At 36.4% G+C, this 122,239-nt stretch overlaps 1 protein-coding gene across 3 annotated transcripts; it reads left to right on the plus strand.

The window, feature by feature from the left end:
* Positions 1–1,121: 1,121 nt before the first annotated feature.
* tgfbr3 (transforming growth factor, beta receptor III) lies at positions 1,122–104,077 on the plus strand. Of its 3 annotated transcripts, XM_042758200.1 has the most exons (17): positions 1,122–1,181; positions 1,300–1,365; positions 9,043–9,195; positions 39,614–39,801; positions 60,650–60,787; positions 74,860–75,043; positions 76,920–77,082; positions 77,613–77,760; positions 83,377–83,569; positions 83,936–84,228; positions 85,859–86,014; positions 86,797–86,937; positions 87,134–87,316; positions 90,745–91,041; positions 93,770–93,929; positions 96,088–96,195; positions 101,328–104,077. In XM_042758200.1, the coding sequence occupies exons 3-17, from the start codon at positions 9,126–9,128 to the stop codon at positions 101,444–101,446; spliced, it is 2,541 nt and encodes an 846-aa protein (XP_042614134.1). In that variant the 5' UTR covers positions 1,122–1,181; positions 1,300–1,365; positions 9,043–9,125; the 3' UTR covers positions 101,447–104,077. The 3 variants fall into 3 exon arrangements, with proteins under 3 accessions (XP_042614134.1, XP_042614135.1, XP_042614133.1); XM_042758201.1 differs by lacking the exon at positions 1,300–1,365 and having other exon boundaries at positions 1,161–1,181; XM_042758199.1 differs by lacking the exon at positions 1,122–1,181 and having other exon boundaries at positions 1,183–1,365.
* Positions 104,078–122,239: the final 18,162 nt, after the last annotated feature.

Raw genomic sequence — 122,239 nt, forward strand, 5'->3', positions numbered from 1 at the left:
AACCACATATTGAGATGAATGTAGGTCTCTTGGATGGTACTTGGTGTAGATGACATTGAGACATCAGTGGCTTCACCTTAGATTAGATTATGATTACTCTTTTATGGCAAGTGTGTGGTACAGTGGGGTGAGCTGAAACATCCCACACATGGAGCATTTGACAGGGCTTTCAAAAAAAAGGTAAAAATTGTACAGTAATCAACCTTATAATAATGTTGCTTAACAGAACAGAAATGCATTCAAATATAAATAATTATCAGAAGTTATTTGTACATTCATTATGTCTTTACATTTTTACTTGTACATGTTATTAATGCATGTGAATATATTAGCTTTGAGACAAGACTGGGCACTTTTTTATTTCATTTTATTAATAATTGTATTGTAATGAATTGCTAATAACATTTATTTCAAATCTGTAATATTCCCTAAAATTTAAATCAGTCTGTTCAGTTTGTGAGGAGTAACACAACAAACGATTATTAAATGGGCTCTTGGGTATTCTTGAAAATGTTTCCAAAAGCATTTCCAAAGCTAACCGGAAGTTAAGTTAAGTCTTACAGTGTGACACCTCCAAATGATAGAAAGAGACATTTTCAGCATCAGGCCTAACCATAAAATAGGTCAAAGCTTGCTTGTGCAGATTTTAGGTGCCAAAATAGCTGTATTGTATCAAATAAAACAGGATGTGCATAAACTAATTTAAACGGCTTTATTCTAACACTAAACTAGGCTATATTACAATTTTATATTGAAGAGGACGTCATGGAATATACTATGTGTAAAAATAAGTGGAAATAAAGAAAATATTGTGTTTAAAAATGTTGAACAAATGCTTTATCACCATTAAAAGCTTAGAAAAACAAACGACTTCCGCTGAACTTTTAAAAATCTGTCAACTGTCCTGTCGTTGTAAATAGCTAGCAATAATTTTATAATAATAAATATTAGGTTTATTATAATATTTATAATAACTATGTTATTAACAACAACAACTACAACAATAATAATAATTATTATTATTAACATTTTAAAAGTAAAATCAAATATCATGGCTGCGGAAGTTGATGGGGTTTCAAGCCCTCTTCATCGTCTCATTTGTCTTGATGAATGTAAATCGCAGCCTCCTGCTTCTGGCCCCTCCCACTGAAATCCACACAGACCCACAGAAAGCGGGAGAGGTATTTAAAACTTTTTGAGATCTGTCACTGGCTTTGTCATCTAGAAACCCGTGGCGTTTGTCGCACGCTTTATTACCATACTGACAGAAGACTTTGCTCTGGTTCTTTATTTTATCAGACGAAGGAAACGCTACACCGTGAACTCCCTTAGAAAGTTTTCTTCAGCATTACCGAAGAGTCGCTGGTATGTCACTTTGTTTCTGAGTTTGCTTCTTTGAGACGTTTAAATTGTCTTAGGATTGTTATATGACCAGTTTCGGGTTCTTGTAAGAAATGTTTACAGTCGCATGCTCACTCCGTAGACGCGCACGCACGTTTCACAGCACGCTGAGTCTCACGACGCGACGAAACTAGTTGATGTCTGCAATGCAAAGTGACGTTCTTCAAGTGCACGTAAAGATATAAAGCCCATTAGATTTCATTAAGTGATTGCAATATGTTCATGTTCGTAGTTTAAACTGGAGTTTTGTAAGTATGCACGATGTCTGCAGATGTTGTGATGTGGTCAGGATGAGATGTGAAACTTGGTGCCTTCTGACAGCTGAACTGCAATGTGTTGTCCTGCAGAAAAACTTAAATTCACTGTTTTTTTCTCCATTTACATGAAGCCCAACTCCTTTTTTTTAGGATGAGTGGACTGCCTTGCACAGGGATTTCATTTTATCAAATTTAATGTACATAGTTCACATAACACTGGAGGTACAGTCATGACATGAATCTCTTTCAGTGCATGTAAAGACAAAAACCTCTTCCTTTTATTAGTTGCAGGTATTGTGAAATTCTCAAGCAGGCCAGTAAGTATTAGATATTACAGCTTTGGGAATAGTGTTTTTTTTTAAGTTCAAAAAGTTCAAGGCATACAGATTTCCCAGGACTTATGTTACAGAACTTGATACTATGACTTAGACTTAAACAACAGCAAATATTCATAAATATGATGTCTCATGTCATAGGGGTGATAATTTGGCTGTATGCATACTTTAGAGGTACTATAGGTTCTTTAGCGGGATTAACAGCAGAGGTCCTGTTAATTATGTTAATCATCTTCATTGGACATTGTACAGTTCTAGACCAGTGGTTCATATCTGGTGTAAAGGACACTAAATGTGTTGTAAGTCTGTTCTGATAAGGTCACAGTGCAAATAATCAAATGCAAATAATGTATATTTTAAAAGACTTTTAAAAGAGAGGACATGTTGTTGTTGGTGGCTAATGCTGTTAAATTAGACAGGTGCCAACATTAAAAGGACCTAAAGCTTTAAATCAATCAATCAATAAAAGATGTCATCAAACAATTTTGGGACTGTGTATTTAAAATAAAACTAAAAAAAAAAAAAAAAAAAAAAAAAAAAAAAAATAGACTGAAAAAAAAAAAAAAAAAAAAAAAGAAAAAAAAAATCCTGCGATACCTGGACTGTCAGATTGTTTGTTTGTCTTAAAGTATGCTTAGGTTTGTACATTATTCTTATCATTTTAAGTCCTCACAAAAATGTTTATCAATATAACTTAAAAATTAAAAATCAATCTAAATTTAGAGCAGCAGATGTCTTTGACACTGTAGTTATCATGATGTGTTCGGTTACAAAAGATAATTTTTTTTTTACCTTTTCAGTTTGTCAAAGTGGCTTAATAATAGTATTATATAATAATAATATTTAATAATATTTTATATAACCTAATCCACAATCTGATCATGTGATGTACATATTTATAAAAGTGATGTCTTTGACGTAGACTGAAAGTCTCTTTCATTATGCATGGCTGATCTCCTCAGGGGGATTTGTTCTGGGTCCCGGTCAGGCTTTTCATGCCTGTCATACATTAGATGATCCCTGCAAGTGTCTTACGTGAGAAAACGAGGGTTACTGTGTAGTGAATTCCATGGGAAAAGCTAGTCTGAACTCTTTAAAGTACTTTTTCCTAAAGTGACTTCTCATACGGTGATTATTGTATTGGAGATCAACAGAGGAGTAAAGGTGGTTTCATGAGGATAACAGACCTGTGACTGTTATCTGATTCAAGACCCCTGTGACATGTTGATTCAGGTCCTCAGGGTTAGCAATCATTCACTCCCAGCTTATTACTCTCTAAAAAGATAGAGGGAGACAGAGGAAGTTCAGTGGTTTTGGGAGAGAACTAAATTCACTGCACATAGCTGAGAAGATTAACACAAGATTTTAATTAATTTTACTAACTTTTTCATCTTCTTTTCAGTCTTCATCACATTGGTGTTCTGTGTGTAGTGTCACTGATGATTCATAACTAGAGGTGCATATGAGTAAAAATTGCATGTTGATGCAAGTGTATGTGTGTTACGTGCATGACTCACAAAAAGAGGTCACACACACAGAGATGTGCAGATGTTCCATAAAAGTTTGTGTGTATGTGTGTGCTCTGTGGTCTAAGCGGCGGCCCGGAGGTGTAATTTAGTGTGTTTGTGTGCATGCTGTGTGAATGAACTTGTCTGGTGCTAAAGATGCAAAATTGGCCCAATGAGTCGATCAGAGTCGAGTAGATTGATCAATCTGTATCACTGTTGGAGGTTGTGGTTTTGTTTGAGTGCAGCTGGCCATTTCATGTCCCCAGTGTGTCACTGTTTTACACGTGGCTACACTCGCAGCCAACACGGAGAAGGATCCATTTGGGCCGAAGAGAACATCTTCTATTATAAACATGTCAAAGAGGCCCCCGTCACCATTCACTTACACAAATGGGAAAACGCACTCTGTTTAGACTGAATGACTCAATCCTAATAAGATTCATTAGCAGTCAAAAGGCCAGTGTTGGACTACACTATGGTTTTCGGAAGGCCTCCACTTCCAGAGTGGCCCTAGATGATGTGCTCTACAGGTACCCACATTTTCATAAGTACTCTTGCCATGTTTCTTGGCTGGAGGGAGTTGTGTTTTATTTATACATGGCTAGAAATAGTTGTGGTGTGTTATTCTGTAGAGGTCAGGCTGTATTTGGTCTGGTCTCTCATGCTGCGATGGTTTTCAGAAGGACATGGTCAAACATACCGTAAGGACCCCATGGAATAAAAAATATGAGTTCTATGATTTTTAGTCCATGTCTGTTAGCTTTGACATTGTCTCTTTACTCTCTTAAAAATAAAAGTATTTTTTTGGCAGGAACCTTTTCCATTGCACAAATCAGGACTTTTCACTAGGGGTGTGCGATATTTATCATCTGCAATAATATCTTAATTGTTGTTTTAATGACATGCAAGCTAACATTATCAAGTATGCCACTCACTTTGCAAAAAAGTTTTATTGATTTATTTTACAAAAACACAGAATCTACATGCATGATGAAGCCAATTGGAATTATGAAAGCAAAAAATATCCCTGTATGGATTTGTTTTTTATATTCATATAGTTATAAATTATATCACACAAGCAACAGTGCTGTTTTCCAAAATATTAGCACTTGATCACAATCTCGAATGTAATATTAACTTAATACAACAGTTCAACAAACAAGAAGTTAATATTGAGTGAATTACATTTTAGACACTTTTTTTTTTTTTCGGTTTCGCCAGCGAAAATAATTCCAAACCATGCTGAATCAGAACATTTTTGCATCTCAAAGCAGCACTGCAGTGTTTCATTCCTGAATGAATCTGTTTTTGATCAAATCATTTGAGTCCATGATTCAATAGCTCATTTGTAAAGACAGCCACTTGCTTTGTTTATAAATCAGCCGTTTTGAACAAATCATTTGAATGAATGATTCAGTGAATCACATTTATTAAGACAGGGACTTGCTGCCACCTTCTGGCAGTTTTAGTGTCATATTTATTCATCCATGACGGGCCTAAACCAGCCAAGTACCAGTACAACAATACACTCAGCAAAATATTGTTTAGTTATTGTTATCGAGATATAATGTTTTGTCAATATCGCATACCCCTGCATTTCACACTTACTATTTAACTCTGGGTCATTGTAAAACCCGCGTTTCATGCTGCTGATACTAAACAATTAATCCTGGGTGTTCATAAGATGATATTTCACACTGTGTATTCCTAAACTCTTGGTTAACCTTCTTATTTGCATATTTTGCTGTGTCAGTGTCATTGACTGAATGAATGCCACATGCAACCTGTTTACATGAAGTCTCTAGCATTGCACATCCTCATAGGATATGTTGCTGAGTGTGCTATCAAGTTTTTCCTGAATGGACTCAACCCTAACCCTTTCCATTACTGTTAAAAGCACCTAAATATGAGGCACGCTGTTGGGTGTCTGTTGCTAATTATCTTGCCGTACCATTCTAATGCAATGCAGGAATAACACCCCAAGACGGTGTTAACCCTGCTCCTGAGCAGCGTTTCATAACCCCAGGTAAAAAGCAATTCTAACCCCGTTTCTAAATTACAAGTGTGCCCTTTACCCAGGGATAAAAATGTGGTTTAGAACAACAGTAACCCAGGGTTAAGTGTGAAAAGCCATAATGTCATTAATTAAAATATTAAAATGTTCTTTGCACAAAAAATCCTTCTATGAACTGTTCACTGCAAAGTTCTTTTGGGAACTTAAAATTATTATTTTATGACATCGCTGTGAAAACTCGCACTTGATGATGGAAAGCATCTCCAATATTTATTCTGCTTTTATTATACTGTTGTTGATCACAAAGTTTTTTGGATGGATGTCGAGGCTTTTTAGGATGGGCAGAAATCACCCGTTTCGTTTGCCAGCTTCCATGACTGAAATGAAATACGCTGTGTGTCCCGCCAACTGGCAACCAGGGGTGCCGAAATACAATTGGGTAAACTGGCAGTGGGCGGGTTTCACAAATAAATTTGTTTTTCAGATAAACAAATATTTTAACTTAGCATGTTTCTTAAATATCTGCAAATATATTATGGTATTTTTATTCTTTAGGAGAGTCAAAAACTTACATACAGCACCTTTAAGTCAGTTTCTCATTTTGAACTGAATATGGAAGGTTTTATAGTTTTAAGGCACGCTTCTTCCTCCAGAGTGAAGTGACTCTTTGAGTTCAGAGCGAGGCTGCGTATTAAACCATATGGTGTTCGCCACTCCACCTACACAGTAAAAGTGTGGAGTAGCTACTTATTATGTTCAGTCTGGGGTCTGCTGCCTTAAATTTGCTAATGACATTTCCAGATTTATTCTGAATGTTATTGTACTATATCTTTTCTGCAGAGAACTAGAGGTAGAGACACAATCTATCAGCAGGAGTCATATGAGGTGAGGTCTCTAAACTGAAACAAACACACTATATTTTATAACTGATTGAGTTTAATAGAGTTGCCCATGTGCCATGGTTTTAGTTTACGGTCCACTATTGTTCCGCTGGTCCACTTTTGTCAAAATGTTTAGAAAGTTCAGATATTACACTCACACAGCTATTCAAGAGGATGATACTCTTTATGGTCAAATAATTAACTGAAAAATAACATGTAATGTACCATAATGTAAAACCAATGGGCCTGGGGCAGTGTTTTAATTTAGTATTTAGTATTTTTATTTTTTTCATTAAGCTTCAGTAAGCACTTTTATTTATTTATTTATTTTTTTTAAACCAACTAGGCCAACAGATTTATTTGTATTTTTGTTGTTGTTAAGTGCTCTTGTGTTTTATTTATTTATTTATTTATTTTGCCCAATCCAGGCCAAAGTGAAATGTTTTTTTTTTTGTTTTTTTGAAAGCATTTTTTTCTGTTTGTTTGTTTATTTATTTATTTATTTATTTATTTATTTATTTATTTATTCTTTTGAACTTTGTTTTCCCCATCAAGGGGCTTTTGTTTGTTTTGTTTTGATTATTGTTTTGCTTAGGTTTGCCCTTGATAACATCTTCTTAAATCTGAGGACTCCAAAATGCCTCTGCTTTTGTTGTGAGAATGGCAAGAGAGGGGGACACCAAATCAAAAGAAATCAAAAGCAGAGGGCACTGGCTTGGGGCCCCTATGCTGGAAGTGCAGTATTTGTTGAGATTCTCCAAAAGGACTTCCCAAACTCAGCAGCTGCCCGTGCGTAAATGGCTCTTTGTTCCTGCAGCTGTTTAGAGAGAGAGAGAGAGAGTGAGAGAGACAGAAAGAGAGAGAGCATGCTCTCCTCACCTTACTGAGAGAAAATGAGAAAAGGGCAGAAAGATAGGAGAAGGAAGGAAGCAGAGTGAAAGCTAGAGATGGTTTCAGAAACTGATGAAGTTGCGGCTTTTGTTACTCTTCTCTCGGGGACACCCCCCATGCGGTTGTTTTTAACCATTGATAAATGTTCTGATTGACATTTGAGGTTTTAATCCTCCTGTGCCTCTGTGCATCTTTGTGTAAGTTTTACACATATTAATTCTCCACAGTGCACTTGGTAAGCGTGTGATGGTTTAAGGCACTATTTCTCACCCGTTGCTGCACGGGTGGCTGATTGTGCTGAATGTAACTGCTAAACTCATTAGTGAAATGTTTGGTTTTGCGTCAGTAAACCAGCGTGACACACATGTGATGCTGTTTGGTCAGGTTAATAAGAGTGTTATTGGCCTTTAGATTGTGCATGTGTAAACATATCTACGCACTCTGTGTGAGATAGTGATGTATGCCTCTTCTGCTACTTTCATAATAGGTCATCTTTATGAGCTAATCAAAAAAAAAAAAAACATCAGAGACGCAGCCATGTCGAAAACTGGCGAGTTGTGCGACAGTCACAAACTGGAGTCTTGCACTGCTCTAAACAATAAATTCTTAGAAATATGAACCTCTTCATTTATTTATAATAATAAACTGTCTGTTTTTATAATAATAAACTGACTTGGACCTACATTCACCATTATTTACTTCAAAAACACTGAACCTGTATTACAGTTTTGGTATGGTGGCCATCGAAAACCTTTCATTTTCACTTTTCAAAAAGTTAATTCTGTCAAAATGGAATTAAATGAATTGAATCGAGTCTGACGTGACATTTCGGAGGCTCTGAGCAGATGTAAATGTTTGAAGGCCAGTGTAGATTTGTTTGAAAGGTTTTTATTTAATGACTCAGTATCTGTTATGATGCAGATGGTATGTATATTATCGCACCATTTTCTCAGGTAGAGGACTAAGTGAAATGTCATGCGGATAACGCATGTTGTATTTAAGCTCTACTAGTGTGGCATGTGTTGGCTTTTATCTCACCCTCCGGTGAACTCTGATTTGCTGCTTCAATGCTCAAGTTCAGTTGTGGTCATGTTAATTAGCTGTTGTCTGTTAATGGTATTAACAGCCAACTCTAGGTGTCTAATCTCACTGTTATCTTCACTGCAGCATTTCTTTTATGGTGTTGTGTAAATCACTATGTATTTTTTGATACTGTGAATTCTTTATGCTTTAGTTTTTCATTTTCTGGGGATTAGACATGTATTTCAGTTATTATGAAACAAGCGTACAGTATTCAAAGTGTGACCAGGATGTAACTTAGTTCAAGTTTACTTGTTTATTTGTATTATTTTGTGTAAATGTAAGTTGTAATTTTTTAAAAGAAGTCTCTTATGCTGACCAAATCTGTATTCATTAAATAGAAAGTACAGTAAAATAAAATTCAATATTTGTACTATTTTTAAATATTTTTAAATATTTTTTTTCTTTTAAATATTTTAAAACGGCAAAGCTGAATTTTCAGAAGTGAAAAGCGGCCTTTGATACTGCAGCTCAGGTCAGTGTGACCCATCTCTTGTTCTCTTTACTCCCACCATTCACACGAGGCTTAATTAGTGGGTTGAGATTAACAAGTGCCACTACCCCAACCAGAGCCCTGCTGTCTCTTCCCATCTAAGCCCACAGGATGTGACATTGAGACCCTAATACCCTGCTGCTTGGTCACTGACTGACATCTTTCTCTCTCTTGTTCTACAGAGCTAGTGGGGGCCGTTCAAGAAGACACCCTGCTGCTACATTTTCTGCCACGTCTGGCTTCAGGAAAGCGGTCTCTTCCAGCCATGTGGTTAACGGCACTCATACACCCCTCCTCCATCCTCTTTTTGACCCTCAGCAGCTTGGTCTCTGCAGGTAAGCGATGTTATCCTTGTAACCCATCAACTCTTTCCTGGGTTTTTGGAATAATAGGTCAACAGTGAGTGAATGTGGCATGACGTTGCATCAGCCGTCTATATCTTTTGTTGCGTTTGCCTTATGAAGATGAAGGAAAGACTGGGAATTTTTGAGGGGTGTTTTTAAACAGCCTTTCAAAACTGCCGCTATGTCATGGCTCCTGATTCATTCATGATTTTTATTCGAATTCAGAAGTGAATACCAGTGCTTGAGCACACTTGGGAATTTTGAGTGTGTTTTATGTAAAAGTGTAAATTTCTGGTCACCAAGCAGTGCCAAATGGACCCCATCTGCCTTTGTTTAAAAAAGTAGGTAGTCTCCAAACTCATGCCATTGGTTAAGCCAAAAGCTGACATATCAAACCACTGTGAAACAGCAGTGTTTGGAACTGTGCATAGTGATACTACTGTAACAAGAACAAACCTCTGTAAAAAAAAACCTCACAGTGTTCATTTTTACAGTTTTTTTTTTGTTTTTGTCTTTTAAAGAAAATGTCCTTTAAATTTTTTTGTCAGCTTTACTCAAAAATGGCATCTAAATTTTGTAAAAGAAACATATTATTTGGCAAATAAATGCAAATTGCTCCAAATATTCAAACACTTTATATATTCATTTTAACATATATCAATATTTAACAAAAGCCACATGTAAAAACTATCCTGGATTACCTTAGCTTCTGAAATGATATTATAAGTACACATTATAATATGTTAAAATATTTTTTTTTCTGGGGGTTAGATATGTTTTAGTGTGTTAGCATTCATGAGATGTAATCTAGTTACAAGGTCACTTGTGCATTTGTATCATTTTATATTAATGCAAGTTCTAATTTTAAGTTTATATTGTGTATATATACAGTACAGTTCAAAAATGTTGGGGTCGTTATGTTTTTTGATGTTTTTGAAAGAAAACTCCTAAGCTCAGCAAGGCTGCATTTATTTTATCAAAAATACTGTAAAGATGTGAAATATTTTTACAATTTAAAACATTTAGTTTTAATATATTTTAAAATGTAATTTATTCTGGTCTTGGCAAAGATGAATTTTCAGAAGTCTTTTAGTTTTCAATGTCACACGATCCTTAAGAAATCATTTTAATATGCTGATTTGGTGCTCAAATTATTATTATTTTTTTTTAAATAATCACAATTTAAAAATGTTGATTAATAGAAAGTTCAAAAGAACAGCATTTGTTAGAAATATTTTGTAGTACATGTCTTTACGGTCATATTTGATAAAACTTATTGCAGAATAAAGTATGAATTAAAAAAAGTTTTTTTTTACGCTATAGTGTATCTGATTAATCTTACATGTATAGTATGTGTTTTAGTTAATTAATGTGCTAGCATATTTTTTCAGTTGAAAATCATCTCATGATTAAATTTATCTTCATTTTTATTGACAAAAACCATTACTAAAGATTTGAAATGATGAAATTAACACAATATTTTACTGGATTAAGTCACAGAAAACAGGGCATGTTCTTTGCAGAGACTCTTCGTAGGGCGTTTTCTCGATAAGCTATACTCGCCGCTCATTGTCTTGACAGAGTGAGGCAGTGTTGCCTGTTTTGTCAGGCAATCACGATTCGCCCCCTGTGTTCGGAATTTCCCCGGTTCCTCCCAGCATGAGTCTTCTAGATCTGGTTGTCAGAGAGCAAAGGCCGGGGGGGGATTTGCATTAGGAAAGTGCTGACAGCCTCAATCTCTCAGCCCGAAACACCAGTGTCGTCAGCTATGCCTCTTCTAACCCGACTCAGGCAGCTCTATCTGTGTGATTGATCAGATCTTGTTGGCTCAGTCTCTTCAGAAGAGTGATGATTTGTTCCCCTCTGGCACAACAGCCTGACAGATAGTTGCATGCCAAGAGAAAAAGGGAAAGAAAACAATAAAGCAGCAACAAAACAAACATAAGGAACAGGCAAAATTATGACAGTCATCAAGTCTGGGTTGTCGGGATGGAGAGTTATGATTTAAGAGCGCACATATTTCACACCATTCTATGATTTTGCTCTCACTTGCTCTGTCAAACATCTCTTTGTTGGTAACAGGTCCCACTGGTCATTCTCATCGGTTTTGTGATTTCTCTGTCACTCAAAATGAATGCTTTTCTTATGGAGTTAAAGACCAAATCACATTCTTGAGGTGTAGATGTTGGAATAGAATCACTCAATAAAATATAATAAAAAAGAATCAGATATTAAAGGGATACTCCACCCCAAAATGAAAATTTTGTCATTAATCACTTACCCCCATGTTGTTCTAAACCCATAAAAGCTCTGTTCGTCTCGGAACACAATTTAAGATAGTTTGGATGAAAACCGGGAGGCCTGTGACTGTCCCATAGACTGCCAAGTAAATAACAGTGTCAAAGTCCATAAAAAGTATGAAAGTTGTCGTCAGAATACTCAAACTGCCATCAGACGTGCAATCTGGGTTATATGAAGCAACGGGAACACTTTTTGTAAGCGAAGACAACAAAAATAATGACTTTCATTCAATAATTCCTTTGTCAACGGTCTCCTCTGTGTCTCTCCATATCACTGTATGCTGTGTATGCTCTTCTGTGTCATCCGCACCGATCCTTGTGGCACGGATGATACAGAAGAGCATTAATTAATAAAATTAGTTTATTATTTATTATTTTTATATTATTTTATATTATTTTTGTTTTATTATTGATTAGTCTTTCATATACAACCCATCTGGGAATATTTTAAGGCAGACAATAGGTAGTGACATAAAGGTCCAAATGTACCTTTTTGAAGATGTATTTCAGCTTGACAGGATGACATTTTTCCAGGTCCCTTGCAGCCTTGTAATGATGGTGGAATCAAATGAAGTAGGAGACCAATTGATGCAATATCGCTGTCCCGTTCTAAATAACATATGACAAATTCAGCAAAAAAATGCATGAACACAGAATAAAGATAAAGCATGAATATAGATATTCTTATTCTGAAATATAGTCAAACCTTAGCCATCGATTTCATCCTCCTTTACAGCTGATTCCGAAGTCAATTGGGTCCTTGAAGGTCTTGGGAGAAGCCAGGAACTTGGCTTCTTGAAAAGAAAAAAAAAAGAAAAAACAATTAAAGACAACAATATCTCTCTCAGGAACCATTCTGCTAAGTTGATTGTGTAGCCACACAGTGGCTCTGTTCACATCCTGCCATTAATACGCATCTTGGGTGACACATATGGCCACATTCTTTTATTACAGAGTTAGTTAAAAAATGAAAATTTCATCATTGTTTACTCAGCCAAGACAAACAAGTTTGTTATCTTTGAAACACAACTGAAGATCAGGGTTCCCACACCTTGATTAACTTCAAATTCAAGGACCTTTCAAGTACTTTCCAGGTCCAATACCCTCCAATTCAAGGATTTAATGTGGACACATTTCAAGTGAGAGTGAGGTTACATCCTGTTATCTTGTAAGATACATTGTTACAGTTTTCATGTCTCAAACACAACTTTTTTTTGCATTTATTTTTGGCCATGACAGAGATCTGACATTCTATTTGTTGTATTTCTGTTTTGCATAAAACTGAAGAATATTCGGTACATCCTATACTGTATTCTAAAATTATATTAACTTTTGCATGGATTTTATTGTAAAGAGCTTAGGTAATATGCTTTTAAAGTTTTAAGATATATGAATATGCTTTTAAGCTTTTCTTACCTCATGGGTTTACATTATCTTAACAAGCAAATCAATTAAACATCAACTACCGTGTCTGTCAAACAAAACGTTCAGGTACCATCCTAGTAGTTTTGTGTGTGCATGAACATCATGTAGGGTGAACATATTTTAGTTTTCCAAAAAGAGGACAGTGGGTGCGGGTGGGGCGGGAGGCTGGGGTGTGGTTGGTTGGTTGGTGGTTAAAGTAGTGCAGTGACCATATCCCAAATATCAAAACTGAAAATCTAATTTCCATACCTAAAATAAATATTTTACAGTTATTGTTATCATATTGATTGTAAACACAGCTAAAAAGCTTCCTACCAGTGGCCCCTCCTTCACAAAACTTAACATCTAGCAGTTTTATCATAGGCAGAATGCAAAATGTTTCAATACAAGCATTTCAGTCAAATGTAATTTAAGCAACATTTCAAACATTTAACCCACGGGGGAAAATCAACCCACTAACAGTTTAAAAGTAGCCATAGGAAAAAAAACGCAGACTTGGCAACCCTGCATTCAACACGAGCTGCAGGAGTCAGATTTGACTGATCACGGGTTGAGGAGAGAGAGATGGCTGAGAGACCATGCTTGAGGATCTGCTGCTCAACAGATTCTGAGCTTAATGACAAATATCTGATCTTACTTTACACAGTGTGCGCATGATCATGCAAACAGAAGTGAAAGTGAACAGCGAGCACTCATTCAAAAGAGATTTAAATACTCTGTGTATTTATAGATGCTCCCTGATGCTCGAAAATTATGCAATATTAGAATGTTCACGGAAGCGGGCGGGACTGGACACAAAAATCACGGGAACGGGCAATAATGGTCAGAAATTCAGTGGGAGCGGGATTAAGAAAACACTCCCTTGCAGTGCTCTAATACAAAAATGCACACAATCATTGGCGACTGTAGAAAGCAAAAACTGAATCCCCGACATTTTGGGTGATCCAAAAATGCTTGCTGGAGGCATTTTTTTAAGTCCAAAAAGAGGACATGTCCGGGAAAAAGAGGAAATATGGTCACTCTAACATCATGGCAATGTACAACACAAAGTACCTCACATGGGAAACACTTAACGTAACGCGTAAATGTGCCCAACTAATGTAAGTCAAGCAAGCTAGTATGCATAGACCACAAAGTGTTTGCGAAATAACACATTACTGGACCAGTTGGAATAATATGGAATTTTTTCCAGAAAACTTCTTGCACAAAATAAATTCAAGTACTTTCAAGGACCTGTATCAATGTATGTTTATTTTCAAAAACTTTCCAGGGCCTTAAAAAATTTTTGTTTTCAGATTCACAACCTTTCAAGTATTTCAAGGACCCGTGGGAACCCTGGAAGATATTTTAATAGATTTAATTTAATTGAATGACGGTCCACGCAACTACCACTTTAATAGTTCATGAACTTCATAAAGAGATCTAATCCATAAAAAAAGAAATAATCCATACGTATCGTGGTTTAGTCCAAATTTTCTGTTTTTGTTTATGTTCCCTGATCAATGTTTAAATGTAAAAAAAATAAAAAATACAAAAATAAAAAGTAAATCTGTTCATTGTAAAGTAATCGAGTCTCTCAAGAAAATCTGGACTAAACCATATAAATATATATATATATATATATATATGTAAATATAAATATATATATATTTATATATATATATATATATATATATATATATATATATATATATATATATAAATATATTATTATTTATAATGTGAAAAGAAAATATAGATAGATTCAGACATATTTCTCCATTAAAACTTAACTTTGTATATCTGGAAGTATTTAAGACATTATTTAACCCAAAACAGCATGCCATATGAATTGATAAAGTACCTGCACACTCTGCCAGTGGGCACTAAAGGAAATCGAAAGACTGACGGATTTACAGTTTAACGTAACTTTAACTCACTTTCACGATGCTTGCATAAACGTAATTGTCATAAGAAAAACTTGATGGTAGCGCGTTTGTGTCTTGACGCAGATATGACTACATGACAGACATGATATTTAGCACTGAGAACAAGCAACGTACAGATTACGCAGTTCATGCTTAAGCCAATGGCGAATGTAAGTTTTTAAATGCGCTCTAATTTCAGACTTTTGCATTAGATAACGTCAATCAAATGACTGGTAAATGTTCCGCATTATTTCTCTGTCTGCAGAAAGACTGCTCATTTGCAGCGGGTGAGACAGACACTTCAACACGGTGTTATGCGTCACAAAAACGAAATTGTTAGTGCGTAATGTTTAACAGTCCCACTATTAAAGTTACCATTTCAAATCATGGAAACAGCGAAATGCCACACTCAATGCTTTAAAAAATTAATTTAACCATTTGATGAATTGTCTCATTTGAGTAGAAAACCGCCCAAATAGCTGCTTCAGACTTCAGCGCCAGACTCACAGTAAAAACAGGCCTAGGCGGGAATGGAGGCGAGAGGATGTGTCAACGAAACAAAATGAAAGAAGCCAAAAGCTTATATAACATAAATTGTAAGCACATTCCAAAAAGTTATTTTACACGTAATCACCTTTTTTTCAGGAAATCGAACAGGCATGAGAAATTTTCACACTCTTCTGTAACTTACTTACTCTGCACCTCACGAACACAAACTTAACACTAAACCTGACAAAAACACTGGCAGTTAGTATTTTCTAAATGTGTTCACTACCAATCATATTTTGAGTGAAATTATCAACAAAAATGTTTTTCCCGTGTACTTTTATCAAGAGAAAAGCAATCCAACTTACTGTCGTCGATTCGTGATGCAGCAGTCATTGAAGGGCGGAGTCCAGACAATTCGGCGGGTTTTTTATTTCGCACTTTTAGTGTAAAAGTGAAATTACACCGTATAACAACACTGAACATGAGTACTGTTTAACACTGTAGATTGTTAATTCAACTCTTTGGGAATTAATTACTTTTAACACTGCAAATATTACAGTGCTGATTTTACTGTGTACCTCTTCCTTTAGCTCTCTTGAGCAAGCATTGTTGCTTTGCACTATATATTTGCTTCCTTAGAGTATTTCTCAGACATTTTGGCATATTTACCTGGAGCGCATTTATTAAGGCTCTTCTTTTAAAGTTTATTTTATTTTGTAGTATTGTTGATGAAGCTGTCCCAAACCTTTGTCTTAAGGGTGATGTTGATTTTGATAAATCGGAGTCTAAACAATCTTTCTGAGTGCCAGATCTTGGCGTGCTCAATCTTTTTCTTGGACTCAATCTTTTTCGCTTTGTTTTCGAGCATAGAGCATAGAAAACTCCCGTCTCTTGTTTTCTAAAAACTAGGACATTATCTAATCTGCAGCATCAAAGTGTTTGCAGCCCTGAGCCCTTTTCCGCATGGACTTCAGATCACTGCCAGTCGTGTTCTGCTCTAGTCGTCTGATTATAGAGATGACAGAGGTGTGATATATGAACATCTCCATGTCTTTTGAGACCTTGTCACCAGAACGTCTCTTCTTCAATGCTGTATGTCCTTTGACAGCTGAGAACTGTGAAACCTTTATGACAAAACAGGAAGAAGATCTGTCTCAGTGTGTCCCAGGATGGATCTCATTTATGTGATGTGACTGATACAGCAAGCTAAGACAAGGAGTAGTGTTTCACAGTGTACAATTTTTAGGTCTATATATGTAATTAATGTTTGCAAGTTAATGAGACTCCCATGTAATGGCTTTATAATAGGCCATAATGAGCTAATGAAAAAACCAAGAAGTGAAAAAGTGTAAAATGTGTTCTCTTTCCGTTATCTCACTTCATTCTTCCTGCGCTAACAGTAACATCTGCTCATTAACTTTCATCTACATGTTCTTCAATCTTAAGGCCTGTTCACAACAAGGCAAAAAATTTGGTGCGATACATATTGTAATTTAAATGAACACCTGTTAACATGTTTAACATTATTTATTAATTTTTTTTTAATTAATGGCAAGGGGTTCTAATCTCTTTTCTGCAAATAAAGCTGGCCAACCAATAGGGTTCACACTGTCACATGCTCAGAGCCGCTGCTGTTACATAAAATTATGACTTGGTAGTGTTAACGAATGAGTGTGTTGCTAAACAACAGTTAAAGGCACTAATATTCTCTTGCATTTGAAAAAAAAAAAAAAAAAATTAGAGGATGGATGCCCACAAGGTATTAGATTTTTTTTACTACTTTTATATATATTTTATATATATATTACTGCTTCTATATATATAAAAAGTATAACTTTTTATATATATAGAAAATTTTTTTTTTTTTTTTTTTTTTTTTTAAATACATTTGTAAAAAAATTTTTGGGGGGGGGCATCACAGCCTGTTCCCCATCCACTTTAATTGTATAGAAAAGAGCAACCTGAACATTCTGTTAAATATCTCTGGTGTCCCATCAAAGAAAAAGTATTCCGATTTAAAATATTGAATACATGATGCTATAATTTTCATTTTGTGGATGTGGTTTTTCTTTAATATGTGTTTTCAAATAAGCTGTCTGTTCTTCAGTGCATTTTCTGTATTTCTCTCTCTCTCTTTTCATCCCTTCATTTGTCAGACATTCCTTTCTAAGAACTTTTAAGAGACTGTAAAAATGCTACAGTAAAAACCTATTAATTGGTTAACAGTAAGTTTCCATACTATATATGGTGAATAAATGTAATTACATTTAATGTAATTTCACAGTAAATTACTGTTAAAAATACTGTTTTTGGAAGTGAAAAAGAAAAGTCATTGTATAATTTACAGTGAAAAACGGTAAAAATACACCCCCACAAAACCCCCCACAACACACCACATATTATATTTTTTTTTTTTTTTAAAAAAAACTTTCTCTTTATAGTTTTCTTACCAATCATTTACATAAATTAGTAGCGTTTTATCTTACATCTAATGCTGTTAAATTAATGTTATTGCATTATTTCAGTATCGTGTGTTACCATGATGGTGTTTAGTGTTTGTGTGAATGAGACTGTGCACCTTCCATATATAAATATTGCCCTCCTCAGCTCGTAGAAAAGCTGTTTGTGATGAGCTTTGGTTCATCATGTGACTTTCTGACCACCATCAGTTTATGGTGGTTATCAGTGCATTACAATGGTTCAAAACAGATATTACTGCTTCTATAAGTTGGTTTATTAATATTACATCAGTTAATGGAATACAGTATTTTATTGTGAATTTGAAGTTAAGTCTGTAAAACCAAAAATGTTTCTACTATATTTTTTACGTTGAAGTTCAGGCAACCACAGCTGCCTGTATTTTACCGTAAATGTCACAGATTTGATTTTACAGTGTACATCAGAGTTGTCCTTTTTTTTTTTTTGGACTCTCATTTTGCCAAGCTGTGGATTCTTAGTATAGTCTGTTATTATGGGATGGCAGGGCTGTTGAAAAACCTCAGGTTTCACTGGTATAGTGGCGAATGGAGCAGAAATCAATTTGCAGCACTTGCCAAAAACAGCTCTTGCAGGATGTTGGTTACGCCGAGGGCCGAGCGTGTGGCCTGTGGGGCGGCTGCAGGAACACGCGTCTGCTCATGTAAGTGGGTGAAACTGCTCGCTTTCTCCTCACCGCTCCATCATTTTTATCCTCCCACAGCTCACAAGAATGAGTGACAGTTTGTCGTGCCTGTAGGCCCCATGCAGATCGTTTCTCTCTCCTTCCATCCTGTCATGTGACAAAGACATGAATAGAATTAGTGCTGAAAGGTGAGTTTACAGAAATATACCCCCTGTTATATTCAGCTGTATGAAAAGCTTTAAAGGGATCAGCCCTTCATCCTCATTTAAAAGGAATAAAGGCTTGTGGCGTTGTGGAGACTAATGACCCGAAACACTAAATAAACCAAAATAAAGCATGGCTCTACAATAGGTGTGTGGTTTGTTTAGTCTCTCACTCTGAGAAACGACCCCAAATAGCATTTTATTTTCATAATTTCATTTAAAATGATTTGTCTGCTTTCCCTCTCTTATGAACCAGGCACAGAATCAGACAGACTATAATAGTGCCTCTCCAAATGTTTGAGGACAAATGATCTATGTGCTGTTTTATGGTTTGTGTGACTGACTACGTCTGTGTGTGTGTGTATATGAGGCCTGCCAAATTGTATTGCGCAACCGCTGCAATCTGAGTCGTGGTGCTGAGGAGGCAGAGAGATCCAAACCACCACACTCCACACGCTGCTCCAAACTGGAAGGAGAGTGAGCGAGAGAGAGAGAGAGAGAGAGATCTCCTTCCTAAACCAGATGTTGCTGTGTGATTTAAGTGTTAGTAACCAGACTCCTTCACTGCTCTTGTGTTGGCACGAGGGAGAGGTTGTAGGGATGTTTACATAGCAACAGCAACCCGCCATTGGCTTAATTACAGGTTACTGCAATCTACACCGCAGCTCGCAATCTCTCTGAGTCAGTCTGATACTCTCTCTCTATATCTCTTTCCCCTCCACCACAACCGTTATGCCAGTAAGTGAGTGTGTAGACGACCTCAGCCAGGAACCTAATGGAGAACAGCTGGGGTGACCCTGCATTTTCCATTGTGTTTCATATAGTGCCGGAAAAAAGAAAAGAAAACGAAAAACACAGGCCACAAGATTTGGAGAGGTCTAGGGAGCGTGCCGTGAATTCATTGAAAAAGAGAGGAAGAATCATAGCTACAGTTAACTCCTTTTATACCGACTGTGCAAAGAACAAGTAGAAGTCTGCCTGAAGAAATCTGAAATATCTATACACAATTTATAAATAAATATATATAAAATTGTTACTTATGTTACATGACATGGGAAAACATCTACAATCCAATTGAAATGCAATTTCTTTTATTATTTTGTATTTTGATGCAATTCTGTGGAAGCCTTTAGAGAGCTTTTTTGCTTTCTTGATATTTCAAGTGACTTTTGTTGTGATTTCGGCATAAAGAGCTGTTTTCTTGAGATCTTGACTTTTTTTGTTCTTAGTTTAACTTACCATTTGTGACACTTGATAAGCGGCTTTTTATTGTAAAGCTGCTTTGAAACAATATGTATTGTGAAAAGGGCTATACAAATAAATGTAAATTGAAATTTTGACTCAGAGACCCACCATTGACCATAACAATATTCGCCCAACATGGCTGTTCCAGTTATTAATGATTTACTGGATGAAGATTAAGGATAAGTATTTTAAGAGTATTTTACTCTTAATTAAAAAAAAATCATCATACAGTATATACAGTTTTTTTTAAAAATAATTTTATATTGTAGAATTGCGATGATCTGTTTTGTCAAACCACTGTATTGTTTCATTGCAGATTTTTCCATTCGATCCCGTCCAACACACATTCACCTTTACTGAGCTTGATTTTCTCTGCACATCAGGTGATGAGGAGTCTCTCGCTCAGACATTGTAGGGTCCTAAAATATTTATGGGGCTGTGCCTTGCTTTTCCTGGCCGTTTCTTTTATGTTACCTTACCTTCCGTCTTAAGATATGTTTCTGAATAACCTCAAAGATTGAATGGTTTTTGGAAAAAGTCATAACATTTCCAGTTGTTGTTGATCTGGGGAGTAAATCCTTGATAAGGGAAGCATTTTAGGGTTAGCGATTTGACCAAACCCTAATCCTAAGTGTTAACCTTCAGTGCAGGACTTGCTATGGATATAGGTGACACCTCAAATCATGTGGCATGTTGAGGAGACGTGACTTGTTTGTTAATGATTTTTGCCTGGCGAGCAATAAAGTGGGTAAAAAAAATCTGTAGACTTAAACTGAAGAGGGACTTAATGTAGTAGTGATTTTAAAACCTAGGCTTATTGGAAAGACATTTCTGCAGTATGATATTACATTGGTAAAATGTCCAGTGAGTGGTGCTAAAAATGGATTCAGTTTTATTTGACACAGAAGCTGTCAACATTTGTTGCATCGGTTTATTGTACTTACTGCGTCAATTCTGAAATGAGTCTGATGAGTGCTGCTGAAAAGTAAATGCTCTATTGCGTATAAAAATAATGTAGTACTTGGTGTTATAGTGTTAATAAGACCAAACATGCGATTAAAATGCATTTACTGAAGCAACTGTGCTTGCTTCTACTGGATTTGTGTTTCACTGGACTCATTACAAATGCAGTGCTGTACCAGGTGAGCTACCGAGCAAGATTACGTTGTCAGAAAATTGACCACTATTAACTTGGACAAATAAGCAATCACCTATAACACACTAGTAACCACATGTAAATGATATTGCTTGTCACTTTTTTTGTTGTGCCTTCAACTGATACGCAACAAATGTGTCCAGTTTGCCAAATGTGTCCTATAGTCTCAGATGCAATGATAGATTTAAAACCAATTTCAAACTGGTCTGAAATGATCAGTCCTCAGGGGTGTCCTGACTGCCAAAGCCAGCTATACAATTGCGTGAGTTCAGCAATGAAATAAGTCAAATGGGAGGGTCACCTCTTTCTCCATGATGTTTGTTGACATGTAGTCAAGAAAGAGCTCTCGTTGCTATGTGTGTGTGGGTTTGTGAGAATAAGTTTCAGTATAACTATTGAGGACACATGACACAAAATAAGGCAAGTTTTTAAATGAGTGCAGTGTACGCTTGTTAAATGTGTTCTGTGTGAAATGCATTTTTCGCTACTGTGAAGTGAGATCACTAACAGAGTTTCTTCATGCAAAGCATAAAGACCCAGCTAATCGATAATACAATTTGGTGCAGCCTTACTGATGAGGACATTTATCCTGATTCTATTCATCAGAACTCCACACTTTATCCAACCTGTTGTATCTTCACCTGAGTCAAAGACTTTTCTGTGCATGCAAGAAGGAGGCCTGACTTTTGACTTGTCTTTAATTGACTGCCTGCCCTTTGATCTTAAGAGGGATGATGATATGCCCTCTTGAGTGTTTTTCTGCTTGTGAAACACTGATTCTTATGCTCATGCCCTCAACGTGCCTTTCCTTTCACACTCACACTTGACCTTTATTTCGTATGTGCCCACTCTGACAGGCCTGTCAAGGGTGCCATCAATCATTGAGACATCCCCTTAAGTGGCCTCTGCTTGTTTCAGCTCTTTCGGAAGGTTTGGAGCGTATCTTCAGAGAGAAAGTGGCGACTCTCACCACTGACTGGAGAAACATGACGTCTTTGTTTATCTGAGCAGAGTCCTAGTAGAGGAGCTGCCGTGGTGGGGGGAAGAATCACTGTCCAAATAGCCGCAGGACTTGGAGTGTTTACTCTGATATTGGACTCTTTCCTTCCCTGTTTATGTGCTACAGACAACAGTTGCCTCAAGTTTATTCAAGTGCTGTTACAGAGGAGACTCTTCTGCGTGTGGGTTTGGGTCTCATTTGGGTTTTTTACGATACCAGTGCCTGAAATGATACTTAAAAAAAGAGCTGCAAATATGATGACATTAAAGAATGGCGTTTTAATTGAAAAAAATCTTTAAATTGAACAATATTTTAAAAGTTTAAAGTATACAGAAATATTAGTAAATACAAAACACAAACTAATTTACGTAACTACAATAATTTAAGTTATTAGTTACAGTACTAATAACAGCAAAGTCGTCTGTATTCTTGGCAGGGATGCAACAAGACAGTTAGCACATGGGTCATTATATACCTTGGTTTTTAAACCACAGTTTTCTGTTCGGTTTGGTTTTTTGTGATTTGCGATTTAAAATGTGATTTTTAAAACAAATAAAAAAAAATTAAAAAAAAATCCTGTACACTGAAGTAAAACATGGATTATCGTATCTCTACTTCAAATTTCTTTTGAGAGAAGTATTATTTTCCTATTTTTACCCCAAAATTTTACGCTTTATACACATTTAAAGTGAAGTGAAGTGACATACAGCCAAGTATGGTGACCCATACTCAGAATTCGTGCTCTGCATTTAACCCATCCAAAGTGCACACACACAGCAGTGAACACACACACACAAACACACACACACACACCGTGAACACACACCCGGAGCAGTGGGCAGCCATTTATGCTGCGGCGCCCGGGGAGCAGTTGGGGGATCAGTGCCTTGCTTAAGGGCACCTCAGTCGTGGTATTGCCAGCCTGAGACTCGAACCCACAACCTTAGGGTTAGGAGTCAAACTCTCTAACCACAAGGCCACAACTTCCCCAAAAATTTAATGTCTATTTTATTCATACTGGAAGCTGGAGGGCGCCCTCGTGCAGAACCCCCATGTATGCATCACAGAAGTAAAAGAGCTGATGACACTTCAGGAAATCCCTAATATGGAAAAGGCATCCAGCTATTGCTGTGACTGAATAAAAAGAAGATAGAAACTAGTGTTGTCAAAAGTACCGATGTTGGTACTAAAATTTAAAAAATGTCAAGATACCAGCATTTCCCGCTAACATTTTGAGTGCTGTTGAGCGGATCCTTAAATGGCTCTGATTAGCTATTGTGTTCACGCACTCGATAGACATGTCTGTGATTGGCTACTTTTTTTGACGACAATAATAGAAAGGCTTAAATGATGAAACTGCGACAATGTTTAGTTTATTTGTGACCCTGGACCACCAGGAACCAGTCTTAATTGACAATTTTTGGCAGAGATTTGAAAATCTGGAATCTGAGGGTGCAAAAAAATCAAATTACTGAGAAAATCGCCTTTAAAATTGTCCAAATGAGTTCTTAGCAATGCATATTACTAATCAAAAATTAAGTTTTGATATATTTACCGTAGGAAATTTACAAAATGTCTTTATGGAACATGATCTTATCCTAATGATTTTTGGCATAAAAGAAAAATTGATAATTTTGACCCATACAATGTATTTTTGGCTATTGCTACAAATATACCCCAGTGACTTAAGACTGGTTTTGTGGTCCAGGTTCACATTTTTGTTTTTCAAGCCATCTATGGTATTTTCATAAGTAAGTATATGTATAATCCATTGCTAGCTGACATAGCTTTTCCTTCAGTGCAAATGTAACTGCTGCATTCATGCACTCATCGGATGGTCTGATTTCCCGAGGTGTGCTTCGGCCCGATACTTACCAGTCATAAAGGTCAATTTTGGCAATGGGTTTCGGTACCGGTGTTTCTTGGTGAACAGTACAGACAATATTTAACCAAAATGTACTCATAAGAAATCTTCATTAAGAAATGTATTCTTTCAAGGAATTCCTTGTACATTCAAATGAGAACTAGAGTTCTTGAGTAAAGCAGAGGACCTCAAAGAAAGACTTTAATCAGTGTTTACTGATTAAAAGCAAAAAAAAAAACTTGTATGTATCTGCTAAAAACTAATGAAAAGGCATTCCCCTTTGTGCACCCCTTTGTTAAAGAGTCAGCAAGTAGTGCTGTTCTTATGCTGACAATGCAGTGAGGTCAGAGGAATGTTTAGTTTGCCATTACGGTAAGAGGCGCTACAGGAAACTGTACAAGTATAACTGTAACACACTCTTTCCCTGCCTGACTGAATAGAGGATCAATGTCCTGCTGTTCCATGGTGCTTTTGAGTTTGAAACTATTGATTTTGATGATTTTAATGAGGTGACAATGAAAACAATGGCTATTCAAGTGTGAATAGAGATTGTGTGTCTGTCATTGCCTTATGAACTGACCTTGGTGGCCTAGTGCAGTATTTTGTATTTGGGTGTGTCTTCAATTTTGGGCTACTTTTCTGGGTTGATTTTTATTAAAATGTATGGCTGTACTCTTGTTTTTGTGTGTTGGCTAAGCTGCTCTTCTATCTCTTTTGCCATGTGCATGTTGATGTATGACTATGCATACATTCCTATTTTATGTGTGTCAGCAGTAAAGGTGGACTATATGTTTCAGCAGGGTGGACATTAAAGCCGGTCATGCACACACATGTGCAGGTCTGTATGGAGCAGTTGTCGACCTGTTTGTTGAGAGTCTTCCTCTCCTCTCTTCTTTTCTTCTCCTTTCCTTTAGGAAAAGGCCATTTCATCCTTTACTTCAAAGAACATTGATTTATACCTAACTTAATAGTACCGGTGAGAGAAAGAGAAACAAAATGAGACCGGGATGGAGGGAAAGACATGAGCTCTTCCCAAATCTTTGTGAGTTCTGCTGTCTCTCTAGACTAGTAACGACGGTCATGAATTGTGCTTTGACCCTGGAGTTGCCTCTTCCCCTCACTCTCCTCCTGCCTGAAAAATGAAAGATGTGTCCCCATTGATACGCACTTGAACATCTGAAACCCTGTTCAATGCCACAGTTGTCCCTGAACTTTTTTTTTTTTTAAATTTACGTTTTGCCCACTAGGTATAAGCCGGTATCAAATTTTCCTGTTGCGATTAATTGATAATACTTTTATCACAGTATACGGTATTATCACGGTGTTGAAATTTAGTTTCAAAAAAGTGGTCATAATACAGTATAACAGGTTAAATAACTTTTTTCTTATATAAAAAAAATAACTGAACATTTAAATACAATAAAGCAATACAGAAAAAAATATATATAAAGTTAAAAGTTTTACACATTAAAGTGCAAAAGAACTATAAAGACCAATAGGTATCACTTTACAATAAGACCTCATTAGTTAACCCTTATTTAATGCATTAACATTCAAGGCAAGGCAAGTTTATTTATATAGCACATTTTGTACACAATGGTAATTCAAAGTGCTTTACATAAAAGAAAGTAAAAAAAAAATCATGAAGAATAATAATCACAAAAAAAAACTAATTTAAGATTAAACTAATTAAAGCAATTTAAGAACTTTGAAAATTATTTAATTTATTTAAATTGACTTAAAAAGAATTTAAGACAGTTTAAAAATAGAAAATGATTTTACATAAAATACAGTGCAATACATAAAATATAGTGTAATCAGTTTGTACATCGCATAGTGCTCATTCAATAAATGCACAGCTAAAAAATGAGCAATAGCTACATTTGCTATAGAAGTTATTAATCTTTGTTAAAAAATATGTCTTAGTTCATGTTAGCTCATTAAATAACACAGATGCAACTTTCAATTTTAACAATGTGTTATTAAATATTGGAATACCTCAGATTAATGAATGTTCAGAAGAATTTTTCATTGGCAGTTTGTTAACTAAAGAAGCCCTAATGTAAAGTGTGAATGAACATTAAAGAATCAAAACACTTTAAACCAATATCTAGGGCATGTTGTAGTCCAGATTAAAAAAAAAAAAGTTTGAAAATAAATATAAGCCTATTAAGTCTAAATATTTAAATATTTGGCTCTGTGATGAACACCATAGCAAATCCACAAATCTGAATGGCTATTTAAAATTATTTAAATGTGGTTTAGAAATTAGCATCTGATTTATTTATGGGGTTTACAGAGTGAGGGCTGCATTTTAGCGCCATCTGCTGTCAGAGAGTAAATGTGCTTTCATTCAGCGCGTCTCTCACGTGTTCCTCCATGTGCTTCTCTTACGTGCTTGTTTACATCAGAGCGCACGCTTCTTTCAAGCAGCATACAGCGGTGTTGTGCATTTGAGCAGTTGATGGGAAAAAATATTCTTAAAATGCATTCCAAATTCTGAATCATTTGTAATATATAATTATTCACGGTATTTAGAAGTGCCCACGATAACAATATCGTGCATATTCATTACCGCGATATATCGCATTACCGAATACCGGCACAAGTCTATTGCCCACACATTTAAAGCCCTTTATCCACACGCAAAAATACACCTGGTAACATATTTGGACATAAAACAAACTGTTACTTACTCTGAAGGATTTAGTTTAGTCTTCTGCTCCTGTTCTTTCCATCATGAGCCCAATATCTTGCTTTTTACAAAGTCTAGAGAGCTAGATAGCTTTTTTGATGTGACTGTAGGTAGGGCTGGGTGGTATATCAATATATTCTTTATAAGAGATATGGTATGATGCAATACATTTTATATAGATATACAGTAGTTTGATACCAGCGCATCTGAATAATAGACAATTTTATGATAGCAGATAGCAGTATACAGTAATGGGGTAATCAAAAATATAATACAATTAATTTGTGCTCTTGTGTTTATTTTGTTTTTAGTTTAGTGAATTGAACTTCTGCTTTAAAAAGCATTATTTTTGTTTATTTGTTGTAATGTTACAGTATTAGAATTTAATGTGATTTTACCTCCTTTTTTGCACATAATGGATAACATAGCCTACTTTCACTATATTTGTTTTCGTTACCTTTAATCTAAATGTTGTTTCATTGGACAATATCGCATGGGCAGAATGTTAAAAAAACAAACAAATCAATAAATCAATCTATATATATATATATATATATATATATATATATATATATATATATATATATAATGTATATATATATATATATATATATATATATATATATATATATATATATATATATATATATATATATATATATATAAATCCAAATAAAAAATGTAGAGAAAAACTAGATACATACCGTATATCCAACCTGGTCTCATAAATCTTTATGGCTCTATCTTATTGGAAATGTGCTCTTCACCAAACCCAACCCTAAACCTACCCGATAGTGTTAACAAATGCAGAACTGATATAAAAACACATTTGTTGATGCAGCCGTACCATTTGAACTTCCTTATGCAGATTTGAACTGTTTTGTCGAACTGTAGTTACATGGAATTCAAACTGGAGCTCCTCCCTTCTCAAGTACGTCTCTGTACTCTGTGAGCCACCGAACAAACCTATCGTCTATGCAAACCCATAGATATTAAGCTGGATATGTGTGATGCTAACATTCAAAAGCATCAGTTTTCAAACCTTCCAGCATATTAAAATTGTTTTGAAGTCATAACATAATATTCTTCAAGTAAATGTGCAAAAATTCCGCTTTATTAATCGAAACTCTGTTTGTGTGAAAAGGAATAAAAGGTAACTGAGTTTTACTGCCTCTAGTGTTCATTTCTTTTGGAAACTGCAGTGATATGTACTTATTGGTACGTATTTCGCGTCTCGCGAAAAAGTGCAATCATGTATGTTTTTGCCATGAGACCAGGTAGCGTATATTGCATTTCAGCCACTTAATGTTGAAAGAGCTTCTTTTGGTATTTGATACATACATCACACTGATGTTAAAGTTTATTACTTCTACTAACATTATGCAGAATTACCTCCCACTACCTTTCTAGTCTTCCATCCATCCATCTCTCCTCCTCTCTTTACCTACATGTTGCTCCTCTGTGGTATTTTGTGAAACCATATTTCATCTGCAGACAGATGAACTGAACTCCCTCTATTCCCTGTGAAAGAGTGCATTGGCTTCCTGTATTTGTGGCTTCTGTCTGGATTTGGAATGAGTTACAGTAGTATAAGCAGTGCAGGTCTAGCGATTTCAGATAAAAACACAATTAGGGAGAATATTGTGTTCATTAAAATTGCTTGATGTAGCTTCACAGAGCCTGGGAATTTCATAGAGCAGGAAAGAGGCAGAAGGTTTGGAGGATTGGACATAATCCCTTATTCAAAATGGGAACAAAATTTGTTTCCTTATGGTTTATGTTGATTGAGTACACCATTCTGAATCTGTGACCCCTCGGAGCCTACATCCGCCTCTGTTCCCTATTTACTGTCATGAGCCCTGACTTACTGTGGTTTAGTTTAATTAAAAACATATTATTTAATGTTTTGCTACACATGATCAGGTTTCAGGTTGTAACATAACTCAGCATGAACACTGTTTTTGTCTAAGGTGTGTCTGAAAATACAGCCGATGCATTTAATGTTAACATGAACTGACGCTCACAAACCGTTTTACCATAATTTGATGCGTTATTAACATTTGAAGTCAGACACAATATTCAAAAAAAAAAAAAAAAAAAAATGTAGGGTGGGGCTTGAATTTATCTGTTACAGCTGAATCTTTCAGAGGCAAGTTATTACATAGTTATTACATAGTTGTTAAATAGTAATAATATGATTAGTATCATAAAAAAATGACTGAAAAGATATGCAGATAGACATTGTTTTAAATAATGTGCACGTAGTGATTGATAAGTACAAGAACATTTATTAAAACTTTAAAGGTTTGTTGTTTCTTCTTGACTTTTACAATCAGGAGCAATGCGAATCAAAAACAGTGATGTTTTTGTGTATGGTAAATAAGGGAGTAAATGCTGTGTAAGATTTAGTTTTACGGCAATGAGGGATTAACATCACTTCCTGTGCCCTACTCCAGGCCCTTGGCCTGTTACCAAAAGTGTCTTGGAATCAAGTATTATTCTTGGAAGTTTCAGTTTAAGTGAGCACTTTAGAAGTAATTTGAGTACTCTCAATGCCAGAAATGTTCTTGTTTTGAATTTCTACAAGAGCATTTCCTGCCTCTCAATGGTCGCTAGACCTCTTATGACTCTTCGCCATGTTTCACTCACTCTCTAAATTCAGTAAAGTCTCTGATCAACTGCTTCTGCTGTTCTTTCTGAATCAATTACCATGCTCAAACGCTGCTATGAGTATCTGCGGTTTGAGATAACCCTCTTTTATTTTACTCTGAAGATTTCATCTGCGTCAAAGCAGAAATAGTTCTCAGAAGAGCTGTGGACATAAAAGCAAACTGTGGCGTATTATAAGTGAAGTGAGAGGGAAGTGCCAGAATCCCACTCCACTTTCTGCTGTCTGTTAAAGCAATACTTAACCCAAAAATGAAAAGTCTTCATTTACTTTCCCTCATATCATTCCGAAACCTGTGTGAGTGTTCTTGTGTGGAAAGCAAAAGGAGAAGCTTTGAAGACTGTGCTGGTTGCTCTTTTCCTCCAAATTACAATGAATGGGGACTAAGGCTTTCAAGTTTTAAAAATGAAACAAAAGACCATAAAATAACCATAAAGGTGGTCTGGCTACTTTGTGCTATATTACCAGTATAAAAAAACCCTGCCTTACCTTAAAAAAAATTGCTCAAACTGACATTCTTCAATTCTGCCTTGCTTTCCTTGACATGTTCTTGAGAGTGAAGTAACAATGTTCAGTTTGTGTAGAAATCATTAATTCTAGTCTAGTAAAATAATCAGTTGCTCAAACTGACATTCTTCAATATATCATTCTTCAGTTCATTTTTTGGTGAGCTGTCACTTTAAAAGGTGGTTTAGTCATCACACAAAGACTTCAGAAGACTTATATGGTGCACAAGTCACATGTACTACTTTTATGTCACTTTAATGGTGCTTTTACTCCTTTGTATAGCCTGAAATATTCAGTTCCCATTCATTGTAATTGTATGGAAAAGAGCAACCAGCACAATCTTTAAAATTTCTACTTTTGGAACCCACAGAAGAAAGTAAGTTTAAAACAACAGTGATGTAGCTTTCACTGTGTTGTGAACTATTTCTTTAAAGCTCTCCTGGGCAACAAAAATGGTTTTGAGCCACATCAGGCGCAGAGGTTCTTCCTTTCACGTCTTTCAGTGAATAGTTTCTGTGTTGTACAGTATGAAAGGTCACACACGTGGTCGTATGTAAAGCACTGGAGAGTCACGCGTCGATGCTTCTCGCTACATGAGCTCAATGGGGTGGCACAACACGTGCATGTGTGGATGCACACTCTCATACTCTTACTTTTGTATACACACACACACACACACACACACACACACACACACACACACACACACACACACACACACACACACACACACACACACACACACACTCACACTCACTACTGTTCTACCATCTCTATTTTCTGCTGTATTGTTTCATATGTTTAGAACAGTGGAGCTCAGTTTTGCACATAACCTGACATTCAGGTCATTAAATTGGCAACTGTGACTTCGGACATTGTTTGTATTTCCCCACCTGAGAATTTGTGACAGGATGTGTGTGTGTGGTTTCTCTGTAGAAAGGTGCAAATGCAGTATTTTTGCAAGTAAGCAAGATAATGATGATGGTGGAGATAGAAGTGAATTTACTGTAAATGGCTGGGAGCTGTTTGTGTGTTGTCAGAAAAGTGTGGTGTAGACCCAGTAACAGATGTGGTGTGGGTTTGTCATTCAGCATCAATGAAACAGGTGCATGTGGGCGTCAGTAACACATTTGTCTTTGCAAGGCAACACAGGCGTTGGGAGGTTGTCACGATCGTTTTTTCCCAGCACAGTTTGTGTTTACATTACACAGTTGCTCTGGAGCTATAAAAGGTTATTTGTGAGAAGTACATATTGTTTATGGTGTTAGTGTTTGGGTGTCATTGGGTCATTAACAAATTAGTGTCCGTTATAATGAAAAGTATAAATATTAAAAAGATAATGTTGTATAATATCAAGTAAAAAGTAAATTAAAATATTTACTAGTGATGCACCAAATTTTTTTTTTTCCAAAACTGAAATAAAAAGTTTCATTTAGCAGAAAACTAAAACCAAAAATAAACAAGTAATTAATCAAATTTATTTGCGACCAGCACGGATCAGCTCTAAGCATGACGAAGCCGATATCGTCCTCTTTTGGAAGGCCAAACAAAGTAGTTTCGCTTTCACAGTGAAACACACAGCTTCTCCACAACATGGCGGCGGAGGCATCAACAATACTACAGCGAGAATAAAAGTTATGCCTTCTTTCTTTGCGTGAACATTCGGGCGGTGTTATGCAAATCTTCCCACACAGTGACATAGACATGTAGGGGCGTGTTTAAACGAGGTGTATTAGGAGTGTGTGGACAAGTCTTAACTTTTATAAAGAATATCTCTTTGGGTTTGAGACTTTATCCTTTGCAACTTTACAGATCTTCTTTATGCACCAAGAGCTTGTAACACTCCAAAGAGAAAGGAAAAATTGACATCGCATCATATGACCCCTTTAATTGCAGTTTATTTGTTTTTTTCATTTTTTTGTTATTTTTTTGTTCTTGTTCAAATATAAACATTTAAATAGTGGCTGTAATAAAAACATATTTTCATGACAGATTTATGCAAACATACTTTAAATAATGAAGACAACAGGTTAAGTAAAATATAAAGAATATGTAATATACACATCTCTAGGGTTATTTTTTTTCTAAGGTGTTTATTGAATGGCTCCCTGAGTTAAATGTAACGTTGTGAGATAATGTATACAAGGGGTTTTATTGACATCTTTCTGTGGTTGAAGTACTGATTGAGTGAGTACAACCTTATTGTAAAGTTTTATCACTATTGGTAATTTAACATTAAAGCTGCAGTTCGTAAGTTTTGCCTCTTTGTCGCCATCTCTGTTTAAAAACCTGCAATTGCAGCTTTTTGCAGAATTATCTTTCTTGCTTGGGTTGTGAGTCAGTGCGGATGAATCTAATGTTTTGAGGAGGAGTATGTGTGGCTGTCAGTCCCTGCACCGGTGTGGATATTTACTGTACTTCGCAATCACAGATCAAATAATAAATAATTCAATAAACAAACCAAAAAATAAAACTAAAAAAAAAAATCAAATGCACATATAAAACAACAATACAGCCACATTTGTTCTAACCAACTGAGGAAAAAGCATTATAATAAATCGCGCTACCAATGGTGATTTAATCTAAAGATCAGTTAGCTCGTATCACATCAAACCGTGCAAATGGTTATTATTGTTATACTTTATTGTTGTGAGAAAAGGCTATAAACGATCCTCCACCTGCAGGATCCTCACATGTGATAGCCTAGTAGCTGGGACAACTTCTTTATGTTTACAGACATGACGTAATGACGCAGTGCCATGCTCGAATTTTTCCGCGAACACCTACCCGTACCACTCAAATTAGAAAACATTATTATAAGATAACCGATGTGAATCGGGCTAAAGTAAGGCTATAGTTTTGAACACTGGCTGGTTATGTACTTGCTCAAATGTTGATTTCGGATCATTTTTAACCAAAAAAAGTTACAGACTGCAGCTTTAAAGGCTGTCATTATAAAATTGACAAAATCTGAAACCTGAGACTTTGCTCAAAGCTTAATGCAAAGCGCTAATTATTTTACATTATTTTTCTCCAGCTATGTTATTTTTTTTATTATTTTTAATTTTTTATTACACAGCTTAATATATTTAAAAATGTTTTTTAAAATAGAATAAGGTACATTATATTTTACAAATCAAGAATTATTAATTTAAAAATATTCTTACATTTTTGTGGTGGTACCACAAAGGTTAAATTTAGATGTAAAACTTAAATTGTGATATTTTTTTCAGGCCTGGTAATGTTAATGAAAATTAATAAAGCTTAAAAAGTTCATGGAAATCCCAGAGCGAATATATTAAAATCACACCTCTTTGTTTACACAAGTATAGCAAACCTCCTCAGGGACAATGGGTCCAAATGGGCTTTAATTTACTTTCACATTAGCATTTTTCACCCTCTCTCAATTCTGCGTCTTAATTACTTTGCACTGACTTGAACACAGAGTAGGTGTTAATGTGTAAATGTGGGCAGTCAATGTTAATGCATTCATCTTTTTGGAATGACACGATTTTAATCGACTGACTACATTTTTGGGCTGAATAGATTTTGAGCTGTCAAAGTTTCAGTATATTTTCATAGTACAGTGAACTTTTTCTTGATTTCTCAAGATCAAGGATAACTATATTTTTTATGATATGACAATTTAAATTCAGTTTCACTTATTTAGCAATTTATGGACACATAGACATTGGAACAAAGCAGCTCTACAGGGTACCAGATCTAAACCCCCCTATAGGGGCGAAACAAGGGGACGAAATCTCCATAAGGATGAAGAAGAAACCTTTTGAGGATCAAAGTGTAGAGCTGGTAGAATATAACATCAGAAACCAGATCAGAGGTGCATCAGAAGTGTTGGGTTTTGAAGCTGAGCTCTTTAAGGTGTGAGAGAGCTTGGCTGTTTTTCATTCCTTCAGGTCTGCTGAACTGAACAACGATGTCTCTCATTCCTGTGTTTCTGGGGGCGTCCAGCTTGGAGCTAGCAGACAGCCACAGACCCTAACAGCAGTTTGTCCTCTGCTCACTGAAAGAGGGAGCATAGACACGCAGACAAAGGACAAAACTTGTGGAGATATGTAGAACAGTGATTGTCAGGGTAGAGAACAATGCATGCACAGAGGCACAACAAAATGTTCTAAATCTCAATTTCATAAATTAAATTTAGAGAATTAGATGACACAAATGCCTTGTAATGCACTACAACGATTATCTACAAATACATTAAAAAGTGTTACCAACATCAACTACACCTTGGATGATTGAAAATACAGTCAAGACTAGCACATTTGTTATTACATAAGATCAACTTATAAAATGTCAGATACAAGATAAAACTTTCCAAATCATACAACAAATAAACATTTTAAATTGGTCAATGACAGTTAGTTTTAAAAATCTATAGTATATTTGTCATTTTTTTCATAATACAAAAGCATTTGTAATGCACTAGCTATTAACCACAGTATTCATTAAAAAGTGTTACCAACATCAATTACACTTATGGTTAACAGACACAAGACCAGAGGATAACATTTCTCATAAAATAAGATCAACTTAATCTTATAAGAAAGTCAGATACTTTGATACATATAAATATAAACATTTTAGTTCAGACAAACATTCAGGTACATATTTTGAGATTGTTCTCAATGACAATCACTCTTGTAAATATTGTAAAATTGTAAGTGTACTAATTGTGAAGTAATACTTCTTGTAACATCCACCATTTGTATTTGATGAAGAATACATTTGGGCCACAAAAGAGGCAACACAGTAAGTAGGCATGTCAAGTTTTAAAAGGAAGAGAATGTGGTGTTTCAATATCCCAGTTTTAGAAAGTGAAGACAGAACTAATCTGTGGTGGACAGAAGTTTCACACCTAGAAAATCTTGTCAGAAATGGTCATTCTGTCAATCGTAGCAATGATGTATTGTCATGTTGCGCTCTTCAAACTCTCAATGTAGATTGGCTGTGGTCTGGTCTTTGATGCGGTTTCAAAACTGCTGCAGACGGATGCAATATGGCTCCAGGTTTAGATTTAAAGGGTTAGTTCACCCAAAAATGAAAATTATGTCATGAATGACTCACCCTCATGTCGTTCCAAACCCGTAAGACCTCCGATTTATCTTCGGAAAGATATTTTAGATTTAGTCCGAGAGCTTTCTGACCCTCCATTGAAAATGTATGTACGGTATACTGTCCATGTCCAGAAAAGTAATAAAAACATCTTCAATAATAAAAACATCTTCAAAGTAGTCCATGTGACATCAGAGGGTCAGTTAGAATTTGTTGAAGCATTGAAAATACATTGAGTCATTAATGATATAATTTTAGTCTGATTCATAATTTTTGGGTGAACTAACCCTTTAAGGGGAAAAAAAACAAACACATTTCAGGAGTTTAGAAAGCATCAAGACATCATTAAAAGAATAACTGTCCATGTAAAACATATCGGGACATTATTATTATTGTAAAAGTGAACTGAATCACAGAGAAAATTCAGCATTATAACAAATTATAAGCTCTGAGAATAAAAATAATGTCTAGAGACAGCTTTTAGGGCTGTTGGGGAGCATATGGATGACTTATTTCACTCACCAATTTTTTTCTTTAATAAATATATTATGTTTTATAGTCCTCAAAAAAAAAAAAAGATAATTTGAAAGAATAATTCTACCCCATCAATTTAGAATAAAACTGTCCCCCAGACCACCAGTTTTTAAAATAAATATCCATATTAAAATATGGGATTTTTAATGGTATGTTGCATGGTTTCAAAACATCCTTCTCCTCAGAATGGGAACACACTTTTGTTTATGACCTCTGATTTCATTTCCATTTTTGTTGGAAAGTCACACAACAAATGTCCGGCTTCCCTCTATTATTCTCCAATCATCCGTATTTTTGTCTCTGAAGCACTTTGTCTTGTGAGCCCTTTCCCCTAAGCAGTTAAATAAAGAAACAACATGGCTGCCCAATAAGAGCTGTAATCTTTTGGCCGTCTTCCAGACTTTGGCTGGCTGGTGCTTGTTGTTCCTCTGTTCACTCTGTGAAGGAAAAAGTGAGTATGAGTGATCTCAGACATTGGTGAGGGATGGAGGCGTGATGCCGTTGGTTAGACAGGCAACAAACTCCGTTCCGCTGGGAGGAAGAGGAGGCAGTGGAGGAGGATGGAGTACTGAAGACACACATGTGACTGTTAACCTCTTTATCTGTGATTTTAAAACCTTTCATTCTTGATCTCAAAATGGCTGTTCCTATTAGAGCACATCAAAGTGCAGTTTGCTTGCGCAACAAGCTGACGTCAAGGGTTATGTGAGCCCGATAGAGCCTGCAGAAAGGAAAAAACAAATTTAAAGGTCGTCCGAGTCCTGAATGCTCACTAAGGCTTCTTTTATTTGATCAAGAAGTAAAAAAGTAATACTGGGAAATATTCAAATAATTTAAAAGATCTGTTTTCTGAGTCAGATTTAGAATCTGTCTTTACATAACACTCTGTTTACCTGAATACATACATGTGCCAATGTCTGAAGAGAGGAATCTCTCTCTCTCACACACACACACATACATGCACACACACACTATAATAGCTTCCAGATGTTTTTTTCTGATCACTATCGCAGTGCGGTTGTCGTGTTGGAGCTGAAATGTGAATGATATGTGTCTCTGGACAGAGAGAGAAAGAGAGACCTGCAGGAAAGCTTTCTCAAGCTCTTCTCATGGGAGATCACATCCTCAGGAAAAGAGTTTGTGCGTTTACATGTGTCACTCAGTGTGGTTGAGGAATGTGAGCATTAAAGCTGCCATTTGTCAAAAAAATCCTTGCATTTGGCAATCAGTCAGACACCTCTAAGCACTGTTGGCTATATATTCAGGCAGGGTCAGGGTCAGGGTTTGTGACGTACATGTCAGACACATTTACTGATATGACGACAGCCCTCGTGGCCTTGTGGGAAGTGTCCGTCGGGGTAATTTATGTGTTGGGGCAAGATTAGTTGCACGTGTGCAATTATTTATTTATAACATTAAATTATATGTGTAAAAGCCTTTTATAAGCGTGACATGCAAGTTAATGCTTATAACACATGATAATTTTATATTTAAAGTGAAATTTAATACCAAATTAACTTTAAAATAGGGAAAAATTAACTTTAATCAGAGGCAGCTGCAACAGAAATATCCCCAAACAAATAAAAGTGACATTATTTATAATGGTTTATGTAACTATTGTTTGCAATTGTTAAAAAATTATAAATAAAATATCTAATCATTTAGACCTGACTTTTAATCATGGGTATAATTACTCATGTGATCCCTAGAAATTGAAAACAAAAATCCATTTAATAAAGGCATCAGTATCAGTATTGACATTAGTCTTCATTAATACCGCCTTTATGTTTTTTCCACATTAATTTGGAGATTTAAAAATATCACGATTACAAATTTTAAGGTTACAATTAATTACAAAAACCTGTGTGATTTAATGAATAAGCGCTTGAATAATATATTAAAATTAGAGCATGGGTTTAAAGGGATACTCCACCCCAAAATGAAAATTTTGTCATTAATGACTTTAACCCCATGTCGTTCCAAACCCGTAAAAGCTTCATTCGTCTTCGGAACACAATTTAAGATATTTTGGATGAAAACCGGGAGGCTTGAGACTGTCCCATAGACTGTAAAATACACTGTCAAGGTCCAGAAAAGTATGAAAGACATCGTCAGAATAGTCCATCTGCCATCAGTGGTTCAACCACAACGTTATGAAGCGACAAGAAAACTTTTTGTACGCGAAGAAAGCAAAAATAATGACTTTATTCAACAATTCGTCTCCTCTGTGTCTCTCCGCATCAACCTTAGTGCCAATTTCGAGAATATCCGCTGAACTCAAGCAGTGTATGCTCTTCTGTGTCAGCCGCGCCACAAGTATACGTTTTCTACGTGCAGCATGGCTGTAACAGAAGAGCGTACGCTCTTTTCATCCAAAATATCTTAAATTGTGTTCTGAAGACGAAAAAGCCTTAACGGGTTTGGAACGACATGGGGGTAAGTGATTAATGACAATTTTCATTTTGGGGTGGAGTATCCCTTTATGTTGACCAATCAAAGTTTGGAAAATCCTCCCAGTTTCATTCCTTTTCAGTCTGAAATGAGCCAACACTTACTTTACTACTAGTTTTAATTTTTACAAATTCAATGTTAATATTGCTCAAAATCCACTGATCCACAAATGTCAAACTTTTTGTTATTATTACTAAAATGAACGTTTGAGTTTGCTAAAATTATTTCTTTAGTAATAATGATTTGCTCTTTCTTTTTGGTTAGATCAACTTAGTCCGGATAATAATATGAGTAGATAATTACATAATAATATATTTTTTTTTTATTCAATTATCAGAATAGTTTTTATGTGACACAGTTTAAATGAAATTGAATGAAAACTTTCCCCACTGTATCTTTTTTCTTTGAGACTCATTGGAGACACACTGGCTTTACTGTCTGAGTCTGCTCATCTTTAGCGGCTGATGGTCCTTTGGTTTCTCTTGGCAGGAGAGACATAAGCATAGCTGTAGGGACCTCTGTCTGCAAGTTCAGCACAACACACACACACACACAAACACACACACACACACACACACACACACACACACACACACACACACACACACACACACACACACACTCACCCTCATGGGTCCTTCATCTACTAGATTTGGTTGCTGATTACCTCTGAGCTCAAGAGAAACATTCTTCATTCATCCTCCCCTGTGATCTTGCTGCCATTTGGCATGTCTGTGTTTAAAGTTGACCTTCAGCTGGAAGGTGCACATCTTATTAAAGCACAACCTAAACATGAATGTGAATCTAATGACCTGCGGTGAATTAGACCAGACAAGTCTTGAACTGCACCTTGAACCTTTCGGCCATCATTTCACTGTAAGTGCCAAGAGGGTCATGTTTAACATTCATCACCAGTGGCTGAACAGTATCATTAGGTGCTGTTATCTTCACACAGCGCTTGTGTTTTTCTCCTCATTATTCCATGATCTCTTTCTGTGTTGTGTTTCAAGGTCATGGCTCAGAGCGTGTGCCTGTTCCGATTCTACGGTACAAACATATCACCACTTGTTTCTGTGGTAACAGCCCGCTGACCTCCTCGAATGTGGGCCAATTAGAGGAGTCTCTGACATAGGAGGGAACTACCGTGTAAAGCCTTTTTGCTTTCTGAAAGTGATTAAGAGGATAAATCGTCCATTTAGGGAAAGAGAGAGAAGATTATAGAGACTGTAGAGGCTGTTGAAAAGGATAGATGGGTAGGAGTCTTGGTAATGAGCAGAAAGTATATTATAGTATAAAGCTTACAGTACTTTCTGGTACACTGTAAACTTTTTTCTCATTACCAAGACAATAATAATTCTAATAATCCAGAAATTCAATACTATAGCTTTAATTTTTTTTTTTTAGGAATTACTACTACTACTACTAATACATATTTATGTAATTTTATGATTATGTAATAACTCTTTTGTGCTCATCAAAGCTGCATTTATATATATATATATATATATATATATATAAAAAAAATGTATTACTTTAATGCAGTCAAATCGAACTATAACCCAATTCCACCATATAAAGTTTGAATTATTTTGTATTATATCTGTCATGTTCTGAGCTGAAAAATCATAATCATAACTGGCTTGCACAAAGTCATATGGGATGCTTTGAGCTCTTGACTTGAATTACTATAAAAGAGTTCTTTGTAAAAATCTTAATGCAGATTAATGAGGCAGAATGTGTGTTTATTCATGTTTTGTATTATTTGCAGGTCCATTTTCTAGGAGCCCTTGTGAACTTTTGCCAGTTGGGGTGGGTCACCCAGTTCAGGCCATGTTAAAGAGTTTTACCGCCCTATCAGGCTGCGCTAGCCGAGGAACCACCGGCCTCCCTCAGGAGGTGCACATCATCAACCTACGAAAAGGCAATGCACAAGGAGACAGAGAGAAACCAGCTCAGGTGAGATTCCTTCACTACTAGACCTTTACCAGCACCTCAAATACAGCAAAGGCTCCTTATGTGCACTGCAAAGCCTAAATGCATCCAGTAGCTTGTCTCAGTCAATTAAGCATTAGAACATGAAGTTGATGCATAATCAAGAATAATAGCTTGACTTCAGATGTTCTCATGCTTTCATGCTGCAGTTTTGCAAAGTAAATAAAAATGTGAATCAGAGAAGCTCCAAAACATCATTTTAAAGATAAGTTTCAGTATTAATTTATTTAAGGAATAATACAGTAAAACAGTTATACAGTTGTTCCTGTGATGGCAAGGCAGGCTCCATCAAGATTTGGTTCTCTTTACCAGATTCAATGTAGTTACAGTATAATTTGTATTTGGTTGGAAACAATTTTGAATTTGAAATAGTCTTTAGATTGTTGCTTCACATATATTTTTAAAAGTACTGTAACTTTAGCAGTTATTTCCTTCAGTATTTCCATGCAGCCTTAAACACAGACCAGCAGAAATGTTGTTGGACAAAATGGGTGCTGTGAACCCCGTCTGTGCACTATTTTAGATTGTTCAAATAGCAATTTCACTGTTGTGAAACATCAAGCCACTAAAACCTGGAAATGAAGAGTTGTATAAATGGCTTCTTGGCAGAGCTGATTCTTGCAGGTTTAACTTGCAATGATGAAATGGGTTTGAACTTGGCTGAGGTGTGATGAGTTGGCTGGGTTGTTAGTTCTCTTGTTAGTTGTTGGGGGTGATGTAGAAACAGCGTGGGGTGTGTCCACAGGGTTTGCATATGAATTGTAATTGCTGGAAGGACTATTTGGCTGAGAGCAGTGCAGACTCTAAATGTTTGCAATGAGATGGTGCAATCTTTTGTTTGCATTGTCATTTCTGTAAGTAGAGCCTTTTCCTCAAGTACATGCACAAAAACACACTCTGGTTTCAGAAAATAATGAGATAAGATAATGATATGAAACTTTTTTACCCAAGTTGTACTTTATTCTAGTCTCATTAGTAACCAGTGAATATAGAAAGAAAATATGTACTTGGAAAATGATTGGCCTTCAAGTTTTCAGCCCTCACACATCCCAAGAAAAACACCATTGGGCCTCAGGAAAGTTGAGGTAAGTTTTGGAGCCTCTGTCTGGACTTTTGTGAGCATAAAGGGAGTCCGAAAGAGGGAGTGAGAAGGGCCAAAAGAAGAAAGGAAGATAGAAAGAGTGCAAATGGGCGCAGTTGTCAGGCACTATCAGCCACGCGGATCGAGAAAGGCTCTTTCTCCTTTCTGAACTCTGTGTGGCTTGGACTCACAGCTCTATTGAAATACAATATCAGTCCCTGCCGACACAGACAATGACGGCTTTAAACCGCCTTGCTATCACTGTTTTTTGCATCAGGGAGCAAGTATCACTCAGCTGGGTCGGCGCAGACAAAAAGCTCTCTTCTTCGTCTCTGCCAGGGTTCAAAGCCCTCTCGGATTTTACTCTGTGGTGCTCCATTAGACTGGCGCTCATAGCCATACCACATACTGTGTGCCCTCATGCATTGTAATCAGGATCGCTGCGAACGGTTGTTGTTTTCTCCACCCTGACAGACAGGAAGCAGCAGAAAAGCTCAAAACATCCGTGCCAGAGAGATCAGATTGTTGTTGGTGGCTTCAGTATGTGAAACAAAAGCCTGAGGAATGTTATCTGACATATCTCAGAAGAGTAAGCAGCATGGGGAGAGAGAGAGAGAGAGCAGCATGAGGAATGATGTTATCTGACATATCTCAGAAGAGTAAGCAGCATGGGGAGAGAGAGAGAGAGAGAGAGAGAGAGAGAGAGAGAGAGAGAGAGCTTCTTTTGTTTGCAAGTTGTCAATCCCAGTCATTTGCAAACAAAAGATTTATGTGTTTGATAAACTTAAATGCTTTTATAAGCATAATTCACTCCATTCATCAGCCAGCTGCTTGAAATTCACTACAGTCCACAATCTCAGGCTCAATTTGTGTCTCAAAGAAGTCATTAAGTTGTTATTTTTATGTATCTAGTGTTTAAAATTAAGAGCAATGAAGAGGAAATAACATAAAACTACTTGCCAGTAGCTTTATTACGAGCTACTTTAACGTTTATCTCAAGAACTCCATGTGGTGATACATACTGTATTTGGATTATTAATCAAATCAAGTCACTGAAAAGAGACTGTACTTTTGTGTACCTGGTTTAGGTGGTCTCATAGCCTGGAAAAGTTACTTAAGTCTAGTCACATTTTTTTTGTAGCTTAACAATTATGTAGTTAAAAAAAAGAATTATTTGAAAGAAATTAATACTTTTTTATTTTAATTTAATCAACAGTAAAGGCATTGCTATATAAAATTGTATTTGAGATATATGATGTTTTTTTAATAGAAAGCAGTTATTTTAAATTACAATAATATTTAATAATATTACAGGTTTGATCAAATAAATTCAGCCATGGTCAGCATAAGAAACTTCTTTTAAAATCTTGGATTGATAGCATGACTCCTCTGTACATGAGCACCATGAGCCACTGGTCATGCTTTTGGATCCTGTCCTCTACAGTAAATGTGCTTCGTCAGGACTTTGCAATGGCCTGAAACCATGTGCTGGAGATGTGTGAAAATCAACATGTCTCAACCAGCCAGCAGGATTCCAGCAGCCTATGGCTGAAAGCGAATCAGAACTCTGGCAGTGATGAATGAGACATGTCATTTTCTGCTATGCTATAATGCCATTAACCTTTTGTTGTTGTTAGGAAATGGCTAAAGAGCTCAATTCCCTATGATGCCATTGAAGTGTGTTTGTATCAGTATCTTGGTAAAAAAAAAAAAATGTACTATTTGCACATATCTGGCTAACAATTGAATGGAGGCCAAGACTGTGTTTACTCAGCACATACTAGGCCCTTGTTGGAGTTCTGACTGCAGTATGTCTTGGTTAGTTTTTCCTATGCAAATTTATTATACAAATTTTTCTTAATTTTGTGGAAGAAAGAGCAGAATATGTATAACATGAATAATACAAAGCAAAAGCCATTAGCTTTCCAAGTACAAATGCTAAAAAAATAACATTACAAGTTTCCATGTAGTTCCCTTAAAATATGTAATAAGCTGGTGGAAATGTCATTTTTGCGCCACTAGTAGCACCACACGGAATTGCAAATATAGAAAGACAGTTTAACCTACATGTATTAAGAAAATGCTTACTTAAAGTTATTTCTGCACATCAAACTGGAGAAAGTATTTTAACATCCAAAAAAAATGACACGCTTTGCTTTTAAAAACTGCAGCAAACTTAAGTCGCATGCACTTCATGGCATTGTGCATATGAGTGGATTTTAAGATACCTCTTAAGCATTATATGAGGTTTTGTCTACACACAGGAAGATACGACCATTCCTTTTACTGCATTCCAAGCCGCAGATATTTCAAAGACCGCTCCAGATAGTCTGCTCAGTGATTGGAAGGGAAGATTATGGATGCACTGAACAAAAGAATCATGACAGCTGCTGATGTACACACATCCGACCTAGGGATCCTTACTGTCTAAGGGACTAAGGATCAGAATATAATCTCACACGCACATTTGGAAACTGCAGGACCAAGATGTTGACGCACTTGCACAAAATCTGATGTTCATCTGGGTATATAATTTTGCATGCACATTTTCCCAATTTTTATATTTAGATTACCTTTGCTTTTATCTAACTGTGTCTTTAAAAACATTGTTACCATAATATAATACCAGGTTAGCGTTTTCATAATTTATAAACCTGAAAAATAAATAAATAAATAAATAGAAATATTAAAAAAATATATTAAACATGTTAAAGGCGCATAACAAAATTACTAAAAAAACAAACAAAAAAACAAATTCTAAAAATAAAAGCCAATTCAAAATATTAATATAATAATATATAAATAAAACTAAAATTAAATTGGTTATGACCGATATTAATATTTACACTATTTATATACTAAAACACTAAAAACAAAAATCAACCATTTTGAATGTTAGAAATAAATGTATCTATCAAAGCATAAGAATGTTTATGTAAGATTGATATTCATTTCATTTAGCAAAACAACACACATCAGACAGTTTTTTTTTTTTTTTTTTTTTTCAGTTTTCAGTTAAAGGGCATATTGCAGGTTAGAAACCCCAGTGAGTCGATGTATAGAAAAATAATGTAGGAACTAGTTTATTTACACCACAGATACAATTATGAGCCTGCTATGCAGCCAAGAGAGCAGGGACAGGCCAGGATTAGACAGAACAGCGGTCAGAGGGGACAGATTGAGTTGTGCTGCGAGGAGAACAGGGCAGGTGTCTTGGTGAGAGACCAGTGTTAGCTTACAGATATACACATGTTAGCTAACGATATGTAATCAGGCAATAGCAAAGCTAGTATTGGTTATCTATGAGTATTGATATTTACCAATAACAGAAACTAATAAGTGTTGATCAGGCGTGTTACACTCGTTAATATCCAATACTAACGTTACGTGATATAGCGGTCTCTCATCACCGCAGGAGAGAGAGAGGGAGATAAAGACATTTTTGATTCATTATGTGCTTGTGTGGGAAAAGCGAGGCTGCTGAGGAAAGTCAGTGCTGCAGGGAGTTACATACTGGGCCTTAGTGGAGAATGTGAACACCCACCCCACCCACACTCACACACACACTCACACACACATTTGATGTGCAGTGTCTGACTCTGCACCCAGGCTTTGAGACTTGCTGTCTGAACACATATGTGCTACAGATAGCCTATATCCACTTCAGACAGGAGCATGGACCTCTCCAGGCCAGCAGACATGAGTACGTTTAGGCCAGAGATAAATTATTACTCTGAGCTAAATACTTGTATGTATAAATAAATAGATTTGAATATTAAAACAATCTGAATACTTTTGTTTCTCAATTACAGATTGCCTATATTTAAGTCAAAACTACCTGTAAGTAACACTTTTGATACCAACACAATCAATATTGATGGTATAACTCAATCAATATTGACAGCATACAGGCAAATTGTCCGCTGGGCCTATGGCATTCTGGGCAGGCACATTCACTTACCTGCATGTGCTGTGTCAGCTCTGAGTCTCACTCACTTCTTGCATTGATATCCCATGTTGAACTGCAGCATATCTTCGGGATGATAACCCTTCTGTGTAAAGTGATCACTAAGATCCAAACTACTGCATTTTTCGAAGCAGGTGCATTAGTGAAGTCCCGTCTCTTCACCCGCACAAACACACCCAGGTCCGAAAGATACCATTCTATTTCTTGCTAGGAAACCTGTGGACTCAATGTCCTGACAGGCTGGAGACTGTGCAGCCTCCACAAACACAATAATTTACCATGACGATGATAAATTGAAATAAAAATAACTACCGAAAACACACCGACTCACACCCGCTCAAAGCAGAGCCCAACATACGACTCCCTCATGTGACATTTTTGAGAACTGTCAAGGAAACGGTCACTTTTTCTTCTAAATTTGTGCCCTCATGTCTTGTAAAACATTTTCAAATCCTGCAGTAACGGTTCATATGGTATTTTCATTCAAGGTTATATAGTCATTTGGAAAAGATTTTTAACCTGCAATATGCACTTTAATTGCTAGGGCATTTCTAATAGTCTATGTGATATAACTTATCTTGTTTTAAGGATGATTATGATGGAAGACAAACATATGAAAAAGATTAGGAAAGTTTTATATGTTTATTTTTTTTTCACTGTAGCCGTGTGTCCAAAGTGAACTTTGTGGTCGGATGTTTCCATTAAAAATCATGACTCCAGTTACTGGTTTCGAATTCAGCTTGTGTGACTCAGAAACCAGTAAACAATAATGTCCCAAAGGTCCGTAGGGTCATTCTAACGGTGCAATTCAAAGAAGGCACTTATTAACTTAATATATGCTTTTCACCCTGGTCGAAGTTCATGTTTTTGTCCATTGTGGTCCTCTGTAAGATAAAAGAAAAAGCATTGTTTTGCTAATCACAGAGACTGCTGAGTCCAGGCAATTTTTCCTTCCTGTGGGACTTTAGAAGTGTTCTAATGTCATGCAAGAGTATTTGTCCTTGACACGTTTTTGCGGCCGAGAGCACCACATTTCTTATGGTTTACATATGAACCCCTCTGGACTATTTGTTTTGGACTGCGTCCAGATGTTCTCCATTTCTCTGTGGGGACATGTGCTTGGCGTGTACAGTATTCGTTGGCTTGCTTCACTGTGCTAATGAAGGAGTGCTGGGTTACCCGGCACGCCAAAACTTTCCTCACCAGTTATATTTAAGAGATTTAATGTATTGGCGAAACTGGACTCTGTCCTGACACCTAGCTCAGTGTCTCTCAGGCCTTGTTCACCTGTGTGGTCCCTGGCTGGGTGGTAGGAGGACAGATAAATCTGTCTGTCCGTGACTCCTTGGCGTCAACAGAGGATGTTTGGAAGGGACTGAGGCCGGTTTGTGGGGTCACGGATGTGGGAGAGAGAGTTTGGCATTATTTTTATTTTTTTTTCACTTAAATGGAGAAAGATAAGCACCCAAGGACATCTGGCTGAATCACATTGAGCCTTGACATTAACAACCACCTACTTGGGGCACTGGCACAGATGTGGCCTTTTGGATTCACACACCCACATTTAAATGGACAACCAAACCAAACTGCCTTCTCTCTTTTTTTTGCAGATAAACACCCGTTCACACACACACACACACACACACACACACACACACACACACACACACACACACACACACACCGTCCTTCAGTTCTAATCCAGCATGGAGACTGTGGCAGGGTCGTGTTTCATGTGCCCAGGCGCCACCGGCCTTCAACAACAGATGGATCAGATCCTCCAAGATATAAACAATTCAGCCAAGCCCTGATTTACTGCTCCCAAACACATTGTTGAAAACCTAGAGGTGCGATAGGGTTACTGGCCATCCCGGTTCCGCCAACTAGCGGGACTTGTCCATAAATGTGCTATGAACCATTATAGGATGTGCTCTGCTTTGCAAAGATAATTAACTGAACTGATAACTGATGAAGACTGAAACACATGGTAAGAGTCATTAGAAGATATACAAAGAATTTACAGTAAGTGATAACTGTGATAAACCACAACTTACTGCTATAATTATGGGTTCTATGTCTATTTTTATAATTGTGCCTCTGAGTTCAGAGACTGGGCAAACACGCACCCTGTCTTCCTCGCATCCTCCTGTAAGAAATATCGGTATCACTTGCCCTTCATATTGTGTGAAATTTGCAAGCTGTTAGTCATGCATCCTCTTGGAATGTAAGTCAGGGCATAGAGTTTATAAATTCATCTCGTTTTGTCTGAAGTGGCCATTCTCCTGTTTGTTTTGGAATGGGTCTTGGATGCTTGTTTGTAGAGTCAGCATGAATGCAGCTGGTCAGTCAGCAATTACGGAAAGGTTAGTCTCCAAATGCTCCAAATCCTTCCCGTCCCCTCACAGGCTCAACCCTGTCAGATAGAGGTGTAGACATTTGCTCTGAATTGTGAGCAAGAGTGTTTTGGGGTCATGATCAAAACTCAAGTACATAGTAATTGTACTTTATTGCTGTGTTTAAGTATTATTTTGGGGAGTTTGTTGCAACTAAGTGCTTGAAGTTTTAATTTACAGTAAATAGTAACTTCACACTGTAATTTATAGTCAATGTAATAAAAAAGGCAGCTGCAGTTGCCAAAACTTTACTGTAAAAATAGGTATCAACATCTTAGGTTTTAAGGGACTGAACTCAAATTTGCAATAATTAAACAAATTAACATAAAATGTAACATAAAACCCAAATGAGCATAAATGATAGCAATAACTAAAAAGAAATGCTTATGCAAAATACCATCAAATATGAAGTTTCATGCAGGGAATTCAGTTTACATTTTATATTTTATTACAGTGTACTTTATATATTTTTCTACTATTGTATAATTTAATTTCAGTCCAAATGTAAAAGTTTGTGCTGCACATTTTAGCACAGATTATTTGTTGTTACAATGTAATAGTGGAAAGCGCAAACCGTTTTGGAAAGGGTTAGCACTTTTGCTTGAGATATGTTGAGCCCTGGTGCACATATGGGTGATGCAGGTTTGAGTCCTGCCTGCAACATATCCAATCCCATTTCTTCTCATTCCCAAATATGTTCCTGTGGCTTTGTGATACTATCTGTAAAAACAGGTTGGAGTTTCTTTATTTCTTATTAAAACCTGAAGTTTAGTCAGGACAAATTAAAAGCTTCTACAGGGTGTTTAATTCTAAAATGTAATTCTCTCCCTGTTTTCTCTAGTGAATAGTTGTGTAAAATTAAATGATGTCTGTTTTGGCACAAAAACCTTGACTAAATCTAAAAAAGGACCTCGGGGAAAAAAATAAAATGATGAAAAAGTATGTTATGAATAATTGTTTATTGCACATAAACAAATAGAAATCCATTAACACTCAGACAGCAGCTGCAAGGTGTCAGTGCTGCCCTCTTATTCACACTGAACTAACATCCTTGTGTAAAATCCTTCCCAAGCACAGCCTCCCTCCTTCTGTTCCCCTCACACATACACACATTTCCATTTTACTGCACAAATCAGAAGGAGCTGTTTCCTGTCCCTCTCTCTTTTCCCAGTGCCAGTGTGATGTACAGTGTTACAGCAGACGGCCCAGGCTGTGTTTTCCTCTCAGTAACAGAGAGAAATGCACAGCTGCATTTTGCTCTGTAACAGCCGTGGCACTGGTTCAGACTGCACCACAGCGCTGGCTAATTAAGTGAAACTGAACACTTAGCAGTGACTGTGCATAATGCTTTTACTTTCTCATCACTCTCTCTGAAAATATAACTACTTCCTTTCGCTTCAGTGACTTTATACATATATACTGTACACCCACACACACACACACACACACATATATATATATATATTTATATTTATGCAGGTATATATATATATATATATATATATATATATATATATATATATATATATATATATATATATATATATTTATATATATATATTTATGCAGGTATGCATGGACATATAGGTTCTGAGTCCTGTCCAAGTATATTTTTGTGTCTCCATGCTAGATTCCTGTCAAAAGAGGCTAAAGTGTAAAAATAACTCTAGAGACCCCAAGAAAGTGTTTGACCAACTCAGTTCTTTCCTGTGTTGAAGTATTTCCTATTGAAACAGGAAGTCGTCAGGACATATCAAAGGCCTTGTGCTTTTTTTAAACAGCCAATAGCTTTCAGTTTACGTCAATTCAGCAAAATTCAGCAGTGATCAACATATTTGGAAGCTTTTAATTGAATAATTTCTTCCATTTAGTGGTAAGATGATGATTTGTCAGATGATCTCAGATTATGTTAACGGTAAATATAAAATAAATAATGTTATCGGAGCAATGTTTTGTATGTATTCATATTTAAATGAAATAGCATTGCCTTGTGGCCATATACAATTGTATTACATTGACCATTATGTTACTTTTTAATGGTCAATGCCGATTAAAAAAAACAAAAAAACAAACGGTGGCCAGTGGCTGATATTTTCCTGCAAATAGAAATATTGCGTTTTAAATGTTTATACCAGCTAGTAGATTATTATTATTTTTTTTAGAGAGATTTTAAGTGTCAGTTTTAACTAGCAAATAGCTGGCTTTAAATATAACAGACATGAACTAAAATTTCATGGGGTCTTTATAGTGGAATGCTTCAGTTACAACTCATTGGCTTTTCTGAGAATATAGGTTGGGATGACGTTAGACGATGCAGTGGAATGTTCTTTTGGCAGAGCAGTAAGATTCTGACTCATTAAGGAGTCTTCTTTCTGCGCTTTTGATAAAGAACTAGGTCTGTGGCCATCCCTGCAGCCCTGTACATCAAGACAGCTTTTCCTTCACAGCGAGAGATGAGAAATAAGAGACATTTCCGTGGATCTCGCTGTCCTTATCCAAAGAGTTCAAGGAGGCGGATTCTCTCCACTTCAAACACAGTTGCACTGAAAGCCTTGCTACAGACAGCAAACCAGCCCAAGTCAGAGAGGCCCTTTCAAGCCTGCAGTCTGCTCCCTCCATCACTGCCACCTCCACAAAGGCCTGGCTGGAAGGTGGTAGTCTGATACTCCTGCGGCAGAGAATGGCTCTGTTTTGACACAGGCCGCTTGGCTGGTAATCCTTTAGTTCCAGGTTAACTCTCTCTCCTTCATCTCAATGAACAAAACTGCAATGATCTCATCAGTCTCTGCAGTGACCTATGGATCAAAGTGCCAGAACCCTTCTCTCTGCCTGCAAGCCTGCATGTGTGTGTGTGTGTATGGTTGGAGCGTCTCAAAGAGAGGGGAAACAAAGCGTTCATTCTGTGGCAGTAGATGTGATAAGGCCAGTAAGTAGTGGGGACAAGAGTGTGTGTTCTGGAGAGGAACTCTGCAGTCCGATAAGAGAAGAATTACTCTATGGCACATTTACACTAGATTAGATGCACTACTCAGAATGTGAATAAATATACCAGCTGAAGGAGATTGGAGCAGTGGTTCTCAGCTGGTTGTACTTCAGGATGCAAATTTGGTTGCAAATTTAACCCGTACACTACTGTTTTTGATGGGTTTTTGAAAAAGAACTCTCTTATGCTCATGAAGGCTGCATTATGATCAAAAAAGCATTTTTTGGTACTTGACCCACCAGTTTCGAACTTAAATAAAGAAAGCTAGTGAGGGCAAAAAAGCCAAAATATTGATAGAGTCAAAAAAGATAAGAGTAACTAAAGAGCTTAAATGATTGTGCAGATGAATACATATCAGTAATGCAAACATTTAGACAAATATGGACCAGAGTTATCTAAAATTATATTAACATGGTAACAGGTGAAATCCTGTGCTACATGTGCTATTAGTTGTGGTCTAATCTCTGTAAACCAGAACCAGAATACTTTTGGCATCCGGTACAGTGCAGAGCCATGGGAGTTATCCAATGTTTACAGGGTGTGGCATTTCCCTTGTCAAAACTGGCTGTGTCATAAAAATAACCACGCTCTATCTTTTACCAAACAAGCGTAATTTTCTCTTAGCAACATGAGAGCAAACAGCGGATAGCCCGTGTCTCTTTATCCCTCACAAAGAGTGGGATTCCACAGCGTGGCTGAAAATAAACAAAACCAAGCCTGTTTAATCTTACTCACAGGCCATCTTTGTCTAATCAATTTAGTGAAAGTTAAACATCAAACACCAGCTCTTGGCCGCAGCTCAGCGTGAGGCAGAGTGGATGATTGTTTTATCAGGTGGGATTCTTAGATAGAGAGACTGGAGTCTCGCAAACCCAAACATGAAATTTTGACGAGTAAAGTGGACAGTGACAACACTGCCACCTCCAGCCTGAGAATCAGTTCTAACAATTGACATTTTATCTAAAGCTATTCTCCATTTTTTGATCACCATTTTAATAATTTAATTATTTTATCATCTGCATTCTGTGGTAATAGCACAACGTTTGCACAACTTTTTGTGCACTGCAAAAAATTACTTCTTAATTTTTAATTAGTCTTTCTGTTAATATTTTAAAGATATGAAAGGTTTTACATTAAATGCATCTAAAAATATTTAAAAGAGGATACATTCATTTGAGGAGCAAAACTGCATAAAATATTAAAACTTGTACTTACAGTAAATAATGTATCTGAATATGTGTATATTGCATATTTTGTCACATCTTTTTTAACTAGTTTATACTTAAAACAAGTGAAAAAAATAAACATAGTAAGACAAATACACTTATTATATACTCATATATATATATATATATAGAGAGAGAGAGAGAGAGAGAGAGAGAGAGAGAGGAAAAATAGACTAAATACTTTTTCATCATTTGACAAATTAGAAAATAATCTATATATAATATGAATATGTGATGAGCCACATTGACATAGAAAGGGGGTGTTTATGCTGAAAAGAATAGAAGCAAATTTAAATACTCCTGCCTAAATTTAGCATATTTAATGCCTGGTTAAACTGGAGTGAATATGATTTGGGTTTTTGTTCTGATATACTGCATTTTGCAGGTTTTTTGTAAATTTGCTTCTGTGCACTGAGGGAAAAAAGTGCATGTTCATCAGAAAGTGGAACCTGTGTCTGGTCTTCTGTAATGAGGTCAAGCATGTGTTTGTGCACATTGTAAGATAACACTTATCAGGAGGCTTAGGGCTTTCAGATTTATCATCCAAACTTGCAGCCAAATTTATAAAAGTACACAAAAGTGTGATGGCTATCGGTAGGGCGTGTGCTTTGATGTGTCTGCAGAGAGAGCTGATGAGGTAGATATATGTGTGTTTGTGCGCTCAGACGCAGGCAGATAGACATTACAGTGCACTAAAGTGGCTTCAGGTTGAGAGGTCACAGATCACTGAGCAGTGCTGATAACAGAACTCAACAGATTGATCTGACCCTCAATCTTTACCTCATTTATTCTCTTTCAGCCATCCAGAAAGAACCAAGATGCAGTCAAACAACAAACACACACACACACAGATTAGCATTTAGATCAGTGCCAAACATTCACAAAGCTCTACATTGTTTCAAACAGAGTGCATTCATACAGAGTCGTAGGAAAGATCATGCACAGACACATGGCAGTGATTTTATCAAATTTACATGAAAATCTCTTGACAGCACAAATCTCTGCTTCGCTAAGCAAAGTTAACAGTGTGTTTCTCTGACACTGTGACAGAGAATGTGCAAACATTGCATTATTTCCAGAAAACAAACATTATAAATAACTGAAAGAGTTGTTTTTGAGATCTAATGTCTTTCTTATTGCATTTAGTTAAATCTGCCTTTGTGTATCTGTGCAGTTAAATATGAAACACTGTTTCCCATCCAGTATGCAGTTAGATACAGTTTTAAATAAGAAATAAAGTTGCAGTTGTGAGAAATAGTCACAACTGAGATTACGAAGTTGTCCCTTTAAGGGTACTGCTCCAGTGATGAGCTGTTTTACCCCTAAAGGCACAGGTTTTGACCATTTTTCATTTTGTTGACAGTGCAACATCACAAATAAAGTTAAAGATAAAGTGAGGTAAAAAGTCAGAATTTGCAATAAATAATGTCACAACTGTATATGACAAAACCACAAAAAAGCTGCAATTTTGAGATTTAAAGTCACATTGTGAAAATCGCTATTAAATAAATCAATTTCAATTGTGAGAAACAAAGTTGCAATTAATAGCTTTCAGTCACATGACCGGCTCGAAGACCTGGAGGGCAAAACATCCATAGAACTGCAGCACAAAACTATCAATTTTCCCTCTGTTTCACAGCCACAAATATTTAGATTGTCTCTCAAAAGAATATAACAAAGGTATGTGAACAAAATTTAAGTTTTGGCCATTTGCAATCCATATTAAGCACCCACAGCAATATTTTAATCATTAAACAGTGCAACGAACATTGTAAAAACACTTAAAGTGCCTTAATATATTTAAAACTGAAATACTAAAAGATCAAATTCAGTAATCACTATATTAATGATGCATAATTTACATAGGCAAGCAGATGAGGTTGGAATATGAACGCAATCCGCTTAATGGTTCAGTGTTTTCCTTATAATGGTTTTCTATCGGGAACCATTTAACGTGAAACTTTGCACATTGTGTATAAATTCTGGCTTCATCTGCTTGCCTGTACAAAATATACATAATCAACAAAGTGTTTACTGAATTTCACCTTTTAATATCTGCATTTTACTACATTACTACTTAATGCAAACTGTGTTAAAATAACTGGCGGTCAGTGGAGCAAAGCTTCGTCATGAGTATGTGACATCACGTGAAAACTATCAATTGCAAGATATAAATTCACTATTTTTTTCTATATAGTACTATAGGACTAAGATTGTCACAGTTCCAATATATTTGGTAGTTGTTATCAACGGCAATTAAATTTCTAAATTCCCCAAATTCCCGTTTCCCAAATCTTCACATGGCCCAAGGGAACACTGTGACTGTTATGTTTTGCTTATCTTGCATTATTTGCCATCTAATTAGAGGATGTTTTAGTGAACTGATATTTTGGGAGGACTATCAGTCACATAATAAGGTCTATCAATAATGTCAACACTCTTTCCTTCTAACAGGGAATTGGTGTCAGCAGTGAAAGAGAGAGATGTACAGTACATAGAGAGCTGACAGAGTTGATTTATTAGTGCTTTACACGAGAATACAAGAATTATGAAGGTTTCACAGACAGATAGACAGGAACAGCACAGTCTCCACACAGGAACTGCGGTGTCTTGCTGACATTGTTTGTTCTCACTGAGGTTGTGTTGTTGATTTGAATGGTAGGTTGCTGGTGTGTTAAATGACATGGTGTGATCAGTTTCCCATCACCCCCTGCAGTAATGCTAGCCTCTGTGCTGGGTTTGTACGGAGACGTGCAGCTGTCTCCTATCAGAGCCCGTAGTTTCTTTGTAACTCAATCAGGCCGGACGGGCCCCCGCAACACCATCAGACAGCGGTTAGTGCAGCGGCCTGTGAAATCAGGTCCAGACTCACACTCTGGGCTTCACACTGGTCATGCCTTTCTTTTTATCTCTCAAAATGTGATCATCTCAACCACTCCGCTCTTCTGAGGCCTGGCTTTGCTCAGTTTAACAACTCTGTCTGCAATTCAGCAGCAGTTCCATTAGTGACACTGAGATTGAAGGAGGCTCCAGCTGTATTATGTTTTCCACTGCAATGGTGCTTTTGCTGATGTCGTAGCTAGTTGATTGGATTTTGAGATGAGGGTGTTACATTCAAAAATAAAGGGCAAATTAATGCAAGGAAGAGGTTAAGCAGACTGAATGAGAGGATTCCAATCCCAGTAGAATGAAACATTAAATCCTGGCTTTATTGTAAGGAGTAATATTAGAATTAAGCTCTCTTAATTACTGTACTTTAGGTTTATTTGATGCCAGTTTAAGAGCCACTTTTTCTTCAGTGGCACCATTTCAGTGGAAAAGAGATGTGTTTACAGTGAAATTAATCATCTGTTCGCCTTCTTTATATGAGGTATAGAAGGATGAACTAATTTCTCTATGAACGTGTATGATGTTGAATCTCTCCTTTGTAAACCATGTTGTATTGTTCAGTTTAGAGCATGCATTACAGATGCATTACAACATCGCAGATGGTGTTTCACAGAACCTGTGCTATGTGGGACTAATCAACACTCCCAATTCCCAGCACTGCCAATGTGTGATGTGGAGTATGTGAGCTCACCCTGGAGAGCTGGGTTTTTAGCTCATGCCTAGCCAAGGTAATTTGCTTCTCACCTTAGTGCAGTTTTGGAATGGCGGGACGACTGTGTTTGTGCCTTCTCTAAATGACTGGAATTGTTTCTGTCTGATTCTGAAATTCCATGATTTTTACAACCAGGAGAGTTTGTGCTTGAGCCCCTCTCTTTATAACTCTCTACATCCTTTTCTTTAGACAAAACTTTAATCTAATTTTTTTCTCTGGTTCTCGTTGACAGGAATAGTTTGTAGGGGTGGGAATCACAAGAGACCTCACGATACAATATTATCCGGATACTTGTGTCATGAAGCAGTATTATTGTGATTTTAAATATATTGCGATATTCTGCAATATATTGTAATTTATTACCTTTTTCCAACTTCAAATTATGTCCCCAAAGGAAAACTTTGGCAACATCTGTTTTAACTAAAAATAAACGTTTCTCTATTTGTTTAACTCACTTAAATTTTATTGCTGCAGTGCAAAATGGGATTGCCAAGCAGACAAATTGACAAACACTTTCATGAAAACCTGTCATAAATGTTATATGCACCTGGCAAACTCAATTTTGTATTACAGTCTAATCTAGTCCACCTTAATTAAATGTAAACCGGTATGCACTGCTGTGCTACTACAGGTATTTTAAACAATGCAAAAAAGGTGTGCAGACTAGGGCTGCACGATTATTCTAAATTAAATCGCAAAGGTGATAAATCGCGATTAGAAGCTTCGATTGTTATCTGTATCTTTTGGAGAAGCACGGTTCTGTGATCAGTACTAAATCGCCAGAGGGCGCTCTTGCGCTGAAACTCCAAATATGCCCAAAGAAGAAATCCAGGAAATGCCTGTCGCTGCAGCTGAATAAACAGAGGATTTAACTGCTTTCATTGATTCAGCGTGACTAATAAACAGACGACTACGACAATATATAGTTTATCCGAGTTCTCCTTATTATAATTTTTATTATAATAAAGTTTATAATAATGCAATGCTAATCGACATAGCCTTTATCACTGCTTAGAATACTATGAAATATGTTGTGATTTTTAAACGCGATTTTGCGTAGCTTGTCAGTGAACTACGAACCCTGTGTAGTAAATGCTGCTCCATCTGAAAGCAAGTGATAGAGATTTACTACTAATCACAGAACCGGCTTTACTGACGACCGTGCAGACCCTTCAGCAACTGGGGCATTTGAAAGTTAATTACTGTTAAATCGTCCGTGTATCGATACAGTATTGCTGCGGAAAATATCGTGATACTATGTTGTATCGATTTTTCCCCCACCCCCTAATAGTTCGCCCATAAATGAAAATGTACTCACCCTCATGTTATTCCAAACCTGTTAGACTTCCATTCATCTTCAGAACACAAGTGAAGATTTTATAATAAAAGCCCAACTGTACTTACTTGATGCACGAGAACAAACTGAACAAATTGGTTTGTGCATGAGGCAAACATGTTTGAGTTTCCACTAACCATCTGCTCTAGGGATATGTGAATGAAAGCCTAAATTAAATCTGTTCATTATATTGCGTATCATGTTTCTTAAGAAGAATTTGATTCATATGGTTATTTAGCAAATTGATTGATTTATCAGTTTATTTTTTCCTCTCTAGTCAAAATCATTCCATGTAGATATGATTTGTTTGTGGATGTCTGCTCAGATTGATCGAGAGGTGAGGGGGTAGATATTAAATGCTTACTGAAAATTTTCCACTGAGTACAGACATTAGGAAGGCAAGTGAATGGAAAAAAATCCAGTGGAGGAAAAAGTGAGGGTCTCTTACTTGTGCGTCTGAGTCCGCTCTGTATCTGCCAGACCCTTTGTGATAAGCACTCTATAATATCTTCTATTCTCTGCTCTCCAAAGGCCCTGCTGTTATGATTATGATTATTGCCACACTTTTATTGGGCTCATTGCTAAACACTCTTATTTGCTCCAGCATCCTCCCACATCTGCGGGGGAGCTGCTTATTACGTAGCTTTGGGCCTCTAAGTTCCATCCACCAACACATCTGCTTCCTCTAAAACAGACATCTTGAAATGGCAAAGTTTATGGCTGTTTTATCTCATTTGGTTTTGTTGGACTAGGTACGAACTGAGCTTGTCCCAAATGGCACCCTCAGCCCTAACGAAGAGGTTTATTTAGGGTGAAATGCAGCTGAATAGGCGCTATTGAGCACCTTTTAACCATAAGATAAAAATGTCACAGCCTGTGATCTTGAGGATAGATACACAGAAGTGAACACCACAAGCCTGCACGTCCACATCAACTGTCCTATTTGAGACTTTTTTTTTTTTTTGCATGCAGATGATGTCCTTTGTAACCCTTAGACATAATCAGTAAACTACAGCAAATTACTTGTAAATTACTGTATCAAATCCACAATTTTGCAACATAATTTCACAATGGACGTATTGAGGACACATTGAGACTGCATAGGGGGCTCTGTAGATCTGACCTTTTGAACCATGAGATTTTTGAACCGTGAGAAAAATGTGACAAGTGAACGGTGATCTTGTGGACAGATACATAACAGTGAAGGCCACAAGATCACACGTCCACATCAAGTGTCCTATTTGAGACATGTCCATTTTTACCATACAAATGAGGTCTCTGTTACTTTACTTTTACGTACACTATAAAAAATGCAGAAAAACTGAAAACACATTTACAGAACAAACAAGCTGAAGTATATTAATACAGTATACAGAAGGTGCAGAAAGTCATGCACGTAAACACAAAACACAATCATGGTAACACAAATGACACTTAATAATGCAATAAGCATTCATTAAACAACAGAAGATGTAACCTCAAAACACAAATGTACATAACTGATAAAAAAAAAAAAAAAAAAAACTATTAACAGCATTTTACTGTTAAATTACATGAAATGTCTGGTTAGATTGTGAACTTACTGTTCACCTATTAAAAGTTTTTTCTAAGTTTTTTTAAATTACATTATTTTTTTATGTTATGTATAGATACACACAGTCAAAAGACCACACATCCACATCAAGTGTCCCACATACACACTGAGTAACTGCACCAAAGCGAACAAGTTTTTGTAGCCGTTTTGACTGGATCTAAGATAATGTCATTGCCAGATTAGGTTTTCACTGTCTGATTGTTTATTTGACTAATTTGACTAATTAAAAGTGAATAATAAAACGCTGGCTGTTCTGATGAAGTCGTGAGAATGTGTTCTCAAGTGTGTAATAGTATTAGCTTGAGAATCAAATTTAGATGAAAGTGAGATAAAAGGCCATCCGTGAAAGGAACTGTTTCAAATTATATGAAATATCCTGAGTGACCTCTCAAACACTATCGTCATTTACTCAGTATCATTTCATTCCAAATCTTTGTTATTTAGTGGGAAACAGGATGAGAAACTTTGAAAAGCTTACTGATAAGCTTTCAAGCTTCCAAAGACCACAAAACATCATAAAAGTATCATAATTGTGATCTTTTGATGTGGTATTAAAGCTTTGTATGAGGAACGAATAGAAATGTAAGTTACTTTTATTTGAATGATTGCGAATTGAACTGTAGGTGATCGGTCTGTGCCTGACTGATGAAGAGGGTCAGTAATAAAGCTCTAACGGTGACGAGGCAGTGCTTGTTTGTCAGGTCAGTGTTGAGAGGTACTTAATCAAATCATGTCTGGAATGGAGTTTGGTTTCGACCCCACTGCAGACCCTAAATCAGCAGGTTATATATAGACTGCAGGCCCAGGTATAGAGCAACAAAACACCAGCTATAAGCCTCATCAGAATCTAAATCAAACATTGGAACATTTAAAGTGACAGAACCCAAATCCACAGCTTTCTTTTTCTCTCTTGTCTCTCTATAGTGGGGAAGTGTGAAACTGTATATTTTCATATTTTTTTTTCGTTTTCACTGACTAGTCCTTTTTGTAAAAAAAGGTTTTATGAAACTTCTTAAAAACACTGGGATAAAAATAACAAACCACGAGGCAGTGGCCAGAGACATTTGTCTGCATGTCTCTAGCATTTAAAAAATAACACAGGACTGAATCCAAGCCATTCTGTCGAGTAACTGGCAGACATTCAAAATATAAATAAGCTCAATATCTGCTAAACATCTGTGTATACTATAATATTAAAGCTCAAACTAAGTAAAAACAATCTGTAGAAACTATTCTTTCCTCATTAATCCATCCATCCATGTCGAACAGCTCTATCGCTCAATTCACTATCACCATCTTTTTTGAACAAAAGAGCCTGTGTGTGAAAGCTCAGATAGCAGTGAGGCCACATATTGTGGCCATCCAAAGAAAAACACGGCTTCTTGGTCACTGTGTGATTATCAGCGGGGTGGAGACATAAATAGCACAAACTCTGATAAGCAGTAGCAGGCATCCACAGTGCTGCTGTAGTCATGTTTTTGGCACTGACATTACTGAAAAACAACTACAGAATGCAGGCGAGGAGGGAATGGGATGGAAAGAGAAAAGATGACAGGAGAGACATTTGGATTAGAGGTATGAAAGGTTTTTATGACACAGAGGTTCTCCACATTGGGGTCAAAACCACACATGGGGTTACCATAAATGCAATTGTAGTCATGGCGGCATTTCAGTGAACTGTATTTTATTTATGCAATAAATAAAAGCTTTGTCTAGCATTATTGTTTATAGTCGTTGGCCAATCTTATGTATGAAATATGCAGCTTTTCTTGTGCTTAAAATATTATGAGAAGAACAATTGTGAACTCTTTGTTAAAGTGTTTTAATGTCAGTGACAAATAAGAGTGATCAGATATAGAAAAGAAAAAAAAGTAAATATACAGTACATATATATATATATATATATATATTTACATTTACATTTACATTTAGTCATTTAGCAGACGCTTTTATCCAAAGCGACTTACAAATAAGGACAATGGAAGCAATCAAAAACAAGCAAAAGAGCAATGATAAATAAGTGCTATAACAAGATCAGTTAGCTTAAACGCAGTACATGTAGCAAGGGCTTTTAAATACTATAATCAATAAAAAGAAAACAGATAGAATAGAAAAAGAATAGAGCAAGCTAGTGTTAGAGGTCTTTTTTATAATTGTATAATAAATGAAAATTACCCAGATGTTTTTTATATATATATATATATATATATATATATATATATATATATATATATATATATATATATATATATATATATATATATATATATATATATATATATATATATATATATATATATATATATATATATATATGTTTGTGTGTGTGTGTGTGTGATTTTAAAAACCTTTAAAACATGAGTGTAAATGTGTATCAGAATAAAAAAATATTGTCTTGCATCATTTCAAAATTTTATTAGCTTTTTATAAGCTTGATTGTAATTCTATATTGACAGCATAATATTAGGTGTCTAAAAAAAGTCTTTTCATCAGCTGAGGCTCTGAGGAATTTATACAGTTCGGAGCCCCATGTGTCCTATTTGTCTTTTGTGAAAGTCCTCATTGTCATTAGCACTCACTTCACTTTTCTCTTTGCCATTCTCACTTGACCTCTTTCTTTGCTGTGTTCAGGTGGCGTTACATCTGCGGCCCATCCAGTCCCTGCATGTGCACCAGAAACCGCTGGTCTTCGTCCTGAACTCCCCTCAGCCCGTCCTCTGGAAACTTCGGACAGACAAACTGGCCTCAGGAGTCAAACGCATCTTCCATGTGAGTCTGAGTTGCTTTATGACTCTCAAACTGTTTCTCTCTATCACATCCCTGTCTCTCCCTATCCTCCCCGACACTGTTTCTGAGTCATCTCCATCCACATTTTCTCAGTAATGAATATTCAGATTCTCATTCATTCCAAATCATCTTTAAACACCCAATTCATTTACACTCTCTTTGGCTCGTCTTACCTCCCTCAAACAAACTTCTCTTGTCTGCAGAGGTCTTACTCGCTCAAAGATGCATTCAGGTGTGTGTACCCAGAGGAAATACAAACAAGCTCACACGCACACATCCATACACACGTAAACACACACCATGCCAACACAACCATCTTTCAGAGAGAAGCTTGTGTAATTGCATCTGGCACAGGCTCACAGGTTTATATTGACTGCTGTAGTCTGTATATGTTCATCACATCGTCTGACGGATGTTTGGTGGCGAGACGGTGCCGAGGTTTATACCCTAGTTGTGGCCTCGCTCTGTTCCCCACTGCTTTATCCATCGCTTTCACCACAGAAACACTGCTCAGTGGGCACAGTTATGCATCAACTTTGTATCAGATGTTTAATCCAAAAAGGAAAAATGGGACAAATTGTTGACATAAAGCAAAAGTGTTATTAATCAGTTATTTATATTATTAAGAGTTAATAATGTGAATAGTATGGCTTAGGTTATTTTTGGTCTAGGGAAAATAAGAAATATTCACGTTGAGATCTCTGACTTTGGACTGCAAAATTTGATATCTTGGGAAATTTAAAAGTCTTCTGAGATCTCTACTAAAACTCTAGAGGAGACGTGTGAAATGACTGGGCTCTGTTCTTCAGGAAAAAAAATAAAAATCTGAGCAGCAGGACAGCATCATTTATGAAACACAAGCAGAGCCGATATTTGTAAATTGTTTGCAAAACCATCAGTAGTTTTGGGGATCGATGTGTACCCTCAATAGCCATGTTTACATGTACACAAATTATTTGTTTATAATCAGATTGATGGTTTAATTGGATTGAAAAGCCTTCATGTAATCAATCCAATCGATCTGTTTGAGCTTCTCTAGCATGCATCCTAATCTAGTTATCAAATAAACCTGGCATTGTATATTAAAATAATGTTAGCTCATTGAAAATTGCTTTTGTTCCTCTTGTGTCGCTTTGGATAAAAGCACCTGCTTTTGCATTAATGTAAATGTTTTTCATATGTTTTACATTATATGAATATGTGTTATTTACATATCATGTCAGTGGATAAGACTGAATAATTATTAAATACATGCTAAGAAAGGTCTTTTGACATATTTGTCAGCTTTCTGTTTAGATATGTCTTCAAGGCAAAAATGATAATTCAACTCGTGGTGGCTCCGGTAAAATGATAAAGGTGCTCCTTTTATTTTGTTTGACGGCACTACGCATATGCTGAAGTTTTATTTTATGCATCCAGATTGACAAAAAAATTGTATACCAAGTGTTTGGAGTGTACTGAACTGTCCCCTCCTCAATCATGCTTCTGAATTTAATATAAAAATTATTTAATGCTGGTAAATTATGAATAAGTATTGAAATACAGTGCAAATTTTCTAAAATTAAAAAAACAGATCATAAATGAAATGGGTCAGATATTTATCTGATATTACAGGGCTGAAAATAGTCTTGATCTGTCACTAATTATTATTTTGGTTATCAAGTAATCAGTCGATTATTCTGATGATTAATCGAGTAATCGGGTCTTTTTTGTGGTAATAAAAATAGACCTAAGCGAACAGTAGAATTATAGCAATGAAGCAATAATAATTGGTTCAAATAAAATATTAAAAGTAAGTAATCATTTGGGTTTATTGAACAAAACAGTAAAAAATTTTATACAATATAATCATAAATTATGTGCATTATGTATTATATCAAATGCCTGCATAGGGCACCAAGGGCCTGAAGTTTATTTGTACACTTTACAGAGCAATCTAATCCTTGTTTAATATTGACTAAACAACATTTAATTCAAATTACCATCTAATCTTTAATACTTGGCTACTTCTTAATGACAGAAATTCTACAGCCACTGTAATTTCTTGAACAAGAGCAAGTGGACATCAAAACATGCAAACTCAGAGCGAGGGTTTAACCTTTTATCTTGTAGTCGCGATGAACAATTAGCATATTTAGAAAGATAATGATGTATTCTCCTTTGTTGGCATAGGATTATAAATTATTTACCTTATTAATCTGATAAAATGGTGCACATTGTTCCCAGTTTGTGTGGAGCAGCATTTACTATGAATGCAGCCTCTCTGAGATGCACTTACTGTAACCTACATACATATAAATAAAGCACATATTAAACCCGCAGTGCATATATTTAATTGAATCACAGCCTGTATGATTTCACCATAGCACTATGCTTTATTATGTTTTTTAAACGTGTTGAATATTCTGTGCGGCCTTAGAAAGCTTTTCATGGATTTTTGTCCGTGGAATGCGCCACTTCCGGTATTTTGCCGTTTAATTCTCACAGGCAAAATGCAATCAAGGATTTTTTTTTTTTAAATTATTGAATACTCAAATTTAATCAAGGAATCATGACAGCCCTAAAATAATCCGAATCAGAGTATAAAATATTACCAACTTTTATATTTAAGTTAGCATGTAATGGAAATTCACCCTATACTCTATATGCATCTTGATGATCTTATAGTGAACACATTTATCCATTATTTTTTTATTTTTAATGTTTTCATAGTTCAACTTCCTGTGAAACAACAGACTTCTGTCTGGTGCTGTATGCAAGACTTCTTCAGTCATTTTATCTGTTTAAACCCTACATCTTTCTTACAATCGATTGCAAGCTCACATTCAGATCTGCCTTCATCCAATCAAAAACCAATGGAAAGAACCAAGCCCACTGAATGAGCCCATTGTTATGTAGAAGAAACAACTGAAATATTAAGAGATCTCCTCCTGAGATATTTCTTTTCTACAAGTCTGCTTTCAAAACATCTTGCCTGGAACATAATCAGAATCCTTATCTAACTACACACCCATTTTAAACCCAAACCCTTTTGTATTCACTGAACAGCAGAGGACATTCACAATCAGAAAACAAGAACGATTCTTTATTTTTTTGTCATGGAATTTAGGGAGTTGTTTATTCATGGAAAGAGTTTAGACACGGTTTTGATTAAAGCAGTGTTACTCACAAATATATATTATAGACCAGTGAGATCAGTGACTAAGACTCTCCCTGACAGCATTATTGTTTTCCAGTCGTCCTGTGAAACAGAGCAGAGTTACTTCACTCCTCTTCACCCCAAAATAACAAGATGACAAGATCCAGGGCGTTCCTCACTGCACTGAGGGAGCTCAAAGGAGAGCTGGAAGGGGGTTTAAGTAAAGAAAGCCACCCCCTTGAACAGTCGGCCATATTAAGAAGAGCAGTAGACTTAATGAGAAAATGAAAGTGGACTGGTCAGGATCTCTGATATAAGCGTTGCTATCCGGTAAGGGAAATGAATTTTTTACCCACCAGCCAAGTGAAAAATGTTATCAGACAGTTATTGTTTATCCTACTTATTTTGGAAAATACTAAAAATAATAAACAATACCAAAAGAAAATTAGGTACTGTATATCATAACCTACATTTCTCTGTATACAGGTGCATCTCGATAAATTAGAATGTCGTGGAAAAGTTCATTTATTTCAACTCAAATTGTGAAACTTGTGTATTTAATCAGTGCACACAGACTGAAGTAGTTTGAGTCTTTGGTTCTTTTAATTGTAATGATTTTGGCTGACATTTAACAAAAACCCACCAATTCAATCTCAACAATTTTTAATTGGTTTAGTTTTAGTTAACAACACCAACAACGCTGCTCTTGAGCACTGGTCTGGTTTTGTTGGATCAGTGTGTTATCCCTGTCAGTGTCTGTTCTTGTTGATCGGCTCGTGGAAGGTCTGAGAAGTGACATACTGTAAACTGGTGATATTGTCATATTGGTCCGCATCTGTCAGTACAGTGTGAATTAGCCTTAACAAGCAAAAAAAAAAGGCATTTTTGCATTATTTTACATGGACCTGAGATTCATCCCATAATACAAACTTCTACAAACGCTGCACATCATTGTGTTGTTACTAAACGAAAACTTCTTATTAAGGCCAATCCGAGACAGGTCTCATGCCACCATGACTGTTAAATAAATTATTCACCAACATTTCCACATTTGGCTGGGAGCGGGTGTTCATTTCCCACCCTGTCCCTATCACATGAGAAAATCACAATGCAACGAGTGCTAGTGGCCTCACTGGCACTCTTTCTGCCTCATATACACTGTAAATACCTTTATGTAGCTAGCGGTTCTATGCAATAATCATTTGCAAATGTGTTTTAAAACTAGCATTTCAGAGGAATGTAGTGCTGAGAGCCAATATTATTTCCATGTGTGTAGATAAGTTCTGCTCTCCTGCTTATGGATGCTGATGTAAAGAGACTGCATACGCAAATGAAATACATGCTTTCTTTATCTATGTAAAGAATTTTCTTAAGCACGCATACTGACAAAAATATGAATGTCTTCAGAACCCATTTAGTGGCCACAGAGAGATGTCCAGCTGTACTGCACCCTACATTCTCTCTGTGTGAGTCAGTCCACTTTGACCATGTTAGATTCGATCTTTCCTCCAAAATTCAAAACTCGTCATTCATCACCTGGGTGTGGAACTATTTATTCTGTAAAACTACCCATCAACATATTTCAGTTTTGTTGCATGGCAAAAACTGAGCACGGAATGAAACCAAATCACAGTAAACCACTGGGTTTCAGAAACTGTTCCGATGAATGAGAAAAATTTAATATTGTGCTAGACCGCAAATTGAGTTATTTCCTGTAGAGACAGGATGTATTCTCATATCGGCTTCATGTCATTTCAGGTAGGCGAATATGGGCAAAATATATTTCAGAGGAGAACATGCTGAGGTCATCCTTGGACAGTAAACCGTGTTTCTCTCAAACTCAAAAGTCTTACATTCCACATAGAATTGACATGCTACATGTTTAAGATATTCTTTCTTGTTTTATTTTGTTCTGTTTTTCTGTTTGTAATTATTTTGCCGTTTAAAACAAACAGAAGCCCATCTGAGGCCTGTTGCATAAAGCCTGTTTCAGTTTTTACCCAGGTAAGTTTGCACTTAGTTTGAACAAACTTTTGAGACGGTGAGTTGGTTTTTTAGCGGGTTACGTTGCCACTACATGGATGCCTTGCTCCAGAGCAGGTTTTATTCTGGGTTAGAGATCACAAACCCAAACTGGACCAATCAGCTGAGAGCAAACTGACATATATATCTGATGCAATCAAGCCACTCCCTCTGCATCTGTCGCTCCAAATGAAAGCAGTTTACAGTGAAAGAATTTTAGAGAAAATAATTGCCCATCTTTTGCTGCTAATTATTTATTATATTCATCTTATATGAATTATAATTATTTTAATTCATGTAATATATCAAATAATTATTATATGAACTGGCAATTAATATTAAACTTTGCATTTAAATTAATTTAAACATATACATATAAGTAAGTTTTAATATAAAGCTTTGAAATGACTAAATTTATGTTTTCTTTTTAGCTCTTTGTGAAACTATATGAATTGTTAAATTCAGTTGATATACATATTCAGATATTTTCTTTTTGCTGCCTTCTCAAACTTTTGCTTGAGCAACAGTGTTTATTCCTGGCTAGTAAATGCATTTAAATTCATTATATTTTTAATAACGCCAACTCTTAACCTTCAGCAGAAAAGTGAATCAAACCGATGCTCTCCATGTTCAGTGTGATTGGCTGTTTGCTGCACACATCACACTTTGAGGTGCATGCACTATAGAGTTAAACTCAAACTCTGGATCAAACTCTGAGTTGACAGAGAACGCTTATATTGAAATTTGTGAGCCTGCTGAACCTGGTTGGATTTGTTTGGTTTCGTCAACTCTAAAGCTACTCTGAACCTCAGAGTTTGTTCAGCTGACTTCATGCAACAGGCCACTGGTTTCTATGGTAGTGGGCATAAATGATGCACATTTTGCTAAGCAACAGTAAATGTGACCTTACCTTTAGTGTAAATATAATTTATTGCTATTTGTACTTGGTATAAATAGCATGATCTTCTATTTGTACTTACCGAAAACAGCCTAAAAAAAATGTCCTACAAAATTTTGAAACATGGTAATGTCAGTGGTGTTAACTGTGATCATTAATAAGTGAGAGATTGCTTTGTGTGTTATATTTATGTTAGTATATTGGCCATTTCAAGAATATCAGCATCAGTTGATAATTGTGCCTGCTTAGCATATTAATACATGCTCGCTCTCTCTCTCTCTCTCTCTCTCTCTCTCTCTCTCTCTCTCTGTCTCTCTCTCTCATTCTGACCATTAGTTTTGACTGATAATACAGAAATACTGGTGCCTTATATTAGCTGATGATGTGATCTCTTTGCCCTTTTGTTGCAAATGGGAGCTTTACTCTGGAAACCCTGTGTCTCCTGGAACATTTTAATAATGAGTCAGGACTGCAAAAAAGGACCTGATCCTATTGTTGAGCTGTCAGCACGTACCTTCATGCCTTACTTCACATCTTCCTTTTGCTCTTGGCTTTGATTTTATTATCCCAAGTCTCGTGATGACGTCATCTGAATACACACATGCACACACAACCCTCACAGTTAGTGTGGGATCAGCCAGGGCAATGAGCTCACACATTTTTTTTCTTACTAGAAGAACCTCCTTACCAGGCATCCTGACACACTGACAGAATTTATTCTTTCGTAGAGCAACTCACACACACACCCTGTTCCATGCCTGTACTATTTCCGGCTTGACGCTCTGTGAAGTGAACTCAGTTCCAGCACATAGCTGCAGCAGATGGCTCAAGAGTGTGTAGCATTAGAGCCAAGTCTTGTGCAATTTTGTTTCAAACTTACAAACATGTCTGGAGAAGAAGCAGAGGATTTAAATCAGCTCACATTTACAAACAAACAAACAAATAAACAAAAAAACTTTCTTAAAATAATAATTAAGATACGTATGCTAACATGTATTCTAGATGAAAATAAAATATTATTACACTTTATGGTTATACATGACTTTTAAACTTTTGATTTTTCAAAACCCACATGAATAAAAATAGTACATTTTCTAAGTACTTGGCACATTTTTGAAACTATATTTTGAAAAGATTTTTTCCTTGTTGAAGATGTTTATTTTTCATTGACCCTGCAACCAGGTTTTACCTTTTAGGCCCTCAAAATTGTCCCTTCATTTTCACATTTGAATAATGGCTTTATAAGGCTAGTTGTCTGTGGAGTAGCCCTGCCAACCCTTGTTTTCTGGTTCCAGCACTTGGAGGTCCAAAGAGGCAGATGGGAGTCCTGGAGTCTGGGCAGAAAACTGGTTTTGGCTGCTTTGTATACATCACCCGGCCCTAAAACAAAAGTCCTGAAATCCAAACATCTCATTGTAAAACACAATCCCTCTGACACCATTGCCAATTTGCCCCCAGTCGTGAAAGAGCCTGAAGGGGGGACATGGGTGGATGCTTGAATCATCTTGAAACAAACATTGTTCTTGTCAAGAGAGGTCTGATGAAGACCAGAATAGTTTGCGTATGTTGTATTTTGACCAACATGGGCTATTGATATCTTCAACAGGTTTCTTAGCATTCTTGGTCAAGCAACTTCATGGTCAAGCAACTTTTTGGTCTAGATCAGGGGTAGGCAACGTCGGTCCTGGAGTGCCGATGTCCTGCAGAGTTTAGCTCTAACCCTAATCAAACACACCTGAATAAGCTAATCAGGGTCTTCAGGATTACTTAGGCTACAGGCAGGTAGGTTCAGGGTTGGAGCTAAACTCTGCAGGACATCGGCACTCCAGGACCGACGTTGCCTACCCCTGGTCTAGATCTTTCACAAAAAATTGGGCCAGCTGCACCAGCTGTGCATAAGTTACATCTTAGCCTGGTTTTGACGAGCACTATGTTACAGCTTGCATATTTTTACGTTGCACCATTAACTTGACATATTATGCGACTACATATTACTTTTAAACAACAGGGCTATTTTAATCCACAAACTAGACCAGCATCAAACCAGCACTAATCAGCCTGGAAATTCTTTCTGGTCTAAGCTGTGATCTTCAGTAGGGTCTTGAAAAGTTGGGGACTGTGTTCAGTCTGGCAGACATTTATGAAATAAATGATGGCACAACATTTTAAAAAAGTTTGGCTGTTGTAAATTTGTTGTTCTTTCTGTATTTGCCAAGTGGCTGTTTTCCTGATTTTTATTGCCTTGGGAGGTTAGCAAAAACAGTCTCCCACTCCCTCTGATTTTTAATTGAAACCATTGCGGGACCAGTATTGGTTTTGTGATGGAGGTTGATCTGTAGGAACGCTCCTCTGTGGCGCTTGCAGACAGATGGTGTTGTTTGTTCCACGGCAGTCTCTCTCTCCAGTTCACAGGAACATGACCATGGAATTTTGCCAGGAACTTGATTAGCTTTCTGGAGTGAGCAGAACAAATCACCCACAAATTTATTTACCACCTTCATCTCTTCAGCACATCATGGCACGTTTTTTCCCCTCCATCTCTGAAGATCTTGTTGCATCTCTTTCCTCTAATCTCATGTCTGTTTCAAACACTTCATCATCAACTACAGATATTTGTGCTTTCTTAAGGAGAGGGCGTTTCATAGTGAGCATTATGGAGATTAGTGTTCACTTATAATAGATATAAACCATTTGGCACATCATCTTTTCTTTTTCTTAACATATGGTTGTAATATGTAGATGTTGATAGGCGTAGTAGGTGCAGGAAATCCAGTGATATATGCTTTTAGGATGCATGTAGGGTACTAGGTGGAGGACAGATGTTAATCTGAGACATTAGGCGGACACAGGTGTGATGGAGACTGTGCACTTGGATCAGCAGATGCCAGATGTCAGGCTGTTCTTGCTTTCGCAGCTGAAGTAGATGAAACATCTTGGTTTGGCTGGATGATGTGAAATTTAGTTGGGCTGTGTAAGACTCAGCAGCTCTGTAGGACATCAGTTACCTCGCAGGGTCTTTGAGAGTTCCCGTGAGCCTGAACACAGACTCAGACAGAGTCAGACTCCTGAGAGCAGAGCATGGACATTAGGTCTTATTGCTGAGCTAACCCAAGGCTAAGCTCCAGTCTGGACCTGTTTTCTGACATATAAGGCATAAACAGGAAGATTTATGCAGGCCTAAGCCTGCTGAAATGTTTCAGACGGGTTCTTGTGAGAGTGAGAAGAGCAGGACTGAGAAGCGATGACACTGACAACTGCTCCAATACAGACACTTTTCAGTGGACAGATAATCTATTTATGACATTTTTTTAGTCTTTCAGTGTCACTCAGTGGTTCAGATTCAATACAGTTGCTTACAGATGTTCTTACTTACAATAACAGAAAAGGTTCTAAAGCTTAAATTTCTTTCAAAACAGGTGTGTACACACATAAAATGATTATTACCCTTTAATTTCGTGTGTTTGATTTTTGATTTTAATTTCTAAATAATAGACTGTGTTATCACCCATTTAAGTACTTTCTGCATAATCACTACTGAGAACATTTAATGTATTAATTTTTTATAAAAATATTTGAATTAATAAATGTGTATGCTTTGCTTATATACAAAAATACAAAGTCGTATTTTTTATAATTTGTTATGTAAATTAATATTTTATTTAATAATTTTATCATTTAAATTAAAGTTACCTTTGTAATGCTCTGATGAAAAAGTCTTATATGTAACCATAATCCAACAGACTGAATTCTTCAAATTTATTTACCCTGGATCCTGTTTCATAAAGATACAGAAATACTAACTGACTTTTGGGATTGTGATGAGGGTTTACAGTCTGAGGTAACTGCCTCCCTCTGAGATATTCTGCTGTTAACACACACCACTAATTATGCTCAATAAAGGTGAGCTGCAGGTTTTAGCACACGCTTACCTCACTTTACTGACACTAACCACATCACTCACGAGACACACTGTTGAAAATAAACCCACCTTTTAATTGCTTTGTGTTTTATTTTTCTTTACAGAAGTATGTGTAAATAAACTCAGTTACCTGTATTTTTACTTGCCTCTCACTCTGAAGTCATTATTAGTACAGATCTTTTTAAATGTACATTGTGCATCCTTCTCAGGTACAGTATTTGAACTTATCAACTGCCAAATTAAAGCTTTGATGGCAATCATATAACTTGTACTTTTGATTTCCGTGCTAAAAGTTAGACTCCTGTTGTATTAAATGGCATAATCTTTTAAAAACGTGTGTCCATCTGTATGCTGGCATTGAGTTTGATGGGTTTGGAAGGGATGAAGATGGTTTGGGGTTGGGGGTTGGGGGTCTGGCTGAACTCCAGAGTGGGTTTATTGCTTTCATATTCCCTTTTGGAATTCTTGAGGTTTGAAACTCTTCCCAAAGCCTGGAGCTAATTTAGTTTTAGGCTTTTCCTTCTAATTCCTCAAGACTAATTACAGCCCTATTCCCGCAATTAAATCGATAAACTGCTCTGTGCTCAGTAGGGTTTGCCAGCAGAAACCCCTCTCCTCTCCTCTCCTCTCCTCTCCTCTCCTCTCCTCCTCCTCCCTCTCCTCTCCTCTCCTCTCCCTCTCCTCTCCTCCTCTTCCTCTCCTCTCCTCCTCCTCTCCTCTCTCTCCTCTCGCCTCGCCTCCCCCCCCCTACATCTACATCCCTCCCCTCTCCTCTCCTCTCCTCTCCTCTCCTCTCCCCTTGTGATACCTTTAAAAGAATAATTCAAGTAAACTCAATTGACAGCACATGTACAGTAGCTGTATATTGTCTATGTTCTATACAGCACTTGTTTATCGCAAAAGTTACATTTCATTTGTCCCTCAGAATACCCATAGAATGTAAATATGATTTAGTGTGGGGAAAAAAAGGCTATTCTCTTCTGTGTAAAGTTACTCAAAAATTTAGGGTAAAGGTTTTATTATTTATTTATTTATTTATTTATTTTTTTATCAAAAGACATGAATTCATAATTTTGCAAAAGATTTCTATTTCAAATAAATGCTATTCTTTCAAATTTTTATTAATTAAAAAATCTTGAAAAATCCACGGTTTCCACAAAAAAATAAAAAAATAAATAAAAATAAGCAGCACAACTGTTTTCAGTGGTGGAAATAATAAATGTTTCTCAAGAAGCAAATCAGCATTAACATTCAGCTTTGCCATCACATGAATAAATTGCATTTTAAAATATATTTTTTATTTTAAAAAATACATTTTAAAATAAAAATATATTTTTTTTAATATATAATATATTTTTTAATATAAAATGATTTATTAAAATCAACATTAGGCCAAATAATTCTATTGATCAAACTTAACATATTAAACCATAAATATTCCTTTAAAAGGAAAATTGCACAGTTCTACACGCTGTCTATAGTAAAGAGGAACCCTAAAAATAATCTTCAGCTGAGTCCTGAATTCTTCGACAGCCTCCATGCCTTTCTCACACTTTTTTCTTTTTCTTTTTGAAATTTATCACCTCTGGCAAGGATGGGGTGTTTGCCTGGGGAGCCGTCCAGAGGTCGAGCAGATGTTCCTCCTGGTACTGGGTTGTGCACCGGGACAGATCTCAGCTCCTTCAGCACGTCATATACCTCTCTTTATCTCTCTCTCTCCCTTACTACATCTGTCCGTTACAGCACAACAGTACTCAGGACCCTGGCTTAGTTCAGACTGGCTGTCTGGCTCTCTGCGCAGCTCGTATGGGGTCCATCAAAGCTGTGGTGTGATATAATGGTTTAATTGGGTTTGCCAGCATGGGGCCGGCTGAGCGCAAAAAGAACACCTTTGGGAGAATGAGAGAGAGAAATGAGTGGAAAAAAACCTCACAAGCATGGAAATGTAATGAGTCTGGGCTGTCTAGACCGTGTGCTTGGCTGTGTGATGCTGTACAGAGAGTTTTTCAACATATGCAAATGTTTATCTCTCTGAAATGGAGCATGTGGACCCATGGTCCATTTAGAGCCAAAAGGGAGGACTTTCGGAGCAAAGCCTGCTCTAGTCAAGCAAGTTGACATGCAGAGAAACTCACAACGCAATGCTTCATATGCTTACAAGCGCATACACACAACTATTGAATAAAACTTAAATGCACACATTTTCTTATAGCTCATATTTACTCTTACCTCTTTAGCTGCTTTGATCTTTTGCTCACATTTAAGCTTGCTAATGGCTGTAATTTGCATCTCATTCTTTAAACATACTATTTGAAGGAAATCCAGCACATAACACATAGTTAGAGTATCCTGGATGAAAGGTTAGCTGGCAGAAGTACACAGCAGTGCTTAGGCTGACAGGACTCCTCAGTCGTGAGTTGCTATGACAGCTGGGAAGTGTACATACTGTGTTATTCTTCCTGTCCACTACTACACTGACACTACTCTCACTTCTTCTCTGTCTAACTATGTTTACATGTAGAATAATAATCTTTTTATAATCAAAATGATAGCTCAAATACAACAAAAAGTACTAAAATGAAAACACAGTTGAGTAAACTGATCTCTATCTGAAATGAAACATTTTAATGTAATACACTGGAAGATGCATATTTGGAAGGTGCATATTTAAAAATATTTGTTGTTACGCTGTAGAATAATTTGCATGTAAACCTTCAAGTTCAACTGTTTTCACCTTGCGTACATACATAGTGCAGTGTTTTTATAAATATCAAAATTCGATTTATATATTTATATAAAGCAACACATATTATTGCATTTTCTGCAGGGGCTGCGTTTTCTTTAATAAAGCCACATTCCACAAAAAAAGGAATTGCATTTTATCCTATGTTTATCCTATATTTCTCAAACTGTCAATTAAAGCAGGACATCTCTCTAACTGACTAACTTTTTTAGTCAGCTCCTTGCATTTTCCATCATAAATGCTGCACTATGCATGCACAGAAGTTGCTTTAGGAATGCATGTGATACACATCTGTACATATAAACAGTATGTTTGCAATCTGCAATCAGATTTCATTTATTCTCAAAAGGTGTCGCATGTAAACAATCACTGTCTGCTAAACATTAAGCTCATATTTGGAATGTAATACCAGCATACTGTAAACTGTGTACTATACACTAATGAATGGAATTGAATGATTATTTAAAAAAATGGAAAATGGATATGAAAGAGTGCATTGTGCGATACAGTGTTTTATGCAGTGGTATCTGTGCATACTGCATATTTTGGCAACTGTAGTGTTCTGTGCACATTTGCAGAGTCTAAATGCTGCATACTGCTTGACATGAAGTATTTGACCCCTGACTTTGATGGTCTTCATTGCTTTAGCATGTGTGAAAGTGTGTACATATGTTGTCTATAAGGCTAATCTCAGCCGTGTGCCGTCCATCCTAAGAACCTCCTGCCCGTCTCCTCTGATGCACAGCAGTGTGTTATATAAACAGTGGAAAGCAGACACCTTATTGTGTAAGAGGACCATGTGTGAAAATATAAAGCACACATTCAGAGAGGGTTTCAAAAAAGCATCAGGGCAGAGTGTTAAAGATGTGTTTTGGCAAAGATTGTCTGGAAGGTTTCATTTTGGAAAGGCCTGGTGTGACTCTTTTTCCTTTCCTCTGATAATCTGTAGTTTTGCCCTTAAATTTTATTCTTGTTGTATAATGCATATCAGTACAGCTTTGAGTTTTATGGGCCTGCCTACATCAACAGTGAGATCTTTGTCTCTTGAACTGTCAAGGGGAAAAACACTCCACAAGTTAACAAAAGGGGTTTGTATTGTACATTGGGGTGGCTCAGACAGCAAAAATCTGACAATTTCTCTTCGTAATACAATTGTTAAAAAGTTCCATTGCTAATTCAGAAGATTCAGTGTAAAAGTGACATGGAACTGGGGGTTATTAAACCCGGAACTACTACATACCTGTTTAGTTATTGAATCAACCGATCATAATCAGGAATTTAACAATGCTGTTGTAGAAAATATGTTAACAGCTTTATTTTCTTGATTTCTTAGGTTGCACAGGGATCTGAAGTGCATTTTGAGGCAGGAAATTTCTCTGAGTCGTGTGAGGTGAAGGTGGAAAATCTTCCTCATGACAATGAGCACCTACTTTCTTGGGCCCATCAACGCTACGGTGCAGTTACCTCTTTTAGCGAGCTCAAGATGGCCCATGACATCTACATCAAGGTTGGAGAGGGTATGTAAATCTGAGCACACACAATGTTTTAGAATTCCTTTTTTAAGGTACCTGTTGCTCAAAACTTGCCTTTTAATATACATATATATATTATTAATATTCTTTTGAGTGCATGATTCACATTTTCACATGACTGTGTTAAGTAACCAGACCCATGGGTAATAAAACAAATCCCAACGAAGCCACCTCAAGTCATTCTGATTTCCACTGGGCAACATTTCAACATTTCATTTAAAAACAACACTGCAAAATCTTTGGGCTTTTTAAATGGCAGACTTTCTCTCTGTCTCTCATTTGTAATCAGCTCATTTGCTTGCGTGTCACTCCCTTCTTTTCTGTCAGACTCATAAGCAACCGAGTGATGGAGAATTGATGGAAAGGCCAAGTAAACATACGGGAAGAGTTTCAGACGAGAACTCTGACTGCCAGCTTGAGCGTATGGGCCCTTCGCCAAACCTGAAGCCTTTCACAACAGTCCTTTTAAAAAGAGACGGATGAGGAAGAATAGCAGACTGAAAGGGGAAAAAAATGTGCAAAGGGAAAGTTTGGCAGGGAAGGTATAGAAAAAGCACAAATGAAAATAGAGCCCAAAAACAGAAAGTCCAAATTTACAACAGTACAAGGAAGCCCTGCAAGATGGCAAAGTATCTCAGCCATCTGCCCAATGACATGAGCTGTTGGGGGGAAATTGGCTTATTCTCAAAGGAAACGGTTTGGGGGGATTTAACTTGAAACCGACTGTTGGACTTTGATATGGTGTTTGAGTCAGACATGGCTGCCACATTCAAATAGATGTTGTTGTTTACTTGTTGAGGGCATGAAAGAGAGAAAGTAGAAACAGATACTTGCAAATACGCACCATTAGCGCAGCGAGCCGCAGGAATTGTTTGAAGAAAGAAAAAAAGGACAGATCCAGCTGTGTGATTCACCCAGGGCTCCGTCATGTTTCCCCTGCTGAGTTCTAAGCCCAAACCAGCAACACGTCTGACTTCAGCATCTCTCAGCTGTCAAGTTGCCCAGTTAAACTGCTGGTGCTCATTTTTCAGTCCGTAAAAGAACATAAGATTCAAGTACTAGAAGAAAGTAATGACTGCATCATTCAAAGTACACAAAGTCCAGTCTCTGAGCCTGTTTCGGTCAGCTCCGTAAAAGATTTGGCCCGGTGTCAATTTTTAATTTGTGGTTTGGCAGTGACTCAAAAGCTGTGTTTACCTCTTCAGGAGAGTTCTGGCCTTCTAATCTATCTCAACCATTTGTAGCTCGGCATGAGAGCAGACATATTTCTGATCTGTTTGCTGCTCTTTCCCCCAGTACCTCAAAGAGCCAGAAAGAGCCGAGAGTTAGAGATGCCAGCCTTTCATGATGAGTTCACACTCATCACCCTTGCGCTTTGTCCATAAGCATAATGGCCAAATAAGGAAGCATCTGTCTTCTGTTTCTCTGGCGCAAAGAGAAGAGGCATCATCTCTTTTGTGGAGGAGCAAAGAAAACAGTGTTCAAGAGCAGAGAGGATTTGTTTTGTTTTTCAGGGAATAGTATTGTATATATTTTGACACAATATCAGCATTTGGCCAACCAGCTTTTAAGATATGGATATCACCAGTGGCCACTGAAAATAGATTGACCAATATAAAAAAAACACACAAACTTCACTCTGCTTCTATTCCCGCTCTTGTACTGTGTTCTGGTACACAGCAAATACAGAAAAGCCAAGTGATGCAAACAGTGAAATATTCCAGTGCTATTATACTAAATATAAGATTATAGGACTGTGATTAACTGTTGGTAATGTGGTGTACTGTATGTGCCAATCAAACATTTCTGTGTCCTCAGAATTTCTAGCCCTTAACCTAAACGTATCTCAAAATTGTTTCAGACCCTGTCTTTTCCGAGACCTGTAAGATTGATAACAAGTTCCTGTCTCTGAACTACCTGGCAAGCTACATCCAGCCCCAGCCATCCACAGGGTGTGTTCTCTCAAGTCCTGATCATGACCAGGAGGTCCACATCATTGAGCTCCAGGCACCAAACTCCAGCAGGTGAGGAGAAGACCGTTAAACTACATTCCTTTTTGTTCTCCTGTATTAAAAACATATCTGCTGTTGTAAGGCTTTTCCAGACATCCATTTTTCATAAAAGTAGTTCATACTATGTATAAATGTGTTTCTGTGTTTAGTATACCATGGCGTGCACTCATGGGTGGGTGTGTTTGCTTTCATGTGTGAATGTGCGTGCATGTCGCTTTGTATTTGTCATTTTAGGTTATCATTGTGTTTCCTCCGGTTCTGTGAAGTTTATTTGGAAATAGACAGGAACTAGGGTATTGTTGATTTTGGAAAACTCTCTCCGCCTCCCCCAATATCACTCACTATTGCCTAATAGTGACTCAAAAAATGAAAAAAAAGATCTAAAGATCTTGATGGATCCCATCATTGCGCTATGTGGTCTGTTTAACATGTGTCCAGTTTTTTAATCAGTTGGCTAGACAAAAAACATGTTGTTTTTCCAAGATTCTTATGGCCATACTTCCATTGTCCCTCTCTCTCTCTCTCTCTCTTTCTCTGAGTAGTGCATTCCAGGTGGATGTGATTGTGGATTTAAGGCCGCTGGATGGTGGCACCCCGCTACATCGTGATGTTGTGTTGCTTCTGAAATGTGAGAAGTCAGTGAATTGGGTAATCAAAGTCCACAGCGTCATCGGCAAACTGGACATTGTGGTATGATTTCTAAATTATTGGCTACATGCAAAATATATAATGTTCCTTCAAAGACAGCAAATCCCTCATGACTGTTTTTTCTATTGTTGCTTTACATACGAATTTATAATGTTTAAAGGGGTCATGAACTAAGAAATCAAAATTCCCTCGATCTTTTGATATAAAAGGTCACTGGACTATAAAAATATCCTGTAAGTTTCAGAACTCAAAACTTTCTCGTTAGTCTAAATTAGCCTATATTGAAGTCAATCTGCCAAAACGACAGCTTGTGGAATGTGCCGCTCTATGAGGTAACAGTGTGTCTAAACCCCGCCTCCACAGTTGAAGATCAATGCCTGCTTCTACATCACTGCCTGTTTAGCCCCGCCCACCGATTTACACATGTGGTGGGTAAATAATGAGAGAGGCAAATGCAGGTCTATGCAGAAATCAAATAATAAAGACAACAAGATGCTGTACAGTGCCAAGCTGTGGAAAAACACAGTCTTTGCCTTACTTCTGATCCCAACATTAGAAAAGAGTGGATGAACTTTTTTTTTTAATGAAGATCCAGACCACGTCAGTAAGAACTCGGCCCTTTGTTCACTTCATTTCACCGCAGATTCGTTTACAAACAAGACACAATTCAACGCAGGATTTTCAGAAAGATTGAAACTAAGAGATGATGCTTTTCCGAATATATTGGATCTGACAGTAATGTTATCATGCTTGTTATCACGCATGTTATCACGCTACACAAGTGTGAGTAACTGTTTTTATTGTGTGGTCACGATTGCTTTGTTATTACAGATCGTTTCATATGTACTGAGTATATACGCATTTTTAACCTAAATCACAACAGTGTCAATCAATGAAAGATGTAGGCTGACAAACAAACACAACTGTTAGCCAATCATAGCAGTGTACGTTTACTTCAGAGTCTACAATCCACCATGACCTATTCAAACAGAGCGTTCTGATGAAGGGGGACAAATCAGGACAGAAAATAGCCTATTACTTCTAAATAAAGATGTTTTTTTGATGTAATAATTAGAGAACCATTAGAGAACAGTACAAAATAATTTAAAAAAGGCAGTTCACAAGCTCTTTAAAGGACGTTTTTATATTTTTACTGGAAATTAAGATAAATATACTGATTTAACTGTGAAGATATGTTATGTAAACATTTTTTAGGATGTTTGTTTTTATAAAATAACATATCATTATAAAAGTCCAGCTGTAATTTTGAAAAACAAAAAGGATCAGATAAATACTACTGTTACATACAGATGCTTTTAAAAGAACATTCTTATTTTCACCAAGGCTACATTTATTTGATCAAAACTAAAGCCAAAAGCAGTGATATTGTGAAATATTATTACCATTTATATATTCAAAAATATGATTTAATAATAAAAGTCATGGCAAAGCTTTTAATTATGAATAATTATTATCACAGTTGAATATGGTTGTGTTGTTAATGAAGTCTGAAAACCACGATACAGTTTCTTTACTATCAAAAAATCATTGTGATCCCAAACTTTAGTAGCTGTGTATAAAATTAAACTATATGTAATTATTTCTCTTAAAACTGCATAAAAAGAATGAGCAAAAGATAGCAAGTTGATCCAATGAACTGTGTGATCTGGAGGCCTGTCATGAAATGGAGTAATAACAGAAGGAGGAGTGTAGTGAGTTTTTCTTCAGCCAGAGCCTTTGGTGTGTTTTTATTGTAGTGTAGGCCTGGCACTTCAGAATATGAATTATGGGAGCGTCTGGCTGCTGGTTTCAGATAGCGCAGCACAAGACTCACACCACTGAAGCTGTCACTGCACTGCTCTTGGAAAGCGACTTGCACACACTGTGTAATTTAATACTAAATGTTTGTGCGTTTTTATGTGCTGCTTACGAGAAAAAAAATCCACTTTTAAGAATTTTATGGTGTTTATATGATAATTTATGGATGTGTTTCTGAGCTGGAAAAGAATAATGTACACTAAAGTACTTGTATACAAGTACAGTGTGATTCTTTTACTGATCTCTCATTGAATATACAAAGACAGAAACCAAACCAGTACAGCAGACAACAGCAGTTTATATATAAGAATGTTTAAGTTTAAGAAATTGAGACATGCTCAAAAATGTAGTAAAAAAGTATTATATTTAAAATACATTTATTTCATACTAAGTATAGTGCAAATCTATTAACATATTTACTGATATATTGCTCAAGACTTACTGGTATAAAAATTATAATTAAACTTTATTTGGAGTACTACTTGTGCAAAATGCACATTTCTTAATATTAAGCCTAAAATGTGTTTTAATGTCACTGTTGATGAGGACTGTATGATCTTTGTATATTATCGTCTTTAAATGCAAGATAGCCAAAGTATACTTGCAATAGTTCCACTTTAGCACAATCAATTTAGTTGAGCTTCAGCATCACTTCCGCACAATTAAAGTGCATTAAGTGCAAAATGAGTTGTTCCAATTTAGCTGCCTTTAAGTATGCCAGTACATAGATATATGTAGATGTTTTTGTTGTATACTAAGCATGAAATAAATGTATTTAAAATAAATTTTAGTCTATTTATTTTTATCTAGGTTCAATAGGGGTACAGTGTTCTTACATTATGCTATGGTATTCTGGAACTGGCAGTCAAAGAGTCATTAGAGAATTTTTATGTGCATGCCTAAGAGTGAGTGAAATGCATCTGTCTCCATGAATGTGTTTGATTAAACTTCAATGTGTCCAAGTGAATCAGTTACAGTGTTTTAGAGCATAGGAGAATGTAAGTTATGCATGTGATATGATCCTCAGCCTCATAAAATCAAAGCCTTGCTACTGTTGGCAGATTGGCTCAAGCTCGTTGTCCAGCCTGGTGAGGCATTTGTGGGAAACACGGCTGGGAATGAGGGCCATCTGTTCTTCACACCCAACAGAGAACAAACAGACGCTAACATATAATTCCTATGTAATCTGACGTATCTCAAACCACAATCAAATTGAACCTGGTAAATTGTTCGTAGACCAACAGCAGCATGTCTCACTTTGTTGAAACTACAGATATGTAATGAGGACGCTCTAAAATTTTTGCAATAAAGACCAATGTCTTGTGATTAAAAAAAAAACCGAAACTGTTTTGCATATTTTTATTAAAATATTTGCGTCGATATGACAGGTGATTTTTTTTTTTTTTTTGCATATTTTTAACTATAAGCTCAGACACATGTCCATGTACACTGCGTTTCATTAAAGGAGCCATGTGTAAAGTCTGGCAAAAAAATCAAGTCATACTCCACATTCCATACCAGATGGGGGCAGTATGCCTCAATAAAGTGAATTGGTCTACTCTAGAGTAACAAACGAGAAACTGCATAGTCTCTATGCTCCGCCCCTACCTTCACAACAACCCTAGAGCCATAGCCGAAGCCTAAAGAGGACGTTTTGCCTCCAGAGGAACGTTGGGTGATGTCAAGTGATTTTAAAACATGACATCTTCAAGCTACTCCCCTTCACCTTTACCAGTGAATATGTTCATATTCGTTTTGTTCATATTACATTTTGAATTGTATACACATTATTTGAATTAAATTAATTTGACAGACAGCATTCTGTCAACATCATTGCTCAACATCAGACAGCTGATGTTGACCAAGCTAGCGCCAACCAACGTAATCAGAGCTGCCAACTCTCAAGCATTCACCGTGAGACACACGCAATTGACTCTTTTCACACGCTTTCAAAAACTTGACCGCTCTGAATATAGTGAGTGAGTGCGCGCGCGGCCGGGGCGCTCTCTCTCTCTCTCTCTCTCTCTCTCTCTCTCTCTCCCTCTCTCTCGGGTTCATTATCATCGAAGACATTTCAAGCTTCTTAGGTAATGTTACATTTTAGCATCAGCTTGGTAGAGACGGGCTTTGGTAGATAACAGGTGAAAACCGGATCTGATCTGTGGGTAAGTTATAGCTAGCTTACTATCAAACGCAGCTACGGTTAGCCATCGCTAACATTAGCACGTTTATCGAACAGCCTTCGATACATTTCTATGTTATAACTTCCCGAAAAAAATACGCAAACATATAAAACAAACTTCTAGCGAAATACTAACAGCATCTTACTTACCAATCCAAAAGAAATGGTGCAAGTTCGGAGTCGACGCTCATTTCTTTCAAGTCCATCAGTTGTCTCCAGCGATGGAAAGCAGTGCCGATGTTTACTCTGTTTCGGCTCCTTTTCTTATCGGATTTGATTTGTGATTCCGAGCGCGGTTGCTTGACATCAGCTTCAAGTACGCCCACAAGCCGTGCGAGTTATTCGTGTATTGCAGGTTGGCTGGTGGTTATGTTTGCCCGCATACCGCCTCCCATGGCCAAAACTGGTATTACGACACCTGTCGGGCCGTCGCTAGTAATGCTAATGCTAATTAAGGTTGATATCTCTGCAGCACTATAACTTGACATTTTTTTAATGACATCATGGCCCTTATTTCTTCTCATTCTTTTGATGCGTGTAGGTCATTTTTTGGATATTTTTACCTCAATTTTTACACATGGCACCTTTAATATTTTATTTAATATTGAAAGCAGAATTATTAACAGCTTTACTATTGTTATCCATATTCTATGCCTTAACCTTAAAATAAAAAATCAAGCCAAATTCTCTTTTTTTTTCATGTTTTTTTTTTTTTAATGGAAAGTTTTTTTTGTCTTTTTTTCCATTCCAAAATTAAATAAAACAAATTAATAACACAACATACATCTTAACGTGACTTAAGGTGACTTTATAGGGCCTTTCGCACCGCAGGAACCGTTTCATAGTACCAGAACTATGCTCTCGTTGGAGAATCTTAGTCCTCCTTTCCGTTCTTTCAATCGCTTTACATATATACGTCGACATTCCATGTCCATTATTGTGAAACCCGCGAGATGCAACAAAAACACAGCTCCGATCACATCGATCCTCCTGTTGTTAACGTTGTTGTTCTTTGTTTCTGTAGTTGAACGCCGCGCACAAATGACGTCGCTTTTGACCAGCTTACGTCACTTACTAGTACACACTGTCGGTGCGAATGCAACCCTTTAAATGGTACTGGAAAATAGTTCGCACAAAATCGTCCCAGTACTTTAGTACTGTACATTTAGTTCTGGAACTAAAGCGGTACGAAAGGCCCTAATGTGAGGGATATTCGACATAAAAAAGGAATTAGGAATTAGTTCTGATGGTAAATTTACATTAAAAAGGTTAGCACTGTTTGGCATTTGAGCACTGACATGTTTACTGTTCCTTCACCAAGAGTCAGTCTTATCATTCTTGCAATTTGATTTATAACATGCATTATGTTGCAATTCTTTTTCTGGGCAACATTTCTTTACTTGGAGCTTGGCGAGTGTTAATTTTGGACCATAACATAAGATACTACATCAAGATATGTTGTTAATGAAAACAAGAACAACCTTGGTTTATTGTTTAAGAGTTGTGAAATGTGTCTCAGATGAACAAATTGAACAATTTGAGCAGGACTCAATTTTCTATTCTACAGCGAAGAATGAACACTTCTGACTGCATTTCTCTGTTTTTCTGCATGTGAAGTGAATGCATGTTATCTTGTTCTTCCCCTCTGACCTACTCAGACGTCAGATACCGTCAGCCTGAGTGAAGGCACAGAAAGGCTGATGCAGGTGTCAAAGATGGTGAAACAGAAGCTGCCCGCAGGATCTCAGGCTCTCATCCAGTGGGCAGAGGAAAACGGATTCAAACCCGTCACTTCCTACACCAACACCCCTGTTGCCAACCACTTCAAATTGCGCCTCAAAGAAAAACAAGGCAAGAGCAGTAACTGAAGATATGAACAGTAAAAACTTAAAATGGTTACAATATGTACAATATGTATAATATGTATAATATAATAATATGTAACCTTAATTATAAATAAACCTAAGTGAATACACTGCAAAAAATATTTCAATACTGCTTAATAAAAAAGCAATTTGCTTATAGAAATATAAAACCTAAAACAAGGTCTTTTCTTCAAAAACAATTGTTAATATGTTGGTTTTTAAGTGAATTTTATACTGGAAAACTATACAAAAATACTTAATTTGCTTCGTGTGTGACTTCTTTGCATTCACATTAACAACAAGAAGCTGTCAATCAGACTGATGTTTTAATCTCAATTGCTGTCACTTCCAGATCTAGGGATCATGGATGAGGGAATGTTCCCACCAGAGTTGTCCATTCTCCGCAACACCAACCCGCTTCCTAAGCCCAGCACCCGGGATTCCCCTGCACGGAACAGGTTCCCATTCCCATTCCTGCCATCTGCGGAGCAGGGCCAGTCATTCCCACCTCTGCCCCCGTCTCTTGAGGAGCGAGTCTATCAGGTTGGGGGTCCCGAGGAACAGCAGGGGGCTCAGAATGTAGGATTCAGTGTGCAATGTGAGAAGAACAAAATGGTAGTCAGCATTGACAAGGAAACTCTGCAGGTAACAGGAAACATAACCTACATACAAATATTGAGATGTAAAAATCTATGGGACTATTTCCCACTACTAGTTCATTAGATCTTATAGATTTTTGTTTTGTAACATCTGATCAGTTTAATGCATTCTTGCTAAATAAAAGTTTTAATTTCTTTAAAAAAAACAAACGAACAAACAAACCCCTGAACTCCAAATTTTGAAGTGTATATTTAAATATTTAAAACACTTTTGTTGTATTTTTATTCTTTTCTTGCTTTATTATTAATGTAGCTAACTGCTTTTTTAAAGTTATAGCTTAAGTGTCTTTAAACTACTTTAAATAATCTATAGTTTCAAAGTAGCTTCCCTAACTATGGATCCCCGCACATGACATGCAAAAAAAAAAAAAAAAAAATCGTGGGCACGATTTATTAATTCGTTACCTCAATTTACTAGATTGTGTGCACGATTTATTAATTTGTTCCCTTGTTTTAAGTAAATTATGAGCATGATTTATTAATTCATTCCCTCAGTTTACTAGATTGTGCGCACAATGTAATAATTTGTTCTCTCGTTTTAAGATAATCGTGTGTGCGTTTTATTAATTCATTCTCTCGTTTTAAGTAAATTGTTTTCATTATTTATTAATTTGTTCCCTCGATTTACTGGATCATGCGCACAATTTAATAATTGGTTCTCTCGTTTTAAGTAAATTGTGTGCATGATTTGTTAATTTGTTACCTTGATTTACTGGATCATATGCACAATTTAATAATTCGTTCTCTCGTTTTAAGTAAATTGTGCACTCAATATAATAATTTGTGCCCTCATTCTAGGTAAATCGTGCGCACAAAATAATAATTAGTTGTACTGTCCATGTACACATTCTCATAAACATGTTGCTGCTATGTTATGTCATGTTATGTTATGGACTGAGACTCTTTAATTGGGTTTTATTTTGAGTCCAGCCTGTTCACAAAGAAGGCAGATACGATACATAACCTACTGAAGATGAATAAAGCACCAACTCCTGTTAGGAGGTAATGATTAAAATGTGCGCAATTTACAATTTACCCAGAACAAGGGCATGAATTATTGTATCAAGTGCACAATTTACAATTTAAAACGAGGGAACGCATTCTTAAATTGTGTGCATGATCTAGTAAATCAAGGAAACGAATTATTAAATTGTGCGCATGATCAAGTAAATCGAAGGAATGAATTAGTAAATCGTGCCCACAATTTATTTTTCCTTGCATGTCATGTGCAGGTCTCCATACCTAACACTGGTAAGAACATACAACATAAAAAGGTTAAAGAAGTGGAGAAGTGGTGAGTGAGAAACGGCTTGTTTTTCTCCCAAGCTGATATAGTTTGAATATTCCCAGAATGTTTGGACCATATGCAATGATCTCAGAAACCAAAAGTGGTGTAATAAATCACTTCAGAGGAAGAAAAAAAACCTCATTCTACATCAAAATACTTTTGAGCAGAGTTAGGCCAGCTTGCAACTCTTGTTTGTCACTGTCAGGAACTGAAGCACACAATGGATCTCAGATTTACACAGCAATACCTTGATAAAATGTATTGTTTGATATGTTGTCAAAGGTTGAGATTTTTTCTGTGAATTCATGTTTTCCTAATGTCCTCACAGGCCAATGGGTTTGGAAAACCCAATATCACTCTTCAGGACTCCCAATGCAAAGCAACCTCCAACACCACCCACTATATACTGGAGACGCCCCTGTCTGACTGCCAAACCACCAAAATTCCCTCCCACCCCAGCCCAGTCGTCCTCTATATCAATTCAGTGAGTACATAAAGCAAATATACAATTGATAATATCAGACTGTGAAATCTAGTTCTTGTTTTGTCTGATGGGTGCGAGTGTACAGGTTTATTGTCCCTTCTAACATGCTGTATCTGTTTTCTCTGTTCACTGATGATTCACTTCCATACTTATCTTCTGCGATAATTTCTAGCGGAAATTCCTAACTTCACTTTTAGCCTTGAACCCATTAAAAAAACTGGACGACCTCTCAAATATTTATCCTTTACTATGAACTCTGAGCCTCAGGGGCAATTAAAACAATGTGACCCGTATGGTCAGAGCACAGTACTGGCTCACAAAAAAAGATCCAGAGAGCATCAGAGGAGATGCTTGTTGTTGCAATGACAATCTTATGACAAATTGGCTTGTCTTGTGTGAATCAATTTCTCCTCCATTAGACAATGTTCACAGTCCTCTTTAAACCCACATATTGTTCTGAGTTCACATAGGGAGGTGATTCTCATACTACAATGTAAAATGGATTGCCGTATTTTTTTCTGATGAGAAGAACTGAGATGGGTTTTTTTTTTGTGCATCTGCCTTGGGAGTCGCATTGCTGAAATTGTGCGTTCCCATGTATTAAATACAGCTTTCTCATCTGTTTCGGCAGACCTTTGGCAAATATACATTTCGATTATCTCTGACTGTATCTGTGCTAGGGTGTTTCTAAGGGAAGTCTTATAGAGGAAATTGTATGATTGTTGAAATGGTTGGGTTTACATTTCTTTATTACTGAGAAGTCATGTGTCTGTGATTGACAGATTGTTATTAGCCAATCAGAACAGAAGGATGGAAGCGGCTGGCCCTTTGAATATGAAGATCTGGAGTCCGGAGATGTTGTAATGCCAGGAGATGTGACAGGAAGAATTTTACCTGAAAACGGACATCGTGCGACTATCTTGGTATGATATTTACACGCAAACTGGAGTATTCATATGTGGTGCAGGATTAGTTCACCTAAAAATGAACATTAAAAATGTGAAAACAAAAAAAATCTCCTGCTGCATTTATTTGATCAAAGGCAGCTAAATTTTCAAAATACAATAATATTTTTCACGCATATTAATATTTTCCAAATCTCTGTTTCTCTGTCCTTAGTTCAACTGCACGTACCGTAAGAACCAGGACACCCCAGTTGACAGTGGTTACGGATCTGATGATTTCGTTGTAGACTCTCTAAATAATGTTACCTTCAACATGGAACTGTATAATAATCCATTCCACTACCCCAGCACTCAGTCCTTCCTCACCATCGCTGAGAACAGACCCATCTATGTGGAGGTAAGCATATCCATATACCACAGTATGGTTGAATGCTTGATTCTGATCAATTAAATCAGTTCCAAATAGGGCTGGGTGGTATGACGGTATATATCATTACCAAGAAATAAAGTGTTTATCATTTGAGATTTTGCTATATCGTGTGCAAATATATCTGCATAACTGCTTAAACGTTATACACCTTTTGAGTGATAAGGAAACATGCATGAATAAGAAAATAAAGAGTGGGACGCACTGGGTAAAGTTAAGTGAAATAAGCAGTGAAAAAGAACTCAATGCGGTGCTCCCGCTGACTGACACACAGCCGAAGCATGCGCACTGAAGGCCCCTCTCTCGACAGCATGTGATCACGAAAACATATCTCTTTCGTGTTTTATTTTGCTTGAATGGTGAAATACGCATACAGTTATGTCATAATGCCCGTTGTCTGGTGTAGTCAAGTAAACACATTCGGTTAAATGTTAAATAAATGTAAAACAGTTGGGTGAAATCTGGATGTGTTTCATTATATTGGATCCGTGCAGCCAGTCTTAAAGGGACAGCAACCTTATTTACCTGCTGCTGTCTGTCATTATTAATGTTAATCATGTTTGATTGATACAGTGAAGACTGATACAATGAAGACTATGAAGTGTTTTATTTATACATCTTGCTAACCCAAAACTTTAAAACAAAGTGCTGAAACTGTGGGCATTACATTGTGTAATACATATATTCTGTATGTGCATTATGATGGAAAAGATTCCTTTGGGGTTCAATAAAACCAATTTCAGTTCTGTAACCACATTAGGAATCTAATTTAATAATTGAATGAGAAACCATATACGCAAATATAGTCACTGCCAAAAGCTCTTGAAATACAAGATCTGCTTTTACCTTTAAACCATAATGTGTGGTTCTCATTTTGTATGGTTTCATGTTTCTAATGCCATAAGCGCCTGGTGTCTGTGTGTCTGATCAGAAATTGTCCTGAATTTGTGAGCGTATGTTTAGATCTATCTCTCTCTCTGTCTGTCACTGTGAGAGAAGTCAGCAGTCTGCTTTATGTGTACATTTTGTCTGGTCCGGACTCATGTCATTTTGTCATTAATCAGTGGGGTTTCAAGAGGGGAAAGCAGACAATATTTGATCTCAGAGTGGAATGCTCAGGTCCCCGCTTTATGTTTTTAACTCTCTCTTTCAGAGTTATAGTCTTTCATTATATATGTCCACTGATGTTCCAGCTCAAATGCCATATGAAGATAACAGATCAGTGCTGATCTGTGCTTTTGATTTATCGATTTGTACCGTGTCGATCACAGAGAGCTTTCTAGGACTTTAAACAATATGTAAAAAAAAGTTTTTTAAGAACTAATTTTGAAACACTTGTTTTTAATATGTTTATACCTACATAAAACAAGCAAATATATATATTGTTTCCATCCACCTATTTTTATGCACATTTTGGAATATTGCATTAAGAAACGCTGAATGAAAACACCAAGATTCGCATAAATTTAAAAATGTGCATAAAAAACTTTTTTTAATCTGATAAGAAAACGTGCAAAAACTAGATGGAAACATATTTACAGAATAAATTCCTCAACGCGCATTAGAAAAAGTCGTGTGACTTTGCGCGAAGGGATGCCACAGCATCTGAAATGTTGTTTTGGTCATTCTGAAATGCCTTAGCCAAAAGGTTCAATAAAATGACATTCCAGAGCTGTCTTTCACTACTGCAATCCCAAACAGCAGGCATCCGCCTTCGAAAGCAAGATAATATGACTGCATTTATTGCATTTTGTCTGTGCGCTCTGAGGCGCAAGTAATTTATATATGAAAAAAGACCCACAGTGACTTCCCCTGCTGCAGCAATTGACCTTTTTCTTAGTGATATTTGGTGCCTGTTTATCAGGAAGTGATGATTTTGTTCTCTTCATCTCACTGGATGGAAAGATGTGGCTTTATAAGTTTTATGTGATGTTCCAATTTTGCACATAAGTTAAATTCGCAACTTTGGATGGAAACATAGCCAATGATATATTCTTATGCTTGTCACAAAACAGTGAATCTAATAAGTATACAGTACAGTGGTTTACTTTAAAGTACTTTGTTCATTCTTCAAGTTTGCTGTATTAAAAAAGAAAGGGTGTCATATACATTTTCCTATATGCAGCATAAACTTTAGTCAAGCTGTCAAACCACCAAAAAAAAATTGTTACCAAAAAAATATCTATACATATAATAGTATCTAATGTAATGTATCAGCATAGGGTGAAGTATGCACATTCACAACGTGTGTGACGCCTTTTTAATGTATTATGTAATATTGTTTTTTAAGTAAATATATCCTAGTTTCAAGGACTTTTAGATATTTTATCTGGAAAATTAGACAAAGGTATTCTTTGACAATAGGATTTTAGCAGCGTGTTACGGTGTCAAAGAGTTAATGCAGTAATAAAATTCTGACAACATTCACTTACGTTCTTCCAAATCTAGATTTCATCTTTGCCAAATTTAGACAGCGATCAGTGACTGTAAATCCATGTCTTTTGGAACCATAAAATAACTTTGTGTGGCATAAATACTAAAGTTTAAATTATTGCCCTCTGCCTCATATCTCTTTTATGCATTGGAATATTCAATTGAAACTATTGGTTCTCCCTTATAACCAAATGTGTTGCAGATGTGTTGCAAGATGTTTGGTGGAAAATGACTTACATTTTTGATTGTTCTCACAAATAGCTACCTCATAAATATAGCCATTTTTGTGTGTGTGTAACAGTCTGTTGTCACTGAAAATCAATATTATTTATGGATCTTACGCATTACTGTTTGAGGATCATCGTCTGCCTACCTGAAACGATTCGGCCACTCTCCAGAGAATGACACCTCCTTGGCACAGCTCTGCTGAGGAAATGGAATGCAATGTTTTTTGTGGCAGCTCGTATCTGTCATGCATGCTTTTACAGCATCAGAAAGCCAAACTTTTACAACTGGATGATCCTTGAAGATTTATTTGAGGCACAGAAATCGGACGTCAGAATTTGTGATTCTTGGAACTATAACCACTCTGACTGTGTTTCTTTAGACAGTGTGCCGTGTTAAAACAAATCGACAGCCACTGCGCGTTATTTGCCGATTTGAATCGATGCCTGAGAGAGTTTGTGTACAAAAAAATAAAATAAAATAGACTGAGCGTGTCTGCCAGAGGACTAGACATAATATAAAGCATCTAAACATTACTCTGCTGATCCATCTCATCCTGTATTGATCGTATTTATGAAAAATTGTCAAAAAGTTGTATTAATCAAGATAAAGAAAACTGTTTTTCTTTCTCGATTTGACTTGCTGTCTCTCTCTTTTATTGTTTGCAGCAGAAGCATATGTTGTTTAACAGGAAGATGACTTTTTCTTTATTAACAGAGACATGTGACCTTTCTCTGCAGGTTTCAGCCACAAAAGCCGATCCTAACCTTGGGTTCATGATCCAGACCTGCTTCATATCTCCAAACTCCAGTCCTTTAATGCCGTCAGACTATGTTGTCATAGAGAACATATGTGCAAAGGACGACTCTGTGCTCTATTACCCTCAGCAAGGTGGTTTCCCCATCCCTCACGCTCAGATGGACAAAAAACGCTTCAGTTTCACCTACAGATCAAAGTTTGACGTATCATTGCTCTTCCTGCACTGTGAGATGTCCCTCTGCTCCAGAAGAAATGACAAGAAGATGAACCTGCCAGAGGTACAAACCATCATCTAGCATAGCAGCTCTGATCTAATGAGCTGCCTTTGTAGGCAATATTTTGTAGGATGCACAGAATTGCTACCTATCTCAGTCCAACAAGGATTTTGTGATGCTTTATATATATATATATATATATATATATATACATACAGGTCCTTCTAAAAAAATTAGCATATTGTGATAAAAGTTCATTATTTTCCATAATGTAATGATAAAAATTTAACTTTCATATATTTTAGATTCATTGCACACCAACTGAAATATTTCAGGTCTTTTATTGTTTTAAATACTGATGATTTTGGCATACAGCTCATGAAAACCCAAAATTCCTATCTCAAAAAAATTAGCATATCATGAAAAGGTTCTCTAAACGAGCTATTAACCTAATCATCTGAATCAACTAATTAACTCTAAACACCTGCAAAAGATTCCTGAGGCTTTTAAAAACTCCCAGCCTGGTTCATTACTCAAAACCGCAATCATTGGGTAAGACTGCCGACCTGACTGCTGTCCAGAAGGCCATCATTGACACCCTCAAGCGAGAGGGTAAGACACAGAAAGAAATTTCTGAACGAATAGGCTGTTCCCAGAGTGCTGTATCAAGGCACCTCAGTGGGAAGTCTGTGGGAAGGAAAAAGTGTGGCAAAAAACGCTGCACAACGAGAAGAGGTGACCGGACCCTGAGGAAGATTGTGGAGAAGGACCGATTCCAGACCTTGGGGGACCTGCGGAAGCAGTGGACTGAGTCTGGAGTAGAAACATCCAGAGCCACCGTGCACAGGCGTGTGCTTTTGAACCAGAAACAGCGGCAGAAGCGCCTGACCTGGGCTACAGAGAAGCTACAGAGAAGCAGCACTGGACTGTTGCTCAGTCCTTCTGGACAGCAGTCAGGTCGGCAGTCTTACCCATGATTGCGGTTTTGAGTAATGAACCAGGCTGGGAGTTTTTAAAAGCCTCAGGAATCTTTTGCAGGTGTTTAGAGTTAATTAGTTGATTCAGATGATTAGGTTAATAGCTCGTTTAGAGAACCTTTTCATGATATGCTAATTTTTTGAGATAGGAATTTTGGGTTTTCATGAGCTGTATGCCAAAATCATCAGTATTAAAACAATAAAAGACCTGAAATATTTCAGTTGGTGTGCAATGAATCTAAAATATATGAAAGTTTAATTTTTATCATTACATTATGGAAAATAATGAACTTTTATCACAATATGCTAATTTTTTGAGAAGGACCTGTATATATATATATATATATATATATGTGAGGTACATAATATATATATATATATATATATATATATATATGCGCATCCCCAAAGATTTTTTTTTCTTAAAAATTATCACAATATTTGCTGCATATTTTGTGTTGATTTGCAGTAAAAACTCACCAATAATGATTATCTATTTGTATAATTAGAATTAGTAAGATTACCCGTACATTTTTTTGTGCTTAAAGGGATAGTTCACTCAAAAAAATGAAAATTTGCTGCTAATTTACTCACTCCCAGTCCATCTAGATATAGGTGACAGAATTAGCTGTGTGTGTTTGTTTAATTTTAAGATGCACAGGGTTATCAGATCTCATTAAGTCAGAGCACAGGAACACAGATAACTTATTGACCCTAGGACATATTTTCAGAGTAGTTGCTTTATTATATGGACAAGATGAGCACAATCTTTAATTCATTTATATAGTCTGTTTGAATTTGCTGTCCATCCTAGGAGTAGAAAAGAGTTGCTTTTCGATTCATTGCCTTGGCACGGGTCACTCTACACCAGCTGCTAGCATCAATCCACACTCTGTGAGTGCGGGATTCGTAAATCTTAGGTTACTTCAGTTACCATCCACAGAGGAAAAACAAATCTCCAACTTTCACTGTCCTTTTTCAAATTTTCCTTCCTCCCTCACATCTAGCCATAATCATTTTAATCTCCTGCATTTTCAGACGCTCTAATCATCATATTGCACGTTAAGGTTGTTTATGTCTCACCTAACATGATATTGAAAGTGACTCATTGTTTTGGTCGTAGATGTTTACAGTTCAGTCATAATCTGGATGAGAATAAGAGACGTGACATGCCAAACCATATAAACTGTGTATGAAATTAAGTGCTTTCTCTGCGAAGAGCGTGTGCTCAGTTTGGCTCAGGCATAATAGCTGCAACAACGTGAATGGCTTTAATAGCTTATAACATACACCAATCCATGCTTATGAAGCTCAAAGTAAAAAAAATTATACATTACAGGGCTTTAAAGAAATGGTCTGATAGGGTCACTATGAGAGTGTTTCAGGCCAGTTGATTCTAAGGCCAGTATTGCATTGTTGTGCATATTTAACAAATCAGTAATCTTTTGCAAATACTGATAGATAAAAAGGTACAAAAGCTGTCACTGTGGTGGTACCCTTTAAAAAAGGTACATTTAAGGTACTAATATGAAAAAAATGTGTTGCTTAAAATAGAAATAAAATGCCAAATCATATCTTTGGTAAGGCCTCTGAAAATGTTGGAAGTTCTTGACCAGACCCACAAAAAAAAAAAAAAAAAAGCCTTGCATTAACCCACCATTTATACATGCATAATATTTGTTTTCTGTTCGCCAAATTTCAACAGACTCCAAAATCTGGCCTCTCCTCATAATAAAGGAAGTGCCGTTGAAAGCCTGTTGATTATAAGAGGTTCTTGATGTCCTTTGAGGATTGTTATGCTTCTCTCTTTGTAGTGTATGTCACCAGATAAAGCCTGCACTTCCCTCAATGTGGACAGCATCCTTCTCATGATGATGAACACCAAGACCATCACCAAGCCAATGGTGGTCATCTCCGACAACACACCTGTCACTGTTAACGTACCTGTGGAGCCACCTAGTCCACGACATCCAGGTAAATATTACATTAAAATTAAAAAAAAAAAAATTCCAATACAAATCCACAAAAATCAATCCTTTGAAAAATGTATTTAAAATCATGTGCATTCATATGAGATGAAGCCTCCAGTCATTTCAGTCTTGTAGAAGAAGCTGTTTTATTTATTTTTTGAGGCTTAGATATTTTGAAGAACATGGCTTATATGAAGCATCATGGGAGAATGTGTGTTTCTAAAGTTGTATATGTGTCAGTCACTCACAGATCACAGGCCTTGTCTTGCTTTGTGGTGCATTACTCCCATCTGGAGTCTTTGAATATGTGGCTGTTTTGAGTATGTGTGTATTTGCATGTGTCTGTTAATTGTGCATTCAGTGTGGTTTGAGAGTATATGTGGTTCATTAGAGATGTGGTACAAGGGACTCAAAAAGACCAGCTTTACAAATCTGGATAGCATTTGTTTTCACTTAAACATTCTTTAAGGCCTCTTTTTCCCATACAGAGAGAGGGGGGAAAATGGGAGTGAAGGATAAGAAAAAAAAGTGAGAGTCATAAAGAAAAGGGCTCTTATGCACTGCATACCTGCAGTCTCCTTTACGGCAGAGTGCATTTGCCATAGATAGATTGTGTAGCATACTAGAGTACAGCAGGGTGGTGTCTTAACATTTCACAAAGAAACTTAATTTGACCATGACTGATTTGTTCTCTTCCCTGCATCCTCTTGGCACCATTGCACCTGTTACGGTTAGAGTGAGTCAACTTTACTGACTCGCAGCCAGTTTAATAACACAATGTTGCTGTGCTGCTTGTAGCAAATGGACCATGTGTCTTTTATTCACACTTGATTAGGGAAATGATTGCCAATCCTGAAGGATGCAAACTGGGATTTTACTGGCCAAAGTCAAGTCTTGTGTAAGTTTATTTGGTTCTGAGTAAAAAAAAAAAAATCAAAGATCAGTCCCATAGCATCAGAAGACACATACATGGGAAATCTGGAGTGAATTCAGATTGTATGTGAATTCAATGTGAATCCAATGTGGGCTTATTCTTTATAAACAGGCTTTAGTGTTTGGTCAACGCCAGGCTTATTTTCTCTGGTGTGGATTAGGTAAACACAGATATGCCATAAAAGTAATGAAAACAGTTTTTGCATCTGATTTTGAACTCAAAGACAACTCTTGTACAGACAAGGCAGAAAAGCAACCTCTCAAAAAGGCTCAAAGCGGTGCTCTGGACAGGATCCCAAAGTATTTGGCTTAATCTACAAATCAAAGAGGGCAGTTTGTGGGAGTGCCATGCTTTGTGAAAAACACAGCAGACCAAATCAATGCCATCCGAAAACAGATTTATGATCAGAAAACATCAATAATTCCCTACCCTTTTGGTCTAAAACAGTGGTACAAACTCAAAATAGATTGTTGTAAATGTCTTAAAGGGGTCATGAACTGCCCTTTTTTATGTTGTACTGTTCTGTGAGTTCTACTTATAATGTTATCAAGATTTTTGCATCAAAAACATAATCATTTAGAAGTAATAGGCTATTTTCTGTCCTGTTTTGTCTCCATGCATCAGAATGCTCAGTTTGAATAGGTCATGGTGGATTGTAGACTCTGAAGTAAACGCCCACTGCTGTGATTGGCTAACAGTTGTGTATGTTTGACAGCCTACATCCTTTATAGATGGACGCTGCTGTGATTTAGGTTAAAAATGCATAAATATCAAATGATCTGTAATAACAGACAAAGCAATCATGACCACGTAATAAAAACAGTTACTCGAACTTGTGTAGTGCGACATTACTGTCAGATCCAATATAGTCAGCACAGCATCGTCTCTTAGTTTCTTTTAGTTTCTATCTTACTGAAAATCCTGCATCAAATTGTGTCTTGTTTGTAAATGAATCTGTGGTGAAATGAAGTGAAAAAAGGTCAGAGTTCTTACTGACGTGGTCGTTGTCTTGTTGTCTTTGGAGTCAATCAGTGGGCGGGTTAATTATAATAAACAGGCAGGAGATGCTTGGCTTGCTCACGGATGCCACTGCAAAGCCCATACGAAGCATGAGCTCTTAGTTTCTATAGTAGAACGTCATGTAAACATCGACCCCAGAGTGAGAAATTTTCACTGCTACACACTTAACAGACATAATTTAATATATTTATTAACATTTTTCTTGCAGGCATTATATATTTCTTGGACACCCCAGTTGTGGTGGGCATCGCTTTTGCTGCCTTTGTGATTGGAGCCCTTCTGACTGGAGCGCTATGGTTCATCTACTCGCATACAGGTGAGAAAACACTGCATATTCACATCACAGCCTTGAACTCATCTGACCATTGTTCTAATTCCCTGCATCACACTAATTAGTACTGAGAGTTATGCATTGTGTCATTTCTAATGCTCATTTCTGATCATCGAAAAGGCTTGACAGTTCTCTTAGTAGCAGCGATATGTTAACAATAACATTTTAACTCATGTAAGCATGTGAATATATCCCGTTCGTCAGCAGAAGCGGATCTGTCTTTTCCGTTCTTTAAGGCATTGGGGGGGACTGGTCGGCAGTATTTTGGGTACAATAGCACAAAGGGGACTGGAATTCCCCCTGTCCGCTGTGAGGGTGTCTCAAGGCTTCACAGGAAAATGCATATACAATCCTCCCTCTGAATGCCAGGATTCACCCGTCCCTCCTCCCTGCATTGCCCTGTTGTCGCCAGGCCGACGACCTCTGTTGACCCTCCAGAGGAAGCGCATGCACTTTCTCAGTCCCCGTTTCCACTCTTTTGCATTCCCGCTAGTCCGGCCCCTACTTTCTGTCCTCAGTGTTGTTGACCTGCTACCGTTTCATGGCACACAATTGAAGGGAGTCCCACTGTTCCAGAATCTGTAGTTGTGTAGGCCGATGAGTATCAGTATGTTGACAGAGGATCAAAGCCATTCTGAAATTGATCTATTTTTTGGGGTTTTTAGAACATGTATATCTTGGATATATCCATGCCTTGACATAAAAGGAGTCATGTTTAGCTTTTATTAGCTTTCATTTTTGTTCCAGGTTTTTTTTGTTTTTTTTTTTCAAAAACTTAAATCAGTGTAATGTTATTAATATTGCCTGTGGTATTCAGTTGGGATGACATTATCCAGCTGTGTTTCTGCTCACTGTTGTTAAATGGGCATGAAGAGCTCAGAATTTATTTTATTTGCGTGTTTATACTGGCATCTCAGATCAGGGTGACACTGTTGAATTTGACTACCCTCTAAGGTCATTTAGGATCAAAACCGTGACGTTTTCTTGTCAGAAACAGGTGTTAAATGTTGAAATGAAAAGAAAAAAAGTGTGGTTGTGGTGTAAGCTCTGATCATTCCAACCATGTGTTTCTCATAATGGCACTGATTAGTTCATACAAGCCAAAGGCCTATCAAACCACAGTATTATAAAGTATTCAATCATATTACTAAAATAGCCCTATATGGAATAATCTTCTTTTTTCTTTTTTTTTTGATACTGATGTTAACCCCAAATGCTTTTCATGTTTGCAATAGCCTAAATTATAGACTCGTGTCAGATGAAATGTTTTTTTCTAAAAGATGAAAAATTTGAACCAAGGCGGTGCTTTCCCCCTGGAAGTGAAGGAAAATGCAAGATAGAGGCTTTGGTGAAATGAAAGAAAAGGCAAAATCCTCTTTCTCTCTGTCAGTTAGACCCAAAGAATTATCGTCTGTTTTTCCCTAGTGTGTTACTTTGACTGTCTCAAAGACAAATAATAGTCCCTGTTGTGTAGTGTAGTGCAGGACAAGGGTTACAGACTTTTGTTGCCAAGAACCCCTAATTTAATATTGTGATATTATAAGGAAAAAATGTTGTTTGAAAAAATGAAATATGTGGTTTTAGTTTTTGTACTAAAGCAAACCAAAATGTGATTACAATATTATATGGAAATAATTTACTCTGATTTTGTTACTTAAGAGAATGTTTGTTTGTTTTTTTTTTGTTGTTGTTGTTTTTGAACCACTGGAGTAATTTTAAATGTATTTTTAAAAAGTCATCTCAAATAATTTTTTTTGTTTTGTTTTGGTTCCTTCATGCTGCTTCTGGGAATCAACCAGAATGTGTTTTATATATTTTCAATTAAATAATTTTTAATAGATTTTAGTTTTACTTAACAGTAACAACACTGGTATAGTGTTAAATACAGAGCACAAATTCTAAGTATGGATCACCATATTTGGCCACATGTCACTTCACTATACTATAGTATAGTATAGTATAATATAGTATAGTATAGTATAGTATAGTATGGTATGGTATGGTATGGTATAGTATGGTATGGTATAGTATAGTATGGTATAGTATGGAATAGTATAGTATGGTATGGTATAGTATAGTATGGTATGGTATGGTATGGTATGGTATGGTATGGTATGGTATGGTATGGTATGGTATAGGTATAGTATAGTATAGTATAGTATAGTATAGTATAGTATAGTATAGTATAGTATAGTATAGTATGGAATAGTATAGTATAGTATAGTATAGTATAGTATAGTATAGTATAGTATAGTATAGTATAGTATAGTATAGTATGGTATAGTGCAGTAAAACATTCAGTTCACACTTAATGCACATCCTTCAATGTTTTACACTAAATAGTGATGCATATAATGAGTACATGATTGTGAGTACATAATTGTAAAACATACATTGTTCCATACATTAGGGATGCTTCTATTTTAGGGAAAGCTGCGTGTGGAATGTTGCGGGAGTCTGTAAGAAAACAGCTCCTGTAATCCTGTCACCATCCCTGTTGTAGATCACACTGATAGGTTAAGGACGCTGCCCCTGTGCACACACAATGAAATGACACGGTCGAGTGGAAGAGGTCAACAAGCTGCCATCAAACTCTTTCTCACACATACACCAAAATGCAGCTCTGTTTAGGGTAGTGTTTCAGATAATTATATAACCAGCATATGTTGTTAGTCTGCGTGCTGCCACTGTGTACGTTCGCAAGATGATTGGTTGTAAAAGAGAGGTGTATAGAGGCAGATAAGCCTCTGAGTCTAGTACACAGCGCTGAATGAGGAAATAGGCTGTTTTTAGCTGGAGCTCTTGGCAGCACATCTCTGGCACATATTAGCAGCAGAGGGGCCTAAAACAGGGAAGCAGACACACGTCCAAATTACAGTTTGTGGGTTGGTGGAATTTATTTACAGACATTTTATAGAGAATTCAGATGTATGTAGTGTAGGAGAGCAGAGTGTGTATTTATATTGGTGTTTTAGTCAAATGGCAAGCATGTAAAGCAAACCTGGAATTTGATTAAAAACTGTTCAACTCTCTGTCAGGGGCAAGCTCTCTACAAGATGAATTACATGCATTCTTACTTGCCGCTCTGCTTCAGAGTTGAGACCTCTGATAGAGGAATGTTTATATCCATCTAGAACAATAATCAGTGAAGACAAAGAGAGAAGAATGAGACAGACATAAGTCTTGTTCCAGAACTCCTTACATGCCTTTTTTGGCCAAATTCAAATACAGCATTGCACGTCTCCTTAAGAGAAAGCAATTCAAGTCCAGTGGTAATTTAACCCAAAGATGACGTGAGAACTATTGACAGTGTTTTGTTTGAGTGGCAATATTTCAATCACACAAAAGATATGTGACCATGCAAAAATAAAGCAATGCTGTATTTATACTTTTGTAAGTGTAAATGAAAGTTTATATAGGTTTGATGGAATTAAATGACTATATGTAATACTGAATATATTGCATACACTCTCAGAAAAAATAAAAATGTGTAAAAAAATTGTACCTTTAGGGGAATAATAGCTTGTTACTGTGGCAGTACCATCAAAGGGACACCCTTTTACCTTCTTTAACCTAAAAGGGTTCATAATAGTATCGTAAGAGTACTACCTTAAAGGCCCGTTCACACCAAGGACGATAAATATTAAGATAACGATATAGTTCTAAAAATCGTTTTCTGTATTAAAGAACAGCAGCGTCCACACCACAACTATAACGATAAAGACAAAGAAAAAGATATCATTGGAATCTCTTTCAAAACTATTTTTTTTCCAGCTGATGAACGATAAAAAATTGACAGCCAATCAGAATCCATCCTGCTGTAACGAGCTCGAGAATTTAAAGCGCCAGACCAGCTTGCGCTTAGAATAAACAGACGATATCGTTCGCTGGTGTGGACGCTAATATCGTTATCTTTATCGTTATCTTTATAGTTATCTTTATAGTTATCGTTCTTGGTGTGAACAGGCCTTAAGGGTGTGTATTACTACTCTAAAGCCCCCTTCACACTGAGATTCCGGATCATACACGGGTAATGTGTCCCGGCAATTGTTCCCGGATCATTAGATTTTGGTTCATTCACACTGCCAGTGATTTCCCGGAATCTGTGTGTGTGTGTTCACACACAACCCATAAAGGTCCCGTAATGACACGTGACATCAGGATGTGATGTGTAATGCACGAGTCGAAAATGCTAGGCATGTTAACTTTCACTTAAGCTAGTGAACGATCTCAGCTTCAGCGTGGATAGTGAGGAGTTAACTGATCTCTGCTTCATTACAGTTTGCACATATTTTTTTGTTGCGAACATTGCGCTGCCTTCAAAACACCCAGTAAAAGAGTCACACGATAACGTGCGTCATCACTACGACACAACCTTTACAGCATTGGTTTTGCCTTTTGTTCACACAGAGCATGTTCCGGGACTGAACCTAGCAATGTTACTAGTTCCCCAACCCGGGATCGATCCCAGAATCAATCCTGGGACATGTTTGCGTTCACACAGAAGCAATCCGGCAATTTTCCGGGACCAATGTGCATTGTGAAAGGGGCTTAAGGTACTAAGCTGTTGTACCCATAAAGGCATAGTTTCTGGGGAAAAAAAAATCTTTTATCTATCTATCATCTTTTTTAATGAGAGGTTGCATCAATGCCATAGATGAACCAAAGAATACTTCAGTGAACAGTTCTTCAGTGAACTTTTTTTCTTAGTGTGGAGAACATTTTAATAATCTAAAGAACCTTTTTCCACTGTAAATAGCCTTTTGTGCAATGGGAAGGTTCCATGGATGTTAAAAGTTGTTCTTGGAACCATTGATAAAGAACCTTTTTTCTTAAGAGTAAAGATGGTGATACTGTACAAATCAAGCATTCTCATCTGCATCCAACTTTCTAGTCTGCTGCTAATCAGTGCACAAAATCAATATACTCCAAGTGCACCAGCTAAACCATTTAATGCAAAAGGGTTACTATGCTTTCATGGCTTAACAGCTTCTGCCATTCTGAGAGACACATTAATGCAAGTCGTTGTTTTCTAGATGTCATGAATCTGAACACTATGTCTTTTTCTATGTGTCTCTGTAAGCCTTGACGTCCTCTTTATCCATCTCTCTCTTCAGGTGGCACAGGAGTGAGGCAGCAGGTGCCAAAGTCTCAGCCGGTTTCTGAGAACAGCAGTGCAGCTCACAGTATTGGCAGCACACAGAGCACGCCGTGTTCAAGCAGCAGTAATGCATAGAGCAGCTGGACTGATGATGCCTCCACTGGCATCATGCGTTGTACATTTGTGGAAGAATATGTGATTTCCTAGCATATCCTGAGACCTTATTATTTTCATTATTTGGAACTGAAATGGTTAGGCTGAACATACAACCGGATGAAAAAAGCTACATTTAGAGGTGAGGGAAATAACCAAATCAAGATCAAGTTTTGAAATGTTGCTTTTTTTCTTGAACCCCACAAGAGTGTTGTTTTTGCCTTATATGGTTGAGATCAGCGTGAAAATAACAAAGGCTGTTTACATCACTTATTATGGAATGAAGGCGGTCTAGAGGAACAGTTAGTACTCTGCGAGGATACACAAAGGCTCTGTCTTCACCTAAACAAAGATTAGTGCCTTGCTAAAATGCATGCACGCCATGAGTGAAGGGTGTAAAAGCCTTAATCAGAGACATTTTCAATATATGGGACAGGTTTTGGAATATTGTAAAATAATGTATATTCTGTGAATATTGTATAAAATGGTAGAGATTTAAAGTTAAGTTTCATAAAAAAAAGTTTTAATTAAACCAAATATTTATCAGAAAATTATATACCATTTAGAAGATCGTTTTTAAATCATAAAGACAAATATTAACGAATTTACAGATATACAGTATGCACAAGCGCTTTTCCAGAATTGGCCTTTTAAAAGATAGTTGCAAAATAATAAGTAGTAGTAGATTCTAATGGTCTAATTTTTTTACCACCCAGACTTTGATACTGTTATAGTCTGTACAGATAATTGCTCATAATTATAGTAATAAGCATTTCAAAATAAGAGTCATTAAGAGTAGTTATTTGACTCAATAAGAGTGAAAAATATAGAATGTGATTTTTAAGTGCTGGGCATTATTATTCAACATTAGTATAAACAGTAATGATTTCAGACTGTTATATTTTGATATTTTGTCCCTGAATTTAAAATTCAAAATGAGCATTTGTTGAGAAGGATTCAATGTGCCTAGTCACAAAAGATTTACATAATCTAATGCCAAAGAATGGGCATTTACTTGCCCGTCTTTTAATGTTACAGCAGCCCCTGCGTATGTGTATTTAGGTACTAACCTACCGCTAAAGTGAACACAGGATCAACATTTCTCAAAAAAATCATTATTTCTACTGTGTATGTGAAGTTAACAATTTGGGATTTTGTGTAAAACATGCATACAGATACAGTTGTAAAGTGCAAGAAATGTATGAATGCAAAGCCAGAGTAATCCCACCGTCGAAACTTTACATGAATGTCAGAACATTATAAGTGCCTTAACTTTGAGTATATGCATTATTTCAGAAATAAAAAGAGGCAAGAAGGGAAGTGGTGTTTACTCTGCTTTAGGCACAGTGTATACCCACTGATGTGAAAATCTGCCAGATCTGTGCATCTAGTTGTTTGTTTTTAGTATCTAATGTTGCTTTGTGTGTGTGTGTGTGTGTGTGTGTGTGTGTGTGTGTGTGTGTGTGTGTGTGTGTATTGCTTGCTACAGACTGTACCTATAGAATGTACTTTTTTTTCCCTAACATTAAATTCATTTTAAACTTGTATAAATGTCTCCTTTAAGAGAAAAGAGAGTAAGAATTTAAACATTTATTTGTGTATAAATTATATTTTTCTAGAGATATATACATAGAGCCACCCTATAATTCTATCTGCATACTGTGAATTTTTGTGGGCATATTTCTATATAATTGTACGTGTTTTCTCTAAATCTAAACCTAGTCCATAATGCTGAAGTGAGCTGCATTCACTGATATTTTCCTGACATAGTCATATAAAATAAAATGTTTTATTATAAATTTATATTTTTTATAGGGGAACACTATGATATTTGGAATATAAAATATATTTTGATGATGCAAATGTTTTTATCTCTCTTTGAAGCTCTTCGCCATTTAAGTATCTGTCAAGTGTGTGTTTAGTCACACTGTAAGCTCTGTGTATCCATGTTTGTGGGTTTAAATGGATGAGTATATGTATATTCTTTGTATTGTATATGTCTTTTGGGAATGTTTAAAACAATGCTGTCTTGTCTAACAGAGTATGAATCTCTGATAGGTGTAATCAAGGGTCGTTTAATGGCTCTGGAGTTAACCCCTTACTGGGTTTATCATAAGGCCTTTCTCTCATTCCAGTAAACACTCTGTCTCGTGATAAACTCTTTATTTGAAACTTTTTCTGTATGGTGAATGATGAAATTGATTGTGCTGTCTTTCTGTTTGTTATCTACCTCATTTGTCTATGTGTGTATAAGGTTTCATTGTCTTGTCATCAAGCATATTTTACTGTACATATTGTGTAGAGCTTAATGTTACATAAAATATATCACATCAAAGGGTTTATCTTACAGATTTGACAGTTCACTCCGTCTCAGTCACCAGACTTTCCTACAAAAGGGGGGAATCTGAAAGATGTAAATGTGAACCTATCAGAATCAGACTGTCTTGCTCTGAAACGACACACTATTAATTGTGACAATTTTTGTGTCCCCCTCCCCCCTCTTCCTCCAATGGTATGTGAAATCATGCAGTGTTTGTAAATATAATGTGCTGTATATATGCATGCTATATGTATACTCTGTATATATATACCAATTAAATTCTTATAATCTTTCAGGAGTTTGTTTGTGTGTTCATTTAAAAATATGCACTGGGCCCCACATTTTGTCCACTAATGAAGAGGATCAACGAGGACATTCTTTTTTTCTTTCTTTCTTTTTTAGCACTCAATTCTTCTGTTAACATAAAACATTTTCTCTCTCATTGCTATGTAGATTGCTTGTATAAAGTATTGTTATCCTGTTTTAGGACTGTTTAGTAACTGTACTGCTTGACAATGAGTTCATTACTTGATGCAGACCATATGGAGATCTGGCATGCACACTGATGATTATATGTAAATGTGCACACATATATGCATACACTGACATATACAGTACAATTTAATGACTTTTAACATAGGCAGACGATATTGGCTGGACAGCAACAGAGTCAATTTAAAAAATAAAAATAAAATAATAATAATGAAGTGGTGACATCATTTAGGCCAACACTGACCCGTGTGGAGCAATGAACATAAAATATGACGTCACCTTCACAGGATGAGCCCAGACTGTCAGTCTACTCGATCAACTGACTGTCATTTATGGGAAGTTTCCATGAAGGCACCTTTCCAGAATAATATTACTTGTAATCTGTCAAATTGTTTATCAACTTTTTTTTTCAGTTTGAGATCATGATGACCAAATCCAGAAAATAGGTTCCAGAAAAAAAAAAAAAAAAATGTACTGGGGGATGCACTTGATGTGGAACAGGCTTTGAGTCTTAATCAACAATGACTCAGTGTAGGTCACCAGAGTGTTTCTGGGTTTAGGTGATGTTTCAAAAGAGTGAGGAAAAGGGTTGACTTTGAGGTTGAGGCCCATTGTTGATATTCACCGTTCAACCACTTCAAACAGCCAAGTGGAATATATAAAGTGGAACATAAATAATATACTATATAAAGACATAAAATTAGGGGCTCGGCAGGATTTAATCCTAGGATGTAGTAGTTTCTAAAGCAATATTTTTAACTCCTGAAATACTTAAACTATGTTCTTGACGATGTTCCTCACAAACTATAACTCCAAACTGCTTTAAAAATAATAATAAATAATAATAATGATAAAAAATATTAGCCTTATGTGTTGTCAGACACACCTATAGCATAATTACATTTTAGATTTTATTTTATTTTAATTAATTAATTAATTTATGTATTTAGTTAGTTAGTTAATGTTATTGTTATTGGTTCCTGAGCCTCTGCATATCAATTTGGGTTCTTTGTTGCATTCATGGTCCAATAAAGGAATGAATATAACTTAACACAGTCTGACACCTGCACCTGAGATTCTGTTTCCTTGGCAAACCTTTTCCACAGGCTGAAATCTTCACATTTGTGGGGTCGGGTCTCAGTTTACTCCCACCTCAACAGCTGGCCGATTTGCCACATGAAGGTTTAAATATACAGAATTAAATATGGCTGCCAGTATCAATAAAAAGCATTTAATTTTGCTGAGTTGCGAGCTCTATTTTGATGACAGCGCTGGGGTGGCTGTATATTTAGCTAAAGAGGGAGGGGGAGCTCAGTATTTATGGCTGGAAACATTGGAGAGGCTCCAGCGCTGAAATCTATAGCCATAAAATCATACCACATATAAAGAAACTGCTCTGTCATGATTGTACGCCAACACAAACCAAATACACACATCCACACATGAGCATGTGTAATCTTACGTAATGCATAACTCTACGCATATAATATATATATATATATACATATATATATATATATATATATATATATATATATATAAGGCATGAGAAACAGAGGAATAGGCAAATCTGAATAAATGTGTATATATATATATATATATATATATATATATATATATACATTTATTCAGATATGCAGCCACACATTTGTATATGCCAATGTACAAAAACATGCCTTATATGCTTAAAAAACAAAAAAAACTTTTTCCAATAAAATTTGATTTGTTAACATTTTTTCTTAATACTTTAGATAATATGGACTGACAATGAATAAAATTCTTAGAGCATTTGTTAATCTGGGTTAATATTAATTTCTACATAAAGTAATTTATAGGTGACTTTCATAATTTGCAGCTGAAATGTTCTTCAAAATGTGTTTCACAGAAGAAATGACACGAGGGTGAGTAAACAAGGACAGAATTTTCATCTTCGGGTTAACTATTCCTGCAACTTATTTCTTTTTTGTAAACACAGGGTCAGCAATTAACAGGAACAACAGGGTCATTTGAGTGCAAAAAAAATGAAGGAAATACCTCACAAAAGAACAAAACAAGACTTTCTTTATCCTGTGTCACCATCCAGCATGTGGGTATTTGTGTAATAGCTCTTATCTGTTAAAGCTGTGCATAAATCGTGTTATCATTCAAAGCACCGTCAACCCCCAGACTTAGCAACCACACTAGTGAAGTAATGCAATGGCACCCGTGGCCCACACACCAACATCAACGAGCCTATCACCATGGAGAAGAAACTGTGCCCCAAATTGCAGCCTCAGCCCCAAATGAGAACCAAATGCTTCAAGCCCCACACATGAAATATCTGGAGAGAGATGAAAATGGCGTAATATTTCTATGTACACATACAGTTATAGAAAAATTGGATACAGATGACTTATCTCAGAGTTGCAATATTAGTGGAGGTTATTATGGGAGGAGTGTGAGGATCATTTTGTCCTCATTTCATGTGAACTGTAATGACTGCACTATGCTCGATAGAAAAACACTGCTGGTGATGAATTGTGTTAACCTCTTTTTTTGTTTTTCTGTCATGGCCGTTTGGCTCTTTATCAGTAAAACTGCACTTGTGGCTGACTCTAATACAGCGAATCACTCCCTAACTGAGAGAGAGAGAGAGAGAGAGAGAGAGAGAGATTATTATCTAAGATATTATATAATATGTTATTTATAATTATATATAATAAGAAGGATTATTATTAATCCGTTGCTCTTGTTGTTTTGCTCTTTGAGGTGGCCACAACTGAGTCAAACATCAAAATACACAAATCCCTAACATTTTTCATCAAAAAACATTAATATATTTTTCTTTCTTTGCAATTTCAAATATCATTGATCAAAACCTGATGAAAAATATCTTGCAGGTAATATTAAAAATTGTATATTCACCCTGTAAATACTTAAGTGTGATGAAAATAACAGCTTTAATTTCCTTTCCAAGATTTAAGACTTAACTCAAGCTGGAGGGTAATAGGTCCAAAATGCATAAGGGTGTCCACAGTAATATATTATTAATAATTTCTTATTGATATTTGAAAAAAAATAACAATAAAAAAAAAAACATACTCACCATAGAAAATGTGCATTCAAGTCCTTGCATGTGTGTTGTATTTTAAAGTATTTTTGAATAATTAATAGATATAATCACAAAAACATGAACATCAATCATTAAACCATAAGTAGCGTAATATATACTGTATACACAGTATGTATGTATGTATATATATATATATATATATATATATATATATAAATATAATATTGCTTTTGAAGGAGAGACACAGGACAAAATTAACCAAACCAAAATGAAAATTGTCTGTGTGTGTGTGTGTGTTGTGTGTGTGTGTGTGTCTGTGTGTGTGTGTGTGTGTGTGTTAAAAAGTGTGTACACTTCCATTACATTTGACAGTATTAGATAAACCAACTCCTCATATACTGTGCCTTTGTTTCAGAGTCCATTTAATCTATATCTTTAAGGGCAGAAATTTGTGCCTTCTCAAGAAGTTCCCTCAGTAAAGAACTCAAGATCTGTTGTCTGTCTTTTTGCAAGCATAGATACTTTAGGAAAGCCAGTTGATCTTTGTGTAAAATTCTTGCACTTTTCTGTCAACCAGCTCTTTAATACACCACTGCTTCAGCATCTCCCCTTTCATCAGACTGTAAACACAACCAGATGCTCTATCTGCCACTATTACGCACCAGAATTTTGATTGGTGGAGAAAAAGTCCCACTACTGAAAGTTAGAGCAGATGCAGAAAGTTCTAAAGTCATAACTGCACGTTCTTTTAGTCACTGGCTCTGCCACAAGTCTGAAACAGACATGCACTCAACAGCTGCAGGTGTTGAGACATAAGTCTCAATACAAATGTAGTTCAAGAATGGGCCTCTATGATCACATGTTCCTGCTACCTCCTGTCGAAAAGCGTGACTGGAATAAGCCTCTGCCTTTATCAGGCCACGCTGCACATGGTTTTATGTTTGAAATCTGGCTAATGTAGTTTGAGACTGCCAACCAGTTTTGGCTTTCTATTGTGTATCATTTCAGGTTTTTTTTTTTTTTTTTGTTACGTACTCCACATTAATTTTGACAGGTCAGAGATCAGTGTTATCATCAGCAAAATAGCTGACCAAAATGATTAATAGTGTACTACTCATAATGTTATTTCAGGAGTTCAAGCTTTCAGAACAAGGACATTTTTAACCTGACTTGTAAAAATGAACTCTGCCATAGATGTAATTCCTTCTTTAGTGTAATTATCTTGTTTCAGTTTTGAGACTTATAGATCCTGCATGCTGTTTGGTTTTACCTAACACCTTCCAGTATGTTGCAGGCAGTAGAGGAGTGTGTCCCATGGCTGTAGAAGAGAAAGGTCATCGGTGAAGTGTAGGGTCAGTTATTTTGTATATTTGCATTGACTCCTCTGGGAGCAGAGGCCATGTACAGTTCAAAGATAAAAATGTGAGAAATGTTAAAGTTGGTCAGGGCGCAGTGCATGTGTGGTAAGAGCTGTATTTTTCAGAGCAAGCTCTCAGTCATCAGAGCGCGGCGTTTGATTGGTGGTCCATGTAGAGAAGAAGAAGCTTCTTTGTTGGTGACCACTCAGCCTCTATGAATGCACTCACAGAGGCATGCGAGTCTTTCCTCTGCCCTGTTTTCTGGTTTTCACGTTTTCCCGTGCAATACCTCCCTTCTTCACATACAACCGGTTACCTCTCTGGTGTTTACTGTTTTCATACTGTTACCAGGAAATGGGTCATTCTCAAAATGAGACACCCTTATATAAATTGATGTTTAAAATGCCTGAAACTGACATGGAAGACAATTTAAGAACTTAATGGCAGTAGATGAAAAGTATGTCTGTCCCTCAATTCTTTCCATTTACTATGATGCTTTTTTTTTTATCATGTACTGTGTATTGTATATTTAAGCAAGATTGTGCTTGTTTGGTCACAGATAAACACAGCCATGCTGATATTTATTATTCTTCAGCGCAGGTGTGATAGTGAGTGTGATATAGTTTTATACAACAGTTCAGCAAACAAGAACTTAGTCAAATTCAAGAATTTAATCAAATTTGGCTAGTTCATATATTATGTATATACATATTATTCATATATGTATCTCTGATGATTTTTTTATTTTTTTTTTTTTGTAGAATGTAAATTTTTTTTATCATAGATCCCTTTATTCAAATTTTTATATATACTAAATGATCAGAGGGAGAGAAGAATTTATCTGCATAAAGTGCTTCTAATTTCCCTCTGCAGACAGCCGCTGGTATTTGTGAGTAGCACACTGGCACTGATGTGAATGTGTTTAGCCAGGTGCTGGTATTTGTGGCAGTGCTTTTGGCACTTGCCGACATAATGGCTGGATTTTTCAGGCTTGTTACCTTTAGGTTTCCCTGAGGAGTCCTGAGGCACTTCCCGTCAATAACAGAATAGCAGACGTTCAGTCTGTTTTGTACTTAGGTCAGTCCTGGCCAGAGTTTGTGTCTCTTCTGTCTCTGCGTGTCATTCTCTTTTACTCAGTCTCTCTTATCTTAACCCTTTAACAGGTACACTCATGAGAAAAAAAAAGTTTGTGCTTCCTTGAAGCAATAATAACAATTAATAATGTTCAGTTTTATTGTGTTGTTATTGTTATTATTATTATTATGAGCTTTGAAATGGTTAAAATTCCAGTTTATAGTAAATTTGATTTTTTCCCTTTAGCATCTCCAAGAATTGTCTGTACTTTAATAGATGTTGCTCACTGGTAGAGTGCATATAGGTTTTGGGTTCAATTCCCAGCATCTCCAAGAGCTGTCAGTACTTTAATGCATCCCATGTACATTAGAGCACATATCTCCCAATGTGTGCCTATATACTACGACTGAAATAAAAAGTTAACATACAAGACAACAGAAAACTGCTTAGCATGTATGAGGTCCTGATTTCAACCCCCAACATCTCCAAGCACTGTCAGTTCCTCAACAAGTTCCCTTACATCAGGTCTTGCAATACGTACATATTGGCTATAAATGTAAATCAGTTACCAAAACCCTTTTTTTTTTTAATAGAGATGCCTCAATGATTTTCAGTACAAAAAATTTAAACATAATATCATTACTCATTATGTGCTCTACAGAGGGCCATTACACTCTTAAGGTGAACACTAAGCAAATAGTAACAGCAACAGTGAGACTGATGTAAGGCTTTGTCAAATAAAATACCTAAAATATAAATATTCCTGAAACAGCACCACACTACTACTACTGTAGTTTATCCCTGGAACGTTTCACGTCAGCTACTCTGTTAAGTTCATTCTTGTCTTAATAAAAAAAGAAGGAAGAAGTGGGTCTGGAGGCTGTTTATCAGTTTATGCTGTCAGAAGGAGCAGATCTCTTGAACCTCCCTCTTCTGTAGGATCGATAACGTTCCACAGACTTTACCATGTGTGGATCACATAAACAGCTCGGAGAAAACCCAGACCTGAAGGCCAGTTCTCATCTGTGGATTGGCCTTCATACTGAGCCATTTGTATCTCTCTACTCTTGAACCTGTCAAATGGTTGGACTATGATATAAATGATCTCTTAACGATTCCACAATGGTTTTCACAAAAATCATATTGTTTTGATTATTCCAAATGTTAACAATCCCCCACCAGCCTCTCATTGGACTTCATCTGGAGTGCAAACGAAGCAAAGTTCTTCCCCAAATAAGGCAAGAGTAAAAGAAATACAAGGGTAAATCCAGAACCATTTATTTAAAGTGATTTTCTTGTTTATGCTTCCATCTGTAACCAGTTTTCCATCATGCTTGTATATTGTTAAAAGTATAGCTTATCCATAGTGGAGCACAGCTGTGCAAAATACCACGACCTGCTATGAAAAACAACGTGTCGAATTAACCATTAAATGTGTAATTTATCTGCCATCTGTGAAGGTTATGAATGAGGACTCCAAGGGTTAAAATTCAGTCGGCTGAAAACATTTCAGCCATTTGAGATTTAATACTTCCAAAGGTGAAAATATTTCATATTATGGTCCATGAAAATACTGGCCATTCCTATTCTTTCTGTTATGCAGTACAAAAAATAAAAATAAAAAAACATCTCCCCCCACTTTATTAACAAGTGTCACCTAACACCTCATTGGCTCTTTAAATCAAGGGCTCTTATTGATATTGTGTTCTATGGTCTGCACAGGTGGCCAACTGTAGCAAAAAACGGCTCACAATGAGAGAAACACACTTTGATGAGTAATGCTTTCAGCAGCTGGTTCATCCATCTGCATATTTTCGCAACACACTAGTCGAGATATTTGCACAACATTGACTTGTACACACAAGGGAATGTGCCTACAATGAGATACCAGTTAGTGCTCCTATATATACAGTATGCAGCAGAACAGCTTCACTTCACCCACATGACTGAAGGTGTTAGAGAAGACGTAAATAAAGACTGCATGGTTTAAATCTATATTTCAAAATTTCATTTTAATTAAATTTTTAATTTTAATTTAATTTTTATTAAAAAAACGATTAAAGAATATGAGAGAGAGAGAAAAAAAAGCACAGCCTCTTTTTAACTTCTGGTGTTTATTATGTACTGTATGTTTGATTCTTAAGGGCATTTGTGGTGAATCAAGTAAGAAGATACCGAGGTGAGATATGTCAATGACTTTCAAACATTGCAACAGAGATAGGACAAAATTAAATTGTTCAAAAGTTCAATGGCTTTTTGTTTTTCTTTATCTTTTGGTTTGTTTGAGGTGTTTGGCATATGTTTGCAACATAAATTCCATTACAATATAATATAATATATTATTTATATTATTTACTATTATTTTTATTGTTATTGTGTGTTTTTTTTAACCCCCTCAGCTGTGCACCTCTGTTAACAGGCTACCTGAGCCTCTTTTAACTATCTGGATCTGTAACCCAGTTGTTCTCCATCAGGATAATTAAACAATCAGAAAAACAAGTGGAAACAATTCATATAAAGGCAGTAATAATTACCAGGCTTGCACTGAGACGTAAGCTAACCACACTTTCAGCAGTGTTTATCCCTGACTCTCCAGACTGTAAAATGCCAGCCATAAATGCTGCTTGATATATAATTAACGGGAAAGTGTGGCAACAAGTCAAGATGTTAAAATGATTTACAAGTAAACTCATTTCCCAATTCAACACACCGAACGTTTGAAATGTGTTGCCATTTTTATTTAACATAATCAATGCATAATTAAAGCTGTGTGTCTGTTTATGGAAGAACCTAATTTTGTTGAAAATTCTTGTGTGGATCCAAAGCAAAGATCTGGGACAATTGATTGTTGCAATCAGCGTTTTGGGTGATAGAATGTTCTGGAGACTGATTTTGAGTCAGCATTGTTTATTCACAAGCATGATTAAAGTGAAGGGCCAGAGAAATAAGCTTTTGGGAATAAAATTAAAGCAGACATGGCCAAACCTGGGGAAGAATGGGGTCTTTTGTGCTTTCTATCGAGGATCTGGGTACTGTAGCTATAAGAGAGAGAGAGAAAAAGTTATTAAATCTTATGTAAGGCTCAGAGTTTGAAATGGAGGATATGCTACACTGGTTATGATTTGGGACAGCTTGTGTAAGAGTGTTTGAAGATGACCTTCTCCATTAAACAATACAAAGAACAGCCCGTGGTGCTTGTCTAACTAAACCCTGTTTTGATTTCATAGTTTTCATCTCAGTTTATAATTAAGCGTCTGTAAAAACAAAATTAAACAATGGTCACAGTTTGATAATTTTCATATTATTTAAAAGTGAAGATCCCTTTTTCCAAGGGTATTTCCAGTCAAGAGTTTGAATATTCAAGTTCAAAATCATGGGGTTAACTTCTCACATATAAACTGAGTAGAAGATTATCAGTGAATAAAGATTTTGATCTCTTCATCACATAATCTCTGTTGGACTGGAATATAGAGCATGAGACACAATATAGCCAGCCTCTACTCACTGAATGCAAAAGGGCAGCCAGGACATTCTGGTAAACTTCTCATTTTGTGTTCCACAAGAAAATAATATGGATTTAGAACAACATGAGGATGTGTGACAGACTTTAGATTTTTATTCAAACTATCCCTTTAACTTACTGCTTGAGAGGTTTCGAAGCATGCTTTCTTGTACTGTTAAGTATTGTACCATGAGTACCCTGTGACTGAAGGCACATGTTACATATGTGTTAACACATAATCGGGGTGAATTACAATGCTGTTCATGTCTGGTTGAGTTGTGGGAGATCTGGAATATTCATCTTTCCAGAAAGATGTGTTGATGTGGTCTGCAGGTACCAGTTGCATGTTCAACCACATCATTTCAGTTTGGAAGAAAATATCTCACTTTCATGAGCATATACATATCATTAGCACTTCATGAAAATATGGAAAAATATTTATATGAAGAGGCTTTTTACTGACCATACGACCCTCTTCTGCACTCTTAACTTGCTACTGAGATTTTCATCAGCCTTCTTTAGTTTGTCCCTTTAGATATTAGAGCAAACTAAACATGTGAGCAAAAGCTCAGACAGCAGGTCATTCTTATGGAATGAAGACTTTACGCACTTTAAATTGTAAATATGTTTGTCCTGCAGGAAATTACAGAAGAGGAAAAACAGAAGGAGTGAGTGAAATGGAGAGAATTAGAAACATCATAGCTGATACAAATAAATTGCACAAACTTTCTTTCCATTTTAGTGAATAAAAGTGTGTAAACAAATCTTTGTGTGTGTGTGTGTGTGTGTGTGTGTGTGTGTGTGTGTGTGTGTGTGTGTGTGTGTGTGTGTGTGTGTGTTTTATGTGCTTTTAACCCAATCAGACTGTGAACTGTTAAAGAAAATTCAGCAGGTGTGACACAGTTTTCCTGGTGTAAACAGTAGGTTGTGAATGTATTCCTCGGGTGTTGAGTAGGAAAAAATAGGTTATTGTAATACATCAAATAAATTATATTTTAACATAACTTCAAGAGCAATACACAAATATGTTGCTGGTACATTCTTAGATCTTGTGATGTGAAGGCTATACAATGTTGTCTTTTTTTGCTTGCTTTTATCTTAAATGTACCTGCTGAAGTCCCACCTGCTGCTCGCTGCAGGATATAGCAAAGAAACATGTGTCCTAGGACAGCAACCAGAAAACTGTCTGTATTTGGAAAGCGTGGAAGAGTAAAGATGAGGGAAGCAGAGCTAAGCAGAGTAACGAGGAAAGAGTGGGAGAAATGGAAGTGTGTGAGCGTGTGTGTAGCAGGACGTTCTCTCTAGTGCCAGCAGACAGATGCATCCAGACAGAGGAGGAGAGACAGAGATGACGGAACGTTCCGTGCAGTGAGAAAGGGGCTCCCGTGAGGATCTGCTGGCCAGGGATGCTGTGGATCAGTCAGGCTTTAGTCCTTGGCGGGATGCGGAGCAGGGATAATTCATCCTGCTAGCAGACTTCTGACACCACTGTCTGCAATCTGCAAGCCACTCTGGACCTTTACGATCGAACCAACTGGTATTCATATATTCTGTGTTTGTGTTTGTCAGACAGTTGAGGTCAACTCTTAGATACTCTCATCTAATTAAATGTGACCACTAAAGGACGTCTTGTCTTGCCTCCACAACTTTGGAATAACTAAAAAATTTATTCCAAAAGAGTCAGTTCCTTGATTCTGATTAGATCAGAGTCAACTCTAGTATAAGAATCGATTTTGTTCTAAAGATGTTGTATAATTTTAAACAAGGCACTGAAATAGTGTTCTAAACTCCAGTCACAGGGGCTTAAAAAGGGTTGTAAAAGATGCATACAACATTTAAGAAAATGAATACATAAACTGAAAATACATCTTTTCATTCAAAAAAAAAAAAAAAAAGAAAAAAAAAAAAGACAGCAAACAAACTTGGCTGCTGTATCCCTCACACATCATTTTCATTCGTGAAAACTCAAATAAGACGTAAAGCAACATATATTTTAATATTTAATTATAGTGTTTTTTTTTTTGTGTGTGGAGGGCATCACAGCCAAGTAACTGTCATGGAGATGAATGAATGTTAACAGCTTGCTAGCTTTTTTCCCGGAAAAATTTACAGAACTAAAAATTTCCCCAAAATTTACCTCAAGAGACCACTAGAGGGCATTGGGTCTCCATGACTTAGAAATGCTTGCTTAAATGTCAAGTATTATGTTTTAGAATGAGATGACTTTTGGAGATCAGTGTCTTTCTGTGTCAGAATCAACTGCTGAGTCCAATTGCCTGAAACAGACCAATAGTAATTATCACAAAATCCAAATATGTCACACATAAGCCAGTGATTATATCCTGAACTTGACACCTGAAATAAAAGTCTGTCCTGTGAGTGTGTGGCTAGGAGAATATAATCTATCCAGATGTCCATCTTCAATATTTGTGTTTTTAGATGGTGCTAGCAGAGCAACACTGAGCTATTTTGACTGGCATGACTGGAAACTTGAGGTTTCTCACTATAACAGAAAAAGTTTGGGATGGATTTAGGCAAGCCTGGGTTATGTAAACCCTACTGCCTTAGTGACAAAAGCTTAGCCACATTTCAATTTCCAGGCTTGTATTTCCCTGTCATGTGCAGGATGTATTTTAAATGTTCTAATGCAAAAAATAAAGAAATAAAATAATTGCTTACTAAGGTGGTCATTAGTCTCTTGAATGATGATTTACTGAGTAGCCAAACTGTGTTTGTATTCAGATTTTTTTTTTAAATTTTTTTTTAAATTTTACATCTAACAATTAAGGTCCACAATTATTGTAGATATAAGATAAATAACAGCTCAAAGTCATCGCCTTTTAGTGAAATTCGCTGTTTTGGAGCCAAAATATGTCATTAAGCTTACGCTAGGTGATTCAAGCAGAACCATGTTCTTGTATACGGGTGGTTGGGAGAATAAATATAAAAATTTGACCACACATTTTGTGAAAATGACTTTTCAATTCACAGACATGCTACAATTCATCAAATGCTTGTGTTTTAAATTATTTGCCTTTATAAGTTACAGAATACATGGAAGACTTATAGGCCTAATATTTTTAATTTAATAGTGACAGCATGCAATAATAATGTACTGTATGTTCTTGCTTCACTTTACATTGCTGTAACTATGACAGTTAAAGTTAAAGCAAAATGTTATTATAAATGTTCTTTTTATTGGGGGTTGAGTTTTTCCAATGAAACAAATCCGATTCCCCTTCTCTGGTGAGTTCCTGTTTACATCCTCACAGCTGGACAATGTCCAGGCATGTGTGTATGTGTGGAGCATGTAGTATGAGCTCATTTGTTGTCCTTTCAAGGCCAGTATTCAAGGTAGATAATGTAACATGGTTAAACTCTATTCCTTTGAGAAGGCTGAGGTATTGAGATCAGTATCAGAACAATTAGCACTGTATTGTCAGACACATGTAGTCACAGTACTCATGTACATTAACAAAACCTCCATAAATACAGTCTCAGATTTATCAAGCATACACTTTGGATTTGTTTGTTTGTGTTATTTAATTGATTTTTAAATTATTTTATTTATTTATTTACAGTGGCAATTACTGTAATAAATGCTATATAAATTATGTGCTTTTTCTCACAACTAGCTACACTGTTCTTAGCCATTTTTACACAGCAACTGGTATCCAGAATTTTTTTTAGTGTAAGAATACCCACACTTTTGGTCTTGAGCACTATCTGTAATACCACTTCGGAGTGGTATCTGAGGCTAAGAATATAACAAGTGTTGCACATTTTATTGATACTGAGATGAATATGTGTATGTTCTAAAACATTTCCAACTGCTTTTTATCACATAATTACAAGCACCACAATTAAACTGTGTCCTTCAGGGTCTACTGAACACAAATTTAGAAGTTTATTTCACAGTGCAGTGTATTACATGTACAAAAAGTATAATAAAGCTCTGTAATGTTGTACTGTTGTACTGTTGTAATGTTGTACAACTATGTTGTAATTGTGTCCCATTGGTTAATTTAAAGTTCTACACACAGTCACACACTTGCAGTCTTCATACCCATTTGAACACTTGGGCCAAATTTACGAAATGCATCTTTTAAGTAGACAAATGGTCAAGTGTGGGTATTGGGAAGGGCCCTATGTCTCAAGTCTACTCAAACTACTTCTGGTCCCTGCTAGAGCCTAATAAAACAAGTTCTTGGCGTGGTGTTACATATTAAGTCTGATGAATATATTTAATGTTGTGTGATTATATAACAGAGGTATGTAATATTAGAGAATGTGCACCCCCCCATCCCCCCAGCTTTTTGAAAATTTCCCCTTCATTGAAAGTTTATCATATGAATGTGTTTTTAAGTTTTGCCAGGAGCATTCAAAAATGTCCAAGTGCAAGAAATCAGGAACTAATTGGGCCAAGTGCTGTTTTCCGTGCACGCACCCACCCAAAACATGCACACAGAGTTACCAGACAATGCAACATTACAGAACTGAGTTCACTTTTTGTCTTATCGCACATAAAAGGGCAAATACAATTAAAATTTAAATGAGTCAAAATGCCCATTTTGGGGACTGTCCTGTATAAGCACAATCTAAGTTAAAATAAAAAGTTTTAAATGAACATAAAATGTCAGATCCATAGATTTGAAAGGGAGAACAGTTTGCTGAAAAAAGAAAGAAACTTAGGCTACTCTGCTCAAATCTGCTCTTCACTAAATAACCTCATTTTTAATAAGGATTAATCTATAAATATGTTGAAAAACTCACAGTAAATACTACTCAGAATTAAGCACAAATGAACAGTCTCACAGGCGCAACATGCAGCATATTATTTTGTGTGAAAACGTGAAGGAAGGCAGAGTGCTGAAAGACATTAAATGAAAGCATGTATGACTGAGTTAATTCTGTGAATGCATAAGGGGGAACCAACTGTCTTGAATCTGACTGGCATGATTTGCTTTTCATCTTCTTTCTGTGTAAAGCCTAATACAAAAGTGTATAAGCGCAGATTTGTTTACAGCGGTTACAGGGGAACAGCTCTATTTCTGCTGTGCCATAAGCCCCACCTGTTGAGTTACATTTTCATTCAGCCTGTCTGCCTTTTTTGTTCAGACCAATGCGAAAATCAGATCGACTTTTTGTTGTAAATCTTAAATGCTAAATTGAAAACAAGCTAATGTATATTCTAATAATGTCAATGCTTTGCATAATAGCCTATGTAAAATTGTTTACGGAGCAGATGCAATACCTTTAATTTATGATTTTGATCCTTTTCTTAAAAATTTGTAAAAGACTGAAATGTGAGGTTTATCATTTCATAAAACTTATTTTGTCAAATCTTTATTTGAACATATTTTTTTTTGTTTAAAATCCAGCCTCATTTTTAATAATTAATTACTAATTAATTACTTACTAATTAATTATTTACTTAATTAATTACTTAATTATTAATTACTAATTAATTTATTACTGTTTACTTATCATTATATAACATAAAATTATTAAAATTCAAGGTTACGTGTAAAAAACGTTTCTTTTTTCCTGAAATTGTTAATAATAATTTCCTGAAAATATTAAGTTCTTTGTGTTGTTTTAAATTTGATAATCAGTTGGATATTAAAATGGTTTTCATTTTGATAATCAATTGGATATTAAAATGGATCTAAAACTGTCTATTACCCAACACCCAGCTGTCAGATCAGAATAGCGCTCCTGTCATCTTTTGTCTGCTGCTTACCGAGTCGCGCTGATTTTATTTGCGGCAGCGGACTCTAGTGGTCATACAGCATTTAAATTTCTGTTCAGCGGATATTCACAACTGTCAGTTTGAAGACCGTTTCTCGCCAAGTTTCCTTCTTTTGGCAGTGCAGCCGCTTGCCTGTTAAAAGAGAGTAATAGAGAGAGAGAGAGAGAGAGAGAGAGAGAGAGAGAGAGAGAGAGAGAGAGAGAGAGAGAGAGAGAGAGAGAGAGAGAGAGAGAGAGAGAGAGAGTGTTCATAATGCCAGAGCCGGAATTCCAGTCATTTCCAGTATGCTCCCTGAATATGTGCACATGTGGTTGTACAGGAAGTTGCTTGGCTGGACAGTAGCCTACCGTTTACGATGCCAGTGAAAGGAGACAGGGGGCGAATTAATAAAATATAAACTGCCCTTTTTCTGCACAATGAGACATCCACTCAAGAATCTGTGTAGGTTTCAAACTTGAGTACTTAATAGTCTTTGGTATTCCTTACTATTGCAGAAAGTGTAGCTGTCAGCTTGGATCACATGTTCCCTGATAACCACATTTTAGGCTTGACGTCATTGCATTTCAGTCAGAGTTGTATGACACTCAACAAAGCCACTGGAAGGCAAGACTGCAACCTTTAGCCAAAAAATTGTAATGGCTAATGCTAACGCTTCCGCTTTGGCGGTACGTAGGGAAGGAGACCAGAGGGCCCTTTTTTTGTTGAATGGATGTCAATGGAGGAGAGGCTTAATACGCTGAATAAACACCTTTTATTAATTTACAGCCTATTGGTTAATCTTCAACACACTTTTTGGTCTAAAGCAGGTTTGCTTTCCAGTGGCTTTGACTTTAAGGACCTTTAAAATAATTGAAATTATTTGGCGATGTGATACTGACATGTAATGTGGTCAAGACCTGCCTGGAACTATTTTAACCGTGCCTTTTCTTGAAAATATTGCACACCTTAGAATGTTCGTCAACCAATTAGATTCAAGCATTCAAAAGCCCAGTAGTATAATCATTGCTAGTTAATGTTAGTTGTTGTGTTAACTAATATTAACTTATGGTATTAGTCTTCTTTATCTTGATTTGTCATTTTGCAAGAAGTGTTGTGGGGAGACTGGGGCAAGTTGTCACTTGGGGGTTTGTGTCAATTGTCAAAATACTTTCTAGCAGTGACTGTGTACGTAGGTTTCAAGTGTTGTACATTACGATTTTGTTTTGTGGAACTAAAACTCCAAATTTTTTTTTTTTTTTTTTTTTTTTTTTTTTGGGTAAAAAGAGGCAACAGTAAAACAAAGACTATTATTATGAATTTGTTATTATACATATATTATTATATTTATTTAAATACATAATATTTATATTTATTTTTATATTTGTTTCAGTTTTTGTTTATATTTATATAAATCTAGATGAAAACCCTGACAAGCATTTTGACAATCTATCCCATATAGTGTGACAACATGTTACTGGATTGCAAAAGGTCATGAATTATATAATTTGTAGATGTTCAATAGAAAAATCAGAAGAAAAAAATAATAAGTTAAAAAAATTACAACTAAACTGTCCCATTGAAATATATATATATTATATATATATATATATACACTTTGCCAGTTTAACTATATATAGTTATATATATCATGGATTCCTATGGCAGTGCTGAATCAACTCTGACTCCCCCATGTACAGGTCCTTCTCAAAAAATTAGCATATTGTGAAAAAGTTCATTATTTTCCATAATGTAATGATAAAAATGAAACTTTCATATATTTTAGATTCATTGCACACTAACTGAAATATTTAAGGTCTTTTATTGGTTTAATACTGATGATTTTTGGCATACAGCTCATGAAAAACCCAAAATTCCTATCTCAAAAACTTAGCATATCATGAAAAGGTTCTCTAAACGAGCTATTAACCTAATCATCTGAATCAACTAATTAACTCTAAACACCTGCAAAAGATTCCTGAGGCTTTTAAAAACTCCCAGCCTGCTTCATTACTCAAAACCGCAATCATGGGTAAGACTGCCGACCTGACTGCTGTCCAGAAGGCCATCATTGACACCCTCAAGCGAGAGGGTAATACACAGAAAGAAATTTCTGACCGAATAGGCTGTTCCCAGAGTGCTGTATCAAGGCACCTCAGTGGGAAGTCTGTGGGAAGGAAAAAGTGTGGCAAAAAACGCTGCACAACGAGAAGAGGTGACCGGACCCTGAGGAAGATTGTGGAGAAGGACCGATTCCAGACCTTGGGGGACCTGCGGAAGCAGTGGACTGAGTCTGGAGTAGAAACATCCAGAGCCACCGTGCACAGGCGTGTGCTTTTGAACCAGAAACAGCGGCAGAAGCGCCTGGCCTGGGCTACAGAGAAGCAGCACTGGACTGTTGCTCAGTGGTCCAAAGTACTACTTTTTTTCGGATGAAAGCAAAATTTTGCATGTCATTCGGAAATCAAGGTGCCAGAGTCTGGAGGAAGACTGGGGAGAAGGAAATGCCAAAATGCCTGAAGTCCAGTGTCAAGTACCCACAGTCAGTGATGGTCTGGGGTGCCATGTCAGCTGCTGCTGTTGGTCCACTGTGTTTTGCCTCCATGCCACGCCGCATTGAAGCAGTCATTTCTGCAAAAGGATTCCCGACCAAGTATTGAGTGCATAACTGAACATAATTATTTGAAGGTTGACTTTTTTTGTATTAAAAACACTTTTCTTTTATTGGTCGGATGAAATATGCTAATTTTTTGAGGTAGGAATTTTTGGGTTTTCATGAGCTGTATGCCAAAATCATCAGTATTAAAACAATAAAAGACCTGAAATATTTCAGTTGGTGTGCAATGAATCTAAAATATATGAAAGTTTAATTTTTATCATTACATTATGGAAATTAATGAACTTTTTCACAATATGCTAATTTTTTGAGAAGGACCTGTACTTATCCAGATCTCACTGCAAATAACACACATCTACACAGCTATATACGATACATAGGCACTTGATTTAATTATGTTTCTCTTTGAAAAAAAAAAAAAAAAAATAATAAATCACTGTTGTTTCTCAATAGTACTGCCTCTAATTGTCAAAGAATGGAGATGAACAGACAAAAACAGTCTGTTCATCAGTGCAAATCCCCAGATTTTTATTTTTGACATTGTTCCTGGAGCCTTGGCACAAACCCACCACTATCTTTTATTCTTTTGTAATAATACATTAAGTGAAAAACAGCAGTGGGTCATTGACAAT

The sequence above is a fragment of the Cyprinus carpio genome, chromosome A6 (assembly GCF_018340385.1).
Source record: "Cyprinus carpio isolate SPL01 chromosome A6, ASM1834038v1, whole genome shotgun sequence".
Lineage (NCBI taxonomy): Eukaryota > Metazoa > Chordata > Actinopteri > Cypriniformes > Cyprinidae > Cyprinus > Cyprinus carpio.

What these genes read in the sequence shown, in the direction of transcription:
- tgfbr3 (XM_042758200.1), top strand. Translation starts at nt 9,126, where the DNA reads ATGTGGTTAACGGCACTCATACACCCCTCCTCCATCCTCTTTTTGACC. An exon ending in GCGCCTCAAAGAAAAACAAG is followed by an intron (nt 83,570 to 83,935) that starts GCAAGAGCAGTA and finishes TGTCACTTCCAG; the next exon opens with ATCTAGGGATCATGGATGAG. An exon ending in ACCTAGTCCACGACATCCAG is followed by an intron (nt 93,930 to 96,087) that starts GTAAATATTACA and finishes TTTTTCTTGCAG; the next exon opens with GCATTATATATTTCTTGGAC.